The 142,902-nt window shown below is 49.7% G+C and overlaps 3 protein-coding genes across 5 annotated transcripts in view; 2 read left to right on the top strand and 1 right to left on the bottom strand.

The window, feature by feature from the left end:
• The window catches only part of UNC119B (unc-119 lipid binding chaperone B), a 14,864-nt gene extending 10,296 nt beyond the window's left edge, over nucleotides 1-4,568 (top strand). The window contains exon 5 of the mRNA XM_055147195.1: nucleotides 1,373-4,568. Coding sequence (XP_055003170.1) covers nucleotides 1,373-1,485 — 113 coding nt within the window. The 3' untranslated portion in view covers nucleotides 1,486-4,568. The remainder of the gene's footprint in view (nucleotides 1-1,372) is intronic.
• Nucleotides 4,569-8,035: 3,467 nt separating this feature from the next.
• On the top strand, nucleotides 8,036-14,993 carry ACADS (acyl-CoA dehydrogenase short chain). Its single transcript, XM_055147142.1, has 10 exons — nucleotides 8,036-8,190; nucleotides 9,548-9,711; nucleotides 11,982-12,131; nucleotides 12,231-12,342; nucleotides 13,298-13,449; nucleotides 13,608-13,778; nucleotides 13,846-13,983; nucleotides 14,069-14,164; nucleotides 14,270-14,326; nucleotides 14,428-14,993. The coding sequence occupies exons 1-10, from the start codon at nucleotides 8,145-8,147 to the stop codon at nucleotides 14,578-14,580; spliced, it is 1,239 nt and encodes a 412-aa protein (XP_055003117.1). The 5' UTR covers nucleotides 8,036-8,144; the 3' UTR covers nucleotides 14,581-14,993.
• A 6,681-nt stretch (nucleotides 14,994-21,674) lies between these two features.
• Nucleotides 21,675-111,096, bottom strand: SPPL3 (signal peptide peptidase like 3). Of its 3 annotated transcripts, none has more exons than XM_055147173.1 (11): nucleotides 110,812-111,096; nucleotides 44,161-44,238; nucleotides 39,745-39,833; nucleotides 33,464-33,583; nucleotides 31,142-31,220; nucleotides 29,271-29,383; nucleotides 24,773-24,879; nucleotides 24,211-24,374; nucleotides 23,685-23,884; nucleotides 22,955-23,064; nucleotides 21,675-22,553 (listed from the first exon to the last, which is right to left on the bottom strand). In XM_055147173.1, exons 1-11 carry the CDS (start codon nucleotides 110,832-110,834, stop codon nucleotides 22,482-22,484), a joined length of 1,155 nt encoding a protein of 384 aa, XP_055003148.1. In that variant the 5' UTR covers nucleotides 110,835-111,096; the 3' UTR covers nucleotides 21,675-22,481. The 3 variants fall into 3 exon arrangements, with proteins under 3 accessions (XP_055003148.1, XP_055003149.1, XP_055003150.1); XM_055147174.1 differs by having other exon boundaries at nucleotides 110,815-110,849; XM_055147175.1 differs by lacking the exon at nucleotides 110,812-111,096 and adding an exon at nucleotides 109,688-109,710.
• Nucleotides 111,097-142,902: the final 31,806 nt, after the last annotated feature.

The following is a 142,902-nucleotide window of genomic DNA, read 5'->3' on the forward strand; positions in this document are numbered from 1 at the left end:
CCCCTTCCAGTGATCATCCTGAGTACCGGGTATTGTCTCTCGTGGCCGTGCATGCGTGTGGTGAGAGGAGGAGAGCGTCTCTGTGGCGTCTCACTCCGCTCTGCACCCCTGTGCTCAGCCGGGGCTGGAAATGTGATACTGGCAAGAACAGGTTATGTATAACCTGTCAAGGGTTTTTTTTTCCTTTTTGGGTCATACCTCGAGATGCACAGGGGTTCCTCCTGGCTCATGCACTCAGGAATTACTCCTGGCGGTGCTCGGGGGACCATATGGGATGCGGGAATTCCAGGTTGGCCGAGTGCAAGGCAAAACACCTACCCACTGCGCTATCACTCCAGCCCCAACCTGTCAAGTTTTAACCTGCCATTACTTTTCCTTTAACCAAACAAACTGAAAGAGTGTGAGAGTTTGGAGATCAGTATTCTGGCTATCAGGTCGCTACAAGTAATTTTGTCCTACAAGGGTTCAGAGAACTTTAGATAATCAACTTTATCTTCTAAGAACTGTGGTCAGGGGCCAGAGCGATAGCACAGTGGTCATTAGCCTTGTACGCGGCCGACCTGTGTTCGATCCCTGGCATCCCATATGGTCCCCCGAGCACCGCTAGGATTATGTCCTGAGTGCAGAGCCGGGAGTAACCAGTGACCCCTGAGCATCGCCAGGTGTGACCCAAAAAGCGGGGGGGGGGAAAAAAAAAAAGGAACTGCTGAGCAATAGCATTTTTCAGAGCACTTGCTATCGCCTCTAGTCATTAACTCAAAGCTCATCAGATGATAAAACTAACATCGTTATGAATAAAGATAATAACTGTCCTATTGGGTTTCCAGTGTGGTTAGAGGTCTGGGCACTTTCCTGAACACACGAAGGAAGGCCGATCCCTTCATTCGGGATCCCCAGACAAGTGGGCAGACTCCTTTGCAAGTGACCCAGGGCCATCTCTGGAATGGCCACCTGGCCCTGGTGCCCTGTACTTGGGGACACTAAGAGTTCCTTTGGCTTCCAGGGCTCCCAGTCTCCTGAATTAGAATGAAATGCCTAGAGACCAGGACATGCCAGAAATATGGAGCACATGGGTAATTGAGGTCCATGTTGGCCAGGGGGACACACCTGTTCCCAGGTCCCCGAGACACCAGGCTGGGATGAGCACCCGGTGCCTGGCGGCGGGTAGGCAGCGAGGGTGTGAGTCAGGCCCGGTTCTCCCAGCCCCCTGTGTCTGGGCCTCGTCGTTGTGGCAGTGCAGCCTCCCCTTTGCGAAGGGGGTGACTTGGGCGTTGTAGAAGGTTGCAGAGTGTCGTCCTCCCGCCCCCCACCCCCCTCCCCTGAGCCCACGGGCCAGTCTCAGCGCGTGTCTTTTCTTTTCCCTGACTTGCAGTTCGGCTGATGATCGAAAATCCGTATGAAACCCGTTCTGACAGCTTCTACTTTGTGGACAACAAGCTAATAATGCACAACAAGGCTGATTACGCCTATAATGGAGGCCAGTAGTCGCGCGGGAGTGGACCGGGGCAGTGCTCTGCTGGGGCCCGTGGGCCTGGCACACAGAGGTGATTGAGCGGCTGTTGGTCAATACACATGTGGAACCTGGCGCCAGGAAGCCAAGGCTGGGTGGCAGTTTCCTGTGTGCCAAGAGAGGTGCCAAGCCGTGCTGTGTTTTCTTCCCCAGTATTTCTTCCTCCCTCTCCCCCGCCCCCGCCCCTTAGGTTGCAGAGGCACCTGTAGTGCCTGGAGTAAAAGATTAGGATTAGGCATCCTGCAATCCCGATGGAAAAGGAAACTTGACTCTCACGTAGTTCTAGCTGCCTGTCGGCCGCCCTGCCGAGCCTGGCTCTCTCCAGGCGGAGTGGTGCCGCAGCCGTGCAGTGCCTCCGGGTGCCGAGGGTTGCAGCTAGGAAGGCCTCTCCCAGGCACCTCCCGCTCTCACTGCCAGCCTTGCCGCGGGCACGGCCTGCCCTCAGCCTGTGCATCGCCTGAACCACCCGGAAGGGGACTTGACCGGGGCGCGGGGAGGAGCGGAGTGGGCCCGGGAGCTGAGTGCCTGGGGGGCAGGCTGCCAGAAGGAAAGAGGCATTTTAGGGAGAGGCCGGCTGGTCAGTCTGACTTCTGCGACCCTCAGCCAGGCGTGGCTTTGGCCTGGCAGTGCCTTCCTGGTCTCGTCGTGGAGACACACGGGCTGGCTCTGCGGCTCCTGGCTTCGGGACACAGTGTGGGCTCCACCTCCCGCCCGGCCGGAGCCGGCCTGCCGGTGCTGGGCCCTGGAATTCCTCAGGCTGTGTTAAGGGAGGGTCCGTCAGGTGGCAGCGGTGTTCCCAGTGTAATGCGTGGCCAGACTTCCGAGAGTGGTGACGGGCGCCGGGGCTCCCCCGCCTCCCTGGGCCAGGGCGCTGCCGACGCGGGATGGGGTTTCTGTGCCGGGCCGAGACCGGAGCCGAGGCTCTTTGTGGGCGTTTGCCTCTCCGAGTCCTTGTCGATCGGGGAGTGCTCCTGTTTGCTTTCTGGCTGAAGTAGTTCCTGGCTCCATCCCGGCAGGTGGGACCTACGGACTGAAACTCGGTTCCTTCGCATGCTCCCTGTGGGCGGGTGGTTCGCAAAGGGGCGCAGTGGCTGAGGTGCCCTCAGAGCCGTGCTCTCCGGTGGGCTCCCCCACATGCCCTGGGCCATCCTGGGGAGCCCTGGGCGCCTCTGCGGCTGCAGCTCACTCAGGGCGGATGGCCCAAGGCCTCAGCCCCTGGCCCAGGGCTGCTGCAGGTGGCGGCTGTGGCCAGGGTTTGGAATTGCGCGAGAGGATCAGAGGAGCCCCTGGGAGGTGGGCAGTGGTCTCTGGGAGGGTCCGAGTGAAGGAAAGAGCTGCCTGCAGAGGGCCTGAGGAGGGGGGGGAAAGAAGAGTCCCCGCTGCCTTCCCGACCTGTCCGCATCCCTGAGTGCGAGAGCCCGTGAGAGGGGCCAGGCTGGGCCCGGGCTGGGCCCGCACTTAGCCCTGCGTGCTGCCGGGATGGAGATCGGCTCCCCCCACCCTTGGCCCCAGACCCTGCTGCCTTAAGTGTGGCTCTGTCCCTGCCTCCGGGGACAGAAACAGGCAGCACTGCCTCCTCTGCCTGTTTCTCCCGGGGCTGCCCTGACTTCTCTGTGTCGCGTCAGCTGGGCCAGAGTGAGTCTGCTGTTCAGTTCTGTGGTGTGGCCCTGTCGCTGGCCGGAGCTCCGCCCAGCAGTGTGCGGGGTTGTGTGTTGTGGGAGCGGGCACGTCCGTAGCCGGCGGGCCCCTCTGTTTGCAGGGCAGCTGGTGTTCTCTTTCCCCCTGCTCACGGTCTCCGTGGAAACCCGGTCGAGGCCGAGTGCGTGCTTGGTGCCCACAGGACAGAGTTGTCATCTTCTGGGCCCAGAAGCCTGGCGGTCGGTATGTGGGGCTCTGGGTCTCATTTCTAGCAACTCAGGGACTCTTAAGAGGCATTACCACTCTGGGATGCTACCCAGGGGGTCTGAAACTCCCCGGGCTATTGTGCCTGAAGTGGGGAGGGAAGTAGAAGTCAGATTTCCGCCAAAATAGCTGAACCAATTGGAACAGAATGAGGCTGCCTTGGCATTAAGGAAGCAGGACCGTTGAGTGCCTCTCCCCGTGGGACGTGCACGGGAGGGACAGGCTGCCCATGAGGAGCCCGTCCATCTGCCAGAGCCAGCGGCTGTCAGGCAGCAGCTCCTGCACGGAGCCTATTCCGAGAGTGGCAGGCCCGCCTAGTACCCCCGCCCTGCTCCTGCCCCTCTGCCTCGAGCCCGTCGAGAGTGTGCCCCTCTTCCTGTGACGCCTTCGGGCTCCCCTGCTCTCTGCTTTCCCAAAGAAGAGCCAGGCTGACTCCCGGCTGCTCTAGAGAGTAAACAGGATATACCTGACGTCGTTTCTGGTCCAAAGAGGCAGTACTTTCCCGTGTGCCAGCTCACCGGAAGCCGCCCAGGTGTGGGCCCTCTGGTTCCCAAGCCCGGGCAGTGATTAGGGGACCTTGGGGTGACTCATCGCCTAGTAATTCTGGACAGTCTCTCATTCTCCCAGGTCAGCTCATTGCTGGGCTGGGTTGCACGAGCTGTGTCCGGAGTACAATTGGGGGGATTCCTGCCTAGTGTCCCCCAGCTACTGTGTTCTGTGTACAGCCACTTTCTCCTGGTGGCCGTTGTCACCAGGACGCCACTGAGGCTTGGGATTTGGGACAGGCTTGGGAAGAATGACAGCACAGACGCCAGGAAACGTGGATGTGTGCTGCAGGGGTCGGAGCATCATCGTGTGACTCACCGTGTTCCGTGTTCTAGAACATCCAGCCCTGGGAAGGATCTGGTGGAGGGAGTCATCCTTGCCTCACAAAGGATTATGTAAAGTCATTGAACTTGTGAAAGTGTATTTTTCCCCTGTAAATCTATTTTTCACAGAGTATAAAAAAGTCAATGACCTGATCTATCCTTTCTCTCTCCTCTTCACCTGAGATTCTCATTCCAGTTTGTATTGTGTTTATGTCCAAAGTTCATAGGTGACATATTTGTATAAAATGTTATTTTGCCACAAGAGACTAATAAAAATTTTCACAGTATGGATGCCTTCTCTCGTCTCCTGAGTTTACCTCTCGTCTTGCGGGGGCTGCGGGGTGCAGGTACAGGGTGGACATGGCTCTGGATTTGTTTTTCGTTTTCGGTGTTTGGACTACTGCCGGGGTTGTTCTTGGCTCTGTTTAGGAATGACCCTGGCAGTGCTCAGAGAACCATATATAGGGCCAGGGATTAAAATTGGGTCAGCGGGATACAAGTCAGGAGCCTTAACCCTCTCTGTTACCTGTCTCGCACCAACTCGGCTTCTTTACCAGGCCCTTCTGGAAACGGTCTGGTGAGTAGGGCACTAGTTTCTAGGGTAACTGTGGAACAGCATTGAGCTTTAGGTTAAATTCTTTGACTTAAAGAGTTCAGAAAATTATTCCTAGGACTGTGGAGATACCTTCAAGGACTGGGGTGCCTGCTTAGCGTGCGGAAGGCCCAGGTGATCCCTGGCCCTCTGTGGTCTTTCCAAGCACTGCAGGAAGTGACCCCTGAGCACTGCTCTGGGAGTAGCTTTTGTACATCATCAGGTGTGACCCTGAAACCAAGAAGAAAAACTGCATCTAGACTTACGATATGCATATGTGTTACGTATACACCTTTGTCTGTGTATACACTTTATATCTGTATCTAAAACTTCAGTGTGTTGAGGTGTGCTTTATCAGCAGCGACATTTACCTGTGTAAGGGTACAAGTTCAGTGAGTTTTCTCAAATGTACACGAGTCTTACTACTCCAGTCACAGTCATGGCAGTAGGACATTGTCCTGCCCCCAGAAAGTCCCTTGAGTTTCTTGCGTTTGCAGCCAGTTAACTCCCTCTACCCCAGCCCCTTACAACCTCTGATTTCTGTCTGTAGCGGAACTTTTGCATGCCTTTAAAATAAAACATTTGGGGGCTGGAGCGATATCACAGCGGGGAGAGCGTTTGCCTTGCACGCGGCCGACCCGGGTTCAATTCCCAGCATCCCATATGGTCCCTTGAGCACTGCCAGGAGTAATTCCTGAGCACAGAGCCAGGAGTAACCCCTGTGCATCGCCAGGTATGACGGTAAGTACCAGGAGGATTACTCCACAGCTTAGAAGCCGGCCTCAATGCTAGGGGAAAAGGCAGCTCAGATAGAGAAGGGAACACCAAGTAAAGGGTGCTGGGAGGGCCCACTCGGGATGGGAGATGTGGCTGAAAGTAGACTATAGACCAAACATGATGGCCACTTAGTACCTCTACTGGAAACCACAACACCCAAAAGGAGAGAGAGAGCAAAAGGGAATGCCCTGCCGCAGAGGCGGGGTAGGGTGGGAGTGGTTGGAGGGATGTTGGGACCTTTGGTGGTGGAGAATGGGCACTGGTGGAGGGATGGGTACTCAGCCATTTTGTGACTGAGATGCAAGCACAGAAGTTCGTAAGTGTAACTACCTCACGGTGATTCACTAATAAACATTAAAAAATAAAACATTTGTATTTAAGGTTACAATAAAGTTTTCTGGGGGAGGGGGAGGGGTCAAAAATAGTGTTTAGTGTTCAGAGGCCCAGTGCCCCTCTCAAGGATTTTTGGCCAACTAGGCAGGCAGTTCAACCCTAGGGCCTAAGATTGTGCTGCTGCTTGGACCCTGGGGTGCTCCAGGGTCACCAGGGCCATAGTCAAGGGTGCTCACAGGCCTCCAGGGTTGCACCCAGTGATGCTCAGGGGAGGACCAAACCAGGGTCTCCCTCAGGCGCCTTAACCCCTTAACCCTCCACCCCCATCAACAAGTTTTTATTACAAAACGTTTTTCTTTTTTTGGAGGAGGGTTGGTTTGGGGGCCACATCCATCTGTGCTCAGAGCTTACTCCTGGCTCTCTTGCAGGTCACTTTCTGGCAGTGTTTGGGGGCCCTCGTGAGGTTGGGGTCAGCTGTGTGCGAGGCAAGTGCCTAACCCCAGCTGTGTCTCTCAGTTCTGCTGCATTTCTTTGTAAAGCTGACATTTAACTTTGCTGCCTCTTTTTTTGACTGGCCTCTAGGAAGTAGAGCAAGGTCTTGGAAGAAGGAATTGTGAGTATGTGGTCAGTGCAGGGTACAGACGCCTGGTGGTGTTATTGGGGGTGGGGTGGGAAGCCACTGGAAAGGTGAACGGTTTCCCCGAGGTGGAAAGAGATTTGGAGGATGGGAACCTTTGCAGACTGGGAAAATACCCGCACCTGGGGCAGGGTGAAAGCGTTCTGCGTGTCAGAGCCAAGGGCCAAATGCATGGCTTTAGGGACGGACCAATATATCCTCTCCCCGGGGGATAGGGGACTCTGCCCCTCTTGGGAGTGAGACAGATGGGACTATAGTGGAATCAGGGGAGCAGCCGCCACACCCCAACTTCACAACTTCCCCACAACTTCCCAGGGAAAGAAATCTGTCAGGCCAAATAGTTCCTAACTATTGAGGACCAGAATCAGAATCAGACCCTTTGTCTACACTCTGGGATCTCCCAGACTAATGGGGGCACGGGCTAAAGGTGGGATGGGAAGATGGCTAGGGAAGGTTGGACCTGCGGCCAGGGAGAAGATGGGGGAAGCCATGGAAAGCCTTGGGTGTTTATTTTTCTTTTAATTTAAAAATAATTTAATTCTGGGATTGGAGCAATAGTACAGCTGGTAGGGCGTTTACCTTGCACACGGCCGACCCGGGTTCGATTCCCAGCATCCCATAGGGTCCCCTGAGCACTGCCAGGAGTGATTCCTGAGTGCAAAGCCAGGAGTCAGCCCTGAGCATCGTCGGGTGTGACCCAAACCCCCCCCCAAAAAAAAATTTATTCTTTTGGCGGTGGAGAGAGACACAGCTGACTGTTCAGGGCGCACTCCTGGTTCTGAGCTCAAGGATCATTCCTGGTGGTGCCCGGGGGCCCATATGCGATGCTACGGATGGCACACAGGATGGCACATGATGCTAGGGAGTGTGCATTACCCGCTCTCCTCTCTCCAGCGGCTCCCAAGGCCACGGGTTTGACGGGGAGAGCCAGGGCAAGAACGACTAGTGGCAAGAGCGCTTGGAGCGTCCTGGGAGACTTAAACGACTGGCCGTGGGGCGGGAAGAGAGTCCTGTGGGCGGGAGGCGGGGCCGGAGGTGGAGGGGCGGGATTTAGAGGTGGGAGCTGGGCCTGAGGTGACAGTCAGGGGGCGGGGCCTTCGGAAGGCGGGGCTTGTAGGCAGGAGGCGGGGCCGGGGGCAGGAGGCGGGGCCGGGGGCAGGAGGCGGGGCCGGGATCGGAAGCTGAAGGCGGGAGGCGGGGCCAGGGACAGGAGGCGGGGCTGGAGTCGGGAGCTGTAGGCAGAAGGTGGGGCTGGAGTCCCGGGCCTGGAGGCTGGAGGCGGGGCCCGGAGGCGAGACCAGAGGGTGGAGGCGGGGTTTGGGGCGGGCCCGGGGTGGAGGCGGGGCCTGGAGGCAGAGGGCGGGGCCGAGTCTGAGGCGGGTCTTGGGCGGGGCCGGGGGCGGGGAGGGGCGTGGTCAGGGGCGGGAGGCGGGCCCGGAGGAACGTTGACGTCCGGCTCTCGGAGGTCCGGAACCCGCGCCGCTGGCCCGAGGTCGCCGAGGAGAGGCCCTGCAACACCGCCCCATGGCCGTCGCGCTGCTCGCCCGGGCCTGCGGCCCCGTCCGCGGAGGTGAGCGCGCGCCGGGCCGCAGGGCGTGGCCGCGGCCGGCCTCGCGCGCGCCGGTGCCCGCGGCCGGGCCTCCTGCCCCGCGGGCGGTGCCCACTCCCGGGGCGCGCGCGGCCTTTGCCCCAGATCCGCCGCCGCCCGCGCCTGCGCGCCCGCGGCCCTGGGCACCGCCGGGCCCGGCCGCGACCCCCGCCCCCGAGCGCGGCGCCCGCTCCCGCCTGTGCCCCCGGCAACGCCCGCACGCCCCTCGCCCTCCCGGCTGCCCCTCGCCGGGGTCGGGGCACCGCCCCCCTCCGGGGCGGGCCTGGGACCGAACCCGCACAGCCGTGACCTTGGGCGAAGCGCTCGGCCCCCGGCCGCCCCCGCGGTCTCGGTGTGAGGTGGTCGCAGGGGGGAAAGCACGGCACGTGGGCGCTGCCCGGCCCGCACGTGTTTCCCCGCCCCCCCCCCCCCGGCTCTCCAGCGGTGGCCGCTGACCCCTGGCGGGCACAGCTCCCGCCGCGCCGCGGCTCCCGGGAGCTGAGTTCGGTTTTATAGACGTTTTATAGACGCGGCCTCGAAGGCCGCAGGTGCCGTGACCCGGCTTAGGCGTGTGATCCGAGGCCCGGGAGGGCCGTGTGTGGGCAGCGGCCAGTGCACGCAGGAACCCCGCCGTCCGCTAGCGTGGGCTGCTCCGAGGGGTCTGCTGACACCTGGTACCGGCGTCCCTGGTCACCAGCACCCTGCCTTGGAGGCCAGTGTGTCCACTCCGCCCGAGTGGAGTTCTCCCCTGGAGTTGCGAAAACCAAAAACAGCTCCAGATGTTGCCAAAGGGCCCGTGGGGGCTAAAATCCTCCCCGGCGGAGAGGCCCCGGTTAGTGAATCCCTGTTAATATGTTTCCTTTGTGTTACTGGACCATAACCTGGCTCGCCCCTGGCCTCCTGGTGAGGCTCCCGGGACCTAGTGGGATGCCAGGAATTGAACCCAGGTTGGCTGCGCTTAAGGCCAGTGCCCGCCCTTGCTGAACCATCACTCTGGCTTGAGAGTCTCTGTTATTATGAGGAGTACTCAAGACCACCTTTTAAAAATTTAAAAGAAAAAAATTGTTTAAAAATTTAAAAAATGTTGGGGCTGGAGCAATAGCACAGCGGGTAGGGCATTTGCCTTGCACGCAGCTGACCCGGGTTTGACTTTCAGCATCCCATAGGGTTCCCTGAGCATTGTCAGGAGTAATTCCTGAGTGCATGAGCCAGGAGTAACCCCTGTGCATCGCCGGGTGTGACCCAAAAAGAAAAAAAATTTAAAAAATGTAAATGATAACATGTTTCAAGACCACTTTATAGACCCTCTTCTGCTCCCCCCTGCCCCTTACACTGGCAGCCCTGTGTCCCTGCAACTGGCGTCAGTTACACACCATCTACCAGTCCGTGGAACTGCCTGAGACACACCAGATGCTGCGTCAGACGTGCCGGGACTTTGCCGAGAAGGAGCTGATGCCCATCGCGGCCGAGGCAGATAAAGAGCATCGCTTCCCGGCAGCGCAGGTGAGAGGCCCAGCGGGGAGGGCATCTGCATCGCCCACAGCCGACCCGGGTTTGATCCCGGCACCCCCTCTGGCCCCCTGATCACCGCCAGGAGTAATTCCTGAGCGCAGAGCCAGGAGGAACCCCTGAGCGTCAGCAGGTGCCCCGGGTGTCCGGGTGTGGCCCCTCTCCCTCCACACAAAACAAGACGAAACCAAACCGGCCTGAGCGCTGAGCCTAGGAAATGCATCTAGGAGTTTCTGTCACGTGGCACAGGCCACTGCATGGTTCAGCGTCGGGGATTCCAGTGACAGTGACAGTGACAGTGGTGTCTGGTTGGGAGCCCAGAGTCCTTGGGCACAGCTCGTGCCAGGCGCTGTGCTAGTCACAGCAGTGCCTAGAGAATGGGCCCCGGGCTGAGTTGTGATGGGTTTGCGCCTGTTTCCCACCAAAGCCCTTGGAGGGGAAGCAGCTGTTCCTTCACGATTCTTGGTTTTGTTTCTGGGCCACCCCCAGGGGTCCTCAGGGCTTAGGCTGGCTCTGAGCTCAGGGGATGCTACGGGTGCCAGGGGTTGGACTGGGTCCGGTCACCTGAGCGCGGGGCTGTACGGTCTCTCCCCAGCCCCGAGGTACGAGGCAGGGTGATCAAACCTTCCCGTGCAGCTGCTGAAGTATACAGGAATATGTTGACTCTCCTGCTTGTTCTGGTGTTGTGGGGGCTACACCGATGATGCTCAGGGATCACTCCTGGTGGTACTCGGGGGGCTCTGTGGGACTCAGGGATCGAACTAGAGTCGGCTGCATGCAAGGCCAGCACCCTGCCTGCTGTCCTGTCACTCCGGCCCCTACCTGTGATGTGCTTGTTTGTTTTTTCTGGGTCACACCCGGCGATGCACAGGGGTCACTCCTGGCTCTGCACTCAGGAATTACCCCGGCGGTGCTCAGGGGACCCTATGGGATGCTGGGAATCGAACCCGGGTGTGCTGCGTGCAAGCCCCCTCCCCGCTGTCCTGTCGCTCTGGCCCCCCGACAGATTTTAGGCTTTGCTCCCTGGAAACGAATTAAACAGTGTTAAACGGTTTCTTCTCCTTTCCTCAGTGAATGTTTACTGGGTGGCTGGAGCAAACGTGTCGGGTACACAAACCTGCTTTTCCTCCTCTTGCCTTGTCTCCAGTGACCTCTCCTGCAATATAGAAACTTCTAGAATTCAGCCCTGTATCCCCACTCTTTTTTCCCCCTTCATACTAAGGCTTCTTAATTCCACCTGGGAAACGTCTTCTGAACTCCACTGCCGCTTCCTCTCACTTTTGCCCTTTTGTTCGTGGCGACGCTGGGCTTGAAGCTCGGGGTCCCGTATGCAGGAGGCGAGTGCGCCTGTGACACAGCCCACCCGGGCCCCCAAGGCGAGCCCCTAGCAGGCACTCAGTGGTGGCCGCTACTGTTCTCATTCCCCAGAGTGATCGTACCGAGGCCTTGCACGTGGCAGACCAGGGTCCGATCCCCAACATCCCATAGGACCCTCCGAGCACCGCCAGGAGCGATTCCTGAGTGCAGAGCCAGGAGTCACCCCAGAGCACTGCCAGATGTGGCCCCCAAACAGAATCAAACAGAAAATTTCTCATTCCCCACCCAAAAGTTCCCACTGTCGTGTCTGGCCACCCTGGCGCTGGGGATAGACCCCAGGGCTGCTCCCACGACAAGGGACGGAGCCCTCTGTTCCATGCAAGCCAGTGGCAGTTCCTCCGTGGCTCCTCCGTCCCTCCACCTCCACATGGTGAAGGGGTTTGACTCGGAGAGGATGGGGTAGCAGCCCTCGACTGTGAAGCGTGAGCTGAGATCCGAAATGGAATGACGCATTGAGGAAGGGCATTACTGAGCAGCCGTAGTATGTTCAAAGGCCCTGGGGTGGGGGCCAAAGCAACAGCCCAGCGGGGAGGGCACTGGCCTTGCACATGGCCGACCTGTGTTTGATCCCTGGCATCCCATATGAGCCCATCAGGAGTGATCCCTGAGTGCAGAGCCAGGAATAAGCCCTGAGCACCGCCAGGTGTGGGCCCCAAACAAAAACCTAAAGGCCCTGGGTGGAGAGGCGTGGCGTGGGGGCCCCGTGCTGTCCTGTGCCTCATCTCAGGAGCCCCCTGCACCCCAAGGCCTCCTGTGCCTCTGCCCGCTCGCTGGCTGTGGCTGCTGCTGGGTCTCTGTCCCTCCCCCGAGGGTCACGGGCTGCGGGCGGGCCCCGGTGCCCCGAGTTTCCGCAAGTGCTGACCGCTGGTGCCCCTCCCTGGGCCCAGGTGAAGAAGATGGGCGAGCTGGGGCTCCTGGCCATGGACGTGCCCGCGGAGCTGGGTGGGGCGGGCCTGGACTACCTGGCCTACGCCATCGCCATGGAGGAGATCAGCCGCGGCTGCGCGTCCAGCGGCGTCATCATGAGCGTCAACAACGTGAGTGCCCCCCACCCCCGGCCCTCCAGGTGCGCCTCTGCGGACAACGTCCCCGGGGCTCGGAGGTGCCGGGCTCAGGGTCCCTCCTCTGCCCCACAGTCCCTCTACCTGGGGCCCATCATGAAGTTCGGCTCCCAGGAGCAGAAGGCTCAGTGGGTCACGCCCTTCACCAGCGGCGACAAGATTGGCTGCTTCGCCCTCAGCGAACCAGGTACCCGCGGGGGCCCTGGCGCCCCTCAGAGGTAGGGTGGCCCACAGGTCGGAGCTGGTTTTCCCGAGCCTGGGGTTTGCGCTGGGCCAGGGGTCTGCATGGGGCTGGTGCTGAGCTGGGAGGGACTTTTGGCTGGAAGCCTCCCAGCTGCTGGGTCCCCCTCGGCCCCTGTCCCCTTTCTCGGGAACCTGGTTCAGCTTAGGGAGATGGCTGCGCCCGGACCTTCTGTGTGGTGGGGGCTGGGGCGTGAGCTGGGGCTGGGACACTGCAGGGGTGAGGCATGAGAGTGCTGGGGTGCGAGCCGGGGCCAGGACACTGCAGGGGTGAGGTGTGAGAGTGCTGGGGCGTGAGCCAGGGCTGGGAGATTGCAGGGGTGTGCCGTGAGTGCTGGGGTGGGAGCTGGGGCTGGGACACTGCAGGGGTGAGGCGTGAGAGTGCTGGGGCGTGAGCCGGGGCTGGGACACTGCAGGGGTGAGGCGTGAGAGTACTGGGCCGTGAGCCAGGCTGGGACACTGCAGGGGTGGGGTGTGAGAGTGCTGGGGCATGAGCCGGGGCTGGGACACTGCAGGGGTGGGGTGTGAGAGTGCTGGGATGTGAGCTGGGCTGGAACACTGCAGGGGTGGGGTGTGAGAGTGCTGGGGCATGAGCCGGGGCTGGGACACTGCAGGGATGGGGTGTGAGAGTGCTGGGACATGAGCTGGGGCTAGGACATTGCAGAGGTGAGGCGTGAGAGTGCTGGGGTGTGAGCCAGGCTCGGACACTGCAGGGGTGGGATGTGAGAGTGTTGGGGCGTGAGCCGGGGCTAGGACATTGCAGGGGTAAGGCGTGAATGCTGGGGTATGAGCCGGGGCTGGGACACTGCAGGGGTGGGTGCGCCGTGAGGCTGGGGTGCTCCCCTGCCAAAGGCCAGTCTCTCTGCGGAGGTGACGGGATCCTGAATCTGCGTGGGGGACAGGGAACGGCAGTGACGCGGGAGCCGCCAGCACCACTGCCCGGGCAGACGGGGACTCGTGGGTCCTGAACGGCACCAAAGCCTGGATCACCAACTCCTGGGACGCCTCGGCCACCGTGGTCTTCGCCAGCACAGACAGGTCCTTGAAGAACAAGGTGGGGGCCCGAGCGGGTCAGGAGACCGGGGGTCAGCTGGGTTTCTGGATGCCCCCGCGGTGGGGGCCCAGAGCTTCCCCGAGGAGCCGGCAGGGGGGCGTGGTTTGAGGGCTGGGCCGCGGGGTCGCCCCCGAGCCCCCGGGTGTCTGCGCCCTTAGGGCATCAGCGCCTTCCTGGTCCCCATGCCCACACCCGGGCTGACGCTGGGCAAGAAGGAGGACAAGCTGGGCATCCGGGCCTCGTCCACCGCCAACCTCATCTTCGAGGACTGTCGCATCCCCAAGGAGAACCTGCTGGGGGAGCCGGGCATGGGCTTCAAGATCGCCATGGTGAGTGGGCGGGGGCGGGGGGAGGCCGCGCCCCCCGGCCCCAGCCGCTGACCCGGCGTCTCCACAGCAAACCCTGGACATGGGCCGCATCGGCATCGCCTCCCAGGCGCTGGGCATCGGCCAGGCCGCCCTGGACTGTGCCGTGAACTACGCCGAGACACGCATGGCCTTCGGGGCGCCCCTCACCAAGCTGCAGGGCATCCAGGTAGGGGGGCTGGTGCGGGGCCACGGGGGGCGCCACCCTGCCCCCCTCCCCGCCTCCGGCTGACTGTGGGCCGCGCGGGTTGCAGTTCAAGCTGGCGGACATGGCGCTGGCGCTGGAGAGTGCCCGGCTGCTGACCTGGCGTGCTGCCATGCTCAAGGACAACAAGAAGCCGTTCACCAAGGTGCCTCCCGCAAGGGGTCCCGGGAGGAGTCAGGGTGGGGTCACCCCCTGCTCGGGGCCCCCCCACCCCGGCTGAGGGTTCTGACGCCCCCGTGCCCGCCGCTAGGAGGCAGCCATGGCCAAGCTGGCGGCGTCGGAGGCTGCAACGGCCATCAGCCACCAGGTGAGGGTCCCAGCACCCCTCGAGCCCTGCCTGCCCCCTCCCCCACCCCGGCCCCGGGCTGAGGGACCCTCTTCCCCTCCGGCCCCCTGCGCTCCCCCTAGGCCATCCAGATCCTGGGGGGCATGGGCTACGTGACCGAGATGCCAGCCGAGCGCCACTACCGGGATGCGCGGATCACCGAGATCTACGAGGGCACCAGCGAGATCCAGAAGCTGGTCATTGCCGGGCACGTGCTCAAGAGTTACCGGAGCTGAGCACGGGGCCCCGGGGCCACGGACCGAGGGAAGGGGCGCCCGCCACGTGGCCCGCACCTGCCGGCCAGCCAGACTGGGCACCCCGGGCCGCCGCAGGGTGAGACCTGCTGGAAGGGCTCAGCCCGCCCTCCCCAGGCCGGTGCTGGGGGCCCGAACTGTCGGGTGACACCCCTACTCCGCCGGGCGCCTTGGCTGTGCCCCTGCACCTCTGTGCCTTGTCTCTCACAGGCCCTGGCACCAATGGGCCGCTCGGTTCCGGGTGCTGGGCCGTGGGCCCGGCGTCTGGCAGGAGGCGCTGGACGGACCGTTTTGCCCCAGGTCAGGGGCTGGCTGCTCTGTGGCCACCAGCCCCTTTCCCTGCTCCTCTGCGCGCCTGCTGGGGGGCGGGTCCGGAATAAAGCTCGTTCCCCCGCCCCGTGGTCCAGTCTCTGCCCGGCCCTGGGGAGGGGAGCGGGTCCACGCGGTTGCAGGGGTGCAGCGGCTTTGGGGCGCCTGTGGCACGGGGAGGGCGTGGATCCCGCCAGACCCGGGCCGGGCCCGCAGCGCCCCCGCGTGGCCGGTCGGAGGCTCGCAGGGGGCCGCGCCTGGCGGGGCGGGGCGGGGCACGCGGCCGCTGCCGATTGCGCGCACCTGGCGGACCTGCCCAGGCGGGCACGCAGGTGAGGGCCCCGCAGGGCGATCGCGGCCTTCCTCCCGCCCCAGGCAAGCACTCGGGGGTGTCCCGAGGGCCCCCAGCGCGCACCCCTCCGCGAAGTATTGACTCAGAGGGTGAGGACTTCGGTGGGTCATTGCTCCGGGAAGCCCCACCTGAGCCCCTCCCAGGTGAGACGGCAGCAGGTGTGTGGGGAGGGCACGGGCGAGCTCCACTCCAACTCTGGGCCCCTGCCCTGGTGTTTGGCTCCCCCCGCTCCGGGCTGGGGGCACCCCCACGTGCCAGTGCTGGGGGGCTGTGCCGGCCGGGAGCTGCAGGGGAAGGGCCCCGGCGAGTCCACCCACCGTGGGTCCCAGTGCTCCGACGGACGGGTCAGGGCCGGTGGGGCAGAGGCCGCAGCTGCCCCTGGCTTGGAGCGAAGCTGAATTCCTCCCCCCGGCCATTGGCACCTCGAATCTAGCTGGTGGCTGTGGGGAAGTCTGTGCCCCACCCTCAGGGGTTCCGGGGGCGCCCAGGCAGGGCAGCCCCCTCCCCTCGGCCACTGCCTGCGCAGTTGTTCACTTGCTCCAAGTTTCTCAGACTGGATTTGGCTTTTGTGACCTTGGTTATCCTCAGTTTGGGGGACTCCCTCTCCTCCCTCCGCCGCAACCCACCCCGCCCCCAGGTGGTGCTCAGGGATCACTCCTGGCGGGGCTCAGGGATTGAACCTGGGCCTCCTGCATGCAAAGCTGTGCTCCAGCCGGTGAGCCGCTCCCTGGCCTCACTGTTAACCCCCCCCCCTTTTTTTTTAAGGTGGCTAAAGTAGTTTGATCTAAGAGTATAAGCTAAGAGGGGAAACCCGCGGAGTGAGACACACCGGGAGCTCAGGGTGGAAAGGCCCATTAGCCAGTTTATGGGGGTGGGGCAGGGGCGACACCCAGCTGTGCCCAGGGCTTACTCCTGGCGGGGCCCAGGGGAGCAGGTGGGGTGCTGAGGACTGAGCCCTGGCTGGCCCCTGAATCCTTCCGCTCATTTGCGCCGGGGGTTTCCTTCGTGAGATTCGAGCCTTCATCCTGTGCCGGGGGTTTCCTTCGTGAGATTCGAGCCTTCATCCTGTGTCCGTCCTTGCGTCGCTGCTGGGAGCCCCGAGATTAAACACACCCTTGGTTGTGCTGGCGGGGGAGGGGTGGGTGTCACATTCCCCGTGTTGTTGCTCAGATACTTCCTGATGGTCATGCTTGCCCAGAGCTGTGCTCCTGGCCACGGTCGCAAGCACCTCAGGCTGGAGGGGGCACGCTGGGCCCATGGGGGCGGCGCGGGGGTCAAACTGGTGACCTTACACTGTGGGGCAGAGTCTGCCACGGCGTCGTCCCTGAAGCTGTAGCACAGGCTCTGTGGCCTCAGGGAAGGCTTTAACCAAGTCTTCTTTTTTGGGGATGCAACCGTAAGTGGAAATCTTCATTCCTCTCTGCTAGGTTGTGACTTGCAGAGGAACCGTCGGTTTTTGTCTGTTTTTTGTCTCCTACAACTTCACTGGATTTCTAAATGAATTGTTCGGGGTCCAAACGTGGCAGTGTCAGGTGCTGCCGCTGACTCTGTGCTCAGGAGTGACCCCTGGTGGTGCTCAGGAGTCTGGCGTTAAACCTGGGTCCCCTGTATCCAAACGCCTCACTCCCTGTCCTCACTCCCTGGTGGAGCCCCACCCCATTTTTGGGATACTATAGTTTTGTTTTCCTTTAAAGGTCAGTGATGTACTTCACGTGCTAATGGCCCTTTGTATGTGTCTGCTTCGGAGAAAGATCTGTTGAGATCCTCAGCCAGTTTTGTTGTTGAGCTGTAGTTCTTGGTGTATTCCGGATCTTAACCCTTAGCAGGTACACTGCAGAGTTTTCTCATTCAGTAGGTTCCCTTTTCAACGTCTCATAGTATGTTTGCTGTATATTTTCTGTAAGTCAGGGAAGCCCACCATTTTTTTTTTGGGGGGGGATCATACCCACTGATGCTCAGAGCTTACTGCTGGTTCTGCACTCAGGAATTACTCCTGGTGGTTCTGGGGGAACCATATGGGATGCCGGGGATCAAACCCAACTCAGCCGCATGCAAGGCAAACGCCCTATCTGCTGTACTATTGCTCCAGCCCCTGCATTTTATTTTCTTTTTGCTTTTTTGGGTCACAACGGCGATGCATGGGGGTTACTCCTGGTTCATGCACTCAAGAATTACTCCTGGCAGTGCTCGGGGGGACCGTATGGGATGCTGAGACTCAAACCCGAGTCTGCCGCAAGCAAAGCAAATGCCCTACCCGCTGTGCTATCGCTCCAACCCCTGCATTTTATTTACTTATTTTATTTTTTTTTGCTTTTTGGGTCACACCCAGCGATGCTCAGGGGCTACTCCTGGCTTTGCACTCAAGAATTGCTCCTGGAAGTGCTTGGGGGACCATATGGGATGCCGGGGATCGAACCCAGGTCGGCCGCATGCAAGGCAAACGCCCTACCCGCTGTGCTATTGCTCCGGCCCTATTTTTTTTAATTTAATTTTATTTTTTTGCTTTTTTTTGGGGGTCACACCTGGCGATGCACAGGGGTTACTCCTGGCTCTGCACTCAGGAATTACTCCTGGCGGTGCTTGGGGGACCTATGGGATGCTGGGAATCAAACCCGGGTCGGCCGCATGCAAGGCAAATGCCCTACCCGCTGTGCTATCGCTCCAGCCCCTGCATTTTATTTTTTAAAGCGCACAGTTGACAGCTAGAATCTTGGATGGTCCTGTGCGGGCAGCAGCTGGAGCTGCCCTCTGGGATTTGGCTGCCACCCCGTGTCTGAGGAGCCAAGATTTGGGCTCCTACCTGGGCAAGGTAACCCGCTCCTTTCTGGAATTCCTTCTTATGGAAACAGCGGGTCATCTGCGCGGTAAGGCTGGGCGGCCCTGGGTTCCAGCCCCGGCAACAGCAGATGCCGAGTCCACCTAGCACCAGGTTGGTGCCGCACGAAGTGGTCCTGGGGACCTGGAGATGTTGGCAGCACTGCCCGGGGAGGCTCTGGCCATGGCTGGGGCCCAGTCACCACGCTGTCCTGTGGCTTTTCTTCTTGCCACACCTCCCAGGCAGGTCGCCCCCACTGTGTCCTCAGCCACAGGCCAAGGTCAGGGCCGTCCGGCCAAGCGGACAGCATGTCAGCTTGTGCTCGCGGGACGGTCACGAGCAGACAGCGGGCCGGCCTGTGCGTGGGGGACGGGTCACGCAGCCCTTGCTCCTCTCCACCCCCACCTCTCCAGACACTTGTCCTGGCTTTCCTGGTGTCTGTGGGAACCTGCTCTCCCCTCCCGGGCCCGCCTGAACCAGCCCGTGACAGACATAGCAGCTCCTGTTTGTGTGTCCGAGAGCCCGACCCGAGACTTTGGTCCTGGGGTGTTGATGACGGGCATGGAGCCACAGTCAAAGAGGCCCTTTCCCGGACTGCCGCGGTTCTGGTGGGACCCCCGGCCCTAAGCTCCGGGACGCGGGGGCCTCCTTGTGTGCAGACCAGGCAAGTCTTACCTGACCCTCCCCACCGTGGTCAGCTTCATGGGCCTGGGCATCCTCAGACAGGGCCCAAGCCCTATAGGGGCCCTGGCCCGCATCCAGCCACTAACTCCTGTGACCGGAGGCGACGGAGGCCCCCGCATTGACTGGGGAGGTCTGTTCTGGGGTGGCACACCGGGAGGCTGCAGGGGACCCACCTGGCTCTCCCCTTCAGTGTGTGCTCTGGCCGATGGACCTCCTGGCCCTCTGCGGTGGCGGTCGGGCCACCAGGCTCTGACTATCAATGCCTGGGGGCACTTGTCAGGCGGTGCCAGGGACCAGTACTGAGACCTCACACATGCCAGGCCTGAGCTCCAGCCCTCGGGGCCTCTCCCCAGGCCTGGGGTGAGTCTCTGGCCCAGATGTGATCCTCGCTCGCCAACTTCCCAAAGTGCAGGACAGTTCTGGGGCCTCCACAGGCCCAGCCCGCCTGCCCTGGCATGAAGCCAAGGGGCACCCCAGAGTGCAGGGCTGACCCCAGGAGGGATCAGGGTGTCTGGGGTTCCCTAGAGCATCCGGCACTGAGACAGACGGACTCATTGAAGGTCTGGGCACTCTGGGGCTGACTGAAGGGGGCAGGAGTGCTGGCGTTGGCGGGGGGTGGCGGGGGGTGGGCTGGAGTTGGAATTTGGAGTTCATCAGGTTGGCTCTAGTGACCAGCAGGCACCTGCCTTTCCCAGGAACACACATTCCTGAAAGAAACAACCCCCACAGGGGCGTATAGTACGGGGGTACCATGCTCCCGGCCGACCCGGGTCAGCTCCCCACGCCGGGCACCTCAAGGAGCCGTCCCCGAGCAGAGCCACGGTGACCCGAGCGTTGTTGGGTGTAAACCAAGGCCCCCCTCTAGCCTGACTCAGCCCTCCCAGAAGAGGGCACAGGGCGAGTCGTGCCCTGGGATTCGTGGTGGCCCTATCGGGAGCTGCAGCTTTTGAAGCACTTTCACTGTTGCGACTTGCCAGAGAACTGGGAGGGCGTGTGGGGCCCAGCAGGCCTGTCCCAACAGGCTGGGGTGCAGGGTGGCGGCAGCAGGCCCGGGTTCTATGACCTTTTCCTGGCAGGACGGAACGTCATCCACCCTGACGAGAACGTGGCCTTTGTTTTCTCCTTTGGTTTTCGGGTCACACTTGGGGTTCAGGGTAAACCATATGTGATGTCTGCGATGGAGCCAGGGTCGGGCAGCACGTGCAGGACAGGCAGCGTCTGCACCCCTGTGCCCCAGCCCTGGCTGGAGTCTCTATGGGGTGCCGGAGATCAAAATGGGTTGAGCATGTCAGAAGTCCCTTCCTCTGACACTCTTGCTCTGGCCCCTTTCTCTCTGGGGTGTGAGGGGTCACCCTTGCCAGCCAGCCAGCAGCCCTGTCACTCAGACTCAGAGAATGGGCACAGGCAGCGCCTGGGGTAAATGTGGCTGTCCAAGCGTAAGCCCAAATAAGGAAAATGTTCCCCGGCGGGTGAGTTCCTACCTGCAGGCTCCGTGAGGGGAGTTCGGGAGCGCTGAGGGGGGTGTTGGGGCTTCTCCCCTGCAGCCCCGAGATGAGGGAAGGCGAGAAAGGGTCTGTGTGTGGAGCTCGAAAGTGCACCCCTTACCCCGCCTCCCTGCAGAAGCAGGGCTCGCTCTAGCGGCCGTGGCGGAGGGCTCGGAAGAAAGAACACGAGCGTTTCTGCTCAGGCCGGAGGGCTCTGGCTGGCCCTTCGCCTGCGGCTCAGGGGTGGGCGGTTGTGGCTTTCTGGGCCACACGGGGGGATGCTGGGGCAGGGGGGGGGGTCACTTCCAGGGCTCGGCGGAACATCTCATCAAACCCAGGGCCTCACACGTGCAAGTCTTCTACCACTGAGCCACATCCCTGGCCTGTGAAGTTTATTTTTTTTTTTTGGGGGGGGGGCACACCTGGAGGTACTCAGGGTTATTTCTGGCTCTACACTCAGGAATCACTGGGGGGCCCTAAGGGATGCTGGGGATCAAAGTCGGGTGAGGCCACATGCAAGGTGGCTATCTCTCGGCCCTTTGAAATCATTTGTTAAGTGTAAGGTTGGAAGAGTTTAGCCAGGGCTGGGGAGAGTGCAGGAGCGGAGCCTGGTTCCCCATGAGCACCGGGGCCTGGGAATTCCTCGAACCAGGGCTGGTGTGTGCTCCGAGTCTCTCCCCCTCCAAGCAAGGCGGCCTGTGACAGGCAGGTGCACACATGACCTTTACCCTCCACCGGGGCTTTGAGGGGAGGGGCGGGGAACAACACTTGGGTTCCAGGTGGCGTGTGGAGACGGTCGAGTCTTCCCTGGGAAAGAGGCAGGGCGGTGACGGATGGAATTCTGCTGGTGCCCCACGACCAAACGTGAAGATGAGATGACAAAGGCTAGAAAGGGGCGAGACCCTAAATGGGGAAATTCCAGAGCCCTCCCTCAGGAGAGTCCCCACAGCCCAGGAGCACGGCAGGGGGGACATGGGCCCCTTCCATTCTGCCCGGCCAGCGGATGTGACACCCCAGCAGAGACCCAGCCCCAGGGCCGGCAGGAGGATATGCTCACTCCCCCCGCTCCTGTCTTTTTTCTTTTGCTTTTTGGGTCACACCCGGCGATGCTCAGGGGTTACTCCTGGCTCAAGCACTCAGGAATTACTCCTGGCAGTGCTCGGGGGACCATATGGGATGCTGGGATTCGAACCCGGGTCGGCCACGTGCAAGGCAAACGCCCTACCCGCTGTGCTATTGCTCCAGTCCCCATCACTCCCCCATTTCTGAAGTGTGCCCCTCCCCTTCTGGTAAACTGAGGCTTAGAATCACAACACCAAGGACAGGACCGTGTTGCTTTTTTCCTTTTTTTTTTTCTTCTTAAAGGAGTGAGGGCATGGAAAATACAGCACACCAATGAAACAAAATGCCAAAAACCAAAAATACAAAAAAATAGAAAATAGAAAAATGTATTTACAGGGAGTACATCACTATGATCGGAAAGCACGAAGCCAGCTGCCGCTATAATACATGCACTGGTTCAAGAAACGACTAAAACCTCAGCGAGGGAGCGAAGCCGGTGGAAAACGCAAAGGGCCCTGGAGTGTTGGCGGCGCACCCCTCGTCGGCCGCGCGGCCAGACCCAGTGCGCGTCCCTTGGAGTCCGGGCGTCTATCGTACAAATACTATAGTGGCGGGCCCGGGGGACCGCGGAAGCCGCTCTACATGCTACGGCGCAGCGGCCCGCAGGTGACGGCACAGTCGGCCCTGGGCCGCGGCTGACGACGTCCGGGTGGACGCTGGACTCCTGACACGGAGCTCGTATGCGCAGGTGGCAGGAAGTCACTCAGTGTCTGTGGGTTTAAGAAGTCGCTTCACCCCCACAGGAATTATTTAATAAATCCAAAAAAAGGAAAGAAGAATCTAACGACAGAAGAGCTTCTGTCTCAGTCCTGACACGGAGTCCCCCAGAGGAAACTGGTCCCAAAGTTCTCGAGGCTCACGGGAGAAACTGCGGTGTCTGGCGCTGCCCAGCCTTTAGTGTTCACAAGGACCGGGCCGGGCCCGGGGGCGCTGGGCTCCGCTCCTAACAGTCTGGGGCGGGCAGGCGGGCAGGGCTCCCGCGCCTCACTCCTGCAAATGCAAATTCCGCCCCGCGGCAGGTCCCCAAACAGGCCCGTCTCTGCGCACCAGGCCAGCTCGGAAATGAAACCATGTGTCGGCACCAAGGACTCGGCCGGCTGCTCTTGGCTGGGATCCATCATACTTCCAGGAACCGGGAGCTGCTGGACTTGGAGTGGAAGGGCTCGGACCACATCCGCCGGAGGTCACCCTGCGGACGGAAGGGAGACGCTTGTCTGTGCGGGTGGCGCAGACGATGGGGCAAGGGGCGGAGCCCGTGGAGTGACAGAACACGGGCTTCCCTCTACTGGTGAATCCTATCATGTCTGCACTGCTGTGTGCTAGCAGGAGAGGGGCTGGAGCGACGGCACGGTGGGCGGGGCATGTGCCAGGCACACAGCCGACCGGAGTTGACCCCGGCAGCCCATGCGGTCTCCTGAGCACCACCAGGAGTGATCCCAGAGTACAGAGCCGGAGGAAGTGCTGAGTATCGCAGGATGTGGCCCAAAACCGAACCAGAAGAAACCAGATGGCGACAGGGTTTTCCGTTCAGACCAGCAGGGAGTCTGGGGGCTCTGGGGGCTGGCCAGCAATTGGCCACGGGGTGCTCACCTTTAAGTAGGCCATCGTGAGGAGCGGCAACAAGGTGAACGGCACCAGGTAGAGGAGGGCAGGCTGGGCTGCTCGGTGAATGCGAGACGCCACCGTCGCGGTGAGCAGACCTGGGGGCGGTGGCACGGTGAGGGGACGGACGAGCCCCTGGGCCCACTCGAGCGGGACCAAGCCAGGGAGGGGCCCGTGGCCTGCTCTGCATTGACTCCAGGGCTCGGTGACTGCCGGAGCGGGAGGCAGAAGGCGGGGTTCAAGCCCCACGTCTCTTCACTTGCTGTCACCTCGGTCAGGGGCATCGCTGACCACTGACCCACAGGTTCCCAGCAAATGCCTGAAACTGGCCAGTGCTGACCCCACCCCAGACTCACGATCTGGAGGGACAATGGCCTTCACACCCAAGGCTGCTAGGCAGGGCTGCTGTGGGGACTCGCTGTGTTCTTGGGTGCCCTGGGGTCACAGGCGGGGGCGCCTGCAGGACTAGGGTCATGGACCCGGCTACCAGCCTCCGAGGGGCCTGTGCGTGAGCAGAAACAGACGTGACACTCGTCCTGTCCACTCAAGGACGCCACTGAGTACATGAGGTGCCACGATGACGGGGTGGGCGGGCGCGACTCTGGTCTGTCCTGGGCCTAGAATGTTCTTGGATCCCGCTGCTACCCCCCGAGCACCGACCTGTCTGTGCGGGGACCCGTGTCCCAGAGGGCGGCAGTGACCGGTCAAGCCCGCTCACCTACGAAGTATCCGATGAGGGTGCAGTGGAAGTAGGAGACCTTCTGCATGCGGCCCGAGATGTTGGCGGGGCCCGAGGCGCCGCAGGAGTCGCCGCTGGCCTGCTTCTTGTAGTTGTCGTAGCGCAGGACGAAGCACAGCAGGAGGCCGGGCATCACGATGTCCCCGATGCCCAGCATGGAGAAATGGCTGCCGGTGGAGCTGGGCGGGAGGAGCCACCATCAGTGAGGCCGAGGTGGCCTCGGCCCCTGCTGGCAGGTCAGCTGAGCTGTGCGCATTTGCTGGGGGGGGGGCCGGAGGGGGCCCGGCCTGGGTGACTCTGGGTGATTCTGGGTGGCAGGCGGAAGTCCCGCCTCGTGAGTGACAGCTGCTGCTCTCCAGGCCCAGCCGCCTGTCCCATGCTCCCCGGGGACCAAGCAGAGGGCCGAGGTCCACGTGTTGGAGGGAAGAGCCGAGGCCGCAGCACAGGGAGACACGCCCCGCCCTGCCGTGTGCGCAGGCCCGTGAGGGAGAGGGCCCTGGCCTACCTGGGGAAGACCAGCTTTCCGGGCAGCGACAGGCGAGGCACATCACGCCCCACATTGGGCCCCAGGTGGAGCTTCCGGGAGAGGACGTCCAGGGGGTTGTCGGCCGGCTGCGTGGCCACCTTCACCATGACGTTGCTGTTGAAGATGTAGGCGGAGAAGAACACCTGCCAAGGGGACACACAGGGACTTGGGCGCGGGGCCAGCCCCCTCGGTCCTCGCGAGCACAAGCTTACAGCACGGCACCGCCGTTTTTTTTTTTTTTTAAATCATAAATTTTAGGTTTCTGGGGGCACACCTGGCAGTGCTGGGGACAGAAGCTGGGCCGCCCTGTCCCTGCGGAGTCTGTGTCCTCTCCCGGCCCACAGCATGCTCCCGGGCATGCACCCCACGGACCCCCTCCTCTACTCCTCACTCACAAGCTGACAGTCCCGAAGCCCGCCTCGGCCCTGCAAACGCCAACGGCCCCACCCAGGGTGCTCGGGGCCTCCTGCTCATCTCAGGTCAGGAGCAGGGGTGAGCCGGCCCCTTCCCAGCAACCCACAGGGCGTGGCGCGGCGCTTACCCAAAAGACGTCGTAGATGAGAAGCCCTGAGAGGAGCAGACAGGAGACCTTGAGGCTGGGCAGGCGGACGAAGGCGATCATGGCGACACACAGACCCATGGCCAGGGCTGGGGGACAGAGCGGAGTGAGCACGCAGCCCTCGCCAGCCGGAGCTGTCCCGTGCATCTCAACACGGGTGTGACCTTACAGACTCTCCTCCTCAGCCAGAACGGCTCCCTGCGCCCCGGAACCCCACCTGGGCCTGGTAGCCCTCACCGGGACCCCGGCCCCGGGAGGTCGTGGAGCTGCACGACTTTCCCAGGACAGGCCGGGCAGGTCGAGCCTCCCACAAGCAACACGACCGACAAATCCACTTTCCCTCCCGCTCTCTGCTGGGCAGATGGCTCTAAGGGCTGGTGCCGGCTGTGGAGGGCGCAGGGGGCCAACACGGGTCCTATCCCCAGCACCCCCCGCCCCCTAACAGGGGCCAGTGTGTCTGCTTGGCATGCATTGGGCGCGGGGAACCCTGGCCTCCCAGGCTGTGTTGTGCTGGGGACAACCCCTGCGCATGGCTGGGTACAGTGGCCCCAAATCACACCCCCCCAAAAGGAGTCTGGTCACAAAGCTCTCTGAATCACTTTTTCTTTTTTTTCAAATGAGGGGGACACATCCCTGGTGTCTGGGGGTGGGGAGGCTATGTGGGGCTGGGAATTAAACCTGCAGAAGCTCCAGCCCTGAGAGCCCTGTCTCACCCGTCATGGAGTCACTCTGGATTTAACCCAGTGTCTGGCTGTGACGCCACAGAGCTCCGACTGTCACCCCTCGGCTCTGCAGTGGGTGTTTCTAGACCAGAGAAGGCCCCGAGGGCTGGAGGCACGGCGGCGCGTTCTTCCCAGGGCCCCCAGCACCTGGCAGGAGCTACTTAGCAGACTGAGCGTGTGAACAGCCCTATCACATCCAACTCCGATCAGGCTGAGGGAGGGCGGGCAGAACCATCCCCTTTCCACACACATGGCGAAATGGGTCCGTGTCCGTGTGTGTGTGTGTGTGTGTGTGGCGCCTTGGACACAGCTCTCAGAGTCCTACGCAGGCATGGCAGCCAAGGGAGAGGAGAGCCAGAGAGGGCTGGGAAGGCACAGGGGAGGCTCAGCGACTCTCCCGCCCTCGCTCCTTCCATGGTCTCGGAGTTCTGGAGACGGGGCCAAGGCAGAAGCCCGACTCTAGCGATCAGGACCTTGTTTCAACAGGGTCTTGGCAGACCCAAACCAGCTCGTATCATTAGAAATGGACACCAGGGGCTGGAGCGATAGCACAGAGGGTAGGGCGTTTGCCTTGTATGCGGCTGACCCAGGTTCGATTCCCAGCATCCCATATGGTCCCCTGAGCACCGCCAGGGGTAATTCTTGAGTGCAGAGCCAGGTGTGACCCCCCCCAAAAGAAAAAAAGAAATAGACACCAGATGGGCTGGGGTGACAGTACAGTGGATAAGACGCAGGTGTGATCCCCAGCATCTGATATGGTCCCCTGAGCATCACCGGGAATGACTCCTGAGTACAGAGCCAGGAGGAGAAACCCCCGAGCATCACTGGCCCCCAAACAAACCAGGATACAGCCAAAACCGTGGGTCAGTGTGTCCCAGTGACATCAGGGGTCACCAACAGAAAGCATGCACTGCTGTATGGTGTGGCAGAAGCCCAAGGTCTAAGGCAGGACGTGCTAGACTGACAGCCAGGACTGAGCCCCCCTGTGCCCATCTCTCCAAGGGGCCAGGCCATGGGGCTGCACTGGCTTTGTACCTCAGTGGCTCCAAGCAGCGCAGAGCGATGTGCGGCCCTGGACACTGACCACTGCAAGGGCAGGGGAACATGTCCTGGGGAGCGTCTGGCTGGGCGTGGTTAAACAGGCAGGGATGTGGGGCTGGAGCAGAACAACAGTACATGGGGCAGGGCATTTGCCTTGCACGCGGCCGGCCTGGGATCGATCCCCAGCATCCCATATGGTCCCCCGAGCACCGCCAGGAGTAATTCCTGACTGCAGAGCCAGGAGGAACCCCTAGTATCGCCGGGTGTGACCTAAAAAGCCAAAATAAATAAAGAGGCAGAGATGAGCTTGAGGCCTGTAGGTGGACAGTTAAGTGATGCCCAGGTGGGGAGCAGGCCCTGGAGCTCACCTGGGAAGGCATTGGGGCAGGGGTGGGGAAGACACACAGTGCAGCGCAGAGGCTGGAGGGCAGGATGGGCCCAGCTGACTATCTCTGCTCCACTTCCCCTGGCAGTGCCCATCTGAAACTGGCAGGGCCACCATAGGGTCTAAGCGCCCACAGGCTGCCCTCACCCTGCCCTGGGGTGGGACTCACTCCACTGCCCAAGGCCGGGCTGGCGCAGAGGCTGCTGGGACTGGGCGGGCCCCAGCCTCTCCCACTGTTCCGACTTCTCAGTCCACTCCTTCCTTTCTGCCCGCGGTCTGAGCTAACCTCCAGTGTAAAGGGCAGAATGCGTCTCTTCTGACTCAGAGGGTCTTCAGGGGGTGCAGGGGAGACAGAGGGGCTTGGGCCATACCCAGAGGTACACAAGTGGCCCCTGGCTTGGGGGAACAATGTGGTGCCAGGGAAATTAACTTTGTGCTGGGGCCACACCCAGTGGTTCTTGGGGCTGACTCCTGGCTCTGCACTCAGGGATCACTCCTGGTGGGGTTTGGGGGACCATATGGGGTGCTGGAGCCCAGTTGGCCATGGGGAAGACAAATGACCTACCCACTGCTCTAAATAAACACTTGTTAAAAAGAGAGAAGAGAGAAAAAAGAAAAAACAAAAGGAGCCACACAGCTCGGTGGGAGCCCAGAGCCTCTCAGTGCCCTGGGCGAGGGAGACCCGAGAAGTTTCAGTCCCCCCTGGACTCGACGCTGGCCAAGTCGGCTCTGCTCTCCACCGCAGCTCAGCCTGCAGCGGCTGGAGCCTCCACACACCCCACAACCCGCCTGCGCACCTCGGTCCTTCAAGGGTCTCGGAGGGGCAGCGTGAGTCCAGCCCAGGCCCAATTAGCCAATGGGCAACTTTTTTTAAATTTTTGGGCCAGCGATACTCAGGGTTACTTCTGGCTCTGCACTCAGGGGTTACTCCTGGCAGGCACGATCATAAAAGCAGCCGGGACACTGACGTGGGCTGGGCCTCACCGTCTCTGCTCCTACTGTTAATAGGATGAACATGCCTCAGCTCTCCGGAACAGTGTCCGAGAGATCACCCGAAGTAGTGATGTAATGATGCACCATCCTTCTTCAGAAATCAAAGCTAATCTCAGGAGAAGTCAAACCGTATACCTGCCCCTTTATTACTCAATTGCTAGAATCCATAAAATGGGCACTTAATCCTCTGACTTAACACTGACCAAGCAAGGTGTGTGATTTTTGATGTACTTTCCGCCTCACTTATCAGTCTCTAGAAACAATGAAGCACCAAGACTTAGAGCCCAGGAGAGTCTCGGCCCGCACTTGAGAATGCCCCGTGCCGCGGGCACAACAATGCTTGCAGTCGTGTTTCTCGGAGGGCAACAAGAGACCCAGCCTGCGAGAACCAGCGAAGGTCAGTTACTGCACGGACCAGGCGCTGCTGCTTTTGACTCTAACTTCTGGATCATTCACAGCCTGAGTCCTCAGTCCGAGGGGTAATGACCCATTGGCAATCTCAAGGAACTGCCTCTGAGTTCCAGAAAGGGCATGAGTTGGGGGCTGAAGAGCAGGGGAGCAAAGGCACATGCCCGGGTGCTCAGCAGCCCCTGGAGGTGCCACCACACTCGCTGCCCCCTGTGGCTGGACGCCGCCCGAATGCAGTTTCCTTGTCCCGAGTCCTGTGCTTCCTCCCAGTCCCGCTCACTGCCTTAACGCAGCTCATGCATGTCTATTTCCAGCCCGATTTCTTTGCCCTTTTTGTTTTCAAGCCACACCCACCAGTGCTCAGGGGACGATACGAGACGCTGGGAATTGCAAGACAAGCACCCTACCTGCAGTACTATCTTACAATCTATTCCCCTAAATCGGTTGTTTTTTTGAGCCTCCCAACAAGTGCTCAGGCAGCCTGAGGGCACGAGGGCTACACCTGGTGGATCCTTGGGGACCATGTCGTGTGGAACTCTTCCTGCAGGCATGCACTTTTGTCCTTTGAGTCATCCTCCAGAACCCGGAATGAAACATTTTAAATAGGTGAACTGTTAAGTGCATGAACTGTTTCTCAAGGAAATCTTAATGGGATAAAAATAATAAATTCAATGATACGTAACACTCTGAGTTTTTTTGGGGGGGGACAAATCTGTTGGTGCTCAGGGGACCATAAAGAGGATGGGGGAGGGAACGAAGGTTGGCTGCGTTCAAGGCAAGTGCCCTACCCCGTACTATCTCTTGGGCCCCAACGGTACGTAACACTCTCTGGTCATCACAAAGGTAATACATGTATCACTAAAACAGAGAAGAGGAAGGGAGAACAAATTTCCCCGAGACTCTTAAAATCTGAGGCTGGTATTGAACTCACCATCCATGAGAAGCCAGTGGCCAGTAAGAACCCAGATGAGGACAAGCATGACAGACAGAGAAAACGACAGCAACTCAGCAGCAGTGAAACGTCCACAGCAGCCGAAGGAAATCCTGGAAGACACAGTGTTTACTGCGCCAATGGACAAAGCATCATACTCGGTGACCCAACTCTCCTTTGACTCTAAGCAGGGGTGTCATGACGGCCAGATCAGAACAGCGGGTAATAGGTACCTGGAGCCCCAAGTTCCTAAACCTTCTAGGAACAATCTACAGGAAGTTCATGGAAATTAAGACTTCCACACCCTTTAGACAATTTCTTCTCTTCTTTTGTATTTTGGCAACACCTGGCAATGCTCAGGGCACCATATGGGATACTTGGAATTAAACCCGGGTTGGCTGTGTGCAAGGTAAGTGCCCTATCTGCTGTACCATTGCTCCGGCCGCCGTACTTTTATTTATTTTTCCCCTTTAGTGAAAATAATTATAGTTTTTTCTTCAGGAAATATGAGGGGTGGAAGGAAGGGAAGAGACCTAGAAAGTAAAGGAAGAGAAATTACAAACTCTGAGGCTGGGATGTGAGTGGCTCCACATGTACCTGATAATGTTTCTTGAGGTTTGTTTTTTGAGTGACACTCGGCAATGTCTGGGGGATACTACTGCCAGTTCAAGGCTCAGGGGACCATGCAGTGCTGGGGACTGAAGGGGGCCTCCTGCAAACAGAGCATGTCTTCCTCAGATAATGTACTTTATATTTTTTTGGTGGTGTGTGTCGGGGGAGGGGGACGGGGCGGGGGGACAGTCAGACCTGGCAACGCTCAGTGGTTACTCGTGGCTCTGCACTTAGGAATTACTCCTGGCAGTGCTGGGGGGACTATATGGAGTGCTGGGAATCAAACCCACGCCAGGTACGTGCCAGGCAAGTATCCTACCTGCTGTACTATTCACTGCAGCTCCCCAGATAATATACATTTTTGTTTGTTTGGGGACATACTTGGCTGTGCTCAGGGGTCACTCCTAGCAGTCTGGGGAATATATGTAGTCCCAGGTCGGCCTGTGCAAAGCAAGTGCCTTACTCAACTATCTCTCCGTCTCAGATAATGTACTTTCAACTTCAATGACTGACATGGGTACACGTAAGTTTAAAATAACACACCAGGGGCTGGAGAGGTAGCACAGGAGGTAAGTCACTTGCCCTGCAAGCAGTCGACTCCAGTTCAATCCCTGGCACCAGACGGTCCTCCAAGTACTGTTAGGAGTGACCCCTGAGTAGTCGCCAGCAGTAGTCCCTGAGACTGCTAGGTGTGGCCCCCAAACAATGAAATAATAATTTAAAAAAATGAAAAAAGTGACACAGTAATCATAATTCGTTCACTGAATATGGTATTTGCAAGATGCTAACTCTATCTGGTGAGCATTAACTTCGAGAAACCAGCTGCCCGGGACTGGGCTCCTGAGATGTGCAGAGCACTTGTTTCTGAGAGGTAAGGTGTGGACCGAGCGACTGTGCCGATTCTAGGTGCGAAAAGATGAAAGGCAGGATGTGAGCCAGCCAGCCACTGTTCGCAGATTCTCCACTCTCCACAGGGAAGGGACAGAGCTTCAGAGGATCCCTCAACTTCTGCCCGTCACCGCACAAAGGCCAAGCCGGAAGCAGGACACCACAAACGGCTGCCTAGGATTTGTTTCTATTTCCTAGTTTCTATTTCCTCTGCGACGCAAAGGTGCGAAGGAAGCACATCTTCTAAATGTAAAGACCAAGCATCTCACATCTCTGCCTCTGACACCAGACCAGAAACTCAGTCTCCTAGTAAGACTCACAAAGGAAAAAGACACGAAAAGTTAATTTCGAGGAAAATCTCAAGTCCTTACTTGTTCTGAGGAGAACAGGGTCTCGTTAAATACTGGCACATCGGGAGGAGAAGAAAAGCAAAAGCTATTGTTGCAAGAACTGTGGGAAGACAAAAACAACTCATGGTTATTTGGTTTTTTATTTTCTCACCAACTCTTATGAAAAATAGCAAGACTTACGGAAACATTGGCAAGTGGATACAAACAAATTAACTAGTAAAGAAAAAGATCTTCCTTCAGCATTGCACAGGCCACCTCTTATTAAAAAGGAGGGGCACCAGGTCCTGCATGCCCAGCTGACTGACTGTCACACCCACAATTTTCCTCCGGGCTCCATCTTAGCATACTAACAGCCCTGGCTCAGAGACACATCAGTGAGTCCTGGAAGACACCACAGCGCCGGAGATCTCTCCGGGCCCCATACCGGGCCAGTTTCACCGGGGCACCCAGATGGAGCAGGTGCACTCTCCCCGCCTACCCCGGATGGAATCCCGGTGACTAAGAGCTTCCACAAGCAAGGCCCAGTTACGCGGGTTCCAGGACTGAATCTCCAGGCTGCATGGTGGCAGAGGACCTGGGCTAGACCTGGGCTGTCCCTCCCCAGGTCCCCGCCCGCCCAGCAGACTGGCTGTCACACCCACAATGTGCCTCCGGGTGCCATCTTAGTGCACCAACAGCACTGGCCCAGAGACTCCCACTTGAATCCCAAAATGGATTAGTGCCATACAGATATATCTCTGGAACCCAAACATTTACAATCTAGAAATTTACAATTACAATGGTGGCCGTGTGAGCTCTCATGATATTCAAAATGAGCAATGGAAAATAAAATTTGCCCCTGGCAGGTAGACTTGAATGGTGGTGGGAAATTTAGAGCAAAACATAATGCTCAAAATGAGAGAGAGAGTATTGGGGAAATTGTCTGCCATAGAGGCAGGGTGAGGACTGGGACGTGGGTGGTGAAAAATGTGCACTGGTGGAGGGATGGGTGTTCCATCATTGTATGGCTGAATCTCAAACATGAAAACATAAAATTAAAAAAAAAAAAGTAATGTGGAGTTCATGCCCAATTCAATCAGCTTAATCAATGGCTAAACAAATAGCAGTACTCTTACATTATTAAAAAAATAAAAATAGGGACTGGAGCAATAGCACAGCGGCTAGGGCGTTTGCCTTGCACGCGACCAACCCGGGTTCGATCCCCAGCATCCCATATGGTCCCCCGAGCACTGCCAGGAGTAATTCCTGAGTGCATGAGCCAGGAGTAACCCCTGTGCATCGCCAGGTGTGACCCAAAAAGCAAAACAACAAAAAAAGGGGGTGCTGGAGTGATAGCACAGCGGGGAGGGCGTTTGCCTTGCCGACCTGGGTTCAAATCCCAGCATCCCATATGGTCCCCTGAGCACCACCAGAGGTGATTCCTGAGTGCATGAGCCAGAGTGACTCCTGTGCATTGCTGGGTGTGACCCAAAAAGCAAAAAAAAAAAAAAAAAAAAAAAAAAACTGAGTGGAATAGGCACGATCTCCTAGCAAAGCTAACAATTAAAAAATTTTTATTTCAGTCACCATGATCTACAATTTTTCTCTCTGTCTTGGGTCACAGCTGGTGATGCTCAGGGGTTACTCCTGGCTCTGCACTCAGCCAATTATTCCTGGTAGGGGACCATATGGAATGCAGGGGATTGAACCCGGTCGGCTGCATGCCAGGCAAACGCTCTCCCTGCTGTCCTACAGCTCCTGCCCCACGAACTAAAACTGTAACCATGCTGTCAGTGGTGGGTTTTATGTACACAATATTTAGACACCAGACCCTCCACCGTGGTACCCATTTCTCTCACCAGCTCAGGGACCCCCTTCCTGCTCCTAGGGAGCATTTCCTGACGGTGGGGCGGTGCGGGGGCCAGAGCACAGGCCTCATCCATGGGAGGCACCTGCGCTGCCAGTGACTCTGGCCACCCTCTCCTGATGCCTTTTCATCCATTCCCCTCAGTGCTGGGCGGAGCAACGGACCGGAGGCCTGACAGTGGACTGACCCTGGTTATGGCCGCCTGCTCCTCTCTGTAGGAATCACTGAGGGCTGCCACTCGCTGCTCTGCCCAAACGTGCCCTTCTGGGAACCAACCCAAGAAGGAGCCGCAGCCAAAGCAACCAGACGCCAAGTGCCATAGAGCTCGTGGGTTCTCAGCCCCTCGCAGCCGCCCCTTAATTCCCTGTGCTGGCAGTGTCGAGCTGACGATCCATCTCACAAGTGGTTACCCAGGAGGGCGGGAGGAGGAGAGTCAGACTTACGAAGAGACACTTGCATGGGACAGGGTCTATGTGAGAAGAGAGACCCCCATTTACCTGCTGTGCATATTGTAAAAACTACTTGAACTGAGTCGAAGAAGAAGAACATTACTAGGAGAGAGACAGACGCTCCGATGGGAAGGAACAGCGCCTGGGTAGAGTCAATAGTCTGGATACCTGAAAGAGAGAAAGGGGGCATGTCAATACCTTGGCTAACGGGCACAGCGCCCGTGGACTTAAAAAACATAAACACATGAAGGGAGCTGCTTGTGAGACATTCCTGGAGAGTAAAAATTAAAACCAAAACATTATATACGGGCCCAGCCCCAGCTGCAAACCATTATACCGAAAACAAGACCTGCAGCCTGCTGACACCTGGTAAGTGGGCGCCCCCTTCTGGGTACTCGTCACACTGCAGCAGAGACACCCAGAATGCCCACTGGGTTTTTGTTTGTTTGTTTGTTTGCTTTTTGGGTCACACCTGGCGATGCACAGGGGTCACTCCTGGCTCTGCACTCAGGAATTACCCCTGGCGGTGCTTGGGGGACCATATGGGATGCTGGGAATCGAACCCGGGTTGGTCGCGTGCAAGGCAAACGCCCTACCCGCTGTGCTATCGCTCCAGCCCCCCATTGGGTTTTTGAAGAGGGTGGGCAGAGTGACCTCTGTGTAACTGGGCTGTAACCATTCATCAGGTCTTTGGCTGCCGAGGAACAACCCAGTGAAAGTCATGTTGTGGGGAGCCGGCCTAATATGCATCTGAAATGAAGCACTTGGAATGTCAGGAAAATGTGGCCAAAAAAATCCAGTTCTCCCTATGGGCAAGGCCTGTTGATCAGAGCAGCCCTCTTCTACCTCGGTGGCAACTGTCTTCTGAATCTGTACCCTGCACCCTCTGCCCGCAGAGCTCACCATGGGCTCAGACCTCCCACGGAGGACTGGTGCAGGGAGATGAGCACCCACTGGAGTCACCACATGTAGCCCCCAGACCAAAAACTGAAAAAAGATAAACTGAAAGCTGCAGGCTTTAGGAAGAACAAAAAACAAACAAACAAACAAAACAAACAGCTAAAATCATGGGGCTGGGTAGGCCTGGCAAAAAGCTCCTCAAAAAATTTTATCTTTGTATCCAGGGTTGAGAAATGTTAACAGTTACTTGACAGAAAAGGAAAACATGGCAATGCCTGATAGCCACCAAATGAAAAGGAAAAAACGAACTAATTTTGAGTGCTGTGGGCTCCCAAGCTAACCCTGCTGACGTTATACAGACATATGCAGAGAAGAACTAAGGGACTTTCCTGTCACCCACTGTAAAGAAAGAGCAGCAGCCTTTCCAACAGACCATGGCCATCAGCAAATGTTTCGCTGCCAGAGTGATCACAACTGGACAGTCACAACTATCTGCCAACATTTAAGAAGTACCCTTCAAACACTAACCCTTCAATAGTTAACTGATCTATGTATGTCCCAAGAAAGTGAATTAAAAAAAATTTTTTTTTTTTTGCCTTTTGGGTCACACCTGGCGATGCACAGGGGTTACTCCTGGCTCATGCACTCAGGAATTATTCCTGGCGGTGCTCGGGGGACCATATGGGATGCTGGGATTCGAACCCGGGTCGGCCGAGTGCAAGGCAAACACCCTACCTGCTGTGCCATTGCTCCAGCCCCAGAAAGTGAGTTAGAAATTTTTAGAGAACAAAATATTCAGTATTTTTACAAACAAAAATATTTTCTCAGTGGCTACACGAATGAGCCAAACAATTCACTCGGGGACAGAGAAGTTCCATTCAGGAAGAGTCATCAGTATGTCCAGAAATAAAATCCGGGGAAGAGAAAAACACATCTGGAAGCTTTAGAGGCTTGCAACCACCCTCAAGAGGCACTATGGAATCTCTAACTAATTTCACCTAAATCGCTTATTAATTGTCACCTAAATCGCTTATTAATTGGGGTGCTTTATAGTAGTTTCAACTGGGATGGAGATGTGGCTCAGGGGTAGAGAACTTGCCACACACATGTGCGGTCCTTCACACACGCATGCACACAAAAAACATTAAAGCGTGAGCAGAAACTACAGATTCCAGGAGCTTTTCATAGCAGAAAATATATGTTGGAAACTGTCTCAAAGGGCTGGAGTACATGCTCGGCACGCAGGGACGCCGGCTCCCTCCCTGCCACTGTCTGTTCCCAGGCACCACTGAGAGTGATCCTTAAAAAGACATTCCAGAAACTGTTGATTCTCACATAAACGGGTTTTTACATTGTTAAGAATTTTTTTTTTTTTTTTTTTTTTTTGCTTTTTGGGTCACACCCAGCGATGCACAGGGGTTCCTTCTGGTCTGCACTCAGGAATTACTCCTGGCGGTGCTCAGGGGACCATATGAGATGCTGGGAATTGAACCCGGGTCAGCCGCATGCAAGGCAAACGCCCTACCCGCTGTACTATCTCTCCAGGCCCAAGAATTTTTTTTTTAAAATGCATGTCTTAAAACACCATCCCACATTGCCCTCTTCTGAAAAACAAAGCAACTCAGTCTGCAGATTACACTGGACTGAATTATGACCAGAAACATTAAATGATTGGCTAGAACAAAGACCATTTAGTAAGTTGGGTATATGAGAAGTATTTGTAATAAATCTGAATTGCAGAAGTTCAGCTTGCCATTAAAATGCAACACAATACAAAGAACCTTTCTAGGAAGAAAGAACAATTTTTGTTTTGTTTTTTGAAAGTACAGATGCTAAATCACTATTTCTTTTAGTTCTTTCAAAGAATTCCCAAGACTGAACAGTGAAGTCAAAGGACAAGCGAAGCTCCTTCAGGTGCTACACTACTTAAAATAACATACACAACTTCACAGAGGGGAGGGCGTTCGTTGTACTTGCACGCGGCCGACCCAGGTTCTATCCCTGGCATCCCATAGGGTCCCCTGAGCCCCACCAGGAGTAATTCCTGAGTGCAGCCAGGAGTAATCCAATTATTGTCAGTAGCCCAAAACTAAAAAAAATTAAAAGTAACTCCATTAGACTTATTTCCTTGTTCAGTCACTCACTCATTTCATCTCATTCAGTTCTCAACATTCATGCCCACTCTCCTCCATACCCATGTCGCTCACCCAGCAGTCAAACCAGGGCTTCCTGTGTGCGAGGCTGCTCCGGACACAGTCCTAGCCCAAAGATTCCCATTCCATTCCTGTTTCCCGTTCCTTTTACTTTTTGGCTTTTTGGGTGACACCAGCAATGCTCAAGGCTTACTCCTTGGCTCTGCACTCTGGGACCCTGTGATATACTGGGGGTCGAACCTGGGTTGACTGTGTTCAAGGCAAACGCCCTGTGTGCTATCCTATCGCTCTGGGCCCTGTCTCCCTTCTCTTAAACCCTTACTCCCAGGTTCTTCACCACTGTCCACCATTCTGGACTTGAGTGTTCTTATCACCTAAGGCATCTCTCTCTGGCCATTATTTCTCTGATTTCTGATATATGCCTCCTTTGTCTGTGCCATCCCTTCAACCTGGAAGATGTCACGTGCTGTACGAAGAAGTCTTCTCTGCACAATCTGTTTTTCCTAACTGTGTGGAAAGGAATGCATCTACTCCAATCTGGGCCGCTTCCTTCTGGTCTCCACAGCTCACAGCAGGCGCTCAAGAAATCTGTTATTGGGGATAATTTAGCACAACACAGGAGGTAGATTTAAGGAAAGACCGTTTGAACAGTCACCCACTACTCCGGATACTAATGGTGAGAAGTAACTGGTCACCAGGTAACCTCCTTCTGTCAGTATGGTTAATCAATTTATTATATGAGCATACAATTGTAGACACAATCAATCTGTCTTTGGTTTCTGTGATGCAACAACAGAATTATGCTTTAAGTACATAATTTGCCCATTGTGTATATAAAAGATGACAATACTTTTATATAAATTTCAAGAGTACAAGGTGATTCTGACTTAAAGGTTGGCAGAAGGAATAAGCTATATAATAACCTGAAAATCAGATACTGACATGGGTTTTCTTCTTGGTCTCTGCTAACTCAGTGGTATGTGAGGTACTTTACCTCACATCAGGATTTGCGCCATAAATTTGAGACTTTACACAAACAGTTGTTGTTGATTGGTTTGTTTTTCTGGGCCACACCAAGTTGTGCTCAAGAACTACTCTCAGCTCTGTGCCCAGGGGCTGCTCCCAGGAGCAGCTTGGGGGACCATGCAGTCCAATATGGGACTCCGGCATGCAAAGCATGAACTCAGCCCTGTGAGTGACCTCGTAAGCCCTGCCGTATTTTACTCTATGCCCTGCCTTGCATTGCTGGGAACGACACAAATATTTAACTGGGCAAAAACTGGGTGCTGATGAGATATTACAGTTATAAAAGGAACAGAAACAGAAACTTGGAAATTTCTTTCAACTAAACTTTTAAGGGGCTGGAGCAATAACACAGCGGGTAGGGTGTTTGCCTTGCATGCGGCTGACCCAGGTTCGATTCCTCTGTCCCTCTTGGAGAGCCCAGCAAGCTACCGAGAATATCTTGCCCACACGGCAGAGCCTGGCAAGCTACCTGTGGCATATTCAATATGCCAAAAACAGTAACAACAAGTCTCACAATGGAGATGTTACTGGTGCCCGCTTGAGCAAATCGATGAGCAACAAGATGACAGCGATACAGGGATACAGTGAAACTTTTAAGATTCTCCATCAGTATTCTAACTTCCTATCAGATTCCTTTCCTGGCTCTCTACCAGATTTTCTTTAGTGTGTGTGTGGGGATGAGGTGGGGATGAGATTGGTAATGCTTTTATTCCTGGATCTGTGCTCAGGGATCACTCCTGGACAGCTTGACGGGCCATATGGGCTGCTGGGGATCAAACCAAGGTATACCACATGCAAGGCAAACGCCCTACCCACTGTACTATCTCTCTGACCCTAGTTTTTTTTTTTTTTGCTTTTTGGGTCTCACCTGGCGCTGCACAGCGGTTACTCCTGGCTTTGCACTCAGGAATTACTCCTGGCGGTGCTCAAGGGACCATGTGGGATGCTGGGGATAGAACCCGGGTCGGCCGCGTGCAAGGCAAACGCCCTACCTGCTGTGCTATCGCTCCAGCCCCTCTGACCCTAGTTTTAACTTTAGTCACTCATACATGTCATGCTCTCTCCCCTGTACCTGATACCACAGTTGTGTCCCACCTGGAATGCAATTTCACCTGTCCAAGCTCACCATGTCAAGTCAAACAGTAAAGTTTCCTACTAGTGTAACCTCCTCCTGCTTGTCCTGACTGCCTTTCTCTTTACTCTCTTTGGAAGGGCAGAAATACGACTTTCATCTTTTGGTAGTAGATGCCTGTTCAGAAGAACTCAGGCTATTGTAAGGGGATGGGGAGTGGAACTGGCTGCCTTGAGGATCACCAGTATCCTGAAAAATCTCTTGGCCACACTGCCTTGGTGACAGCTTGGATACCAGATATTATGAGTTTACATCTTTCAAAATATCCAACAGAAAGCCAACTGTACACTTGGTACCCCACAATGAATCTCACTGGGCTCTCTTAACCATGTACAGAGGAAGTACAGATGCTGTTTATTAAGTTTCCCCTTCCCCCTTATTAAAAAATCATAAGCAGATTCTAATTGATCGCCCTTATCTTTAAGAAAGCTGCCTCTAGGGGGCTGGAGCGATAGCACAGCGGGGAGGGCGTTTGTCTTGCACGAGGCTGACCCGGGTTCGATTCCCAGCATCCCATATGGTCCCCTGAGCACCCCCAGGGGTAATTCCTGAGTGCAAAGCCAGGTGTGACCCAAAAATCGAAAAAAAAAAAAAAAAAAAAAAAGAAAGCTGCCTCTAGGAACTGGAGAGATACTCTAGTGAGTAAGGCACTTGTCTTGCAGGCTACTGACCACGGTTTTATCACTGGCACCCCTTATTAGTGCCCTCCAAGCCCGCCAGGAGAGATCCCTGAGCTCAGAGTGAGGAGTAAGCCCTGGGCACTGCCAGGTGTGACCCCCCCCCAAATAAGCAATAAACAAAAGAGAAACCGCCTTGAGTCTGGGGGTGAAGCTTAGCGGGTCATGCACTTCCCTTGCCCGTGTGACGTCTTGAGCTGTCCCAGGCCTTGTGCTCACACACACAATAGCGTCTAGGGCAAGATTTTAGCAAGTACGGATTACATTTTATTACTCTACCAAAATAATTGGTAAAAATATTTTACCTAAATAAAAAGAATGTAAAAAATACGTTTATTTTACCAAGTCATTGAATCCAGGAAATTACTGAATGGACAGTCACAGAAAAAAATGAAGTAAGACTACACATACGAGAATTAAAACTGACATGAAATGCCTTACTATTATTGGTGCTGTTGCCATTGAAAGACCCAGAAGAACTGTTATTGTCTTTCTCCTTATCTTGATTTTCAAAGTCCATATTAAGGGACCTGCGGAGGGAAACATTTATATAAGTAAGTTTCAGTTTTATTTGAGAAAGTAGATCAGAAAAATCTGTAACGAGCAGTATTTTTAAATGTTAGGATGTTAGGGAAGAAGGGAACATGCTGTTTGAAGAACTACTGTGCAAAACAGTTGTTCTTGCCACACTGAAAAAAAAAAATCTTTGTCCCTTCCGGCATCAGTTCAACAGTTTTCCTGACTGCAGATAAAAGCATTCCGTCGTGGCTGGATCTTCCAGCCGTATCTATGTAACAGCCTTAATTACTTCCTTATGAAAAACATCTAAAAATGTGGAGTTAAAAAGGGAAAGTGCAATTTCTGAGACATGTTTTGGAGTGGTGTCAGGGATTCAACCTAGGGCTTCACAGTAGTCCAGTGCCGAGTCCTCCCCTCTGCAGCCCATTCTGAAACTCTGACAATCCACACAGCCGCTGACAGGCCTGCACCAAGCCACGGAGAGCATGTGCTTCTCCACGCCATCAGCTTTCACGAGACAACATCGGAGGGGCCAGGTGGCTCAGAGGGCAGCAGTGCGTGCCTGGCTTGTTGGATCCCGGGTTCTACTGCCGGCATTTTGTGGTCCCCTAACTTAGATGAAGCCCCCCTGCCAATAGCATAGCTACGTGTGCCAACAACCCCCACCAAAAAAGAAAAATAATAATAAGTAAAACATGTAAAAAACTAGAACAAGAGTAACCGGGGTTTTGTTCTGAGACTTCTCCTGGTCCTGGAGAAACAAACAGGTTCTCAAGGATTTTACAGCCAAGCGTGGGGAGACTTACAATGCCCAGCAGGAATCAGAGCTGTGGCCTGCCACCGGGAAGAGAGAATGGCAGTAGGGAGTGGAGGGGTGGGGTCGGAAGCGGTAGACACACTGGGCAAGGAAGCCTCGCTGCAGACGCTTTGCAGTGAGGAACTGAGGGACAGCAGCAGGGGAGGCCCACGAGTGCCAGGCCGTGAGTTCAATCCCTGATGCCACCTGCCAGCTCTGCTGTTAGGGACCCCTTGTGAGGAGCGCCTTCCTGGAAATGCTCAGGACAAGGGTGAGGCCATCAGCTTGATCCCCAGGGCCACACAGAGAGGCGGTCCTGACTGTCCCGCAGGCCATCTCTCTCTGGGAGGGATTGTTTGCACACCCTCTGACCAAGAACTTGGATCGGAAATAGTGGGGCCCACTGTTAACCCAAGGCCCAATGCCTATTGAAAACTCCTGCTGGTATGTGAAAAAGGACATCCCTGCTTACCACAGTGGATTTCAACCACTGATCTGCAGGTGCAGAAAGGTCGAAAACCACTGACCCAGAATATTTAAGAGCAGTTATAGGGGCCTTTATAGGAGGGGCAGTACAGTGCGCAGGGCACTTGCTTTGCATGCTGCCAACCCCGGCTCTATCCCTGGCACCCCATACGGTCCCCTGCACCCAGCTAGGAGTGTGAGCATAGAGCCAGGAATAAGCACTGAGCACTTTGTTTTGGTATGGCCCAAAAACACTTGAGAACTTGGTCCAAATCTGATATTTTACCAATGTCTGTCAAGTTACCTCACTTTGTTGAACTTCAATTTTCTCATTTACAAAACAAGAGGGCTGGAGCAATAGCACAGCGGGTAGGGCATTTGCCTTGCACACGGCTGACCCAGGTTTGATTCCTCCATCCCTCTCGGAGCCCAGCAAGTTACTGAAAGTATCCCCCCCACACAGCAGAGCCTGGCAAGCTACCCATGGTATATTTGATATGCCAAAAACAGTAACAACAAGTCTCACAAGGGAGACATTACTGGTGCCCTCTTGAGCAAATTGATGTTCAACGGGAGGACAGTGCTACAGTGCTACAAAGCAAGAAGGTTCATCAGAGAAATCTTTTCCACCTACAGGATAGAATTTCACGTTATGTTTCGTACATAAAATTTTGCTCAAAACTTGCCTAAATCCTAAAATCTTAGTAACTCTTGGAAAACAATATGGTGAGGGCCAGATTATATTCAGAAGTATTTCAACTTTGGAGTATTTATCATTATTTTGTTTCTGTTTTGTTTGGGGACCAACTGGTGGTGCTTGGGAGCTATTCTAGCCCCTGACACCATCAGCCCTGGGATATTTCTTTTAATGACATAATTCGGCCAAAGCAAAAGAAAACACTCAAAGAGGGACAATTTTAACAACCCACAAACTCAGTAAGAATGGACAACCACAGTAACATAAATACCACATCACCAAAAGCTAAAATAAAGACTGTGGAAAAGAAGTAAAAATAGTAAGAACATAAATGATGTGATTATGAAAATGTCTACAGTAACACTTGTCAAAAAAAATGTAACAGTATTCAGGTAGTGGGTAGAAAGAATATTAATCAGTCTTTTGAAATGTTGATACAACATATACCTAGAGAAAAAAATTCAAAAACTTGTCCTAAGGCTAGAGATAAAAAATACCTGTACTCCACTGATAAGGATCTTCATTGTTTTTTTCATTTCAGGGGGCTACACCTGGCAGTGCTCAGGACTTACTCCGGCTCTGTGCTCAGGCCACCTGGGGGGTAGGGGTGGGGTGAAGACGCCATACGGAGTCACAGGGATTGAACCTGAGTTGGCTGCATATGAGGCAAGCGCCCTACCCGCTGTACTGTCGCTCTGGTCCAGGATCTTCACTGTTTGTGCCTGTTTAATGCTTCTTAATAGCAGTTATAAACTTAGGGGTCTCAACCAAAGTTTCAATGATTAAAACTTAACAGTTGAGACTGGAAGCACCGATAACATTTTACATGGTTTTCTGTTGTTGCTTTTCTGAACCACACCCAGCAATGCTCAGGGCTTACTCTTGGCTCTGAGCTCAGGATTCACTGCTGGGATGTGCAGGTCAAGTGGCCCACCTCCTGTACTATCACTACGGCCCTATTTTACTTGTTACACTAAGTGTTGGACTGGAGTGATAGCACAGCGGTAGGGCATTTGCCTTGCATGCAGCTGACCTGGGTTTTGATTCCTCCGCCCCTCTCGGAGGGCCCAGCACGTTACCTAGAGTATCGCCCCTGCACGGCAGAACCTGGCAAGCTACCTGTGGCGTATTCGATATGCCAAAAACAGTAACAATAGGGGCTGGAGCGATAGCACAGCAGGTAGGGCGTTTACCTTGCACATGGCCGACCCGAGTTTGATTCCCAGCATCCTATATAGTCACCTGAGCACTGCCAGAAGTAATTCCTGAGCACAGAGCCAGGAGTAACCCCTGTGCATTGGTGGGTGTGACCCAAAAAGAAAAAAAAACAAAAACAGTAACAAGTCTCACAATGGAGACGTTACTGGTGCCTGCTCGAGCAAAATCAATGAAGAACGGGATGATAGTGCAAAGGTGTTACAGTGCTAGATACTGTGTTATGGTAAAGTCTTGCAATCTGTGATTTTATCAAATACTCATAAATATCCAGATAGAAAACTGGATAGTTAAAAAAAAATAAAAATAAAAAATCACTGCCTATTTTGTAATCCCCACTCCCTTCAAAATCCTCAATCTGAAATTTCTCTGGCAGTTTTCCTCTCATTAAGTATGTCAGTCACGAAACTACTCTGAACTACACAACCAAGTACATCGCCAGGAAGGGCAGTAAAAAGGACAGGGGATCTCACCCTCGGCTAACTTCCTCTTCCTCTTCCCACTGCCTATGGCTGACGCCAGGAGAGGAGTTTCTTTTCTTTTTTCTTTTTTTTGCTTTTTGGGTCACACCTGGCACTGCACAGGGGTTACTCTTGGCTTTGCACTCAGGAATTACTCCTGGCGGTGCTCAGGGGACCCTATGGGATGCTGGGAATTGAACCCGGGTCAGCTGCGTGAAAGACAAATGCCCTACCCACTGTGCTATTGCTCCAGCCCCCGGAGAGGAGTTTCAAGAGGATGAGGACTTGGCATTCATTCCTAAGACCAGCACAGAACACCTGTGCACAAGTCTAATAGTATGTGAACCACATAAAGTTAGTCAGGTAGCAAAAAATTGACTATTGGCAACTGCAATGGCTTATATTAAGAAAAAGTTTTTATTTTTTTGCATCTAGAATCATGCAAGGATTCTCGCCTGACCCTTCCCTTCAGTAATATTCTTTACAGTCAGAATTCTAAAGCAGCAGCTTTTGCATGTTTGCACTGAAATTCCCCTAGTAATAAGCAAGAAGTGTTCCAAAAGCAGCCAATTTAGAGGTCATTGGAATGATGCTATTCCTGAGAAAGTTGTGCTTCTTTTACAGCTGTCAGTCTGGGGCCATCACTGTCAGAGCAAAGCTTTTTCTAGTTCCTACTGAAATCAATGCCACTGAGAGCTCCTTACCTGAAACTACCGTAGACTATGAGCAGAATGGAAATCAGAAATGTAGACACTTGACTGGAATCCACCAAGGAATAGGCCCTAGAGAAACAATGGGAAAAAAGTTTAAATCATAAGGGAGCAAGACATCATGGAGTTTATAGTTTACTTGAGTTCCAGTTTTGCCTTTAAGGAGAAAGATGGGTATAAATTAGTTATTACCAAAAAGGCAAGATTTGCAAGTGATTCAGAGTGAGCTTAATGTGTAATAAACAGAAATTCATATTAATTGTTAATCAACATTTCCAGGATGTTAAATGACAGTAATGTCAAAATCCCCTCTCCGGAGCCGGAGAGTGATAGGGGCTAAGGCACTTGCCTTGCATGTGGTCAATCCTGGTTCAATCCCAGGCCCCACATGCTCCCCTCCCCCACAGCATAGCTGGGAGTGAACCCAAGCAGAATCAGAAGCAGATCCCAGGAAGCACCAGGTATGGCCCCAAACTGCTCACACAAATCCCACTTATATGCTTAGAAAACTCTCCCAATTTTAGTATCAAAATCACTACTAACTCTGTATCAATGATTACAAAGTCTCAGCATTAGGGGACTGGGGATGTGGCCCCATGGTAAAGTGCATGGCTTGCTCAAGGAAGGTCCTGAGTTTGACCCTTGGCACTGCCTCATACTGGTAAACATGATCCCCAGGACCATGACAAGTGTGCACCACTTCCAGCCACCCCCACCGCAGTGATGTCACCATCATCAATAGCAAAGTCTGATTTTCAACAGTTTACACTGAATTATGAATAGCATTTTACTGGCTTTATTCAGGAATGAGGTAAAGCCTCTATCTCCTAAGTTCCATTTCCATATTTATAACTGCCCACTGGTTGTTCCACCTGGGTGAAGAACAAGGTTCTTCAGTGTCAACAGGTCCAGACTAAGCCCACTGCTCTATTCATACCCCATCTCCACAGGAAGCAGCTCAGTGATTCCGTCAGCTGCCAAAGCTGGAGGTGGGCTCTCTCCTGAAATCCCCCTACCCCATACACACATTCGCTCTGCTCCCACACCCCCAAGCCTCCTCCCAATTCCTCAGCACCTCCTGGGGCCTGACCATCACACATCTTGCTTGCATGGCTGTCTCAATGTGCTCACTGTCCACACACTCATTCCTTTTATAGATTTTCTGAAAACATACTTCCCATTACATTTTTTCATTCAGAAAAAAAGTTAATGATGCCTCTAGGTCAAGCACTCTGCTAAAGACAGGATGTAATACCAACCAAGGCAGTCTTGGTCCAATCTGGAATATCTTTTCTAAAGAAATAAAGAATCAAATTTTGTCCCAATGCAACAAAAACAGAAAGTTAACATAAGCAGACAAATATGATCACCCGCACAAGAAATACTCTCTCCTGATTAAGTCACCAAAGGCAGCAGACAGCCATGGCTGGGCCTTTGAGGAGAGACCTAGAATCAGAGATGCTGAGTTCAAACAGAGCACAAGGAGAGGGAACATCAAAGGACTAAATCTGGCAAAGCTCAGGGGACCATATGGGATGCCAGGGATTGAACCTGGGTCAGCTGCAAGCAAGGCAAGCATCCTATCCACTGTGCTCTCTTAGGACCGCATAAAGAACTTTTGTATCCAGGCTGTTCCCCACCCCCCAACGCCATGACTCTGAGGACCCTCTCCCCCACACACATTTGGATAGACTTCCTCTCCCCCCACCCCAAGATCCTGAAAAATAAAGCAGGTAATGTGCTTGCTTTGTACAAAGCACGTGAAGCACTGATCCTTGAGCACCTCCAGCCACAATCTCTCCTACTGGAAAAGCAAGAATAAATGAGGGGGGGTTGGAGGGGTGGGAGAAGAAAACGAATTGGAAGAAAATTCCTCAAATATCAGTAATAATGATATGGAAATGAGATGCCCGACAATTTATTATGAATAAATCCCATGAGACACAACACATGTATATCAAGAGAACAAAACACCAATTACATAGGAGGAAATGCAGGCACAGAAGGAATTCTTCAACAAAGAGACTGAAGCTATAAAAAAGAATTTCAAACAGATGCTGGATAAAGAAAAAAAAAATGAAGGAAACAACAACAACAAAAACTTTCATAGAAAGCACCATAAATAGGCAAAAACAAGTGAAAATGGAGATAAAATTCTAATAAGGATGCAAATGGAACAGGTGAGAGAAATAAGACTGGAAAAAAAAAAAAACGAAGATATCCCCCTCCCCACATGCCCTGCCCAAGAACTCTCAGAGCTGACTGGAAGAGAAGCAGGAGGAGAATGGGTATACCAAGAGGAGATGGAGAAGCTCACAAGGGAGCCCATTTAAGGAACCTGCAGCCGAGATCTTCCAAATCTAAGGAACTTCCAGTCGCGAAGAATACCGGGGAGCCAACAATAGCTACATTTCTAAATGCATGATGCCCCACGCCCAGAAATATCACTGTTACACTACCAAAAGTTAACGATAAGGAAAAAACCAGAGGCTGCTGGAAAAAAGTATGTGCAGTAGAAGGCAATTCCCTGATTAGGTCATCACTGTGTTTCTTGGAGAAGGCACATAAACTAGGAGAGCAGAGTGACAGCCCAGTGGCAAAAGCAGCATCTGCCACCAGTGAGAGATAGCAAGCTGGATCACACACACTGGCCCACATGCACCGAGTGTGGCCCGTTCCTTGAGATCCTGGGTGGTAGACCCAGAGTGTGGGACACCCAGTGAGTACCACAACCAAGGGTGTGTGTGACTGTAACCATCAGAGCAGCAGGGAGGGGAAGGGAACAGAAACCAAAAAAACTCCCAACCAAGAATGCTCTGTGCCGCAAAATGATTATTCAGCGGGATGGTGAGATAAAGGGTTTCCCAGATAACACAAGTCAATGACATTTACTTTTTCTCAAAATACAGTAGGATTTCTTAGAAAACAAGTCATATACTCATATGGTACAAAATAAAAACTATGTGTGTAAAATATATTTTCATTAACTTATATACACACTGAATCCACTCCAATCTAGATAAATTCTCACCAGATCACCTATAGAAAGCGACATGGGAAATCAGTTAAAGGGGTTTTCTTAGAAATCTGTAATATATTGGGGCTGGAGTGATAGTACAGCGGGTAGGGCGTTTGCCTTGCACGTGGCCGACCCGGGTTCAAATCCCAGCATCCCATATGGTCCCCTGAGCACCGCCAGGAGTAATTCCTGAGTGCAGAGCCAGGAGTAACCCCTGTGCATCGCCAGGTGTGATCCAAAAAAAACAAAAACAAAAACAAAAACAAAAAAAAAGAAATCTGTAATATAAACACATGTAAGCACTGTTTCTCACCATTTCTAATACAACAGGTAATCTATTAAAAATGCTGCTGGCTCGGGGGCTGGAGCGATAGCACTGCGGGTAGGGCATTTGCCTTGCACGAGGCTGACCTGGGTTCGATTCCCGGCATCCCATATGGTCCCCCAGCACTGCCAGGAGTAATTCCTGAGTGCAGAGCCAGGAGTAACCCCTGTGCACTGCTGGGTGTGACCCAAAAAGAAAAAAAAAAAAAAAGCTGCTGGCTCAACTGTTTCCACCCTCTAAATAACTGCAACAAGAAATTTTCCTATATAAATAGCAGAGAACTTCCCCTCTGTGTTTTCAGGGCCCTAAACACTACAGCTGCTCTTTGCTTCTCCTTGTTTGGTTTTGGAGCCACACCCAGTGGTGCTCAGGGGCAACGCCCAACTCTGGGCTCTGGGGTTGCTCCCCGAGTTAAAAAAAAAAAAAAAACAACCAATTTATTTCCCCTATCCTTTGCTTCCCTTTATTCCTTTATTGTTGCAATGTGTGTATGTGTGTATGTGTAAGTGACATCAAAGTGCCAGGGGTCACACATATTGAGGTGATGACCTCACAGGCAGTGCAGCACATCCTCTCGGCCTAAGAATTTCCTTATGACCCTCAGAGATACATCACCTGCTAGTGGCTGGGTACGTAGGTCAGTGGTTGAGCGTTTGTGGTTGGGCGTTTGTCACCCATGGTGAAGGCCTGGGTTTCATCCTTGGCACCAAAACAAAGACTTCTAGAAATCTGGGGTGAATTTTTTAAAGCTGGCATGGCCTCCTCCATATATTTCCTGTGCTGTGTTCTCATTCAGTGGTTTTCAACTTTCTTAAACCTGTAGACCTCTGCACACAGAGAAACAAAGTTTGCAGGCACAGGCCCATGCGTGCCCCACCGGGGTGTCACAGTGCTGCTCTGATCCACTGCAGGGTCCGGGCACAGCCAGGAAGTGTGAAGCAGCAACACTTCCCCACAAACTGGGAGGAAATTCCTGCAGCCCAGCAGAGGGCACGGACCAGTGGTTGAGAAGCAGTGCCGATGTGGCTGACCACTTCGCAGCCCTGACTTTCTGCACCGCTGGTTTGGAAGAGTCAGTTGAGGGCCACCAGTTCTTATCTCCATGTCCTGGAAATAAGCAGACTACTCACTGCATAATTTAATGCCTGGCTTCAGGAAAAATGTTCTGGTGCTTAATTGTTTCCTCTAGATAGGTAATTTTCAAATACATCTACACTTGAGTTAGTTAAAGCTGACTCCTCAAGGTATTTTTCCCCCTCAAGGTATTTTATAATATTAAATAAACTTTAATGAAGTCATAACACTGCATTTTGTACCAATTACAGCCTAGGTGGAACTCAGGCTCTCATTATAGAAATTTTAAATTTTACTGATATTCTTAAAAAAAAAACAGTAAAAACTTATTATAGGTTTCTTTTGATAGCTCAAGATAGAGTTCAAGAGTTCATATTTGGTATGATCTGATTAGCAGTCAAATCATTTTTGTGGTACAACTGGTTAGGGGTTTACTCCTGGCTCTGAGCTCCGGAATCACTCTTGGTGGGACTTGGAAACCACACGTGGTTCTGGGGGTTGAACCCAGGTTAGAAGCATGCAGTTCAAGCACCCTACCTGCTGTACTATTTCTCTGGCCATGTTTTTTTCTTTCAATGTTTTATGTTGTTGTTTATAAAATTCTGGGAATTCTCAAACATTTTTCTTTCATGCAAACAAGTGGTGTTTCCCAGATCCAAAAAATGACCTACCAGATCATACTAAATAGAAACATTCTATATTATATTATTTATTTTAATTTTAAAAGAAATATTCTAGTTTATATACAAAGAAAAAAAGGGCATAAAATTGGCTTCCTCCACCCTTGGAGAAGCCCGCGTTCTCTCTTGAGCGCGTTACTCCTACTGGTTTTTCTTTTCCACTTATCCCTTCCTCCTTCTCTTAGAAATCTCTGAATAAAATCTTTTACTTCACTGAAAAAAAAAAAAAAAAGGGCATAAAATTTAGAATGTAAATTAGATTCTTTCACCAACTGGCATTTTAAAACGATTTGTTTCTTAAAATGAGAATGCACATTTATCGTAAAAACTCAAACAAACTAATAATAAGCACATCAAGTGTCTTCCTCCCCTCTGAAATTTCATTCCCTACAAGTAGACAATTGTTTTTTACAATTGTTGTTTCCTTCCATACAAATTGTAAGCAGAATGCTTATATACTAAAAATGGAAACATCCCAGTTCTCTAACTTGCTCTTTTATAAAACTGCAAAGTGTATCTGGAAACTAATCTTATAGCATTGTTGGCCTTTGCTTATGAAATTAAGACATGAAAAACATGACAATACACGTTTCTTTCCAGCTTACTGGTTCACATTTATTTAAGTGAGGCAAAGAGTTTCAGTCATGAACTACGAGAGAGCCATAAAGCGAAGGCGAAGAAGCAATGCCCCCTGGCTGGAAGGCACCACATTTTCTTGTATCCAATCCACATGGGTTGGATTCAGTGAAAACAAGTTTTACAGCCTGTTAAGCATGGCTGAAAGACACTTGCTCTTGGGTTAGCAGAAGCAGTTGCTCCAGGGATCCACAATGGTTCTGCATCAGTTCCCTTTCTCAGGAAGAGGGAGGATGAGTGGGTCTGACCACACTAGAAGCAGGCAGGGACCTGGGCCTGATCTCTCCCTTCTCAGTCAGGACTCAGTGAAGAGGGGACCAGTTCTACTGTCCCGATGTTAAAGACCTCCCATGAGAGCCCACAGATCAACACAGCAGTCACCTCGGGTCGCCAAAGACCCAAATCTTCTATGAAAACAACATCACAAAGAACCGAGGAGGGGCTGGAGAGATAGTACAGTGGGGAGGGCACTTGCCTTGGCATATACAACCAAACAGGGTTCGATCCCTGGCATCCCATATGGTCCCCTGAGCCCTACTGGCACAAGGTGACCTGTACCTGAAGAGACACACTGAGACTCTCATCTGGCATAGAAGAATTATAAAGAGAGAGACATGGAAAAGAGAGTGTTTGACATTTAAATGTTTATAGAAACTGCTTTTCGAAAGTAACATTTACCAATGCCAATATGTTAAAAGTACATTTTTGACATAAACACTGAACCTGGAAGCTATTCTGTGAGCCAAAAGGACTAGAACGATTTTTTTTTCTTTTTCAGTTTTTTGGCCACACTTGATGGTGCTCAGGTGGTACTCCTGGTCCGGGGCTTAGGGGATGCTCATAGTCCAGTCAGGGAACCCTGTGGTGCCAGGGATCAAACCCAGGCCTCTAGCATGCAAAATCATGCATTTCTCCAACCCTCAGAGATACTGCCTCAGCTTCTAAAGTTTTTCTGTTTCAGGAAACACTGCCACTTAAATCTCTTAAGTTTAGGAAGTTCCTGGCATGAGTGCACTTTACAAATCACTTTTTTTTTTTTATAGGTTGCCTCTGTCAAGCTCAAGTAGAAATATATGTATTATGCTTTACTAATGGGAAACAACAGAAGCTATTAGTTAATGATAAGGCTAGGATATAGTCAGAGGCTAAATTCTCCCTCTTACACAAGCTACTTCAGCTTAAAAAAAAAAAAAAAAAAAAACCAAAACTCTGCTGAGCCATGCTATAGCTCAAGCAAGAGAGAGAATGCAAAACACACATAAGTAAAATCTGAATGGAACATAAATTCAGATTATAGAGCATATAGAGCAGCACTGTCCACTATGGCAGTTACTAGCCACACATGCATACTTTAAATAAGAAAAAAAAATTCCGTTTCTGTGCCAGTAAGATAGTACAAGGGTTAAAATGCTTGCTTTGTATGTGGTGGACTCTAGTTTGATCCACAGCACTGAACACTGCTTGGAGCAGCAACCAGTCATGGCAAAAAAAAAAAAAAAAAAAAAACCCATGTGAAAGCATACACAAACAAATTCAGTTCCTTAGCAGCAGTAGTTGCTTTTTTTTTTTTTTTTTTTTTTTTGCTTTTTGGGTCACACCCAGCGATGCTCAGGGGTTACTCCTGGCTTTGCACTCAGGAATTACTCCTGGCGGTGCTTAGGGGACCATATGGGATGCCGAGGATTGAACCCGGGTTGGTCGCGTGCAAGGCAAACGCCCTACCCGCTGTGCTATTGCTCCGGCCCCAGTAGTTGCTATTTTTTTTTTTTTTTTGGAGTTTGGGCCACACTCAGCAGTGCTTAGGGGATCAGATGAAGTGCTGAAGATTAAACCTGGTCTACTGCATGCAAGGCAAATTACCTCACCCACTGTACTATCTCCCCCGGCACTACTTGAATTTCAATTGCTCAAGACCTGGATAAAGATCATTACCATCATTGTAGAAAGTTCTAGTAAATGCTCAGATCACACCTACAGAAAAAGAGCCATGCTATACCCAACTGGGGACTGGGGGAATTGGTTATTAACAGCAACATCTAACATTTCAGTCTTTCATTCTCTCAACCATTCTGTAAGTCCTGCATGTCCACAAACTTCTCAAAATGGGGCTATGGTGCTGCCAACAGGTCAACCTATACCCGTGGGGTGAGTGCATCAGCAGCCTGATGACTGATGCCTTCAGGCTTCCTGACACCCCAAAATTGCTGCTGTGCCTTTGGCCAGACCCCAACAACTTGGGACCAAGTTTACTAAGAAATTAAATGGCCAAAAGTTACGTATGTAGAGCCACGGCCATAAACCACCTCCAGTTCAGCTATACAAGCTGGGCCTTATTTCAGAGACATATAGATAAATCTCGAAGGAGATCAAAAGGCACAGTTAATCTGGTACCCATGCATAGCTGAACAGACTGGGGTAAATGGGGGGTGGCACGGGGGGGGGGGAGGTGTGGGGGGGCCTGTGCCTATCCAAGCAGAGATCCCAACAGCCACTTGCTTCAACAATCCAAAATTGCAACCATACACCCAGCCTGACTCCACCATCTCAGGATGGACCTTACAAAGATATAATCTACTAAAAATTCTGGTATACGGGTTTTGTGACTGAAATCTCCAGACTTTCTCGGAGTTGGGATGAGCTACTTCCCCCGACTTTCCAATACTCATGGAAGCACTGGTAGTCACCCCTGCGAATCAACTCCAGCACCACCCTGTAAGTTCTACTATCAGCCTTGCTTCGGAGACCCATAAATCTCGAAAGAAATCAAAAGCCACAGTAAAACTTGGACCTGCACATGGCTGAACAGACCAGGGTAAATTGGAGGGGGGTGGGTTGGCCTGTGCCCGCCCAACCAGAGCCCCTGGCAGCCACTGGCTTCCACAATTCAAAACTGCCACCGTACCCCCGGCCTGATTCCACCATCTAAGGATGGATCTCACCAAGATATAATCTGTTGAAAATTCTGGTATACGGGTTTTGTGACTGAAATCTCCAGGCTTTCTTGGGGGTCGGGATGGGCTACCTCCCCCCACTCTGGAAGCCTTGATGGTCATATCTATATCCCAAGCTTCCACCCAACTGAAAAGCTACTCCAGCTTCACTGTCTTGATAAAAATACCGAATGCCCTGAAAAAACACCATGACCTCTTAGCACCTGTATTGCAAACCATAATGCACAAAAGGAAAAGGAGAGAGAGAGAGCAAGAAGGAAAGTGCCTCCCATAGAGGCTGGGGGTAGGGGGATGGTGGTGGGGAAATGGGGGACATTGGTGGTGGAAAATATACACTGGTGGAGGGATGGGTGCTGGATCATACCCAATTATGAACAGCACTGTAATGGTCTATCTCATGGATATCCAATTAAAAAAACAGTAATGTGGAGTTCATGCCCAATTCAATCAGCTTAATCAATGGCTGAATAGCAGTACTCCTATATTAAAAAAAAAAAAAAACAAACCTCAAGACACTCGAGAATAGGTATTTCAGAATTTAGATTTTTTTCTTAATTTCTGAAGAAAAACACCCCTATTAGGGTCTGAAAGTTGTGTACCAAGATCAAATCAGTTATTCTGTAGTAAAACAAATGAACAGTCACAATATAGAATAGAGAGTATAAGGGTTTCTGCCAGGGTTTACTTTGAAGTGAATCAGAGAACACTGCTGGGGTCAGGGGCAACGAGAACCAGTGAGATGGGGAGCCAGTGGTTGCCAGCCTGATTTCATCGTCTGCCCCACACGGAACGGCAGACTAGGAGCACGGTCTGCCTTTAACAAACAGTAAGTAGCTAACTCAGCTTCCCTGGGCAAGCCTCTTAGAGCCTTGATGCACTTGAAGGCATGACTTTAACTCCGTTTCAAGATTCTATGTTCAACAGGGATATTTTTCCTTCAAAAAATTAGAAACATTATCAGAAAATACTCGCTTGGCTAATCACAGACAGCATCACTACCATATTCCATGATTATTTTACTACCTTGATACCATGCAGTACTTATCGAGTGGAAGCAGCCTGCGGGAGCCCTGTATTAACCAACAGAGACAGATGAAGGCACATCACTGTAGGGCAGAAGTCTCTGGGTTAATCAATCCTGGGGAAACACTCAGGTTACTGTTTGGGGGTTGTACCCCGGATGCACAGGGGCTTCGTGATTGGCCCCTCCTGGGCTACTTTATTATCACCATTATTATTATTATTTGGTTTTGGGGCCACACAACTGTGCTCAGGGATTCCCTCCCCCACCCCCCGTGAGGCTCAAGGGACCATATGGAATGCTAGGTTGTCCACACCTTGCAAGGCAAGCACCTTACCTGCTATATTGTTACTCAGCCTCTCTTGGGTTACTTTAAAATAAAAGTAATTTTTTTGGGGGGATGGGGTCTAGGGCTGGAAATGGAACAGTGGTACAGCACACATCATCTGTATGAGACCATGGGTTTGATCCATGACACAGAAGAACAAAAAAAATTTTAAAAATTGGGCCAGAAATTTTTTTTCTTTTTCTTTTTTTTTTTTGCTTTTTGGGTCACACCTGGCGATGCACAGGAGTTACTCCTGACTCTGCACTCAGGAATCACCCCTGGCAGTGCTCAGGGGACTATATGGGATGCTGGGAATCGAACCCGGGTCGGCCGCGTGCAAGGCAAATGCCCTACCCGCTGTGCTATCGCTCAGCCCCTTGGCCAGTCCTAGATTCTAACCCATAAGTTCTACCATTTTTCTTGGCCAAATGAATTGCTTTGTCCAATATTTGTATATATGCCCTTGGTCTCTGAAATGGATGGCCTTTTTTTTGTCTTTTCTAGAAGCCCAGAGAAAGATGTACAGATGTCAAAGTTTTCCTATGGGAACTGGAGTCTGGGCTCTGGCAGTAAGACTGAAATGAGGGGCTGGAGTGACAGCTGAACCAAGTTTGATCTTCTGCATCCCCATATGGTCCTGAGCCCTACCAGAAGTGATCCCTGAGCGAAGGGCCATGAGTCGGCCCTGAGAACCTCCAGCTGTGCACCACATCCTACTCCCACCCAACCACCTGCAAGAGACTGGAGTAAAATGTATTCTTAGGAAAAATGGGTGAATGGGTTGGTCAATTCTAGGAAACCAAAGCCCAACAATCTTACTGCACATTTCGTCCTATACTTTAGATTCCACTTAACCAAAGTATCATTAGACACTCAGGCCCTCCTACTGAAGGCAGCTGTTTCCAGAGGTTCTGCCATCCACATTAAAGGCAGATTATGAAAGCTACTCTACAGTCTGAAATGAAGACATTCTTACCAAACTACAAAGAAATGAAGCCCATGGGTGAGACATGCTGAAACCTGCTGAGCCAAAGTACCAAAAATGACAATCATATGATCCAAATCATGTTTTTAGTATACGTCAGTTGTTGAACTGAAACACCTCAGATGATCATTATGAAAACCACTCTTCTTTACCTACATTCTCCCAGGTATCCAAATCTTGAAGGGGGGGGGGGGGAGAGAGAGAGAGAGAGAGAGAGAGAGAGAGAGAGAGAGAGAGAGAGAGAGAGAGAGAGAGAGAGAGAGAGAGTGTCACAGAAAGTTTTCTTAGATGATTCTAGTCTACATCCCCAAAATTTTAGAACCATGCTGAATTTTCCAAACATCTATTCCTAATTGCTTTACTAGCAAGTACTTTTAACACACATCCTGTGAAAATCATGCCAAACTGAGACACAGAGAGTACTGTTCTATACTGTGTGCTACGTGTCAGTCTTTGAGCTATACAATGAACACATTCTTGTCTTAACACAAACCAAGCACCTACTATTCCAACCCTGAACCAATACTGCCAAAGACTAGCACTTCACACTTTCTCATCTTGAGACCATTTACCTTTTTTTGGGAGGGGAAAGGGGATGGGGGGAGGGATAAATCCAGCAGTGCTCATGGCTTACTCCTGGCTATGTGCTCAGGGATCACTTCTGGCAGACTCGGGAGGCCATACGGGGTGCCAGGGATCAGCTGTGTGCCAGGCAAGTGTCGTACTTGCTGCACTGTCCTCCTGCTCCAAGAGACTATTTACTCTTAAATTCAAGACCCCATAAGAGTTTTTGTTCCTCCTGGACCATATGAGAAATTATTAACTTATCACATAGAAATTGAAACTGAGAAAGGTTTATTTACTAATTTATTTAAATGTACAAAAACCAGGCTGGAGACAGATGAACAGGCTAAGTGCATGCAGGAGGCCCCTCTTTTCTACCTCTGAGCACTGACAAGAGCAACCCCAGAGTAAAGAGCTGTGAGCAGCATCGTGCACCTCTGGGTGTGACTCAAAACCAAAAATAAACAACAACAAAAAGAAACCCAAAGGTATACGAATGTAGCTTAGTATTCATGGTGGTACTGGTAATTGATTTTTACTTTTGTTTCTGGGCTACACCACTGGTACTCAAGGATCAGTCCCAGGAAGACAGGGGGGACTATATACGGTGCCAGGTTGAACCCGGGTTGACCCATGCAAGGCAAGCACCTTAACCTCCTGTACTATATCTCTGGCCCAGTGCTGGGAACTGAACCCAGGGCCTCACACACGCAAAGCAAGGGCTCCACCTCAGACCCATAACATTTTAAAGGGGAAGATAGTGACTCTCCAAAACAAAAACAGAATTGAAGAAATGAGGGGCATTTTTTCCCCACATTTTGCAAACCTCTTTATTTATTTATTGGCATTTTGGGTCACACCCAGTGATGCTCAGGGGTTACTCCTGGCTCTGCACTCAGAAATTACCCCTGACGGTGCTTAGGACATCATACAGGATACCTGGGATCAAACCTAAGTTGGCTACGTACAAGGCAAATGCCATACCCACTGAACTGTCACTCAAGCCCCTTGCAAAACCTCTTTAATATCTGATTTAAGTAGCATACAGATCCTAATTTTTGCTTCTGCTTTCCATCCATGGCCACTGTCAGGATGATCGATAGCCAAAGGCTGGGGCACATGCCTGGGGATCAGCTTAGTGCTGTGAATGACTCTTGTTTGTCCACTAAAAATGGTCCTTCAAAATAAAAGGTGGTGTTCAAACTAGCATCTCAATGGCAAAAGTCCTTTTTTCCTCAAGGGAAAAAAAAAGTATATACTTCAGTAAAGAGCAGACACAGTGAGAACTCTCCATTTTATCATACAAAATGGAAAGTTGATCTTTAATAGAAGTCATTTTCCCTGAACTGTCCTAGGTGAAATTGCCTTTGAAAAAACAAAAGCTGGGGAAATAGCCCAAAGGACTGGCATGTGTGCCTGGCATGCAGGAGGAACCAAGTTTGATGCCCAGCAATCCATGCTGTGTGCTCTTCATGACCTCAGCATTGCTAAGGTGGCTATGGTAGTCCTGAGCACCTCAGGGGCTAGACAATTATTGGGCTGAGGCTTGGAGGGAGTGGACCACATACACGCTACGAAGGCCCAAAGCACAAGTCTAGCCCAGTCCAAACCCACAGCAGTTGGAGCCACTGCCTTGATTCAGTTACAGCCTAACTGTGGCTTTACCCACCAGCACCTTTTACCTCAGGCAGGGGAAGGTCATTAGCGAATAGTAGTATAACAGTCTGAACACAGCCTCTGAAAAGGTCACAGGAACACTCGGGACTCCAGGCCCAGCCCTTGGCTCATCCCAACACCACTTCTCACATGCGATTCTAACACATCCCTAAACACCAAGGGGCATGGGGTTTTGTTGATAAAATGACCATTTCCAGTACATCGACCAAGAACACTCACGTTCCAGGCAGGCCCCCAAATGCTGGCTTCACTTTACAGTGGAATATGCTAAAACAGTGCTTCTTAAAAAAAAAAAAACAACCAAACAAACAAACAAAAAAACAACTAAGGTGTTTGTCCCAAATTATAATCTTTCTCTTGCCCACTTTCCCACAGATTAAGGGGGAAAGCTGCAGCCACGTCTTCTAAGCTTAACAATAAAGATAGGCATCTACTGAAAATTCGACCATGGAGTCCGGACTCCTGTGCCCGACACCATTCCACTAACCACAGCGCGATCCAGCTTTACTGACAGACAGACACTGCAGGGATCACAAAGTCCCAAACATTTACTATCTGGCACTTGACAGGAAAGAGCTGCCAAGCCTAGTGTCTAGTGCTGTCGCTGCACAAGGGCACCTGGCCAAGAGGTCTAGTGAGTGTTCAACCCAGCCCCTTTCCTGCAGCAGGGGGCCCCCTCCGCTCTGGGCACCTAGCACGGGGAGCACAGCACTGCCTTCTATGGAGAACCTGCTGGTGCCCAGTGGCAGGGCGGCATCTACTTTCACAAAGGGCATGTTTCTGTACTGTTCGCCACAGGGAACACAGGCCTGGCACGTATGTGCAGACATACCATGTTAATATTTTATGTTTCACTGTCACTGATACAAAATCTGATGACTGAGTAGATGCCTATGAAGTAAAGATTAATCTTTCCCGAGGAAGATGGTTCACTTGGAGACATTGTATTTCACATATATCTGACTGGCTAGGACAGGGAAGAATTTATGATTTCAAATAAAAAAGGACAGATATGGACATTATATAATGATCACTGGATTTATACATCAAGAAAACAATGCTCACTAACAGACATACACCAAATAAAGATCATCTCCAATTAAAAGGGAAGTCTGCAAGACAAACCACTTGCTAGACACAAAAACATCTCCATAAAGTCAACAGAATAAAAATCTTATCAAATATCTTCTCAGATTGCAAGGGAAACCACACACACGCACACACACACACACACACACACGGTTGGGGGAGGGGGGCCGAGAGGGGAGGGGGGCGGCCGAGGGAGGGGAGTATCCCAATACAAATACTTGGAAACTAAACAACTTTTTACTGAATAACCACTGGGTCAAAGAGGAAACTTAAAAAGAAACAAAAGATCCTGGAAACAAATTAAAATAAAAATATGAATTCCCAGATTATATGCAACACGGCAAAAGCTGTTCTTAGAGGCAAGTTCATTGCACTGAAAGCATTCACCAGGAAATAAGAAGTTCCAGGCCAGAGTGATATAACAGTACATAAGGCATTTGCCTTGCACACAACAGGCTTGGGTTCAATCTCTGGTAACCCACAGAGTCCCCCAAGCTCGCTCCACCAGAAGTGATTAATAAGAACAGAGGCAGAAGTAAGCCTAGAGCACCACGAGGTGTGGCCCCAAAACACATGCATGGGGCTGGAGAGATAGTACAGTGGGTAGGGCTCTTGCCTTACAGACAGCTGACCTGGGTTCAATACTTGGCACTGCTAGGAGTAATTCCTGAGTGCAGAACCAGGAGTAAGTCTTGAGAACTGCCAGATGTCCCCTTACCAGAAAAAAAAAAAAAGTACTCTACCACTGAGTCACAGGCCTAGATTATTTTTGTCATTTAATGTGGATACCAGCTTATAAATGATTCCAGGAAGTTTTAAAATCATTCAAATGACCCTCAAATCTGGACTTTAAAAAGAAATTTTCAATGAATGCTTCAAGTTGACATTTAGTCATTTCCCAGTAGCTAAACTCCCCTAGTGAGCAATCCATTTCTATGGACAAGTGAAAAAAGGAGCTTAATGAAATAAGTCACAGCACTTTTTCCATTGCCTCTATCAAAGCTAAACCAGAGAAGGTCAAAAGAAACATCTCCTGAGTTCCCACAGGGGAATTTCTGAGGCATACTGAATTTCAGTAGCAAATCTCAAATGCCTGTGAGGTACTCCCACCTGCAAATACTCTGATCACCTCAAATTCAACACATCTAAAACGAAACCGACTGCCTCAGCATCTTGCAGACTCAAATGTCAGTTACAAGTTCCACTGAGGGCCTTAGACTGCTTCTGGTCACTGCCCCACCCTAGCTTACGCACTCTCTATGGGGCAGGGGTGAGGTGGTATTGAAATTAGTACTACGAGAGGTGCGAGCACTCCAGGGCACCCACCAAAACATGTCTAAAGAGAGAAAGAGAAGTAAACTTAAACTAAGCCACAACACGGACAAGCATAGCTCTGCTTGGAGGACTTACCATGAGAGTTTGCCCGATTGGGTGACTATGAAAGCCGAGTAGCTCAGCTGAGATAAAAAGAGCAGAGCCAAGTATGCCTGAGTGATAGCACAGTGGGAAGGGCACTTTGACTTGCACAGAGTCAATCTGGGTTGGATCCCTGGCGTCCCATATGGTCCCCCTGAACCTCACCAGGTACTGCTCGATCTATGTAGAGCAAAAACAAAAACAAAAAAAAGAAGAGAGGGTGCACACATGGAAGGAGAGACAGTGAATAAGCGCATGAGCGAGAGGAAGGCACTCCCACAGGAGAGCCTGTGGGGTGGAAGGAGGTGGATGGAGACACTGGGGTTGGGTGGTGTTGGGGAACAGTGGAAAGAAGAAATGTCCCCAAAGTTAAGGCCTTGTACTACAGAGCTTTGCTGTTCCGCTCTTCCCGCTGTCATTTTATCTATGGGACTGGTTCCCAGTGCAACCTGTAACATTCATGTTGCTTTATCCAATAAACACTTCCATATTGTTATGCCCCACCTGGCCCCTGGGGATCTGATAATGAACACTTGTTTTTCTTAAAAGTTTTATCCCCCCCCAATAACCATCTTTTATCGAGCAGTGCATCAAGTGCTGCTTTAAGGGCTTCAACATTATTCCTTTTACAGATGAAGAAACTGAAACAGTGAACTGAATCAACCTGTCTTTTCCTTTTCACTGTAATTGCTATGTTTTGTATAACTTACTTTAGTATAAAGAAATTTTAAAGAACATAAAAAAACTTGCAAGAAAATGAAGACTAGAGAGCTTCATAACCTCCCATAAACCCACTTTCATTAAATACTCAACTTGATTTGAGGGGGGAGGGGCTGGGCCACGATCAATGGTGCCCAGAGGATGGTATGCAGTGCTGGGGATGGAGCAAGAGTTGGTGCATGATGAGACGCCACAGGTCCCCAGAGCAACACCAGGGTCTGAGCAGCCCATTCCTGGACCTCACCCCTGGGGTGCTCACCAATCTGCTAAGAACTGCTGGGAGGGACCCTGGGTCTCCTGAGCATCATTTGGAAGACACCTACCTCAACCTCTCAATCACCCTCAAAAGTCCTGTTGCTGTTCTCCTGATAATTAGTTTTTATTTCATTTATTTTGAGGCTGTGGGACTAAGTGAAGGAGGCACTGGGACCATTCTCCGTGATACCCAGTTCAGCAATGCAGTGCTGGTCGGGCCCAGAGGTGCTAGGGTGACCAGTGCCACATCCAAAAAAGCTGAGGTGACCCTGCAGGGGCACACTCCAGCCCTGAGCTGGTTCTGACATCACAGAGAAACATGTTCTCTACTCTTAGGTCGTGACTGAGTTCACCCCACTCCAGCCTCTGCTCACTGGACAGCCCAGCCCTCTGGAGAGAGAAATACAGCACATTTCCACAAGTGTGGAGAGAGAGTGGCCTTGAGCATGGCTGTTGCTGGCTTCCGGAGGTCTTCAGCTGCCAGGGCTCTGCTCACGGCGGGGAGGGAAATTCAACCCGTCCCTCTCTCCCCCAGGGGCCCCAGTGAAGACTGCCTGGCTTGCAGGCAGGAGTTTTCCTCCCCGCCCCAAGCACAGCCCCAGCAGCCGAGACCCCCCCCCCCCCCCCCCAGAACCCAGCAACAGCCATGCTCAGGTCACTCTCTACATACTCGGACAAGCCTCACGCATGAAGAAACCGAGAGAGGAACCCAGGTGTGTGGGACCTGGGGCTGAGATCTCCAAGCCTGTTTGGATAGGGACTGGGCCTCCTCCACCCAGACCTCCCATTATCCAGTAGCTTGGCAGTCACACCCACAAACTGTCCCCGGTGCCAAGTAATCCCATCAATGGCCAAGATCCAGAGACTATAAAACAAAGCTCCCAGAAGCGTACCTCTTATAGTATAGATCTCCCTCTTGGAGAACCCAGCAAGCTACCGAGAGTATCCTGCCTGCACAACAGAACCTGGCAAGCCCCCCATAGTATATTCAATATGCCAAAAACGGTAACAATGATGGGTCTCATTCCCCTGACCCTGAAAGAGCCCCCAACGCAGCACCGTTGGGAAGGATGTGTAAGGAGAGACTGCTAAAATCTCAGGGCTAGGATGAATGGAGACGTTACTGGCACCCGCTCAAGCAAATCGATGAACAACGGGATGACAGTGATACAGTGATCCACAAGTGCTTTGATTACACACGGATTCAGTGATCCAGAGGGAACAGAAATGGTTAAGACAAAAGTTTAATCACACTGGTCATACCCTGGCTACTTGTCAGTACAAAAATTAGGGTGATGGGGGCTGGAGTGATAGCACAGCGGGTAGAGCATTTGCCTTGCACGCAGCCAACCCGGGTTTGAATCCCAGCGCCCCATATGGTCCCCTGAGCACTGCCAGAGGAGGTTCCTGAGTGCAGAGTCAGGAGTAACTCCTGTGCATCGCCAGGTGCGACCCAAAAAGCAAAAAAAAAAAAAAAAAAAAAAAAGGTGATGTTTTAAATCAGAAAACCCAGCCTTCTCTCTCCCCGCCCCCCCACTGCTGCCTTTTGTGTGTGCATGTAGGGGTGGGGGTGTGCTGGTAATTGAACCCATGCAAAGTACATACATACTCTAATCACTGAACTACTCCCTTCTGGGCCGCCACCCCTCCCCAACCCCCCAAGCCCTTTTCCTTAGAGCTCCTAATAATTTTTATGTTCCACATTATATACCCTTCGGAGAGCTCTGTTCTAAAAAGAATCCTTTCCCCCCAAAGCCAGGAAAAACCTGGTCACCAATTTCATAGTCAGAAACTAAATGTAAGTAATAACCACAAAAATAACAGCAAAGAATGTTTGTTAAGCATCTTCTTTCCCGTGTGTGTGTGTGTGTGTGTGTGTGTGTGTGTGTGTGCGTGCAACCAGAAACAATTCAACAATCCATCAACCAGTGAACAGAAAAAACAAATAGTGGTAGCTTTACACAATTTTTAGAAATGACAGCTGGGGGGGGGGGTCTGTACTGAGAGACAGTACAGTGGATAAGGCTTGCATCGTGCATGCTGTTGACCAGGTTCACTTCCTAGCATCCCGAGTGAAACCTAAGCACCTTCAGGAGCAATTCCTGAGTGCAAAGCCGGGAGTAACCCCTTAGCATACCCCCCAAAATGGGAGGGGAAAGGCCAGCAAAATAGTACAGTGGGTAGGTGTTTGCCTTGTGTAAAAAATATACGTGAGTGCAGAAGGGTGATGTGTGTGTTCATGGGCTCTCGGGGCGGCTCTCTCTCTCTCTCTCTCTCTCTCTCTCTCTCTCTCTCTCTCTCTCTCTCTCTCTCCCCCTCTCCCTCTCTCTCTCTCTCTCTCCCCCTCCCTCCCTGACTCCCTCTCTCTCTCCCTCCTTCTCTCCCTTCCTCCCTCTCTCTCTGCTCATGTTCGATGCTCTCAAGCCGCTGTGTATGAACCAGATCGGGATGGCTCCTCCTTTGCGCTCCGCTTCTGTGTGTGCCACTGTGCTCTCTTCTGTCTCTCTATCTCTGACTCTGTCTCTGTAGTCTCTCCTATGGCGTCTTCTGATCTCTCTCTCTCTGTCGACTCTTCCTCTGGTCTCTTCCAATCTCTCTACTGATCTCTTCTGCTTCTCTCTCTGGAGCCCATCTCGCTCTCACTTCTGACTCTGACCCCCTGTGCTCTTACAGTCTTAGTTTATATAGCAACCACATAGGGTGGTGACACAAAGGCGGGCTGAACATTAACAAATCAACAAAGAGGGGTAAGACCACTCCTCCAGGAAATTAACTCAAGGACAAAATCTCATTTAAGGAGATTACTCCAGAGTACTAGGAGATCTGCTTAAGGGCGGGATCCCATCCAGGGTGTGTCATTTTCTTCTTTCCTCAGCCAGTAATCCACTTAAATAGTTATAGTAAATTTACTTCTAATATTTCTAGCAATGTCATTCTGTATGAGCACAGTAAGAGATATAGAGATTTAACACACTTAAAGTCTGGTTTTTCCTGAGGACATCTCACTATGTATTCTAGACCACAGTCCTCAGGTCAGGTTAGTCTTTCTAACCCCAGCAGGGTCCTAGTCTCATCGTTACTTTTGGATCATAATAGCATTTGTCTATGACCATGCTCTCAACTTATACTTGAGTAGTGTGACGCTTTGGCCTGGCCCATTTCGATGCCAGGGTACCTCACAGCTTGTCCTGGGTCCATTTAGTCCCTCACTGGGACCCTGCTTTTGGGGTGCTAGGAACTAAGGGCAACTGAGTCGAGAAAGCAGATGTCCAGGACTAAATATTATTAGAGTTGATCAACTCCCAAGTTACAAAGCATAATATTAACTGTCTTCCTGTGTCCATACAGAAAGGACACTGCTTTTTTTTTTTCTTTTTGGGTGACAGCCAGCGATGCTCAGGGGGTTACTCCTGGCTTTGCACTCAGGAATTACTCCTGGCAGTGCTTGGGGGACCATATGGGATGCCGGGGATCGAACCTGGGTCGGCCGCATGCAAGGCAAACGCCCTACCCGCTGTGCCCCCAGAAAGGACATTGCTTTAAGGTAAACTAAGTTCCCCGTGGCAAGGCTGAAAGGACAAACCCAATGTTATCCTACAGCCTTGCACTAGCCAACCTGGATTCCATTCGTTTCACATATGGTCCCCTGAGCACTGCCAGGAGTAATTCCTGAGCAAAGAGCCAAGAGTAACCCGAGTATCACTGGGTGTAGCCCCAAAACAACAAAAAGACATGCCTGATCGGAGAGATAAGTACATGGATTTAGGCATTTCCTTTAACATGGACAACTCAGGTTTGATCCCTGGCACAACATACAGTTCCCCAATCACTGCCAAGAGTGAGCCCTGAGTGCAGAGCCAGGAGTAAGCCCTGAGCACAGTTGAGTGTGTGACATCCTCTCATCCCCAACCCCCAAGAAAGACAAGCTACTGATGCAAAGAATGTTCTGAATCTCAAACACGTGCCAACTGAAAGAAGTCAAAAGCAAAAGACTACAAGCATGATTTTATCCATGTGACAATTTAGGAAAGATGAGAAGAACAGAAATGAATGCCAGGAGCTGGGGATGGGGCAGGGAACCAAAGAGAAAGCCTAGGAGGGAATTTTTGAGGGAAGGGAAATGTTTGATTTCTTTCTTTTCTTTCTGGGAGGGTTCTGGGGAGGGTTCCAAAGGCCTGAGCAAGCAGAGCAGGTGCTCTACCAGGGAGCCACAACCCTGGCCTGAGAATGTTGTATTTCTTATAAGGGTAATTTAGAGCAAAACTGTGTTGTAAACACAGAACTCTCAATCTAAGAAGGAATGATATTTACTGTAAAGTCACTTGAAGAAAACCAACTTCAAAAACAAAACAAGGAAAAAAGATGACTGGTGGACGGACTGAGAACACATCAGAGTGTGTGAAGGCAGACGGGGAGGAAATAACTGGGACAGCAATCAGAGAAAGGGTGAGGGATGGTGGCAGAGGCTGGGGCAAAACCACGGTAGTGGGGAAGAGTGATCCGACTCTAGCTATAGTTTGCAGATGAAGTCAGCAGGATCTCCAGACAGACTGAATAAGGAGCTTGAGCCTGAGTGCGAGAGGGTCTGGGGACATGGAGCCCGCATGGGGGAGGAAAGAGGGGCTGAGCGCAGAACAAGTGGGAGGAGAGGGAGGAGGCAGGAGGTGAGGTATGTGATGCCGAATTCATTGCCAAGCTCCAGCCTGCAATCCTATGGAGAGCATGTCACAATTTTTAAAAATTTTATTTTTGTTTTTAAATAACAGTTTGTTTCTGGGCCACATCTGGCAGTGCTCAGGGTTTACTCCTGGCTCTGCACTCCGGGATTACTACTGTAGGGCTTAGGGGATCAAATGGGGTGCGGGGGATCAAACCTGGGGCAGCTGCACACAAAGCAAGCGTCTTAATCCCTATACTATCTCTCTGGCCCAGGGTCACACAGGATTCATTCCAGCTCTGTAAGGCAAGGTTGGCTGTGACCCTGCAGCCCAGTCAGCAGCATTCTGTCCGCTGTAGCTCAGTGGGTCCACTTGCTCTCGCCCAAGTAATACGTGATTATTTTTGTTTTGAGGGCCACGCCCAGTGATACTCAGGGGTTGCTACTGGCTCTACTCTCAGGAATTACTCCTGGTGGTGCTCGGGGGACCATATGGGATGCCGCAGATCAAACGCAGGTTGGCCACGTGCAAGGCAAACACCCTCCCCACTGTACTATCGCTTTGACCCACAATTCTTTTTCAAAAGGGGAAACTGTGTCTCCTCCCTGTCCATGGGCCTATTAATCAGCCCAATTACAGGTCCCCCAGAAGACAGTTCTCCCCGTTTCTCTGTCCGCGCTTCAGCCTCTCATCCACTGCCTCACCCAGTGACTCCAGCAGGAGAGGTCGGAGGCTCTGGGGAGCCCCTTCTCAGGCACCTCCATCTCTGACACGGCCTTCTCCCCTCCTTACCGTGCATTTGTCATTTCCATGAACACAGGTGCTTCACACACAAGGAGAAAACAATAGCCGATTCTCCTTTCTCCCAGTGTTTCAAGCCATCAGTTCCTCTCGAGTTCTGCCGTACTGACACTCTACTGGGGCCTTCTGGTTTCTCTTTCATATTGACTATTACAACCTGAAGCAGCCAAAAATAAACAGACTCTGGATTCCCACTGAAAGCTTTCTTCTCTGAAGGGAGAGCCACCCCGTTTCCCATTGCAGTTCTGTCACCTAGAAACCAAAATTCTCAGCTGACATGACATTTCAGGAGTAAGACAATTTGTAGAAACTGCTCACCAGAGTTCAAAAAACACCAAGCCAGTCACAGCACTTGCTTTACTACCAACCACAATTCCAAGTCTCAATTTTTACATCTCTGATAGAAATCAGAGCTGCTGGTTTTACTGTCTACTTAATGTGATGTGCAGTAAGTGCTTAAAATAAAGTAGCCCATTTAACACTCAAAATAAAACTGACAAGGTTATTACTATCTTCTACACGTAATGTTAACAATGAACACTCATAAAAAAACAGAAGATTGTATGCTAACACTGAGTCAACTAAAATTTGATTTGAAGGACAAATATTGAGGCAGTGTACTAAAAAGGTATGGTACTTAATTAATCCCCAAAGGATTATGAGACTGGTTTGTCTTATACTATTGTTTTCTGATTATAAATTTGTTTTTCAACCACACCCAACAATGTTCAAGGGTTACTCCTGGTGATACCTGGGGGAATGAGAAGCCATAGATAAAACCTAGTTTGATCAGGTAAAAGGAAAACAATTTCTCCAGCCCCCAAACCACCTCCCTTTTTTCTTTTTTCTTTTGTCACACCCAGCGATGCACAGGAGTTACTCCTGGCTCTGCACTCAGGAATTACCCTTGGCGGTGCTCAGGGGACCACATGGGATGCTGGGATTTGAACCCGGGTTGGCCGTGTGCAAGGTAAACGCCCTACCCGCTGTGCTATCGCTCTGGCCCCCACCCCTCTTTTTAAAGGAAAAAAATAGGTGTCCTTTCCTAAAGAAAACAGGTTACGTGGAAATGTCAAATTGATGGAAATTAAAGAGAATTCTATGACTTGGAAATCCTCGCCAAGGGAGAACTCAAGGTTGTCTTATAGCAGTTCAAGGCTCAATGTTCTAAACAGATTATTTCCAGACTGCAGTTTAGTATGAGATGGGACCTGTACAGAAAAACTCTAGAAACAGAGTATTTGATGTTTTACTGAACCCTTCAGAAACATAAAAGGCACTAATTTCAGGCACTACATCAGTGCTCGGGGAATGTGGTGGTAACTCAGTGCTCCTGACCAAGAGTACCATATCTCAGTGAGAGATAAAACTCACATAATACATTTCAATAAACTAGAAAAAGCTGCAAATTCCAATAAAAGTAGGAAAGAATGAAGAGGCTAGTTCCACTGGCAGAAGTCAAACCAGGCTTTTCTACAGAGGAAGTTATTTGTGTGGAATCTGCAAGGAGAACGTTCAGAAGCAAAGAGCAGAAAAGAAGTACTGGCGTTAGGACAAAGAAGTGTAGTTTTGTTAAATACCTGGAACTTTCTTGGTCTATGGGGACCACAAAGGAAACAGAGGAAAATAAGACTGGTTAGAGGTTAAGCTGGGCCATGTCAGGCCTTACCAGGAAGGAAGGAAGGAAGGAAGGAAGGAAGGAAGGAAGGAAGGAAGGAAGGAAGGAAGGAAGGAAGGAAGGAAGGAAGGAAGGAAGGAAGGAAGGAAGGAAGGGAGGGAGGGAGGGAGGGAGGGAGGGAGGGAGAGAGGGAGGGAGGGAGGGAGGGAGGGATTCAGAGACAGACCAGGAAACAACTGAGATGGAAAGTGATTAGAATAACTCAGGAAGAATACCTGAGTCAAGGCTGAATCCAGAAACATTTTTATGAGGGCAGTCTCTGATCACTGACTTGGTAAGAAAATGTTTGTAATAGAGAAGTGGGAATAAAGCTGGGTAAGCCTGGTAAGCTACCGAGAGTATCTCACCCACACGGCAGAGCCTGGCAAGCTACCTGTGCTGTATTCAATATGCCAAAAACAGTAACAAGTCTCACAATGGAGACGTTACTGGTGCCCGCTCGAGCAAATCAACGAGCAATGGGATGACAGTGATACAGTGAAGAGGATGGCATCACCAAAAATATACATATAAAACAGGGCCAGAGAGATAACATCTGGGTTAAGGGGCTTGCCTTACATGTGGGCTCCAATCCTCCAGCACCAAATATGGTACTGAGGATCACCCTTGAGCCCAAGTTCCTCCCTCGCCTAGAAAAGAGAAATAAAACAGAGAAACAGATGCATAGTGGAAACAGGGGAGGAGGGCTGATTTCTGTGTACTGAGTGAGCTGTAAGTGACAAATATTTAAGTGATGAGATCGGCTTTTAATGTAACAAAAGCTGGCTGCAAATGTGGGGTTAGAGTTGGAAGAGACAGGATTTTAACATACACATGGAAACCCTTACATAAGTAAATCTGCACAGCACAGAACTTTGAATACTCAGGATAAACATGTGCCATTGATTAGAAACTTCGTACACATTTTCATTTAGTCCTAATGAGATAAATAAGCATTTATCTACAAGATTATTTATCCCCACTTCCTGAAATCATAGTTAGTCTTTAAGTTCTTCCGAGCTACCAAGTTCACAGAACTAGCTTAAATCACAACTGGTAATACAGAAACAAATGAAATCTCACCAGAGATAGTTTTGTAAAGTTTTCACTTCATAAAAAGCAACCAAACTATTAAGAAAGTATTACAGTTCGTTTTTATTATTTGCAGCTCCCTTATCTCTTGAGCACAATAACACAGTTCAAATCAACAGTACCATGGCTAAGGAGAGGACAATGAGCGCTGAGTGGTCCCTGGAGTCAGTTGTGGGGGCTGGGGGGGGGCAGCGTAAGTGACAGCCCACAGGAGTCTCGCTCTCTGCAGTACCCTTTGAGAGAATGGGAGTTGTGAATAGCTTCCACGTGAATATCCAGCAGGTATGAGGTGAGAAGCAAAACAGAATCACAGAGATTGGTGAAGGAGAAGTTAGAAATGTCTCCTAAAACAATGGAGGCATTTCCTCCATCCACACTGTCAGGGCATAGTTCCTTCCACCAGCTTAAATTCATTCTCCTTTCCTATCGGTGAATAAGGACCAGCAGTGCTACTCTCACCACTAGTGTGAACAGAAATAGTCAAATCTTATGTTGTTTGTTTTTGTGGGGTGGAGACAGTTTGGACTGTCTGTTGGAGACAGGCAGGCAGTACTAAGGCTTATTCCTGGATCTATGTTCAGGAATCACTCCTGGCAGTGTTCATGGGTGATGCTTCAGATTGAACCAAGATACAGCGCATGCAAGGGAAGTGCCTTAACCCTTGTTTTATCTCCAACCCTTTGAAATACGGTTTAATCATACATAAAGATGCTTATTTTTTTGTTTGTTTTGTTCTGTTTTGGAGCCACACCTAGTAGTACTCCGGGGACTGTTGTTAGGGTTCGGTGTTCTTAATTTCCCCCTCTCCAAACCTGCACAAAGAGTTTGGCCAGTAATGTAATACACAAGCGGAGTTTATTAAACCAGCTAGCTAGGGTCAAGCTTCTAGGCATGCAGGCCCAACCAAGATCCCGAACAAGGGAAAAGCGCAAATTTTATATATAGTCAATGCTTACATCATAGCCTGCACTAATGAATTTTAACAAAACATAAAAGAAAATGCAAGTTTTATAATTCAAAAGAAAACATACTCAAATAGTACGAGCAAGCAGTTACAGATAGGTGATCTAGACATGTTTTCAGAACATCCTGGCAGCCACCCACCCTGCTTGTGTCTGGGTGGCTTCTATAGACAGTGAATAGCAATTATGAAGCTATTTGCCAAAGCCAAGTTTTCAGCCCAGTTGTCCTTCCCTTGCAGATGGCCAGGGCCAGAGGAAAGCGGGGTTTTAAGAAAATTAAAAAGATTTAAGTAAAACAAAACGTGAAGCAGGAACCAGGCATGATGGAGTTGCTCCTGCCCCGCTCCGTGTCCAACAGGACCACATGAGGTACTGGGCATCATACTTGGGTCAGCCATTGTACAAGGCAACTGCCTACCCAATTTACAAATGGTCTGGCCCCAATAAAGACGATCTTAAAAAACAGAACAACAACAAAAAAACCCTACCTCCATTCTTTGGACTAGAGAGACAGTACAGGGGCTAGGGCACTTGCCTTGCACATGGCCGGCCTGGGTCAACACCCAGAACCCCTTATAATCTCACAAGCACTGCACTGCACCCCCAGCATCCTTATGGTCTCACAAGCACTCAGAAGTAAGAGCGCAGAGCCAGAAGTAACCCCTGAACACTGCCAGGTGTGGTCCCAAATCAAAACAAAAAACTCCATTCTGTTGTTTCATTGATGATTAATAAAACAAGTGTTGTTTAACCCTAACTTCCTAACTTCCCGGTGACAGGTAAATGATCACCAGGTTCTATATGGGAGGTGGGGTGGGCTGGGGTGCATAAAGCCACTGGACTGTGGACCGAGGTTTATGTATAGAAGTTTCCCCACCCCAGGCAACTCTGACCTACAGCTCAATGTTCCAAGCTGTAGTCCTAAAGAGAGTATCTTCTTCAGCTGTAAAAACAAACCAAACTAACAAAACCCATTCAGCGTCTGTATACTTGTGTATATAGCGGATTAGATGTGGCCCAAACATGTAGAAACAAATCATTTAGATCATTATACGGAATCTGATACATCTTTTGAAAAAGTACAAGCCTCAAACAAGTCACTGACATAAATACACACCAGAAATCACAGAATCACAGTCATTTGGAGACTGACAGGAACCAATGTTACTTTCCAGGGCTGGGTGCCACTGCCTGATCTGTTGTAACATTTCTCCTTATTTTCAATTTCTTTGTGTACATTTTATTTGTTACAGTCTCCTGGAAAACAGGAACCCCATTCCAGGTTTTTATTTATTTATTTATTTATTTATTTCAGTTTTTTTTTTTTTTTAATCTGTCTGCCATGCCAAGCAGTGTTCAGGGGCAAAGCTCAGAAATGGTTCCGGCTGTGCTTGAGACTGGATAGGGCTGGGCATGTGGGAGCTACTGGGCCTCTAATTTTCTTTCACTGAACTCTCAACTCAGAGTCCTCCTCAGAGTAAGTGTCTGTGGAATCAGTTAGCACTCAGAAAGGAAGTCAGGAAGGAAACTTGCAGCCAAAGAACTTGTTGTCCTAAAAACCTTCACTCTGTACTCAAAACCACAACCCAGCTTCATGCTCCTCCTGACTTCCCAGAGGCTCTGCATGCTGCCCCGGGGGCTAGGTATTCCGGACACGTCCCTTTCCCTTCACTGCTGTCCCTGTGATGACAGTGGTCACTCACATTTGGCTGCCGTGTGCCTGAAATTGCTGCTGTGGGTTTGGCACCGGAATCCCAGAGGGCAGTGCCACTGGGGCTGTACTCATGGCCTCATGCCTCCAAGGTGGACACCAGCACTGAGCTATCCCCAAGCCCTCATTCAAGAAATATTACAAAGCCTAATAATTCCTTGCAATAAAACATAAAAGATACAATTTTTTTTTCCTACTTTTAAAATTTTTGTTTGTTTGGGGGCACACTCACAGTGTTCAGAGCTTACTCTAGACTCCGCTCAGGGTCCACTCAGTCCTGGTAGTAGTTGAGGGACCATGGGTGATGTTGGGGACTGAACTGAGGTCAGTGTACAAATCAAGTACCTCATCTCCTGTACCTTCTTTCTGGGCTTGGAAAAAACTCTTTAAAAACAAAACGAGGGGCTGGAGCGATAGCACAGCGGGTAGGGTGTTTGCCTTGCACGCAGCCAACCCGGGTTCAACTTCCAGCATCCCATATGGTCCCCCAAGCACCGCCAGGAGTAATTCCTGAGTGCATGAGCCAGGAGTAACCCCTGTGCATAAGGAAACTAAACAATTCCTTCCAACAAAGTTGCAGACCAAACCTTTGACCTACTTTGCCATTCACAACAAAACAAAGATATAAAAAGGAAGGGGAAAAAAAGTAAGGGACCAGAGAGAGTTCTAAGAGCTGAATCTTGGGTTTGGTTCCTGGCACCACACAGTTCCCTGAACAGAGCCAGGTGCAGCCACAAACACAGAACTGGAGTGGCCCAAACCTTCACCCTCTCCACTGGGGGGGGGGGGGGAAATCTTGAGAGGGGTCCATAGAGATACAATACAGGCTATTTCTTCTTTTTTTTTTTCCTTTTTGGGTCACACCTGGTGATGCTCAGGGGTTACTCCTGGCTCTGCACTCAGGAATTACTCCTGGCGGTGCTCAGGGGACCATATGGGATTCTGAGAATCGAACCTGGGTTGGCCGTGTGCAAGGCAAACACCCTCCCCGCTGTGCTATCACTCCAGGCCCCCACAGTACAGGCTATTTCTAAGGTGTCTGCCTTGCATACAGCCGACTATGGTTTGTTCGCAGCCTCACACCGTCCCCCCAGCACAGAGCTGATGGGTGTCACCTCTCCAGCACAGATGGTGTGCTTCCCTGTCCCAAAATCTTTAGAAAATGCTCTCTTGCTTTCAAATGCTTAGCCAAAAAGTTTCATTTTCTTCTGCAACCTGATTTCCTTTGCAGAGCGTTTTCCAGGTGGAAGAGACGGCTCAAAGGGCTAGAGTACATATAGGATGAATCCTGAGATTTGAGTCCCAGCTGAACCCAGGTAGGTTGCATACAAGGCAGCCAGCTGTTACTAATTTTCTGCCCTGAAACTAAGTATATTGAAGAACAATATCCTTATGACCTAGCTAAAAGTTTATTAAAGGAGGAAACTCTGTGTGGTTGCTCATAGTTTTATGAACACCTGAACTATGTATATTACTTTTCTTTTTTTTTTTTTTTTTGCAGTGCCAGGGATTGAACCCAGGGCCTCCCACATATAAAGCTTGAGTTCATTACTGAATCCGCTGGTCCCACCCCAGCTATTTTAGGATCATAAGAAAACAACTAGCCTAGGAAATAAAAGAGATGAGTCATTCCTAACATTCTCACAGCCACTTCAAGCGACCACTTGTTCTGCAAATACCAAAAGTTCTCAGGAATCCTTAGATTTGGTCAATAACTTGAATTCTGGCAACTTGCTTTGCAAAGGAACTACTGTACTTCAAACAGGCATTAATAACAGAAAACTATGTAAGCACATCTATTCTCTGTGCCCCCCCCTCACAACCCTTTGCTGCTATGGCAGTACTTGCACTTTTGGTTGTGGTGTGCTAGGGACTGCGTCGGGAATGCTGGGGTTCAAACTCAGGGCCCCACGAAAGCAAAGCAGTTGCTCTACCACAGAGCGACATCCCTGGGCCCTGCATTAGTTTTTCAAGATAACCTGTTCTCTAGGAAAAGAGTTTCACAGTTACTTTAAACTATGTTTAAATAAAAATTAGCTAGCAGGATAAACACCATACTATTATTATTTTTTTATTTTTTGCTTTTTGGGTCACACCCAGCAACGCTCAGGGGTTACTCCTGGCTTTCACTCAGAAATTACTCCTGGCAGTGCTTGGGGGACCATATGGGATGCCGGGGATCAAACCTGGGTCGCCCGCTTGCAAGGCAAATGCCCTACCCGCTGTGCTATCGCTCCGGCCCCACACCATCCTATTATAAGCAAGATTCCTTGAAATCTATAAAATCAGTTCCTTTACCACCACTGGAAAACTCTCAAAAATTATTTGCAATGCTTTATTATTTTTCTCCTTTTTTATTGAGGTACCATGAGAGATAATGCTGTTAAAGAAAGTGTCATGTAGAGCTCCAATACCAACCCACCAACAGAGTATCCTTATAATACTTTTTAAGGATACTTCTTAGATGGCCCTAATGTTTCTACAGATAATTTGGAAGGCTTCACCTTTGCACTAATTCTACATTTTAGCTGCTATGAAATCCTTGTAATGGTAGGTATGTAAGTCATCTAGCAGTGTAAGTTTTAGACTTATACAAACAAGTGTGTATAAGCACCACAGGTAAAATGTGTGACCGCCAATAAGCACCCCTCAGTGTGAGAAACACTGAGTTATCACAGAAACAACGTGGACAAGAAAAAAAGATTTTAAAGTATTAACAAAATACAAAGCCATCATTCCAAGAGTGAGCAGACTAAAACAAAACCAATAATAATTTTTCCTCATCTTATATAGAAAATTCTTTTTCTTTAAATTACCAATGGCAGGAAAAGGGTAAGATCCCTACTAAGACTCATAACTAGTTCAGTGAATAGAACTGTTTTATTAAAACAACAGTAAGAGAAACTGTAAAAGGAAGCAACTCTACGCCTAGGCAGACACTCAAGAGAACAAAAAAACATGTTCACACACAGAGAAGACACAAACATGCACACGATGTTCACAACAGCATTCATTATTCATAGTAAGTAAAATGTGAAAACAATTCAATGTCCATCATTGAGTAATGGATAAAGTGTGGTATATTCACATAATGGTCTATTGAGAGCTATGAAAAAGAAGTACTGACAGGTGCTACACTGTGATAAACCTTAGTTTTTTCAAACTGAGTAAAAGAAGTCAAATACTTTAGACCACATATTGTATGATTCCATGAACATGAAAATGTCAGAAAAGACTGCATATCAAGTAAGTAGTTCAGCGGTTGTTCTGGGCTGGGGAATGGAGAGAGGAGAGGCAAGGAACTTGGTATGTACAGGGCACAGGGTGTGAGTGTATATGTGTGTAATTAGGTAGTGGTGGTGGGGCACAACTAAATACCATGGAATCATACTCTATGAAAGAACAGATTTTGTGGTAGGGAAGTCGTAGCTCCAGAAAGTTGTAATGTAAAGCAGCCAAATCTTTCTTCAAAAAGGAAACAAAAGCTCTGAACTGTGCACATTTTTAGTCATCCACCGTTTTTCTGTGATATTATGCACTTAAGTAAAAAGAACACGTTACTTAAAAGGCAAAACATCTGAATTATCTCATCTCCTTCTACTTTTTTCTTGTTCCTTTCCCTGGCCAGGAGCTAAGGGTGGGAAATGTCATACCTGGTGGTGCTCAGGGGATTCATTCTCTCAGCATCCGGCTCAGTGCTTGAGGCTGGTTCCCAGTAGTACTCAGGGGCCCAGGCAGAACCAGGGTAACTGGCCTCCTTCATGCAAAGCATGCATTCCAGCCCATTAAGCATCCTGGCCCCCATTTTACATTATTACAGATTCCTGTAACCTTCATGTTATAGGCAGATGAGAAATAAAAGGCCAAGTCACATATTTTCCTTAAAGACTGAAAAGAGAAACTGGCTCAATTTGTTCATTTACATGAGTTAGTTTAAATTCCTTGACTGTAAAAATCAGAAGTTCTGGAATATGAAACAAAATGTGTTAATTAGGCAAGTCCCAGTCTATGCTTTATACAATTAGCCCAATGTTACAGAAACAAGTATCCCTTGTTGTCCCAATCTACTCTGTTTCTGAGTTTGAAAAGTTAAAGGTCAGAAGACAATTTTCTTTTGGTTAACATTTCAGTTTCTGACTACTGGCAATTACAACTACTTTCTTCAAAATAACATAAGGGTAAACCGAATATTGCTTTCAGCTTTACTACTAGTCAACAGCCACAATCACAGAGCTATTTGCTGGTACATTTAAATTAGTATAATTACCATTCCAATTTAAAACAAAATTTGATAATAATTTTTATGACCTATGCTGCATATGTGCTCAGGACCAACTCATTATTGGAATGCTAAGTTGAAAGGATGCACAGGGTGCATTAATTTTATTTTCAGGGTGAATTAATTTAATCACAACATAGACTGCACCTCTTCTGCAGAACTATCACAGTCCAAACAGAAAATAAAGTGCAGCTACAAACTATAAAGAGAGTAGGTAGGGTTCAACTTTTGAAATGAAGGGTCAGAGGCACACACAGAAAGTTGATTATTTTTAGGTAGAGAAAGAAAAGAGAAAAGTCATAAAGTCCCTCTCTGATGGGTCAGCTTGATAAAAATATGCCAACAGGCAACAGCAAGTTACAGACATCTACAAATATCAGAAACTCTTGTTCCTCAACTTGAAATAGTGGCAAAACAGTATGTCACATGATAATCATGATAACAAGCTACAGAGAGAGAGAAAAAAAACCTTTTTTTTTTACAAAAAATAACTTACAAAATGATCTTGCAAAAATGTTTCTGGGAAAATTATTTTCCCAAAACCATGGAATGGAAATGTTATTAGAGTTTTAACATTCAGTTAATGGAAAAATCATCACGAAGGCACTATTATGTGCATAAATAACAGCCCTGCTGTTCAGTTATTTTGGAGGTGTTGGAGGAAGTAAGCATACATACACGTGTGTGCGCATACGCATACACAGTCAGCTATAACTTTTGTATTATTTGTAGCATAAAATATATTAAATTATAGCAAACTAATAGAGCTAGTTGTTAAATACATCTAATGGGCATGCAGCTGTTCAGTGCAAAAGTGATAAGAGTATAGTTCTAAAACTGTGTGTGTGTGTGTGTGTGTGTGTGTGTGTGTGTGTGTGTGTGTGTGTGTGTGTGTGTGTGTGTGTAGCAGGTTGTCACCAGGTGGGAGGGCTGCTACATAACTGAGAGAATCAAGTTTCTGCAGACTCATCACAAAGTACATTTATGTTTGCTACCTCCACCAAACCTCAGAGAATCTCTACTATACCTTTTCTTGAAATATATCCATACATGGGCTGGAGTGACAGCGCAGCAGATAGGGCGTTCGCCTTGCACTCGACTGACCTGGGTTCTGTTCCTTCGCCCCTCTCAGAGAACACAGCAAGCTACCGAGAGTATCTTGCCTGCACGGCAGAGCCTGGCAAGCTACCTGTGGCGTATTCGATATGCCAAAAACAGTAACAACAAGCTCACAATGGAGACGTTATTGGTGCCCGCTTGAGCAAATCGATGAGCAATGGGATGACAGTAATACAGTGATAGCCATACATGTATAGTATTAATATATGTGTAAAATATACATATACATTATTAATATATGAAATACTTTGTGATTGAAGAGTTGTCTAATATCAGTGTTTTCTCACTTCCAGTGTGAAAAAAAAAATACCCTCTACCTATCTGTTCCACTGAGAACACTCTTGTCAGTTCATGCATAAGTCCCAAAGCCAAAGTCGCTAATGTTTTCATTAACCTCTTGAGTATTTGCCAGTTTCTTACCTCCAACCCCCTTAAAACCTTCAACTTTTGGATCTTCCCATGCCCCATCAAAAATGATCCCTGATCTAAGAGCCAGGAGTAAGTCCTGAGTTCTGCCAGGTGTGGCCAAACCAAGCCAAACAAAACAGGCAAAACCCAATTTTCACCCTGTAGTAGATTCTCTGATGCCACAATTCCCCCCATTTCTGATTTCCTTTCCCCTACTTTGCAGGTTATTACTCCTGAGTTACCTTTGCTGCGTTTCTCCTGATGTCCCCAGGGTATTAGAACACATATCTGTTCAATAATCTATACCAGTGGCTTTTACCCTTCTGAATCTTTAGAAAGCGACTGTCGAACTATACAATTTCCCTCATGATCTCATCAAGTTTAAGTTTTAAATACCTACCCTCTGCCACTTAAACCTAAACCTACACCTCTAGGCCTACCCTCTCTTAGGTATTCCAAAGCCCAGATTTTGTTGTAAATTTAAGAATTCCAACATTATCTAATAAGGATCCTGAGCAGATAAAACAGAAATTGCATGTTTCTCAGAAAGCTGCTCTCTCCCAGTTTTACTATTATCTGTAAAGTCACCAGCTATCCTGGTTACTTGAATCAAAATCACAATACAAGTACATCAGCCATACCTGCAGAGCACAGCATTACTCCTCCACTTCTATTTCCAATAGGAGGATCCGGGTTCAAGTAACCACCACCTCCATCCTAGTGTCCCATACTGCTTTCTCCAATACACACACAACCAGTTCTTTACACCAGAATAACATTATTATGCCTCTAAAACTCTCCAAGGGCCTCCCCCAGATAAAACTTGTCTACTTATCTGACCTCAATCTCGCCTTTAACCTCTGAATACCCCCAAGAACCCCAAGACAACCATTCTAGCACAAGTGGTATGATTTCACCTCCCCTCTGTTTTTGAAACAGTCACTCTTCTGAAAACCACTCACTTCCCCTTTTGACTGTTCCTTTTTTTTTTTTTTTTTTTTTTTTTCTTTTTGGGTCACACCTGGTGATGCACAGGGGTTACTCCTGGCTCTGCATTCAGGAATTACTCCTGGCGGTGCTCAGGGGACCATATGGGATGCTGGGAATTGAACCCGGGTCGGCCGCGTGCAAGGCAAACGCCCTACCCGCTGTGCTATCAATCCAGCCCCTTGACTGTTCCTTCTTAAGACTACGCATCCCCCAGTCTCTGTGAGGCCGGGAAGCCACCTCACCCAGACAGGCTTGTTGTCCCACCCAATAGCTATTCTCCCGAAGATGATACATACTTCAGGAAGTCCCTGCTTAGAATTCATTACTGTTTTCTCTATTTATTGCTTCTCACTACTAGTAATCCCTAAAAGCAGAGTCTTGGTGTCCTGTTCACAGCTGATCCCATATAAACCAGTGCCTGGCACATACCTGGTGCTCAGCAAATGTTTTATTTTCTGGTTTTCTGGCCATACCTGGCAGTGCTCAAGGCTTACTCCTGACAAGGGATCTGGGGACAGTATCGGGTGCTGAGGATCAAACCCAGGTCAGTCACGTCCAAGTCAAGTTCTTACCCGCTATACTCTTTCTCCAACTCTTCAGCAAATGTGTGAAATCACTGCATAATTTTGAAAAGCAGAGAAATTCCAAGAGGATCAATAAAAAATAAGTTTCAGGTTTCATAAATTTCTGGGGCCAGAGGATAGTACAGAGGGTAGAGTGTTTTTGCCTTGCATGTGGCTGACCTGGGTTTGATCCCAGATCCAATATGGTTCCCCAAGCATCGTCCAGTGTGTCCTAAAAACAAATCCAAACCAAACCAAAACAAAAATTCATAAATTTCAAACTCACAGCACTTATTTAACACTGAGCACTACTGGGTGTGGCCCAAAAACAATAAACAAAAACAGAAGATTTATGTTGAGTGCTTCAAACAGATTTTAATAAACACAATGAGACATTACTGTTTACAATGATGACATGCAGTCTTTGGTTTATTACACAACTGTTATTTCAATTTAAAACAGTGGTCTCAGAATTCTAAAGCAGACTGTTTTCATCCTATGAAAGCTTTGGAAAGTATAACAGTGAACCAGGGGTGTCTAGGTTATTTTAGTGTCTGGCATTGAAGATTAGACAGAGAAACAAACTTTGATTTGAAGTTTTAAAAACAGGGAAATTAAGAAAAACTTAAAAAAAAATTCTCAACAAAAATAGCCATTAGGGGGCAGGAGCCATAGCACAGCGGGTAGGGCTTCTGCCTTGCACGTGGCCAACCCGGGTTCGATTCCCAGCATCCCATATACTCCCAAGCACTACCAGAAGTAATTCCGGAGTGCAGAACCAGGAGTAACCCCTGTGCATTGCCAAGTGTTACCCAAAAAAGAAAAAAAAATTGCCTTAAAAAAAACCCAAAACTGTTTTGTTATAAAAAAAAAAATAAGGCTGGGAAAAACTGGCAGAACCGAATGGAAATAGTAGCGCTCTAAGCATTTCCCTGAGCTGTTTATAAAGCTCCCAAACCCCTTTCACAGCAGCTCCTGGAGCTAGCTGCAGGTTTTTGTTTGCAGACCAGGGCAGGAACAGCAGGCCCAGGAGAGCCGGGGCTGGAAGGGAGGCAGTGTCTTTCAGGTTCTCATCTGGGCATTTCTATTGTGGCAGCAGACTCTGTGGTTAGGCTTGTGCCATAATTAAGTACTGTGTTTATAACTGAAATCTCAATGGATTTTCCTAAGATTTCCCCTCAGGCTCAGGATAGAAGAGAAATGGGATTCTGACTGATAAACACAAATAAACGGGCGTTTTTCTGTTACTGAATACCTGCCTCAAGCTTTACTATCTAAGCACAGACCCAAAAGTAAGAGAAAAGGAGTCTCAGACAGAAAATAAAAGGAAAAGATGGAATACAGATTTCAAGTTCAACTGGTGAGAAAAAGAAAGAAGGAAAAAAACTAATTTAGGCAGGCTCTCTGGGGAGGCAGGAAATACGGATTAGGTTTATTTGTTTTTGAATTAGGTTTATTTTTTAAGATAGCCCATTTGAAATGGCTATTAGTCTAAAAAAAAACCTGTCAATATTCATGATTTCTATTCATTTCCTAGAGGAGAACTGATCTTTCTGTTCTCCTGTGCCTCCATATCATCATCAGTGTGAGTGAATATCACGCTTTCAAAATGTCAGGGTGTTGGGACCGGAGTGATGGTACAGCGGGTAGGGCGTTCGCCTTGCATGCGGCCAACCCAGGTTTAATCCCCAGCATCCCATATGGTCCCCAGAGCACCACCAGGAGTAATTCCTGAGTGTAGAGCCAGGAGTAAACCCTGAGCATTGCCAGGTGTGACCCAAAAGGCCAAAAATAATAATAATAAAAAAAATTTTAAATGTCAGGGTGAACAAGAGCTGTATTTTAACTGCTGAGATGGGCCAATCTGATTTGAGGACAGGTTTTATTGGCAGGCAAAAGTTTGAAGATAGCAAAAAAAATGAGACTTTATATAAAAAAATAACCCCAAACCTGGTCATTGTTTTTTGAGGTGAGGATTCCAAGGGGTGTTCAGGGAGACATGTGGTACTGAGGAGCAAACACAGGGTTCCTACAAACACAGGATCATGAGTTCCTTTAAGCCATCACCCTGGCCCCCACACTTAAGTCTATTCAATACTGGAGTGGGCGGGAGGAATGTGGTTCACCTGTACAAGAATATATTCTGGGGGGGGAAGGGCCACTCTTGGCAGCACTCTTGAGAATCATGAGTGCTGGGGGTCAAACTAAGGCTCATACATGTGCCAGCCTAAGGGGGCCCACGGGTGATTCTGAGCAAAACCAGTGCCTACCCCTGGGGATGTTACTGCAGTAGGGGTCACACTCCTACACGTTTCCCGCTGTGGAGGCTCACACACTTTCAGCAGACATGCCTGCATGCATGGTGCCAAAGACAGCACTTCCTGGACATGACACCTCTTTCAAGCATGGTGCTCACCAGACTTCACACCTTTCTATAGTGTTTACACACATGCATGGCTGTGGGCCACCCAAATTGCTTGTGATACTGGGGATTGCAAACAGAAGAGGTATCAGGCTCCAAGAACTGAGCTGCTAGAAAGGCCCTCAGAGCATGTGGACTGCCAGGGAGTTGAACCCAGGACCATACACTTGCAAGGCAGGCACTCTAAGCCCCTGCGGCATTCCCCCAAGTGTAGGCATTCCCCCAAGTGTAGGCATTCCCCCAAGTGTAATATATACCAGTGTTGGAGAAACGGTTTTAAAGTGACTTGCCGGCTGAGCTAAGCTCAGGAACAGGGGAGGACGATCAGTAAAGATCATAACTAAGAGCTGTGGGAGTTTAAAAAACTGGAAGCTTTTTAAACAGAGCCTTCTGAGTCTTCTTCACTGTCCCTTGCAAATCTCATCATGAATTCAACATACTCAATAGATATCTGAGTGTGAAGGCCAAAGGAAATTGTTTTCCCCCCCCCCTGAAGGGGGCTAGTGTGGAGCTGGGATGGAGGTTGTACTGTGGCTAGACTCCAGGCCTCACACATGCAAGGCAAGTTCCCACCCACTGAGCTACACCCTTGGCTCACTCTAGGGAATTCGAGAAGGCCAACTGCTGGGCAGGAAGCTGGCTCAGTGGCTAGAAGTGCTTGCCTGGCTTATATATGGTGAAGAGTTCAAACCATGGTGTTCCCACTTGTGTTGAGGAGATACTGACAGTCCCACTATTGGGGTACTGGGGGATCCTGGGTGAGGAAGAATAGGTGACAGCAAAATGCTATGTCAGTCTTCACACTACAAAAAAATCAATCTTGACAGTGGAACAAATGATTTCCCACAGAAAGCCCCTTTTCTACCTAAGTAGCTTCCTATATCTTATTGATATTCAAATAAATCACCACAAATTTAGTGACTTCACAGAAATTTACTCTGTTTGGGTGTGTATGTATGTATGTGTAAGTATCAAGGGGAGAATCTGTGTCCTTGCCTTTGTCAGCTTCTCGAGGCCCACCTATATTTAGACTCATGTCACTTTAATTTCTTGTGCAGCTTGTCAAATCTCCAACTATTCACTCAGACCTCCTGCATCCCTCCTCTAAGGATATCAGGGTCACCCAAGTAATTTACCCATCTCAAGAACCTCAATTTAATCACACCTACAAACTCTCTTTTACGATAGGTACATGGTAACAGGAACTAGGGTATGGACATCTTTGAGGGGCCATTATCCATTATTCAATCTACCACACATCTGTAGAGTTTAAAAACTCTACACAGTCATTTACCTAGGCACCTCATGAGGTGCTATCAATCTATGTGGTGTTATCATCCCTACCTTATAAAGGATAAAACAGGTCCTGGGCTGGAGCAATAACACAGCAGGTAGGGCGTTTGCCTTGCATGCAGCCAATCTGGGTTCAATACCTCGGCCCCTTACAGAGAGCCCGGCAAGCTACTGAGACTACTTCGCCCGTGGCATATTCGATATGCCAAAAACAGTAACAATAAGTCTCAAAATGAAGATGTTACTGGTGCCCGCTTGAGCAAATCGATGAGCAATGGGATGACAGTGATACAGTGAAAATAGGTCTAAATCTGGGTCAAGGTCATACAACTTCTGGACCCCACTCAAACCAGAGGGCTCAGTCCTTGGGCCCACATACTGCCCCCTCCCTGCCTGTGCTCTCTGCAATTCCTTGGCTCATCTCTCATTTTATAGTACATCTCTTATCATACCTAAAGTTCAAACTGCAACTCACTGTAGTGGAAAGGCTTCTACACTTTTTCAGGTTGTGGCTCCATTAAAATCTCAATTTTTTTCCTTGGCATGACCTCGGGCTTAGACCTGCTCTATTAGTTCCAGACTAAGTGTGTCCTAACAATCTAATTTCTGAGTCTTAAAATCAGACTAAACAATACCATTCTAATTTATTGTTTTCCACTTACCTTTATATAGTACTTGTTTTATTCTCAACAATGACCCAAATCCCTGCTTTGTAAAAATGTGACATTTCAAAAGGAATGAGCGATTCCACAATGAACTGCACACACATTAACAGTTTGTATTTTGTCTGTCTTCTAATAGATGTCACTGTGTCTCCCTGAAAAATTAATAAAATCTTATGGCATTTTCATGGGAATGTCGTACCTGGGCAAAATGTCTGGACCTATGGATCTCTGCTCCCTTCCTTATGGTTGGTACAAACAACGACTACAGTGAAAGTTTTGCTATGCAAAATGTAGACGCATATCTCCTGGTAATGGATTAAGGCAAGCAAGGGAACTCCCAGTTCGTTATCCTACAATGCACGCCAACTTAACCGTCTAGTAAGATATGTTCTTAGTCTAACCGTATCTGCTCATTCAGTTTTTTCCTGAGAGGCAAGTAAATGTAGGAAATTTCTGACTATTAATGGTAAAAGTAAAGATACCTGTCATTAGAAAAATAAAATACACTGAAATTTTTATTTTCCCAAAGTAACTGATTGTATTTACTCATTCAAATGTGACAAGATGGACTGGTGAGATAGTACAGAGGTTAGGAGTGCATGCCATTCACATGGCTGAACAGGATTTGATCTCTGGAGATACCCTGGCACTGCCAGAACAGCTTTGAGGATTCCCAGCACCCAAACGCCCAGGCATTCAAACTGCTGGCCAGACTGAACAAGAATCAACAGGCATGGCCCCGGATCTCCTGAACATCACATGGGAGACACCCTTTTCCCTCAAATAACATTTCACAAGAAATCTGATATTAAACATCAATATATCTTTAAAAATGGATACAATAGGGCCAGGGAGATAGCTCAAGTGCTAAGAGCAGAGGCCTACCCTGTGTGAGGCTTGTGTTTAAGTTCCTGGCACTTCTGAGTCCGCCAAGCACTGAACTGCTAGGCCTGCACAAGAAGTAATCCCTATAGTTAAAAAAATAGTAGCAAAGTGAAAACAATGCAAAACACAGTGTCACATTTCCTGATCTGCAGTGGGTGGGTGGGGTGTCAAAATTTTGACTGTTAGGAAGGAAGCTGTCACACACTTCAGATCATCTACATCATTGATTCTCAGATGAGATCAGAATCACCTGGAGAATTTGCTAAAACACAGTGCTGGGCCTCCTTCAGTTTCTAGTTCAAGAGTTCTGGGGCTGAACCAAGAATCCAGATTACTTTTAAAAGTTCTCAGATTAGGGGAGTGGGGGGGAGGTTTACTGTGGTTCTTGGTGGTGGAATATGTGCACTGGTAAAGGGATGGTTGTTTGAGCATTGTGTAACTGAGGCATAAACCTAAAAGCTTTGTAACTTTCCACACGGTAATTCAATTAAAAAAAAAAAGTTCTCAGATGCTGCATTGGAGTGACTGATAGCACAGCGGGCAGGGCATCTGCCTTGCACGTGGACAACCTGGGTTCGATCCCCAGCATCCCATATGGTTCCCAGAGCACCGCCAGGAGTAATTTCTGAGTGCATGAGTCAGGAGTAACCCCTGTGCATCGCCGGGTGTGACCCAAAAAAAGAAAAAGAAGTTTCAGATAAAATTTGTATTTCCATGGCAATTCAGAAAAGCTACAGAATGCATTATGAAAGTTGAGGGATAATGTATTTATACTTAAAACAGCAGCAACAAAACTATTCACACTACAACAATAAATATTCAGAATAAATAAATCATGACAGTTCTTCCTTAAACAGAAGAACACTAGGCTCCTCAAATTGAGTTCCTTGCAGTTTATGCCAAGTAGTCACTTTACCCTTCCCTAACAGCTTGGAGGATCACACATGAACACAGGTTACCACTCTGCACTATAGGCAGGAGAAACTAAAGCTCAGAAAAATCAACAGTTAACCATCGAGTGCCAGAATAATTCTCAGCCTTCAGTGGGAGGGTATTAAATTTGTAAACAGGGTTTATTTACCCAACACTGCTTTAGAAATGAACAAGCTTTGGTGGTGTTTGCCAAATTAGTCAAGTTACAGTTAAACCAACTCAAGTAGTGCTACCATAGAGAATGCAAGCAGACAGCAACAGGTTTTCAAAGCAGGAGTGATGGACCATGCTTTCTCTTAGAGCATCTACACCGGCAGATCAGTAAAAACAATCACCAACGGGCAAAAGTGAAACATTGTCAGTCTTTACAGTCAAATGTTCGACTGTATTCCATCTGTTTTTACTAAGGCAAGAAAGCTTTCTAATGACAACAATTACATTTTCTGAAAGACTGACAGAAAAATGGTTGTCAATTATAACTAAAATTCAGTAAGGCTGGGCCAGGGATATGGTCCAAACCAGTGACAACTGGGCATAGAGTTAAGTATTTTCATCACTCATTATATGCAGATTAAACTGCCTGAGTTAGAAAGGAGGTGGGTTTTTTTAATTTTTTTTTTGTTTTGGAATTAGTGGAAGAGGAAAGGGTGTAATTTTTTCCCATATGTAAGGACTGGAGTGATAGCACAGAGTAGGGTATTATTTGCCTTGCACACGGCTGACCCGGGTTCAATTCCTCCATCCCTGTAGGAGAGCCCAGCAAGCTACCGAGAATATCCCGCCTGCACGGCAGAGCCTGGCAAGCTCCCCATGGTGTATTCGATATGCCAAAAACAGTAACAGCAAGTCTCACAACAGAGACGTTATTGGTTGCCCACTCGAGCAAATCGATGAACAATGGGACAACAGTGCTAACAGTGCAAATGTAAGGGCTTCAGAGAGCTTTTGGAAAGGGCACAGGAAAAAAAAAACAAAGCAGTGAGTGAGCCCCAAATCTGATGCCCAACAATGCATGGTCCCTTGAGTACTACTGGGTATAGCCATGGTAATCTTCAGCACTTGCCAAGCCCTGAGTACTGCCAGAGGTTGCACCACGTTCCCCCAAACTACACTGCTAGTGTGGTCCCTATATTATAAATTTCAGTCATTCTGAACGCCCCAAAGTTTAAGCATTATTGGAGAGCTTTGCAAGGTTATCAGCAACAAAAAATTAAACTTCCTGTTATTCCAATCCTTTCAAATAACAGCCATTGTCGCGTGTTTCCAAAGCAGACCACTTTGTTTTTGGTACAATCAAACCAGCCCAATAGAGAGGAAGTGCAATAATAAGAAAGTTCTTTTATTTCTGATGTGTGGACTGTGTATCTGCATCTAATAGCAAGTCCAGGTTTTCACAACCTGAATGTAACTGTTATTGGCCTGGCTGCTGCAAGAGGAGGGGGAAGAGAGACTAGAGCATGCAGGGCTTGCCTGACCCACCTCCAGGGTGAAGCAACAAGCGGGAGAAAAAATGCAGTGAGCGATCATAAAACTGAAAATGCAAGATTAAGTATATAAGTGAGATTATCAATGATTATATCCTTTTTATGCCACCATGATGAGCAACAGCAGAATTAAAAAGAAATGATTTTTAGGCAATGGAAGGCACGAGAACCCATGTTCACACTCATAGACCCAATAAATTATGAAGTTTCTAGACAGCAGAATAAATGAACAAATAATCACTAATTTACCAGTATCTTTCAACTACCTAATCAGAAATTGACCAAGGCATATAAACCAATTCTTTTGGTCAAAGAGATAGTACAGCAGGTAGGGCGCTTGCTTTGCATGTAGCAGATCCCAGTTCAATCTCCAGCACCCACACATATGGTTCCCTAAACTCCGCCAGAAGTGATCCCTAAGCGCAGAGCCAAGAGCAGTCCTAAGTACTGCTGACTGTTGCTGGCTATTGGTATTCCCCAATACCACACAAAATCTAGATTTTTTAAAATTAATAAACCACCTTCACCAAGTAAACCATAGGTTACATGTCAATATTACAATTATAAATTGATTTCAAATAAAATAATTTTGTCTCCAGTAAAACGAGACTTGCTTCAGATATGTGTTTTATCTTCAGGCATAAAACCACCACACTGGTTCACACAGGCAGGAAACATGTCACACATGCAAACGCTGATGGTGTAGCTACAGCCCAGGAGCCACACCAGGGTCAGGTTCCCAGAAGGAGGCCAAGAAAGAAGTTCAGTCTGAAGACTAAGCGGAAGGATGATATAAGAACAGGTAATGGCTGGGGCCAGAGCTGACCTGGGTTCAATCTTCGGCGTCCCATATAGTCCTGAACCTGCCAGAACTGATCCCTGAATGTAGTCAGAGGTAAGCCCTGAGCACCACTGGTGTGTGGCCCAAAAACCAGAACAGAAAAAGAGATTTTTGCAAACACAGAAAGCAAATCACGATGAATATAAGTTGACGCTGTCTAACACACTTATACTTTATTGTCCAGTAGGGTAGCACTGAAAGCGTGAATGAGGAATGAACTTGTAATTTTATTAAATTTTACAAAATTTAAATATAAATCGCCACATGTAGTCAGTAGCTGCCTTTCTGGACTAGCACAGATGAAAGTAAATACTGCAGACTCTACCTACCCCCTTGATAGTAATCTGGTATAAACATATGGAGTGTTATGGCCAATAAAACAAGAAGGCCAGAGAATAGTACAGGGATTAAGGAGCCAAACGCAGCTGGCATTCCAGCACCACATAATAGTCCACTCTAAGCGCCTCCAGGAGTCCCTCTTGAGCACAGAGCCAGGAATAGCCCTCAAGCACCTCTGAGTACAGCCAATTCACACTATCCTCCCAAATAAAACCAAGAAAGAAAAAAATAGTAAGGGCACACCAGAGAGACTTGGGGTGAGTGTATTTAGATGTGGTTCTGAGAATGTGGTATCTAAACAGGGTGTGGTCACCTGCAAAGACAGTGGGACAGTAAGCCCACGGAAGAGGCTGAGAGCAAGTCCACTGCCAGAGAGCAGAGCAGACAAATGGAAAGAACATGGGCCTTGGTTACTATTAGGGTGTCACCTGACCGCTGCTATGGAGATAACACTTTCATGTATGTATTTATTCAGATATTTTCATTTATTCAGCTATCTCCTAAGTACTTCCTAACACAGTAATGATCACAGTAGATAAAAATCCCTGTCCATATGAATTAAACATGCTCACAAGAAAAACAAAGTAATGGCTTAAATAACTGCTTTCCTTGGAAAAGTGAAATAAGCCATGATGTTTAAAGATGAAATATTCATGCCTGTTTCAAAGGACAGAGTTGACTCTTGAACAGCAAGGGGGAGAGAGCAGTTGAGAGTGGGGGCTGGGGGCATGAAGTCTACGTAGTAAAAAATTAATGTAACTTCTGGCTGGGCCTCAGCATCTTTGGGTTTCAACATTAGCTGAATCAGTGAATGTGGATACGAGATGAAAAAAAAAAAAAAGACCTGTCTTTAAGTGAATCATTCAGTTCAAACCTGCAAGGCTCACGGGTCAACTTTTGGAATTTAACCTAAATTATGGGGCATAAATATTTAGCTAAAAACAAATTTGTTGGCATATATTAAGGCCAGACTGCTAAAACACATAAGTATCATTAATAATAAACTAATCACTGTACACTACCATCCAAGAACTCATTTAAAGTTATTATCAAGGTACAAGCGTAAGAATTTTTAACAATTCTTGCCCATTTGAGCACAGAGCCCGGAATAGCCCCCAAGCACCTCTGAGGACAGCCAATTCACACTATCCTCCCAAATAAAACGAAGAAAGAAAAAAAATAATAGTAAGGGCACACAAGAAAGAGAGACTTGGAGGTGGGTGCCTCTCTGACATTTAAAATTTCTGTATCACTATATCACCATCATCCCGTTGCTCATCGATTTGCTCTAGTGGGCACCAGTAATGTCTCCATTGTGAGACTTGTTACTGTCTTTGGCATATCGAATACTCTATGGGTAGCTTGCCAGGCTCTGCCATGCGGGTGAGATACTCTCGGTAGCTTGCCGGGCTCTCTGAGAGGGGTGGAGGAATAGAACTCGGGTCGGCTGCATGCAAGGCAAACGCCCTACCGCCCTACCACTGTGCTATCACTCCAGCCCAAAAAACACCTTGTTTAAATAATTGCTCTAAAAAAATAATAAGTAGTCCAATAACATAGGCTAATTCACATTTCCAAAGTGGAATATTTCAAACCTGTTTGGTATTTTTAAAGGATCAAGATACTGTATCAAATCAGAACTTGACTTTCCCACCACCATAAAAATCAAACCAAACCAAAACATGGTCGAGTATATAATAGGTACACTCAGCTACTGGAGTATGTGGACCCACTGTCTTACTTTATGGTTAGGCATAAATAAACACTGTATCCACTATGTATTTGTACTAGCAGTGCAAATGTTAACACACAGAAAAAGGCAAAAGCTCTCAACAATGCTATGCAAATAATTTGACCTTAAGAATTCTCCTACTGAAGGGTTCTGAATTTTCCAGTAGAGTTAGGGGCCACAATTTGAGAACCACTTATCTAGGGTTCAGGCAGTTATCAAACAGAGCTGTGTGGTTCTTCTTCAGGACTGGTTATTGTCTAAACAGAATTGCTCTCTGCTCTCACTAAAATACTTATAAGGCAACACTTCAGATCTCAGGTATTCAACCTTTATTGTGGCTTTCATGTTTCCCCACATTTCTTCTGATTCACATAGTGAACTACATACTACTTGACAATTTAATGCACAACCGGCTTATCTTCAGCATTTGATCAGCAACAGCAGCAGCACTAGCTCTGAATCAGCTTAAGTTTCAACGCTGTGTGCGCACTTACTTGCTTGTACAAATTGTTCTCACTCTCAATATGTCACCAATAGCGACACCTCTAAGATCTGTGAGGTTTCAACTCACTGGGTGTTTGGGTATGGGTACCGTGATACATAGCCTGGATGACTGAGGAAGCTTCCAAATCTTGAATCTACTACTTAGTAGAAAAAACTTAAGGATCCCTTGTAAAAACACATTAAGGAATTCTTACCCGGCAAAGGTATAAACATAGCTCTAGAGGGAACACTTAAGGAATTTAGATCTGCAATCATCACCTTTTATTCTATAAATAGTGTGAAGTTCATTATAAATATAATTCCTAAAAAGTTAATAGTCCTCTTCTCCACGGGTCCAATAAAATTATACTTTCAGAAATTCCTATTTGCAGATTCTCAGCTGAATATCTGAAATCACCACATAAGAAAACACTGTGATTCCATTTATGAGGTACTTCATGTCATCAAATTCAGAGACAGAAAGTAGGATGGTGGGTGCCATGGCAGGTGGAGCAGTGGAATAGGGGTGTAGTTTAGACTAGGTTAGGAGCTTCAGTTTGAGAGGATTAAAAAAAAAAAATCTGGAAGAGATGTTTAAAAGTAGTTAAAGGCAGTACCTTTCTAATCCACAACATTAAAAAATAGGGGAAAACAAAGACAATGGAAACAAAGAAATGAGAACTGGTCTTCAGTAGGAAACATGCCCCTTGGGGGGGTGACTAGGGGATAGGAGAGGACGGTGCCCCCCCCAACTATGGTGGAGGGAGTGCTCAAGGGGAAGGAGGTGGTACTGAAAGGTGGCAGTGTTATGGATGAAACCCTATCAGCAACAGTATAGTAAACCACAGGCTTTTTGAAAAGTGCTTCTTGTACAGGCAAACTAGTGAGTTGGGGGTTGGGGAGAGAGTGTGGGGGCTAAGGGCAGTTGGTGGAGGGACACTGACACCAGTGAAAGGACTTAATGTTGACACACTGTGACCCTGAAACCCAATGAAAAATAACTTTGCAATTTCATGGTGTCTGAGTAAAAAAACAAAAATAAGCTAGAGAATTAGAAAACAGAACAATCTGTTGACAAATGAAACTGACAAATGGTTGAAAGTGAAATGTAAACAGACTTCCAACTCTGAACATTGAAACTATAAAGTCCCAGGACTTGATCCCCGTCATAAACAACTAGAAAAAATCAGAACACAGATATGAAAAAAATCATTTTTTGACAGGGTAAAAAGGCATTACAATTTAGATCCTCGGGAGAAAGTAAACTAAAAAGGCAAATTTCAAGGTTAGCCAAGTTAGCAGACTGAAGCCTAAAAAGGGCTTCACTGCTAGACATAAAGCATGGGGGTGAATGCACCAAGGAAACATCAGAGTGAAAAACTGAAACAACTGTAATTCACCAAGAACAGTACAGAGAGCAGATGCGCAACATGCATAGGACACTCTGGAGACCTGGATTCCATGAATCTCTACTTGCAAGTGAAACCTTCACAGAGGCCAGGGTACAATTATCAGAAAGGCACACAATTCCCAGAACTCTCTCAGGACTGGGCAAAAAGCACGATCCTCTATTGAGTGGAGATTCACTGTCACTGTCATCCCGTTGCTCATCGATTTGTTTGAGCCGGCACCAGTAACGTCTCTCATTGAGAGACTTATTGTTACTGTTTTTTGGCATATCCAATATGCACGGGTAGCTTGCAAGGCTCTCTCTTGCCAGGCGGAGGAATCGAACTCGGGTCGACTGCGTGAAAGGCAAACGCCCAACCGCTGTGCTATGGCTCCAGCCCATTGAGTGGAGATACTGCATCAAAAGAACCATATCCTAGTGGGGCTGTTAGTTCAAGGATGAAGACTATTATAACCAGTCATAAAACTTCACAAGGATCAACTGACCAAAGTGTGACAACTGAGTTTAATTAACATCCTATGTTAAAGTTTACAATGAATGTCTAAACATACAAAGAAGCAGAATAAATGACCCATCTACAGAAGAACAGTTCACTGAAACATACTCATACTGTTAAAGGTTAAAACAGATATCATAGGGGCTAAGCAATAGCACAGTGGGTAGGGCGTTTGCCTTGCATGCAGCCAACCCGGGTTCAATTCCCAGCATCCCATATGGTCCCCTGAGCACTGCCAGGGGTAATTCCTGAGTGCAGAGCCAGGAATAACCCCTGTGCATCACCGGGTGTGACCCAAAAAGCAAAAAAATAAAAATAAAAATAAAACAGATATCATAAATATAGTTTACATGAATGTGGTATGGAAAAAGAAAAAATTTCCTAGAGATCCAATGAAATCTGTACAGATTTTAATGGTACAGCAAATTAAATGAAAAATATAGTAAGTTGGAAAAACAAATGAGACACCAGAAGAAATATTATTTCACCTTGAAGGAAGAAGAGATGCAAGAAGATAGGGAGAGAGGAAGGAAACTGACCAAAAAACAGGCAGCAGATTTCAATATGCATTAACAAAGATATACTAATGGTATAATTGTAACTAAGTATGTGTAAAGATGCTTATAATCATCAACTACCATGGAAATGCAAGTTAAAATCAACGAAATACTATTACAAACATTAAGATGGCCAAAATTATAAAGACTGATAACATCTATCACTAAGATAGTCACAGATCACTATAGCAAAATGCTATGGTGTTTGGAAAATTAGTTTAAAGAGTTTTCTTAGAAATTGAGACATGCTTACAAAATGACCCAGCAATCCCACTTGTAGGTATCTATGCATTCACAAAGACTTGTACTTGAATAACTTTGCAGGTTCCCTTATAGTCCCAAACAAAAAAAATTTTACATCAGTAAATGATAAACAAATTATGCTATAGATACACAAAGGACTTCTAGCCAACAGTAGAAAGAACTTTAATATTCATAGGAATTAAGATGGACTGGAGCGATAGCATAGCGGGTAGGACGTTTGCCTTGCATGTGGCCAACCTAAGTTCGATTCCTCCATCCCTCTGAGAGCCCGGCAAGCTACTGGTGGCGTATTCGATATGCCAAAAACAGTTAACAACAAGTTTCACAATGGAGATGTTCCTGGTGCCCACTCGAGCAAATCGATGAACAATAACAATAGGAGAAAAGTGCAGAAACTGCAGGTGAATTAAAATATAAATTCAGTGAAAGTGACCAAAATGAAAGACTACATGTTTTATGACCGCAGTCATGTAAGAATGCCATAAAAAGCAAAATTATAGTGACAAAAAACAAGCACTTTGCTAAGTGCCTAGGAATGAGACAAAGTTAATTACTGTAGTTTACTGGCAAAGAGTATCAAGAAAATTACTTGGAATGATAGATATATTCTGTATCTTATCTAGCAATATTTTACAGTTGTATGTACTTATCCAAAACATTGAATTTTCCACCTAAAAAGAGCGTATTTTTCTGTAAGCAATTATACTTCAGAAAGGCGATTAAAATTTTAAAAATTAAATGGAACATAAAAAAAAATCTCAAAGCTAAAACTGAAAAATTATGAAGGCCCAAACCAAAGAGAATAAAGTTGAAGAATACCATGCGTATCTACACGCTACTTTAGAAAATTACCTTCAGTAGCTGAAGCAATAGTACAGCAGGTAGGATATACTTGCCTTGCATGTAGCTGCCCCAGGTTCCATCCCCAGCATCTGATACAGTCCCCCAAGACTGCCAGGAGTAAACCCTGATCACAGCCAGGTGTAGCCCAAAAACCAAACCAAACCAAAACAAACCTTTAATTTCAACAATATACCATTAAAATATTAAACACAAATACTGAAGCAAAAAAAGATAAATAAATTTTGAAGACACTAATCAAGATACAAAAATTTACTCAACCATGTCCCTTCTCTACTCCAAGAGCACTAAAACCAGTTTTACAGAGGAATATAGATTGAAAAAAAAAAAAAAAAAAAAAGAAAAAGTGGCATACTGACCTCAAAATGGGTAAAGAAAACATACAGGTCTCAAAAGTGATATATTTTTGTGCCTGAGCCATAGTCCAGTGGGGAGGGTGTTTGCCTTGCATGCGGCCGACCCGGGTTCAATCCCCAGCATCCCATATGGTCCCCCGAGCACTGCCAGGAGTTAAGTCCCAAGTGCAGAGCCAGGAGTAACCCCTGTGCATCGCTGGGTGTGACCAAAAAAAAAACAAAAACAAAAACAAAAATCTTTTTTTAAAAAGTGACACATTTTTTAAAAAGAATAATCTTTGTAATTGAGCAATCTTATTTATGAATAATGAAGTGGGAATCTTCAAGTAATAGCCATTAAAGCAATGAAAGAGATCAAAACCATTAAATAGGTTTTATTCCAAGAACACAGTTTTCTTTTTTTAGTTTGCTTAAAGAAGTTTGAGGGGGAAAAAAATGAAAATTTAACCTAAAAATACTTATATGCACGAGCTTAGGATTTTCTCTTGGTTGTGAATCATTTTCACTTTATCATAATCATAATTAGGAAATGAAAGATTAGCTGCACTATGAGTGTACCATTTAAACACTGAACCCAGTGTCAGAGATTTGATATTTAATATCCTAAATTCTTCTACTGGTATAATTTTTATCATCATATCACGCTAGAGTTTAGTACTTGTTATGTATTCACACAAACGTGTAGCTGCACACAATTCCCTCTGGAAAAGCACCTGGCTTTTTTAGTTATCTCACTGTAAACTCCAAAATATAAGCTGACGCTTATTTACCAAAGTCCCACTTCATTTGTGTTAGAGAATTGAATCCCCAGCCTATAGGGCTGCTGCTTTTCTTCACAAACTTGGAATTCAATTTCCTATCCTTAGCTCTTCTCCAGACTTGAAACCAAAAAATGAACCCAACTGTGAGTGGCACATCCTAAAATAGTTCTAGTGGAAAACTGTTCCCAGTATTGTTGAAGATGCCAAGCAAATTCTTCCCTGAGCAAGTGAGTACCTTTTCACACTGAAAACAAAACAAAACGGGTTTCTTTTTCATTGCGCGACTTTTCGGAGTTCTTAACATACTCATTCAACTTATGAATTTCCAAGAGAGAAATTTAAAATACAACTCTTCTCAAACTTACATGATTAAAGGTTCCTTTATTCTCAGAGAAACATTAATGGCAACAAGCCCTGGACTTGGAGCCAAAAATACTTTGTTCAAATTTTAACTCTGCCACTCACTAACTATATAATCTTGGGTGAGTAGTAAGTTTTTTAATTGTAAAATGGGAGAAATAATACCAACTCCTCAAGGGCTGATATAAGGATAAATTATATATAGATAGCCTGATAAGCTTTCTACAAAACAGCAATTTGTCTTCCTGAGACCAGAAGGTGATTATTATTCCCATGTTTCCTTTCTCCTTGAATTTTGATTCCTGAATTTGACATTCCTATTTATTTTTAATTTGTCTGGGAAGGTGGCCATACCCCAAAACTCCTGCAGACTGACTCAAATCTCAATGGAATTACAAGAGGACAAAACAAAAAGAAATTAATGGGGGCTGAGATATACTGAGTAAAAAAAACAAGATCTGGCATCTCATGTGAGTATAATATGCTATCTTTCTAAATATGACTGTTCCTCAAAAACTGGAACTACCATATGACCTAGCAATGCATGTACTCAGTCACGTGAGTCCCATGGCCTCAGCACTGTGCTAAATCCAATCAGAACAGCATCATGGGCTGGTCATCCCAACCCCCACACTCCCAGCATCACTAGGTGTAGTCCCTACTGGGGGGTGGGGGGTGGGGGCAGGGAGATATACAGATTTATGACAGCCAAGTGGGAAAAGGAACACAAAAGTGTAAGTAAGAGTGACCAAGGAGTTTCATAGACAATGGTAATCCCGATGTTCTTCAGTTGGTTTCTGAGTGTTTATTATGAGGCTCACAAGTGTTTGCTTCCTAACCTACATTACACAAAACATATAACCTTCTATAGATGTATAGAATAAAAATAAAATTATAGCATGAGGAGGGGCTGGAACGATGGTACATCGGGAAGGGCGTTTGCCTTGCATGCGGCCAACCAGGGTTTAATCCCCGGCATCCCATAGGGTCCCCTGAGCACCACCAGGAGTGATGCCTGAGTGCAGAGCCAGGAGTAACCCCTGAGCATCACCAGGTGTGACCCAAAAAAGCAAAAAAATAAATAAATAAATATATATATATATATTTCCCAAATAGGTAATAAGAAATGTTAACATTAATTTTTTCAGTAACTTTTAGGTATTTGTAACAATAATTCTTTATTACGCAGGATTTCCCGTTTCAGCAATAAACTTGCTTTTTATAATTAAAAATAAAACAAAAGCAACTATCCCAAGCATATTTTTAAAGGCCTTCAAGATGTAATAAACTTAATGGTAGATTTTGTGGACAGGATTATGGTTTGTTTTCTTTTTGTGTTTATCTGAATATCTCAAAGCTGCACCAATTAAACACCTACAAACTTTCACAATCCTTTATCCAATACTCTTAGAACCATGGTATGACCTTTTTTATTTTTTTTTGGTTAAGCAACAAGGCATATATAATTAGGATTATCTATAATTTCCACCAGAATCTCAAACAATACCCAATAATCAGACATATATATTTCTGAAATAAAGGGACACAAAATAGGATAAACAAGTATTATAACTGACTTCACATCACTTAAATACCGTTTTTTGATATTAGAACAGGCCTAAATTGTGTTTTACCAAAAATGAGTGGAATTATTTAGCCACAGGACAAGGGATAAGATTTCCATTCAGCCCCTACTGGACCAACTACAGTTACTACATATTGTGCACTCAGCTGTGAAAGGTGAGACCTTATATATTAATGTTTTATTGTACTTCAAAGCATTTCAAACTCACAGCTAAAAGACAGCATTTGTCAGGCCAAAGAGAGTTTAGGGACCACGGAGCTGGATACCTTGTATGCACAAGAACGCAAGTTTAGTTCTTGGCACCCCATGACCCTGGAACAACTCCCAAGATGCCCTAGAGGACCCACGCCTTTTGGGTCACAGCACTGAAATGTCTGGCCAAGCTGAGTATCTCTGGACTGGCCCTAGGGAACCCTGAGAATTGCCTGGAAGATTTCCACCCTACTACACCTCTCCCCATAAAAAGACAATAAAGTCTTTAAGCATATTTCAACAATTAAGATGCTGGGATTAGAGAGATAGGACCGGGGTTAAGGCCTTGCATACAGTCGATGCCACTTCAATGCCTGGCACTGAATATGGGCCCCCAAGCACCACGAGGAGTAACTGCTGAGCACACAGTCAGGAGTAAGTTCAGAGCACAACACAAAATGACCTCAAAAACAAGACAAAAACCAAAAAGAACATGCTAATGAAAAAACATCAAAAGAATTAGAAATCTTCAAAGTCATAAAGTAATCAAAACCCCAACACAGGCCAATTAGAAAATGTAAGCTACGAGTAAAGCATTATAGCCAAATTTACTTCTCCAGTTATCAAAGAACTGACTGAGACGTCTACAAAATTCAATAATCAAAGACAAGGGCTACTCTGAAATGTCCTTTCTCAAATAGCCTTAATTACAGTTGCTGGCATCTGCCCCAGTCTCTAACAATACCTTAAGTTCCTAGAAGAGAATCCTGTTTATTATTATGCTTTAATTACTATACTGCCACTCTGACAGACATAAAGTCACTTATAAATCACAGAAATCAAATCTACAACTAGATTCTAATCAAGTGAGCTACATGGTCAAATAGCACAAGGAACACCTAAAGATACAGACCAGACTGAGTATGCCCTGACTGTCTACAGCAGCCCTCTTCAACTGCTGGTCAGTTGAAAACCACTGCTCTAGTGCCTTGGTTAGAACTGCCAGTCCGTGGACTGGCATGCGGGACATGGGTCAGTCTGAGTAGGAAAAAAGATAGAAGAATGCTCATCTTAAACAATTACAAAAAGCTGTATACACTGGGGCTGGAGTGATAGTACAGCGGGTAGTTCTTTTGCCTTGCACACGGCTGACCCGGGTTTGATCCCAGCATCCCATATGGTCCCCCCAGCACCACCAGGAGTAATTCCTGAGTGCAGAGCCAGGAGTAACCCCTAAACACTGCTGGGTGTGACCCAAAAAGAAAAGAAAAAAAAAAGCTGTATACGATATCAGTTCCAACAGATTTCATCTGTTGAGAACTAGAGAATCTAGTACATCGTTAAGTGAAGAGAGAATTCTTATTTCCTTCCGCTAATCTCTCTTTACAATAAAGAAAAACCACCTGAGGAGCAGATGGTACAAGGGTTAAAGCCTCATATGCAGATGACCCTGGTTAAACCCCACAGGCACTCCCAAGGATCCCTGAGTGAGGTGGGGAGCCATAACCAAAACAAAACCCCCAAGTTTTGGGATGGCCTTAATAAAAAGGATATGAAAAAATAAAATAAGATGAGCAATGATAAATGTTGATGAGGACATGGAGAAATTCTAAGTCTCAAAATGAAACAGCCATTTGAGAAACAGCTTGGCAGTTCCTCAAAATGTTAAGGATTAAAGAAACCTTATGACCCAGCAGTTCCACTCCCAAGTATTTACCCAAGGAAATGAAACCCTATATTTCCACAAAACTTTGTGGGGTTTTTTTTTGTTTGTTTTTGTTTTTTGCCTTTTGGCTCTCACCCAGCGATGTTCAAAGGTTACTCCTAGTTCTGTACACAGGAATTTCCTGGAGGTGCTCGAGGGACATAAGGGATGCCGGGAATCGAAGCCAGATCAGCCGCATGCAAGGCAAAAACACCTACCTCCTGTACTATTGCTCCTGTCCCTACACAAATATGTTCATAGCAGAATTATTTGTAGTAGCCCAAAAGTAGAATTAACTAAAGTTGGATAAGTAAAATTATATAGTATGCACGTATAATAGAATATTAACAAAAGAAAAGGAGTGTAGCACTAATACATGCAACCACGGAATAAACCTTCAAGAGCCTGTGCTAAATGAACGTAGTAAAACACACAATTATTCCACTGATAATAAACTGGCAAATGCATAGAAATTAAAAGTATACTAGCGGCTGTCAGGGGCTGAGAAGGGAGTAACAACAAATGGGTAGCTTCTTTGGGGATAAATTTTTTTTCTCAAGTTGTGGTTAACAATTCCACAAGTCCAGAGATACCTGCCTTGCATGACAAACCCAAGTTCAACCTCTCATACCACATATGGTCTCCCAAGCACCCTAAGCACGGGGCCAGGACCAAGTCTCAAGCTGCCAGATCTGGTCCCAAATGAAACAAGCCCCACCTACGCACACACAGGAGTGAACATTTTTGTTTGTTCTGATTTTAGGCCACACCCAGCTATGCTCAAGGCTTACTCCTTGTAGGACAATATGGGATGCTTGGGATTAAAACCAAGTTGGCTACATGCAAGGCAAACAAGCTCCCCGCTGTACTCTCTTTTCAACCCCAGGACTGTAAACTTTAAATGAATGAATATAGGCCATGTGAATTGTATCTCAAAAGAGATGTTTTAAAAAACAAGAAATATGGGTAGGATACGTGTAGCTCAGTTACAAGGCAATATGCCTTGTACATATGAGACATGGGTTTGATCCCAGTATGGCATGAAAACCAGAGCTACAGAAAGGGTCCTTGATGAAATCTGACTATATGACATTCTTTGTTTTCATTCTGTTTTATGACATCCTAAATGTGGTAACTGGCCATAAGACAACGTGTCAGAAACTTCAACTGCGGCTGATTACATTCCTGACCCAGTTCCTCCCATTTCTCCAATCTACTTATCAGCTACATGATTTTGCAGCTCCTCCTACTAAAGGGGGCAAGGTTTGTTCTGTAGCTCCAAAAGATCTGCACTGGTGTAAAGATAAAACAGAAGTGGCAGTATATTGGTTCTGACCTTGAACCTCAACTTGTCTGGTAGATTTCTTCTTCCTTCTTGGGCCCTGCTGAGAATTACACCCCTTCAACTCCTCTCCTCTCCAATCCATCTTACAGCCCACACAAGCTCAAGCCAAAACTAACATACATGAAGAGCCACCCAGCTGACTTACAAATAGATGTGAAGAAGCAAAGTCATTGTAGCTGACCTACAGAGCCTGAGATATTTAACTGCAATTTTTTGGATAATTTACTGTTCAGTTTATTTTAACTACCATAGCAACAGCTATCCTGTAACCAATTTTCTTATATAAGAAGAAGCAAAAATTAAATTGGGGGGGGGGCGGGAGAAACAGTACAGGGGTTAAGGTGTTTGCCTTGCATATAGTTGATACTGGTTTGATCCTCTGCACCATAATGGTGCCCCAAGCACTGCCAGGAGTTGTCCTAAGTGCCAGTGGGTGTGGACCCCAAACAAAAATGAAATGATGACCCAGGGAGGTCCAGTCTGACGCTTTGAATAATAGTTTCATTTACTCAGCATTAAATCACCTATGTATCTCAAATGGTATTTGATGCTTGTCCCTTAAAGTTTAAACTGAAGGCTCATAGCAATTTAAGATACTATGCATATTCATGCAAAACTTAAGTCAATTTCACTTTTAAATTTTTGACTAATTTAATTTTTAAATTAATTCAAGTGACCCTCATTTTAATGCCAACCTACTAAGGATAAAGATACGAAAACACATAACACACTTGCTCAAAATTTCATAAGGAAATGAACAAGTGAGCAAGTGCAGTGTAATCAAAGAAACACAAAGAAGGGCTATTTAGGAACAAAAATGGCAATGAATAGGTGGTGAATGTCTATTTAATATGTCTATTTAAAGTCAACTTTAAGCACTCAGGGCTCGCTCTTCAAGCCTGTGCTCTCCCCTGACACACGTTTAAGAGAGATACTTGTCTCTATCACTCTCAGCAAGCTTCTTTCCACACCAGAGAAACCTGTGTTCTCCCTCAAGCATGACACTTCTCCCTTTCTCCTCTCTCACATTTTTCTGAATAAGTTTCCATTCAAACTTCCATGCTTCACCAAAAAAATGTACATATATATATGTTTTATGCACACACACAAACACACACACATGCGCACACACAAAGCCAAAATCACTTTGGGTCAGGGATGCCGTTCAGTGGCAGAGCACTTGCTTTGCATGCATGAGGCTCTAGGTTTGCTCCCTAGCACCACAAAACCACAAAGAATTATACAGCTCAGAGGGCTTACTGACTTTTGGGTGAGATTCAATGTTACTAAGGGGCTAGAGAGAGAGCACAGTGACAAAGGTGTTTGTGTGCCTTGCATGGGACATACACAGGTTCAATCCCTGGCATCCCATAGGGACCCCTGAGCTCACCAAGAGTTAATTATCCCTGAGCAAAGAGTCAGAAGTAAGACCTGAGCATGCCATGTGTGGGGTCCCCAAATCCCCCCCCCAAAAAAAGTTACCAAGATTCCAGCTGTGACTCCCAAAAAGAGTAAGCTGAGAAGCCCAACATTTGCCCTATCACCAAACGTTGAGTCATTATCTTCCTGTTATCCTCTAAACTGAAGCACAGAGCTGGATTTCCAGAGTTGGGGGTTATTTGCACCTTTGCTACCTAATGATTCTGGTTTGGTTCATTTATTCCGTCCTGTCTGACTCTCTTTTCCATTTGGCCTCCTTACTGAGGCTTACAGATGTTCGCAGGCATTGCAAATCTTCACCTTTGCTACTACTGTCCAATCAGATCACTTCACACATCTCCAGTGCTTCTACACTATGTTAGCCACCCTTTTCTAAGTTGGTTGATAACCTCTAGTCACGGCTTTCAGAGCATCACTACCTGAGCACATCATTCTCATACATCACGTTTAGGTCCGTTGGTCTCTTTCACCGCTGTACAGCATGCATAAAGTTCTAATCCCCCCAACTTCTACCCCTATTCCAAATAACAGAGCTATTTAATTGAGCCAAGACAGAGGAATTGAACTAAAATATTAAATATGCACACACACGACCAAGAGTGTTTTCCTTCCTTCCTTCCTTCCTTCCTTCCTTCCTTCCTTCCTTCCTTCCTTCCTTCCTTCCTTCCTTCCTTCCTTCCTTCCTTCCTTCCTTCCTTCCTTCCTTCCTTCCTTCCTTCCTTCCTTCCTTCCTTCCTTCCTTCCTTCCTTCCTTCCTTCCTTCCTTCCTTCCTGTTTATTTTGGGTCTCATCCAGCAATGCATAGGGTTACTCCTGGCTCTGCACTCAGGAATTACTCCTGGCGGTGCTCAGGGGACCATGTGAGATACTGGGAATCAAACCCAGGTTGGCTGCTTGCAAGGCAAATGCCCTACCTTCTGTGCTATCACTCCAGATAGTGTTTTTTAAATTGCCCTTTTTGAATGGACTGGAGCGATAGCATGGCGGGTAGGAGGTGTTTGCCTTGCACACGGCCAACCCAGGTTCGATTCCTGTCTCTGTTGGAGAGCCTGGCAAGCTACCAGAGTATCCCGCCCACACGGCAGAGCCTGGCAAGTTCCCCATGGTGTATACTACATGCAAAAAACAGTAACAAGTCTCACAATGGAGACATTACTAGTGCCCTCTCAAGCGATTCAATGCACAACGGGGATGACAGTTCTACAGTGCTTTTTGAATAATTATTAAACAAGAAATGAGTTAAAAGGGAAAAGTCTTTAAAAACAAACCAAAGGAAATATGACCGCAAAACAAGTGTCTCTATTTTTAAAAATTAGCCTTTCAAACAAAAGCTTAAATACAAAGAACAAGAATTTCTGAAATAGTAGAGCAAAAGAGAAAGAAAATGTTGGAGTGATTAAAAAGTCAGTTTCCACGAAGATTTGAGATACACAAGATACACAGAAAGATGATCCAAGGACTGGTGGTCCTTTGAAAATGTTTCCCTTCAATGTTCAGTGCCTGGTCTGAGCCACTTTCTCTAGGTGCAGTACAGATATTATTAGGACATCAAACTAATCTGGTCCCAACACTTGACCCAATGTTAACAGTAACACTTTTACTGTTTTATACTCCTCAAAAGACAGTGAGATGAGGGTCATCATCTCAGACAGTAGGGCGCTTGGCTTTGCCATGTAGGCAAATCAGGGTTCAATCATCAGCATCATGTATGATCCCTGAACACCGCCAGGAGTGATCACTGAGTGCAGAGCTAGGAGTGCACACTGCCAGGTGTGTCCCCCAAATCAAATACTTTTTTTTTTTTTTTTGCTTTTTGGGTCACACCCAGCGATGCTCAGGGGTTACTCCTGGCTTTGCACTCAGGAATTACTCCTGGCGGTGCTTGGCGGACCATATGGGATGCCGGGGATTGAACCCGGGTCGGCCCCGTGCAAGGCAAACGCCCTACCCGCTGTGCTATCGCTCCGGCCCCCAATCAAATACTTTTTTAAAAAAGAATAGTGAGGGGCTGGAGCGATAGCACAGCGGGTAGGGCGTTTGCCTTGCACGAGGCCGACCCGGGTTCTAATCCCAGCATCCCATATGGTCCCCTGAGCACCGCCAGGGGTAATTCCTGAGTGAAGAGCCAGGAGTAACCCCTGTGCATCGCCGGGTGTGACCCAAAAACAAAAACAAAAAAAATAGTGAGATGCTGTGATCTAAAGTAGTCTCTCCTTTCTTCTGTGTCCTATCATTGTGTATGACAACATCCTAGTCTAAAATAGAGAAATGAGTATATTTTGCCTCTAAAATACTCCAAAAAAACATATATATGGGAAGAGGGATCGCAGCAGGCTGAGCACACTTGCATGCTGGAGGCCTGGGTTCTCTGCCCCCGCCATGCCCTCTACAGTGTGTGGTCCCCAAGCATCACCAGGAGTGATTTCCCACCCCCATCAGCACAAAGCTAGGAGTAGCCTTCAGCACTGCCAGGTAGGACCCCAACTAAACAAAAAATAAATAAGTAAAAATATGATAAAAATTGGAGCACCTACTACATGTAGGTCCTTGTTCTATGAAGTGAATGAATGACTTTGATCGCTTGTCTATGAGCGATCTCATAGACAAGGTAAGAAGATAGTCACATAAATACATTCAGTAAGCACTGCCATGTGACAGGGTCAGATGAATCAGAAGACAATTTCTTCTGGGCTAACACAGAAGGCCTGCAAGGAGGGGAGGACACTTCCACTGGCCTCGAAAGACTTACATATTCAAAGATCTGGAAGAAAGACTGACCAGGTATACAAGCCAACTAAATAAAAAGGGAAACTGAATAACCCAAATTGGTTTACATATTTTTTAAAAAGTAGAAGCATAACTTCTGAAAGCCAGACAAAGTTGGACCTTATTCTATAGACAATTAAATAAAAACACTAGAACATACAATCTGAACAATGTAAAATGACACACCCCCCCCCAGGACTAACTATACAAATACCAAGCATTCATCTTCTATTCAGTTCTCCCAACTCCTACCTGAAATCAATGATTAAAAAAAAACAAAAACAAAACAAAAAAAAACTCTTCTAAAATTCTACAGTGAAAAAACCTTTCCAAGATCAATTTCTCCTCCGTGCCTTTGAATACAATTATCTCCCTTATTGAAAAGCAAAGACAAAAAACAAAAGACCCCTATGAGTGCCATGCCATCAGCCATCCTCTTTCACATCTCCTCCCTCAAACAAATGGCCAGTACCCAAAAGAGTTTTATATCTTCATTACCCATCCCTAATTTGGCTTTCATCCTCACTACTCTGATCTTTATTAGTGTCCTTTCAATAGTGACTTCCTTTGCAAATTCAATAGTCTGGGTTTTTTCATTCTCTTTGAACCCTTGGAGTTTCTCACACTCCTGCCCCTCAAATTCCTCTGTGCCTTTTCTTTCACCAACACTGCACTTAACTAATTGTCCTACCTCTGATGGAGCTTCTTTGACTCCTCTTCCCCCCTTAACTGCAGGTTTCCCAAGGCTCAACTTCTGCGCTGCCATTCTTTCATCTCTACTGCACTCTCCCTCATGGTTGGCTGATCTCAACTCAAGCTAGCCCAACTGGGTGGAGGCCCCTGAGCACGCCTGAATGAGCAAATGCTAGACACATTTTCAGTGAGTTTCTCTTTAAAAAAAGAAAATTGAAAACAATATATAATCAGATGTGAGCATAGTGAACACAATGGCACACAACAGAAATTGCAAAGCAGAAGTGACTTGTATTTGAGTTGGAGATCTGCTTTATTTTTCGTTCTCATTTCAGCCCTACAGATGCAAAGACCAGATAAAGTAATGTCCACTATCAGGGCAGTTTATCACCTCAATCTAATGCAATCCTTTAATTTTAAGGTAGGGACCCAGGAGAAACACCTTCATTCATTTTTCATTTGTTCTGGAAATATCTTCCAACCACCTACTCTATCCCAGGCACTGACTGGACAAAGTGCACAAATAAGAATTTTCCCTTGTGTAACTCTCTAGGTTTGTTAACTGTCTATACCTCAGAAAGACACACATGACCAGACTATGAAGAACTGATCTCACGGGGTGGAGTAATAGTACAGCGGGCTGACCCATGTTCGTCCCTGGTATCCCGAGCACCGCCAGGGGATTCCTCAGTGCAGAGGCAGCAATAACCCCTGAGCATTGCCAAGTGGGGCCCAAAACCCCAAAACAAAACAAAAACAGAACTGACCTATGGTATTTAGATTCGACTCTGAGGCCACAAACATCTCTGAGAAATCTAAAGCAGAGAACTGACATGTTATGACTTGGTATGTTAAAAGGTCATTTAGAAGAACAGCTCATGGTTCATGAAGAACGGAGGGAACCCAGGACAAAGGCTAATAGGGAACTCAAGGAAAGAAGGTACGGCTTGGGCTGAGAGAGAGTGTAGCAGGTAAGGCACTTGTCTGGCACACAGCTGACCAGGAATCAATCCCTGGCACCGCATATGATCCCAGGTGTGGCTCACACCCTCATACCTTCTATATCCTCTAAAAAGACTTGGCTATTAAGAGCAGTAACTCTGGAGACGGAGTGATAGTACAGCGGGGAGGGCCATTTGCCTTGCACGTGGCCAACAGTTTGATCCCCAACATCCAATATGGTCCCCTGAGCACTGCCAGGAGTAATTCCTGAGTGCAGAGCCAGGAATAATCCCTGAGCACCGCCATTTAAGACCCAAAAAGCAAAAACAAAACAGAAAAAGGAGTAACTCTGAAAATAAAAATAGTTTTGATGTCAAGAGTTTTGTCAAAACAAAAAGACCGAGACTAGGAGAAAATGATGGCATGACTCCCAGAGGGAAGGGTGTGTGCGTGGAAGGAAAGGCCAAAAAGGTCTTTTTGGTAATGGGGTGGTACTAAATATGGTGACGGGTCAGTGAATACCATATACATTGGGATTCACTGACCCACAGGTTGTTAAGCTATACCCTTGAATTCTATAATGTAAGCCAGTAATAAATCAACAAAAAGGACAAAAACCTAAAACTTCAAATGTATTTAAAAGCACTTTTGATGGGCCGCAGTGATAGTACAGTGGGTTCAGCACTTGTTTTGCACAAGGTTGGCCCAGGTCCGATCCCCAGCAAGCCATATATATGGTCTCCCAAGCACCATCAGAAGTGATCCCTGAGTGTACATCCAGGAGTTACCTCTGAGCATTGCTGGCTATGGCCAAAAATAGAAAAAGTAAAAGTATTCTGAGCCATGGTATTATCTTTTCATTATGCATGTCATTAATCAGTGAATAATATAGATTTGTGGAACCAAACACTTTTTTGCCAAAAAAAAAATGCATGATTAAAATATGCAAAAATGTAGGAAATGCTGTACTTTATTCCACCTTTTAAAAAATATTCATTTTTAAGATACATTAAAAATTAAGACTATCAAGAATCCGTCAATTATGAACCTTTTTACCATAAACCTTAAGCAAGTTCATTCTTTGAGGCTGTTTCCTTACTTAGCTTTATAATGCTGCAAGCATGTAGAAAATACAATTAATGATATGGTGAATTCATCCTAAAGAAATTCACACGAGACTAACTTCCTTTACCCCAACATTAACCCTAATATAAATTTTATAAAGGTGTGAGTGAAAGTATATCTACTACTTCACTAACTCCTATCAAAAACAAGTATGCTTGATGGCCCTGAGTTCAATTCCAGGCACCTCATGGCTCCCTGTGCTGAACAGTGTGCCAGGCCCAAGACTGTACTGCAGAGCTGAGCACGGTCAGGAGGGCTCCTATCCAGTCCCTACCCCAGCTCAGCAGGGTGACCTCTCTTTAAAAAACAAAAAATGAAGGGGTTGGGAAGCTGAAAGATAGGACAGTGGGCAAAGCGGCTGCCTTGCACGCAGCCAACTGAGGTTCAATCCCTGGGTTCCCACATGGTGCCCTGATCACCGCCAGGAGTGATTCCTGAGTACAGAGCCAGACTCAGGAGTAAACCCCTGAGTATCACCAGGTGTGGCCCAAAGACAAAACAAAACAAACAAATTTGTTTCTTATAGATGCCACAGTGAAACTACTGCTCATAAATATACATTAAGCAAGGTGTTTTTCTCAAGTTAATAAAAGCCTAGTTTGCATCTTCAATTTGTTTTCACATGCATTCTTTTACTTTCTTAGCGTTTGTAAGTAAAAAAATTATATAGACAGAATCTCGTGGTTAAAACATTATAAGGACTGTGGTGTTACTACCTGTTGTTTTAATTTCTTTGTCAAGAGCTTTACTTAAACTTTATTAAAAAGACAGCATTTCTCATTTTTAACAACACTGGTTCACCTGGGAATAAGTTTATAAGTGTACATATACAAACCTCATTCACACATACACAAATTATAAACATTCCTATCTGAAGCTTCTCCTTACAGCTGATGTCCTTTCAACAAATAATCCACCCTGCAAATCCACACAAGATACAATTATTCAATATTTACTAAGCAGAATTATGGGCAAGACAACTTGCAAGGCAGCATGGGAAGACAAAGGTTAATGAACTAGTGTTCAAATTAGTTTACAATCTAGTGGAGACTTGGTATTCGCACGGGAAGGAGTGATGCAGACAGACCTGTTAGTATAAACATAAAGGGCATAGTTTTTTACTTGGAAGGCAGAGATGTGTGTATGTGAGAAAATACCTCACAGGTAGAAATTGATCTGAACCCCAGCAGGGGTGGGGGGTGGGGAGGGGTGGTACTGACAAAAATTTCTGGTAAGTAAACTAGTACAAGAAACGAAAGAAACAACAAAAATGTATGTGTAAGTTTTGTTGGGGTTTTGTTTCAGTGTTTATTATGAAAAAGTTTAAACACAAGAAAATACAGAATACTGAGCCTCTACGTACACATCACTAAGCTTCAACAATGACCAACTCATGTCCAATACTTAATAAAGTTCTTGTTTTAGAATTTACATGTCTTCCCCTCACAATGGTAGGAAATGTACAGTAGGGAAGGGACAGGTGTTGGAACATTATATGACTGAGACCCAATCATGAACAACTCTGTAACTGTGTATCTGTTATTCAAAATAAATAAAAAAGAAACCATTCATGCAAAAAAAAAAATTTACATCTTACATGAAAATTCTAAAATTAGCCTTTTTTATATGCTTCTATGTTTTTTACTAACTTCATCCTCAGACAAAACTATACTGCCACATTAATCTCCATAAAATTTATTTCCCTAAAGGCCACATACAAATAAACTGCAGATCTCTTTTTGAAATGATTTAACTCTGAAGGAACAGGGACACATATTAAAAATTACAGATAACACAAAATTTAATTTACATATACTTATAGACTATCTTTTTTTTCACATTTGCATTTCACTGGAAACAATGAGAACTCATGTCAAAGAAAATAAAACATCACAAGTAAACTATCTTATAGAACATTATCACTTGGTCTCCTAAGCTAGTATCCTCCTCCTATCAAAGACCACCTAACTCAGGGATGTGACAACTGAGTGTAAATTAAAGGCTCCACAGATAGTTCTCATCTTATACCAGTGCTCAGCGGGCTCAGGAAGAGCTAGGAAGCCATCAGTTTCCCAACCCTCTCAAGACCGTAGAAAGCACTTTCTCCATCTCAAAACAGGATCAAGGCAAGGGGCCTTAAGCATCCCGATTTCAAAGAGCTTCCCTGCCTGTAAAGCAATTAGAGGAAGCCTGAGACTGAAGGGAATAATTTTGCAGAATGAATCTTGTAAAGCGTAAAACTTCAGACGACGAGTCTCCTCCCCCGTAACTGCGGAGGCATTCAACAGCACAAAGAGGTGGCGCATGGTCAAGCCCGTCATTCCTGGGCCACTGTCAAATCTTTCCACCACCCAGGTCCCCAGGAATGGAGTGAAAACAGCAAGACTGCCACAAACTCTCGACGGGCCACGGGGTAAGCGCAAGTGGGTGTTTCCCACAACGCACCCGGGGGCACCTGCACTTTCCACTCCTCGCTGTCCAGAACCACCGGTTTCTAGCTCGTGTTCCACGGCACCTGGTCCTAAGGGCTCCGCCCTGTCAAACTACACGTCTTTAAAAAGCAACAACAGCAACAACAACAACAACAACAACAACAACACCATACGCAGCCATAACTGGTCCACCAAGACTTTAATTCTTCTTTTAGCGCGACTCTCTTTCACTCTCTGTTATCTTCTTCTGGCACAGAACACACACCACCGAAGGTCCCTTCTGAATTCTCTTCCATCACCAATCCTCTTTGCCCTACGTGAAGACACAACGCGTTACAAAGCCTCCGCGCCACAAGATCACCCCCCACCCCCGGCGACACCGCCTACCTAGAACCACTCTGCACCCAAGTTCCACGCGCTCCCCCGTGACTTCGGGGCGGCTTCCCCGGAGCAACCTAGCCGCTGTGCCCCTCAAGAGTTCTGCAAGTCGGTCCCGAGCGCCGCCGGCGACGCGGTGGGTGGGAGACAGGACGGGAAGCCCGGGGGTGACACCTGGTGCAGCCGCCAACGCCAACGCCGCCGGGGGGCCGAGGGGCGCGGGGCGGGGGGGGGCCGGCCCGCCTCGCCAGGCCCCCCGGGTCCGTCGCACCCAACTCTCTGCACGCACGCTTCTCGGGCTCGGGTCCAGGAAGGGAAGGGCAAGGCGGCCCCAGCCCACCTCGCCCCGGCGGCGCAGCGCCCCCACTGCAGCGCTCTCTCCCCTCCCCGGCCCGGCCCGGCCCGGCCCGGCCCCCGCGCCCGCCCCGCGCCCGGTCCACTCCGCCTGCCGAGGATCCCCCGTGCAGCCCGGCCCGCCCGCACACACGCACGGGGGCGAGGCCTCCACACACACGCACGCACGCGCGTGCACACACACACACACACACACGCGCAGACGCACGCACGCACACACCCCTCGGCCCCAAGCCCCCGGTCCCCGCTCCAGCGGCGGCGCCGGAGTTCGCGCCCCCTCCTCACGGACACGCTCCTCGGGAACTTGAAGCGGCGCCTCCCCGCGACGCGTCGGGTCGGGCCCGCCCCGGTCCGACGGCCCCGCGCCCCCCGGCCCCGCGCCCCGCGGCCACAAAGCGGCTGCCGCGGCCCCGGGCTCCCCGACGACGTCCCTTCCGGAAGGCGGCGGGCCCGGCCCTCGCGGCTCCCGGCGCGCGCCCCCGCCCGCCCGCCCGCCCGGCCCCCGCCCCGGCCCCGGCCCCCGCCCCGGCCCCCGGCCCCGGCCCCGGCCCCCGGCCCGACTCACCACGAGTAGGTCTGCTCCGCCATGGCGCTGGCTGACGCGCGGCGGCCGCCTCAGGCGCCGGCGGCTCGGCTCGGCGCGGCGGGGCCCGGCGCTCGCTCGCTCGCTCGCTCGCGGGGCCGGCCGGGAAGGCGGCGGCGGCGGCCCCGGGCGCCCGGCGCGGCGCGGCGCGGGCTCCGCTCTCGGCCTCCCTCAGCCGCGGCGGCGGCGGCGGCTCCGCTGCGGCTCGAAACCCAACATGGCGGCGGCGGCGCGGACGGGAGAACAAGGGGGCCCCGGGGCGGGCGGGCGGCGGGCGGCGCGCGGCGACGGGCCCCGCGCTCAGGGCGCGCTGGGCCGCGGGAGCGCCGCGCTCGGGCGGCGGCGGCGGCGGCCGAGGGACATGGCCGGCGGCGGCAGCGGCGGCGGCGGCGGCTGAGGGGGGCGCTCGGCGCGGAAGCGAGGCCGCTCGGCTCCCAGGCGCCCGCGGGAGGCCACAGGGAGGCGGGGCCCCGCGCCGTCACGTGCCCAAAACACGCTCACGTGACGCGCGCGCCCCGCCCCCCGCGCCGGGCCCGGCCGCCGAGGCGTCGGGGCGACGGTTCGAGGCGTTGCCGCCTGGCTCGCGACGCTGCTCCGGAGGGGGGGGGCCCTCGCCGAGCCCCGGGCGCCGCCCGTTGGCCGTCATTCACCTGTCCAGGGTCTGTCAACAGCCAGGCTGCCCGTCAGCCTGTCAGCCGGCTGTTCCCCGCGGCCGGCCTTCCCTGCGTCGGCGCTCAGTGTCAGGCCCCCGCCCCCCGCCCGGAGCCACGTTGAGGACCCCCGTCCTTGGCTTCACTTAAGCAATCAACAGATTGCTGGGTGCTCGCTGGGGATCAGTTCATTCAGCTGGGTCTCTGCCGCCTCCAAGTTCTAGAGGGAAAAGACAGACCATGCAAAAGAAGGAATTAAACGCTGTTTTGTGTTTGGATTTTTTTTTTTTTTTTTTTAGATAGCACAAGGTAATGGGTTGACGTATAGCGGCAAAGGGGGCCTTGCTGGGCTAACACAGGAGCTGGCACCGGAAAAGTGAGAAAGAGCTGGGTATGCAAGAGCACAGAGACCTGAGCCCCTGGGTCACTGGTCGACCCCCCCGCCAACCCCCCAGTAAGGGACAGCGATGGACCAAAACACGACAGTGAACCTGGAGATGGAAAGGGACGTGCTGAGCCCTAAGACACTGGGGGAGCGGGTCCAGCTCTCCAACAGAGGTTTACCGAGAGAAAAGGTGTTCTAGGAAGAGAGAATGGCAGGAGGAGAGAATCCAACGATGTGGGTTTATAGTTAGACCAGTGCGTGGGATGATGTGTGTATGTGTGCTCGCCTGCGCCGTGCATACCCGCTCGCGCTCACTGGGGGCTGTTGTAAAAGAAACTCAAAAGAAGCGGAGAGGCCAGACTTTGAGGGGCCTAACTCATCCTCGGGGTGCATATGCATTGGTGAATGGGTGGCTGGATAGCATGACTCCAGCAAGTTGGTCTGGGTAATAGCCCAGCCCTCCCCCTCCCCGTCCCCACCCTGAGACTCCAGGGGGTACAGAGCCTTCCCGGGCCCGCCCTGAAACCAGTGCATCCCTGCTCCCTGCAGCGTGCCCAACGCCAGGCCAGGATCTAGTCCTGCTGCTGTTTCCCAGGACCTTCCCTGGCTTAGGGGCAACACCACACCCCACTCTATCTCCAAATGGATCAGTTGGCCAGGGCCCATATATCTGCTGCCTGCCAGCTCCCTAGGGGGCAGCCTGCCATGAGAAAGCCAGGCACACCTTTCCTTCAGAGGCAAGCGCCCCTCCATCCCCCTCCCCTTGCTGCCAGGTGCCAGGCTCGGACGTGCTTCCAAAGTTGCCCCTGAGAACCTTGGGGGAGGAATCAGCAGGTAAGATCAAGGGTCTGACAATGGGTTGAGCAGGACCCCAAGAAAAGCACTAAATCCGGGACCCCTCCTCTGACCGCTCCCAGAAAGATTCCAAACTGCCAACGGCTGCCCGGTCATAAATGGTACTACCAGATGGCGTGCGTTCATGGGGAGAGGGGAAACCAGCCGGCTTACATTCTTGCCATTCATTTAGTTACTGGAGCAGCGTCAGGCAGCTTTTACAGAAGGCCAGTAGCACCCTTGAGCATTCTGAGTCTCTAGGAAACCATGGGAGGCTTTGGTTCCCCCCACCCCCCAGTCCCCCAGGAAAGATCAGAAGCCCTTGGCACAAAGTGGCTTTGGGAGGTGCAGAAGCGCCTTCTCTGGAGGGCTGAGAACAAAGCAGTGTGTGCATCACGGATGAAGCCCAAGCGCCAAACCTGAGCCCCTGGGCAACGCTGGGGTTGGGGCGGTGGTTCCCAGTGAGTCAGGGAAGGCAAAGCCAGCGAAGTTTCTCGTGGATAGCTGCAGTAGGAGGAGAGGCTAAAAACAAAAGTCTAGACCCTTCCTGAAGCGAAGGGGACATTCATTTGCAGGGGTGGGGAGGGAAGGCTTGGGCCTCACCCTATGGTGTTCAGGGTCGACTCCTGGCCTTGTGCTCAGGGTTCACTCCTGGCAGTGTTCAGGATCAAGCAGAGGAGACAAACTCCTTAACCCCTGTCCTATCTTCCCAACCCTAAAGGGCTCATTCTTTGCAGGAGAAAAATTTGGTAGAGGAAACAAAAAAAAAAAAAGGCAGAAGGAAAGTGTTGACGTGTGGGATCAGAAGTGAGCAGAAAACATTCTGTCAGAGCCAGAGAGGCTCCAAGTGTCTCTTGCTTCTGTGGTTTCAGCCACTGAAGACGCCAAAGAGCACTGGGCAGGGAGCAGGCCTGGGCGCTCAGAGGGTGGAGGCCCCTCGGGTCCTGCCAAGGCTTGGGAGGGATTGCACCTGAGTCTGCAGCAGGCCGGAGGCTGCCCAGCCTGGGACACTCGGGAAAAGGCTTTCCGTCACTCTGCCCCCGGCTGGCGCTGCCCAGCGTGTCTCTGGCACCTCTGGGCCTCAGCAGGGACGTCAGGTGTGCTTGGCAGCCACCGGCTCCCGCAGGTGAGAGGCCGCAGCTTGTGCAATGTTTATTGAAAGAGGCGAGGGAAGTTCCTCTAATTACTGCCACAGTAATTATAGGCTCGCTCCTTCCACCAAAAGGAGTGTTCAAAAGAGACTCTCTCGGTGAGTCTGCCCCCGGGATGCGTCACCCGCCCTGGGCACAGTCTCCAGGGAACAGGCACGGCCAGATCTGGCTGGTGTGCGGAGGCCCCTGCTGCCGGGAGGAGGGTCAAGGGCTCAGGTGCGACACATCCCACCTGTCCTGCCAACCCACACCCAGCACACAGACCCACGCGATTTCCATTCCACAGGCGACTGCCCGTGTCTGCCCCAATAGGGGAGTTGCTTTCCGGGCTTTGAACAAACCTGGGAGGTTCCCCCCATCACCTGATGCCCGTTACTCATCCTGCTGAGGCTGGATTTGCATGCCTCCTCCTCCAGGCAGTCTTACCTGATCAAACCTAGCCTGGGTTAGTTCTTCCTTCCCCGTGCTCCAGAGCCCCCTGAATCACCCCATGTGCTAACACAGCCTAGGAATTGCCGAGACCCATTTCCTGCCCTTTCTCTTCCTCCGACTGTAACTTGTGGCCAGTGACACCTTCAGCGACCAACAGTGAAATTAGCTCAGAGCGGACCCGGCTCCAGGCTTATGGAATGATTGCAAGAGTGGGTGGAGGGGGGACCGGGCTTCAGGACGTTTAGCTTGGCCAGCAGTTCCCACGATCTCACATTCCACATCCACTCCTAAGCCTGCCCGCGCCACCTCCACTGAGAAGGAGAATCCGCAGGGCAGAGAAATCTGTGGGGTATAGACAACTTAGAACTCAGGTCACTTTATCTTCTTTTTTCTTTTTTTGGGTCACACCTGGCAATGCACAGAGGTTACTCCTGGCTCTGCACTCAGGAATCACCCCTGGCGGTGCTCAGGGGACCATATGGGATGCTGGGAATCGAACCCGGATAAGCCGCATGCAAGGCAAACGCCCTCCCCGCTGTGCTATCTCTCCAGCCCGAGCTCAGGTCACTTTAGTTCTTGGATGGTGGGTTTTGTTTCTTTGTTGTGGGGGGGTAGGGAGACCCCTGGTGTTGTGTCCAGGAGATCCTGGGTCCTCACCTACAACTCTTTTTTTTTCTTTTTAAACAATGTAGGAGTACTGCTATTTGTTTTGTTTTGTTTTGTTGCTTTTTGGGTCAGACCCAGCGATGCTCAGGTGTTACTCCTGGCTTTGCACTCAGGAATTACTTCTGGTAGTGCTCGGGGGACTATATGGGATGCTGGGAATTGAACCCGGCAAGGCAAACGCCCTACCCGCTGTGCTATTGCTCCAACCCCGGAATACTGCTATTTATTCGGTCTTTGATGAAGCTGATTGAATTGGGCATGAACTCCACATTACTCTTTTAAAAATTCTATTCTGAATGTTTATTTCATTATTATTTCCCCCTTTTCTTTTGATTCACTGTGAGATACAGTTACAAAGCTTTCCTGTTTGAGCTTCATGCCATCACCGAACACCCCTCCCCTCACCAGTGCACATTTTCCACCACCCAAATCCCCAGTATTCCCCACCCCACCCCAATTCCAGCCCTTCCCCTGTCTGTGCAGCAGACAATTTCCTACAATTCCCAGCCAGCCCAGCCACTGGGGTCGATGTGAAGGCCTGAGGTGACTGGAGCCGTCTAGGGCTGTACCCGGTGATTCAGGAGTTGAATCTGAGTAAGGCACATGCCTAGTTTGCGCCTTAACCTCTGTGTATTTCCTTACCCCAGTCACGGAGTTTTATTTATTTATTTATAGGTCCCCGCCGTGCATCATGGAGGGCCCACGCTGCTGGTGTTTCAATCTGGTCTGCACCCCAGGCTCCCTGCAGCCTCTCAGCATCTGGGACAGGGATGCCAGGCTCACACCTTCTCTGGGAAGCCCTCTGAGCTGCACCCTGCTCCTTCCTTCCTTCTTCCTGGCCTGTCCCTCTGTCTCTTAGGCAGCCTCTCACTGGGAAGCCGGGGCCTCTCTCCCCAAGGTGCCCAGGTGCCCTCTGCTCCCTGCAGGCACCCCAAAGGCCTCCTCCACCCCCTCCCCTGAGCTCCAGCAGCCATTTGGGCCACCAGCTTGTTGGGACCCAGGAGCCTGGGCTTCAACTCCTTCCTCGGGCGTGGGGGCTGCAGTTCTCTCTGGGGTTCTCCTGGCCTGACAGGTGCCCAAGTGGGGTTTCTGTGGGTCTGTCAGACTGGGCTTCGCTTGCATTTTAGAACAAACTGAGGGATGGCACCTGGGCTTCCTCCAGCATCCCTGTACTGCTCGTGCCTGACCTGGGGAGGAAGCACCTTGGGACCCTTGGAGTGACCTCTGTTGTGACCTTCCCTCTCTTCTTCAGGGCTCTCCCAGAATAAGGCCCTACCGCCAGCTCCTCCCCCCTCTATCCCCCCTACTCATTATTCTGAGGTCCCTTCAGCCAGGGCTGTCCACAGATGAAGTACCTGCATGCCCCCCTCCTTCCCCGATCCTGGCGCACATTCTGTCCAGCGGAACCATCCGGATGTTCCCGGGCCCTGGCTCCCTTCAGTGGACCAGCCACTCGGGACCCCAGGACAGTACTTCCTGTTTGAGAACAAGGAAGCAAAAGGGTCACCTTCTCCAGCCCTCTCTTTCCCTGCGTGTCTTCCCTCTCCCTCCCAATAAAAACGGAAAACACTAGAAAAAAAAATAAACACCCAAAAAGCAATGCTCAGGATTTACTGATGCTCAGGGGTTCTTCCTGGCTCTGCACTCAGAACTCACTTCTGGCAGTGCTCAGGGGACCCTATGGGATGCCGGGATCGAACCCAGGTTGGCTGTCTGCAAGGCAAACGCCCTACCTGCTGTGCCACCACTCGGGCCCCATATCAAGGGGCTTTTAAAAGTTGTTTTTCTAGGAAACTTGAAGGTTCACAGGAAAATAAATGGGAAAGTACAGGGAGTTCCCACGGGCTCCTTGTTTCCCCTATTAACCTCTTTTGTTTTGTTTTGGGGCCACACCTGGTGATGCTCAGGGGTTCCTCCCTGGCTCTGCACTCAGGAATCATTCCTGGTTGTGCTCAGGCAACCATATGGGATGCCGGGAATCAAACCTGGGTTGGCTGCCAGCAAGGCAAATACCTCACCCGCTGTTCTTCACCTCACACAGCAAGATGCATTTGTTACAGCACATTATCTAGTACCAAAGTCCAGAGCCCATGTAAGTTTCACTCTTGTATTAGCTGTCCTATGGTCTGTGACAGATGTGTAAGGACATTGCTCCACTTGAAAGTGCCACCCAGGAGCCGAAGCCATAGGACAGCGGGGAGGGCCTTTGCCTTGCATGTGGCCAACACAGGTTCGATCCCTGGCATCCCATAGGGTCCCCCAAGCACTGCCAGGAGTAATTCCTGAGTGCAGAGCCAAGAGTTACCCCTGCGCATCATGGAGTGTGACCCCTGAAAAAGGCAAAAAAAAAAAATAGGGGCTGAAGCAATAGCACATGGGTAGGGCATTTCCTTTGCATGCAGCCGACCCAGGTTCGATTCCCAGAATCCCATATGGTCCCCTGAGCACCACCGGGAGTAACTCCTGAGTGTAGAGCCAGGAGGAGTAACCCCTGTATATCACCAGGTGTGACCCACCCCCCCAAAAAAATAATAAATTTCACTGCCCTCAGGGGCCCCTGTGAGCCTCTTCCTCCCTCCCTCCTCCTAACCACTGTAACTACCAGGTGTTTGTTTGTTTATTTGCTTTTAACTGTCTCCATGGGTTTGGAATAGGACCATGGATTTTTCCAGATGACCTTTTCCCCCTCAGCAATATGATTCTAAGGTTCCTCCTCCATATCTTTTGCCACTGACTCCTTTCTTCTTATCACTAAATGACTTCCCACTGTAGGCAGGGACTGGAGTTTTTATCTGTGTATCTGTTGAACAGTATCTTGGATGGTTCCCCATTTGGGTGTAAATTCCAACTAAAGCTTAAGAATAAAGAACCTGGAAAATTCAAGGGTAGGTATTTATGAGAACATGTTTTCTTTTGATTGGCAGGCCAGGAGGCTTCCTAGGTGACCCTCAGGGGACCCTGGGGACCACCAGGCTGGCAGTTCAGCACTGTTGTCTGCAGATCTGGTGCAGCTCAGACCCTGTGGTGCTGGGGACTGCCAGGTCACCCCAGCAGTGCTTGGAAGGAGAGATGTGGCACCAGGAATCCAACCCGGGGCCTGTCATCTCCCAGGACTGGACAGAAGGGTTTAACTTCTTCACCACAGGTTTTTATTATTTATTTATTTTAAATTTTTGGTCAGACCTTGTATTTTTATTTTTATTTATTTATTTTGGTTTTTGGGTCACACCTGGCGATACACAGGGGTTACTCCTGGCTCTGCACTCAGGAATTACCCCTGGCGGTGCTCAGGGGACCATATGGGACGCTGGGATTAGAACCCGGGTCGGCCGCGTGCAAGGCAAATGCCCTACCCGCTGTGCTATCGCTCCAGCCCCCAGACCTTGTATTTTTAAAAAATTTTTTATTAGTGAAACACCATGAGGTACAGTTGTAGACTTACAAACTTTTGTGCCTGCGTTTCAGTTGTACAATGATCGAGTACCCATCCCTCCACCAGTGCCCAGTCTCCACCATCAATGATTCCAGTATCCCTCCCACCACCCCCACCCCATCCACCCCCCCACCCCACCTCTGTGGCAGGGCATTCCCTTTTGCTCTCTCTCTCCTCTTGGGTGTTGTGTTTTGTAATAGAGGTATTGAGTGGCCATCGTGTTTGGTCAATAGTCTGCTTTCAGCCCGCATCTCCCATCCCGAGTGGATCCTCCAGACCCCCTTTACTTGCTGTTTTCTTCTCTATCTGAGCGGCCTTTTCCCCCAGCATGTGCAGCCGGCTTCCCAGCCAAGGAAAAAACCTCCTGGTACTTACCTCAACTATTCTTGGGTGTTAGTCTCCCATCCTGTTGCTTTATATTCCACAGTTGAGTGCAATCTTTTTATGTCTGTCCCTCTCTTTCTGACTCATTTCACTTAGCATGATACTTTCCATGTTGATCCACTTGTATGTAAATTTCATGACTTCATCTTTTCTAACTGCTGCATAGTATTCTATTGTGTAGATGTACCAAAGGTTTTTTAACCAGTCATCTGTTCTCGGGCACTCGGGTTTTTTCCAGATTCTGGCTATTGTAAACAGTGCTGTGATGAACATGTAAGTGCAGATGTCATTTCGATTATACTTTTTGCCTCTCTGGGACATATTACCAGAAGTGATATTGCTGGGTCAAATGGGAGCTCAATTTCTAATTTTTTGAGAAACGTCCATACTATTTTCCAAAAGGGCTTAGCCAGTTGGCATTCCCACCAGCAATGAAGGAGGGTCCCTTTCTCCCCAAATTCATGCCAACACTGATTGCTTTTGTTCTTTTGGATGTGTGCCAGTCTCTGTGGTGTAAGGTGGTATCTCATAGCTGTTTTGATCTGCATACCTCTGATGATTAGTGATAAAGAGCATTTTTTCATGTGCCTTTTTTGGCCATTCATATTTCTTCCTTGAGAAAGTTTCTGTTTATTTCATCGCCCCATTTTTTTTGTTTTTTTGGGTCACACCCAGAGATGCACAGGGGTTACTCCTGGCTCATGCACTCAGGAATTACTCCTGGCAGTGCTCAGGGGACCATATGGGATGATTGGAATTGAACCCGGGTCTGCCGAGTGCAAGGCAAATGCCCTACCCACTGTGCTATCGCTCCAGCCCCCATTGCCCCATTTTCTGATGGGGTTAGATGTTTTCTTCTTTTTTATTTATTTATTTATTTTTTTTGCTTTTTGGGTCACACCCGGCGATGCACAGGGGTTACTCCTGGCTCATGCACTCAGGAATTACTCCTGGCAGTGCTCAGGGGACCATATGGGATGCTGGGAATCAAACCTGGGTCGGCCACGTGCAAGGCAAACGCCCTACCCACTGTGCTATTGCTCCAGCCCCGGATGTTTTCTTCTTGTAGAGTTTAACCAGTGCCTTATATATCCTTGATATCAACCCCTTATCAAATGGGTATTGGGTGAATATCCTTTCCCATTCTGTAGACTGTCTTTGTACTTTGGTCACTGTATCTTTTACCACAGGTTTTTAGATGTGTGTCATTTAATCCGCATCTTTGCAACGTTCCAATAGCTAATTCTGACCGCTTTCTAATGTAACTCTGTTGTGGTCAGAACACAATCTTCTGAAACTGGTTCAGACTTGTTTATGGTCCTCCATCCGGCTGATTTGGGTGACTATTCCCAGTGCGTTTGAAATCCTCTGTCATTATTGTGGGCGGTAATGTTGTATAAATGTTAACTAAGCAAAGTAGTTAATGATATGGGCCAGTTCTGCTCTGTCCTTAACAAATTTTATTTTTGTCTCAAATAGTACCAATGATTGAAAAACAGGCATTAAATTCTTTATGATCGCAATGTGGTCTAGTGCTTTTAATTCTACCCACTTTTGCTCTGTGTACTCACAGCGCTATGATTAAGTTGATGTATAGTTGAAATGTACATCTATTAAGTTGATGTACAGTCATTGTTGACAACATCGACGAGGAATACAATCGACTGGTTCAGGACCTCCATGATTGTGTGAGGAATGCAGAGAGAGAAAGCCACAAGAAGTCGCCTGTCTTTGGAAACGCTCGAGTTCAATCGCCATTGTGGTCTGGCGAGAGCCTCAGGCAATCACAAACTAATATCCGAGTTTGCAAAGCTGTCCAGAGAAGCGATAAAGGAAGACCTCAAAGAGAGAAGAGCAGCAGTGTTGGCTGATGCGGCTGAAGCCGGGAAAAGTATTCACAACACCTGCATGTCCTTCGCCAACTACAAGACCAAGATGACTGCCCTTCGACGTCCTGGTGGATCTATAACATCTTCCAGAAGGGCAATGGAAAAGTTATCCAGGACTTCTACTCGGATTTCTTTGATAGCCATGTCCACCTGTCCACATACCAAATTCCGCAGGATGGATATGTCGTTCCCAGCATTCTCCCTTCTGAAATCCGACATGCCACTTCATCAGTAAAGAAGGGTACAGCACCCAGTCCAGACAAGGTCAGACCCGAACACCTGAGAATCTGTCGCCAGTACTCGTCAATACACTGGCTCAGCTCTTCTTCACACACTACCTGTCCGTATGCAAGGTTCTGTCCCAATGGAAAACCAGCAGGACCATTCTGATGTACAAGAAGGGAGACATCCACGACATTGGCAACTATCGTCCAATCTGCCTGTTGCCCATTGTCTACAAATTGTTCACTCGAGTCATCCTGAATAGGATTGGTGGAACACTAGACAAAGGACAACCATGCAAGCAAGCCGGGTTCTAAAAAGGATTCAGCGCGATCAGCCATATCCACACAGTGACCAAGCGCATTGAGGTTTTGCAAGAGTTCTAGATGCTGCTCTGTCTAACATTCATTGATTTAAAGAAGGCCTTTGATTCTGCTGAGACTGAAGTAGTCATCGAAGCCCTAGCCAAACAGAGTGTTCAAACTCAATACATCAGGATCCTCCATGAGCTGTATTACGAATTCACCACCAGGATCTCACCATTCTACAAAGAAGTGATCATTGAAAAGATCGAAAAGAGAGAGTTTCGGCAGGGCGACACCATTTCACCAAAACTCTTCAGTGCCACCCTTGAGAACATCATGCGACGACTGGATTGGGAAGGAATGGGAGTGAAGATAGACAGTCAGTAACTACTGTTGGGTAAGTACTGTCGCTTCGCTGATGACATCGTTCTCATAACATCAAATATCAGTCAAGTGGCATGAATGCTGGCCAACTTCGACCATGAGTGTGGAAAGGTCAGACTGCAGTTGAGTCTCACAAAGACAATGTTCATGAGAAATGGACTAGTTCCTGATGTTTCATTCAACGGAATGAACATCTTCGAATGCGGCAGCTATGTGTACCTGGGTCAAGAACTCTACATGACAAAAGACCTGGCACCTGAACTGCACAGGAGGAAGAGAACAGCATGGACACCTTCAAGAGCGTTGAAGAAGTGGTTAAGAGGACGAAGAACCTCCGGCAACTCCATTGTTCTTCCTGCACTAACATACACCTCAGAGACCTGGGCCCTACGTAAACAGGATGAGAACTCTATTAGGGTATCCCAAAGAGGAATTGAAAGAGCTATGCTAGGAGTATCACATTTCACTCAAGTAAGAAGGAATCCAGAGTTCCGACCTCTGTCGACGATCAAGAATCAGGGATGCTGTCTCGTTTGCCAAGGCATCGAAAATCAGATGGGCTGGACACGTAATGCGATTTAGAGACAACCGCTGGACTAGAGCTGTTACCGACTGGCTTCCATGGGACGTCAAAAGACTGCATGGCCACCCACCTACGAGATGGTCAGACTTCTTCGTCAAGACCCTGAATGAACAGTTTGAGGCTCTTCGTATTCCTGGAGCGAGCAGATGCCATTAGGCTACACTAGCACGCGACAGGGATGAATGGAGATGTTACTGGCGCCTGCTCGAACAAATCGACAGGTGATACAAGAATACAGTTTAAATGCTTTATGTTTGGGAAAGGTGTTGGACTACACCCTGCAGTGCTCAGAGGTGTTGCTCCTGGCAGTGCTCAAGAGGACCGTGTGGTGCCAGGGATCAAGCTGGGGCTTCCTGGATGCACAGGGCGTGTGCTGTAGCCCACTGAATTATCTCTCCGGTCCTAAACAGGTTATCTTTTTTTTTTTGGGTGGGGTTCATACCCACCAGTGCTTGGGAACTTGGTGCTAGGACCCGCTCCCGGTGGTGATGAGGGGACTGAACCCAGGGCTCCTGCCTGCAAAACCTGCTTCTCTCTGGTGTCATCTGAAAAAGCCCACAACAGGGTAGTGGAGAGGGGCTTTATTTGTATGAAAAACAGTTGGGCAGGATGTCTACAACCAGGGAGGAGAACAGCTTCCAGGAGAGGGGGTGGAGTCTGGGTTCAAGCCCAGCAGACCTAGGGAGACATAGCATCTTATTCAGATTCTTGCCTTCCCCCGCGCCCCAGGAAACTATACATATTCATGAAGGAGAACCGCGAGCACGCACCATTGAGGACGCAAGCACGCACCGTTGAGGAACATACAACACATGCACAGAAAATGCATGTACAGAACATGACACCAGTCATATATGCAGAAATTAGCAAATGTGCCAGGTGTATTTCTCAGGCTGGTGCTGAATAGGTGATAAGGATGGAGAAAGGGCCTACTGCCCAGGCGCCCCTGGCTGGTTTGTCTGTCCACGCTCTGGGTCTTATCTGAGCACAGTTGTTCCTGAGGTTCCATCTGGGCCCAATCAGAACCAAGAGAATGTCATGAGTGAGCGACAGTACAGCAGGGAGAGCATGTCTTGCGTGTGGCTGACCTGGGCTCGATCCCCAGCGTCCCATATGGTCCCCCAAGCACTTCTAGGAGTGATCCCTGAGTGCATGACCAGGAGTAGTAACCCTTTGGCATCTCTGGGTTGGACCCAAAACCAAGACCCAGTGCCCCCCACTTCCGAAAAAAAAGCACAAAGTCTATGTGGTTGAAGTGATAGTACAGCAGGTAGGGGTTTGCCTTGCATGTGGCCAGCCCGGGTTTGATCCCTGACATCCTGTATGAACGAACCCCCAAGCACTGTCACTAAGAATTCCTGAGTGCAGAGCCAGGAGTATCATCGGGTGTGATCCCAAACCATGAAACAAACAAAAAGTAATGTCACAAAAAAATAAAATAAATCTCCTGTTGCTGCTGCTGCTTCTTAATTAATTAATTATTTTTTAAAAAACATTTTTGATTTTCAGGTCACACCTGGCAATGCACAGGGGTTACTCCTGGCTCTGCACTCAGGAATAACCCCTGGCGGTGCTCAGGGGACCATATGGGATGCTGGGAATCGAACCCAGGTCGGCTGCATGCAAGGCAAACGCCCTACCCGCTGTGCTATCACTCCAGCCCCCCCTTAATTTATTTTTTAACCAGCATTGTTTTCAGGGAGAGAAGTTACAAAATGTGATCAGCAAAGTTACAAAAAGATACCCGTTATCTTTGTGTTTTGGGGGCCGGAGCGATAATACAGCAGGTAGGGCATTTGCCTTGCATTTGGCTAGCCTGGATTCGAGCTTCAGCATCCTATTGGGTCTCCCGAGCACCACCAGGAGTAATTCTTGAGTGCAGAGCCAGGACTTAATCCCTGAGCATCACCGTGTGTGACCCAAAAAGAAAAAAAAAAGGAATAATTTTTGTGTGTATTCAGAGTTTTCCTTAAATTTTTCTTAGTTCTCACCTCACTCTTACTAGATTGTTCATTTCTAGGATTCATCTATTTCATACTCGTTTAAAAATATACTAGCATAGACTTAGTCACGCTTATTTTTAAAAAAATTTATACTGACAAAAAGATAAAGATACAGATCTGAAAAAACTTTCCCCCCCACCTCTCATTGGTTTGCTTTTTTGTGAAATTGCAGGAGTCTAGATTTAATCATGTATATGCCTGCAGGTGTTACCACCCCCGCAGCTGCACTGCACTGCATGTTGTCCCGTTGTTCATCGATTTGCTTGAGCGGTCACCAGTAATGTCTCCATTGTGAGACTTCTTGTTCCTGTTTCTGGCATATCGAATATGCCACGGGTAGCTTGCCAGGCTCTGCCGGGCAGGTGGGATACTATAGGTAGCTTGCCGGGCTCTCCAAGAGGGATGAAAGAATCGAACGCAGGTCGGCCGCGTGCAAGACCCCCACAGTAAATTAAAAAAATATATATATATATATATATATATCTTCCATATGTGGGATATAAAGGAAAACAGTAAGGGAACAAATGGCCAAAGTAATGGGCCGGGGGGCTGGAGCGATAGCACAGCGAGTAGGGCGTTTGCCTTGCATGTGGCCGACCCAGGTTCAATTCCCAGCATCCCATAGGGTCCCCTGAGCACCGCCAGTAGAAATTCCTGAGTGCAGAGTCAAGAGTAACCCCTAAGCATTGCCAAGTGTGATCCAGAAAGCCAAAAAAAAAAAAAAGTAATGGGCTGGAGCAATAATAGTACAGTGGTTAAGGTGTTTTCCTTGCACGTGGTTGACCTGGGTTCGATCCCTGGCACCACATATGATCCCCCAAGCTCTCCAGGATCACATTAGGCCTGTGTGATCCCAGGAGTAAAGTCCTGAGAACAGCCAGGGGTGGCCTCCAAACCCAAACCCAAAATCATCCCAACTGAAGATCCTGTCTGTCGTCCTGAGCTGACACACGGGAGGGGCAGGTTGGCTGGGAAGGCCCTTGCCACAGGGGCGGCAGGAAGCAGGCTCTCTGGTGATGGGTGGGGTGTTGGCATGATAATCCATGATGATTGACATTATTGTAAATCCTGGTACTCAATTAAAATGGTGAAAAGAAGAAAAACAGAGGTGTGTGTGTCTGTGTGTGTGTGTGTCTGTGTGTGTGTCTGTGTGTGTGTTGGTGCTGGGGGTTGAACCCAGGGCCTCACACATGCAGAGCGAGCACTCTCTAGGAGCTACATCCTCAGCCCCTTAGCTTCTGAGTGGACACAAAAAACCTGGGGAGCAGGAGAAGCACCCCCTTTACTGACAGCTCCCCGGGTGCCCGCCATCTTCCCGCTTGCACCACATTCACCCGGAACACTCCAGAGCAAGCCCAGGGGGGGCAATTCTTGCTCCCTGTTTCATAGAAGGAAGGGGAGACCCAGGGCTGGCGCGATAGTACAGATAGTACAGCGGGGAGGGCGTTGCCTTACGCTCGGGCGGCCGGGTTCGATCCTCAGCATCCCTGAGCACCACCAGGAGTGCAACGCCAGGAGAAGCCCCTGAGCATCGCTAGGTGTGACCCCAAACAAAAACAAACAAACGCAAAACGAAGGAGAGGGGAGGCAGGGAAGGGAAAGAGGTGGAAAGGCGGAGACAGGAACAAGAGTGGAGCCTGTAGTCAGTCCTCGGGCGTGTGGGGTGCCTGGGAAGAGGAAGGGGGCTCTGGAGGGATGGTGGGGTTCAGCGGGAGGACCCCCGGGTCTGGAAGGGAGAAGACCTGGGGAAGAAGGAGCAAAGGCTGGTGGTTATTTGCAGGGGTGGGTGTTGGGTGGGGGTGGGGCAGGGGGAAATGGGATAAACCTTCCAGGACGGGAAGAGGAGATGTTTCTGGGGTCTGGGGCCGCTCCACTAAAATGCCACATGCGGGCCGCAGGGCCCTGACCCCTCCCCCGGGAAGAGGCTGGAGGAACCCCCACTTCACCCCTGAGTGGTGAGGGGCAGGGGGGGGGGGGAGAGGAGAGGCCGCGCCCCAAGTGCAGCAACTTTCTGGTCTCATCTCCTCCCCGTGAGTGACCTGGAGTCAGGCCAGCCCCCCAACACCCCAGCCCCGCCCCCTGAGCCACGGGGGACCCCGCCCCGCTCTGGAGCCCGAGGCCTCTGGGCAGGTAGAAGCTAGTCCCCGTCCCCCACCCCTTCTTCTGAGGCCAAAACGCCAGGGGTGGACCTGACTTAAGGGGGGGCGGCACCCCCGAAAGGCCTGGCGAGGCCCCAGAAGAAGAGGAAAGAGCTGGAACGGTGACCCCAGCCTGAGCTCACCCCAGGGACGCCCCAGCCCTCCCCTAGCTCCACCCCCCGCCCCCCCCCACCCCCCGCCGCACAGGCGTGTTTTCTGCCTGGTGTGGTCACTTGCAAGTGGTGCTCCCCGAGCTGCTTCATCCTCTGGCTGGTGCTCCCCAGGCGGGGTGGGGTGGGAGGTGGGGGTGGTAACTTACAGGGTCCCAGCTAGTCCGGAAGTCCTTGCAAGGGGGCCCCCTTCCAGCTCCTTAGCCCTGCTGGGGAAGGCTTCTCCAGGGTCCGGTAGGAAGCAGACACCTCTGCCCAGTGTCTGGGTGCTGCCCACTCCCCTCCCTGCACCGCCCACTGCCCCCTCTGTCGGCCCAGACCCCCTTCTTATTTCCTGTGTGTCCCCTGACACGCCCCAGCTTCCGCCCCCAAGCAGATGGGGACTATGTGGGCGTGGGGAAAGGTGCCCCCCAGGCCGGCCGGTGGGGGAGTGCGTGGGAGGGGGTGCACTGCCTGCTGCCATCCTGCCTCTGCCAGGCCAGTCAGACTGGTTAGAACCTGCAGATGCCAGTTTCACTCGGGACGCGGTGCCCAGGCTTTCCTCAGAAGCTCACGGGCGCCCCACAAATGTGGGGAGTGTGGGCCCGTATCCTCTGAAATGTCATGTCCTCCCCCTCCCCATAGCCTTACATTCCAGGGGGCATTGGGAGCCTGTACAGCCCACAGGGTGGGTCCCTCTGGGGGGGGGGCTGCAGGCCCTGGAGATGCCAGCTTGGGTTATAATGGAACCCCCAGACTCTGCCCACAACGGAGAAGCAGCAGCTGAACGCCCACATTTCTGCCCTCGGGGTCTGGGGATCAGTATATTTTTTTTTTTTTTGCTTTTTGGGTCACACCCAGCGATGCACAGGGGTTACTCCTGGCTCTGCACTCAGGAATCACCCCTGGCAGTGCTCAGGAAACTATATGGGATGCTGGGATTCGAACCCAGGTCGCTCGCGTGCAAGGCAAACGCCCTACCCACTGTGCTATCACTCCAGCCCCATCTGGGGATCAGTATTGGATCCACAGGGGAAATTCTGCCTTGGAACCCACGGACAGACAGACAGACAGACAGACACACACACACACACACACACACACACACACACACACACACCGGTAAGAGTCTTCTTTGCAGAGATGCTTCCAAGCAGTGCCTGATTGTTCAGTGTTGAGGCCCAGCAGTGCTGGGGTCCCCCAGAGTCACCCCGGGGCAAGTACCCCAGCGCCCCCCCAGACCATGTCTCCACCCAGGACAGAGTGTTTGGGGTCTTTTCGTTTGTTCTTTGTTGTTTTGGTTTGGCTTCCCAGTGCTCAGGGCTAACTCCTGGCTCTCCTGACAGGGGACCACAAGTGTCAGGGATTGATCCTGGGTGGGCTACAGGCAAGTCAAATGCCCTCCCTGCTGCGCCATCTCTCTGGCCCCTGGCAAGAGTCTTGAAGAGGGCCGGAGTGATAGCACAGCGGGTAGGGCATTGGCCTTGCACGTGGCTGACCCGGGCTCAATCCCCTGCATCCCAGAGGGTCCCCTGAGCACACCAGGAGTAATTCCTGAGTGCAGAGCCAGGAGTAACCCCTGAGCATCGCTGGGTGTGACCCAAAAAGCAAAAAAAAAAAAAAAAAGTTGAAGAGTCTTTGAGAGTCACGAAGCAAGCCAAGCTTGCGGTGGCTGCACTGAACCTTGGCCTCCCTCTCAGCTTTCTAACTAGGTTGGGGCTTTTGTTGTTGTTCTTGCTCTTGTTTTGGTTTGGGGGCCACACCCAGAGGTGCTCAGCACTTACTCCTGCCTCTGAGCTCAGGGATCACTTCTGGTGGGACTCTGTGGGGTGCTGTGGATCAAACCTGGGTCAGCCACGACGTACAAGGCAAATGCTCTCCCCACTGTATAATTGCTCTAGTTCATTCTAAGGGTGGTAAAGTGCTCGAGAACAGCCTAGAAGAGGGAGACATACAAGAAGGTGGCGGGGCAGGCTTTCCTCGGCGCGGGCGGACGGGGAAATAACATGAGGACCGTGGTCCCCGTGCCTGTGATCAGACTGTCGGGCCTGGCTTGCACTTGAAACAGTGCTCCCCAGAGAGGCAGGGACACACAGAAGTTTTAGAGACAGTGCTCCATCTCTGAGAGCAAAGCGATGCAAAACAAAAAAGCAGTTCGCAGCTTCCCGGGGGGCCCTCTGAGGGGGGCTTAGCAGTAAGATGTGAGACAGTGAGTTCCATCCCTCTCCCAGTGCACACTCAGTGTGCAAATGTACCACCAGCAAGGGTGCCGGCTGCCCAGCTGGTGTGCCATCCCCGGCCAGCACTGCCGGCATAGGAGAACCCTGGTCACGGCCACAATGGCAGAGGGAAGGATGGCGGGGGGAGGGGGAGTGGGGGTGGGAAACAATTTAAAAAAAAAATCACAGCTCCAGGAGTGAAAATGTTCAGGCTCGTCCAAGGGGAGGGAGGCTGGCGGGTGATGTTTATGTTGTGATTCAGCTTTATAACTTAGATTGCAGGGCTTAGTTCAAATGTTCCCTCCTCTGCAAAGCTTTTTATGGTCAGACTATTTTGAGTCAGCTCCAAGGCTCTGCCCCCTGACCTCTTTGCTTTCTTCTGTTCTTCTGGAATCTGACCATCTCGGAGAGGAGAAATGTCCGCTGTGATGTGTGGTCCTGGACCCAACCACCCCCTCCCCAAGGGGGCTTGCCCTGGCCCTCTCCCCCACCCCACTCCCTGTCTTTATATTTTCTCTTTCTCCCCACAAGGAAGGCTCTGGAAAGCAGTAGTTAGGGGAGCTTCGGTCCCAGTTGGGGCCCCCAGACCTCAGTGGGGTCTGGCCCCTGGTACGTCTCTCGGTGAGTGCTTTGGAAATGAATCTCTATGTATTAACTAGGACACAATCAAATGGTTTTGTAAATTAAAAATCCCAGGGCTGGAGTGATAGTACAATGGGTAGGACGTTTGCCTTGCACACGGCCGACCCGGGTTCGATTCCCAGCATCCCATATGGTCCTCTGAGCACTGCCAGGGGTAATTCCTGAGTGCAGAGCCAGGAGTAACCCCTGTGCATCGCTGGGTGTGACCCAAAAAAAAACAAACAAAAAAAATCCTAACACTCAGTGAGGGACGCTTCATGCAAGGACCAGTAAATGCACCATAAGCTGAAAGGGCCCCCGGCCAGGTCTCACACATCCTCAGTCTACAGGTGGGGAAACTGAGGCTCAGAGAGCACACGTGCCCAAGCTTACAGCCAGGATGGGCCAAAGGCAGGACTGGAATTTAGCTGGTGGTCAAGAGGGGAGCGCGGCGCCGGGGTGAGCTCAGGAAGTGGCGGGACCGAGTTATTTCCGTTCTTTTCATTTCTTCCTCTTGAAAACATTTCCCCCTAGTTTTAAACCCTAATTGTTATTGACTCAAAGGTTACCATGTGAATGTTTGATCCCTGGAATTTGTTGACTCGGTGAAGCAGACATCAAACCCAAAGATAATAAATTCTGTTGTTTTTTTTTTCTCTTTGGGTCACACACAGGGGTTACTCCTGGTTCTGCACTCAGGAATCACTCTTGGCAGTGCTCAGGAGACCACATGGGATGCTGGGATTCGAACCCGGGCCGGCTGCGTACAAGACAAACGCCTTACCCACTGTGCTATCGCTCCGGCCCCAAGGGTAAAGACGGTTTTAAGAATTTATTATCGGGGCTGGAGATAGCACAGCGGGGAGGGCGTTTGCCTTGCACGAGGCCGACCCAGGTTCGATTCCCAGCATCCTATATGGTCCCCTGAGCATATAGGGGTAGTTTCTGAGTGCAGAGCTGGGAAGAGCCAGGTGTGACCCAAAAAGGAAAAAAAAAAGAGTCTTTCCCCACGCTCCTTGCCTGGGTCTTGATTCCCGGGGGGAGCCGCTGCTCCCCCTCGGCAGAGCCACAGGCAAGAATTCAAGAGTGGGACCCAGAGCGGTAACACAGCAGAGCGGGTGTTTACCTGACACATGGCTGTCCTGGGCTCAACCCCCTGCATTGTCATCCCCCGAGACCACCCGGAACTACCCCTGCGTGCAGAGCCCGGAGTTAGCCCTGAGCAGCACCAGGTGTGGCCCCCAAACCACAAAAACAAATAAACAAAAGAATTGAAGAGTTGGGGTCGGTCAGGCAGGTTGTTTTGGGGCGGGGTGGGGAGCTTGGGCCACACCTGGCTGTGCTCCTGGGGGTTACTCCTGACTTTGTGCTCAGGGATCACTCCTCCCGGTGCTCAGGGGAACCACATGTAATGCTGGGGTAGAGTCTGGGCCGTGCATAGCAGGGCCCCAGCCCCTGTGCTAGCTCTGCTGTCTCAGACACAGCCGGGCTTCTCCTTGTAGCCGCTGAAGCCACACGGAGGCAGTAGAGAGCTGGGGGGGGGGTCGGGGGAGGCTCCCACAGATGTCATGTCAGCACGGAGTCCAGCCACACATACTCGGATCTCAGCCGTGTCTGGGCGCCTCGTAGACTCCCTTCCCTCCAGAGGCCCAGAGAGGGCAAGCTACCTGCAGGACAACACACAGAGTGGACGTTCAAAATCCAGGTCTCTGAATCCCAGCACCATGGTCTCTCCATCCTCTGCGAGCGGGGGCCAGGAGCCCTCTCCGCAGCCCTCCCTCCCTGCATGGTCGCCGCTACTCCTGGAACACCGTCAGGGGCATTCCCTGGCCCCCACCGCTTGACCCATCATCAAGACAGATCCCCAGGTCAGCCATTTGCTGACTGGGTACACGCCACCCTTTTCTTTTTTCTCTCGCCTGTATGTACCCCATCTCTCCTCCTTTTTCCTCCCACCCTGCTTCGTTTGATCAAGGGATAACTAATACATGTCTTGGTGAGGGTTCTCTAGAGAAATAGCACTTGATTAAACTAGGTGATCTGTCATCCTGTTGCTCATCGATTTGCTGGGCACCAGTAACGTCTCTCATTGAGAGACTTATTGTTACTGTTTTTGGCATATCCAATACACACGGGTAGCTTGCCAGGCTCTGCCGCGCGGGCGCGATTCTCTCAGTAGCTTGCCGGGCTCTCCGAGAGGGACGGAGGAATCGAACATGGGTCGACCGCATGAAAGGCGAATGCCCAACCGCTGTGCTATGGCTCCAGCCAAACTAGGTGATAGAGAAGAGAAAGACAGAGACGGGTAGAGATAGGTAAATGATAGTGGTGGATGGTGAATGGTGAGATGGTGTGTGGACTCGTCTGCCGGTGGACTGGAGTTCTCCCAGGGCCCTGAACGCCGATCCCTTTCTCAGCCTCCTTCCTCCCTGTCGCCCAGCGCCTTGGGGGACGTGGAATAAATCTCTGGTGAAGGGCGTTCCTCAGCACCCAGCTTCCACGGCTGAGGAACTGGAAGCAAACTGCCTTGAGGCCCACCTACTCTTACTCAGTTGAATGATGATGAAAGGCCCCTTGGGGCCAGGGTGATAGCACAGCGGGGAGGGTGTTTGCCTTGCACGTGGCCAACCCGGGTTTCAATCCCCGGCATCCCATAGGGTCCCCCCCCAGCACCGTCAGGAGTGACTCCTGAGTGCAGAGCCAGGAGTAGCCCCTGAGCATCGCTGGGTGTAACCCCCCCCTCAAAAAAAAAGGCCACTTAATGTGTTATTAACTAAAGCAGGGGTGGCGGTGTGAAGGAGTGCCACGCACTCACGTCAAAGGAACTGCGGTGATTCCGATGTCTCTGTTTCTAGAACGTGCCTGGCCCCCGGCAGCCTCTGGGCCTGAGGCCCGGACTTGCCCCTTGGCTCACCCAGCGCTTTCTCAGGAAAGTCCCTCTGGCCCCTCCCACCTGCCTTCCGCCCCCGTGCCCCTGCCCCACTGGGCAGCAAGGTTTTCCGGGGGATGGTTTTGGGAGCAGAGGTCAGGGGAGCACTGGGCTGCGCAGGCTGGGGGAGGGGGCAGCGTGCCGCCTGGGGCCTCCAGCCCAGCCCGGGGAACAGGAGGCTTGCCCCCCTCTCCCCTGTCCTCGGAAAGGACCTTCCTGTTTGCTCCCCCCACACCCCCTGCGGTGACTCCCAGGCTAGACTGGAGATAGTATTTTGTGGTCAATATGGTGCTACCCCAGTGAAGACCTCGGTATCACTGTAGCACTGTAGCACTGTCATCCCATTGCTCATCAATTTGCTCAAGCGGGCACCAGTAATGTCTCCACTGTGAGACTTGTTGTTACTGTTTTGGGCATATCAAATGCACAACGGGTAGCTTGCCAGGCTCTGCCGTGCGGGCGGGATACTCTCGGTAGCTTGCCGGGCTCTCCGAGAGGGGCAGAGGAATCGAACCGGGGTCGGTCGCATGCAAGGCAAACGCCCTACCCGCAGTGCTATCGCTCCTGCCCTAAGACCTCGATAGAAACTATTTATTGGGCCAGGGAGTGAGGTCACACCCAGCGTGCTCGGGGGGCCGTAGACTGTGTCAGCATCAGACCCAGGACAGCTACACCAAGGGGACCACTTGAACCCCTGTTCGATCTCTCTGGCCCGAGACCTCTACATACGTTTTTTTTTTTTCTTTTTGGGTCACACCCAGCGATGCTCAGGGGTTACTCCTGGCTCTGCACTCAGGAATGACTCCTGGCAGTGCTTGGGGGGCCATATGGGATGCCGGGGATCGAACCCGGGTCGGCCGCGTGCAAGGCGAACACCCTACCTGCTGTGCTATCGCTCCGGCCCCTCTACATACGTTTTAAAGACACAGTAAAATGTGGGGCTGGGACAATAATACAACAGGGAAGGTGCTGGCCTTGCTTTCGGCTCACCTGGGTTCATTCCCCAGCATCCCATATGGTCCCTCAGTCCCGCCAGGAGCCGTCCTTGAGCACACAGCCAGGAGTAAGCCCTGAGCACTGCCAAGTGCAGTCCCCAAACAAAACAAAAGACCCCACATTTCAATTCAGTTAATTACTAATTAACTCAGGGGGCCCAGGGACCACTCAGGGTCCAGCAATACGGGACCACCCAGGCCAGACGGTTCAGTGTGAAGCCCTGAGCAGCCCCCCTTTTCGGCCTCTGCAGTGTCAGAGGTTCCCCAGGGCCACACGTGCAGTGCTCGGGGAGGTCACTGCAGTGCTGGGATCCTGCACAGGCCAGGCACGAGCCCCTGAGCCCCGTGCTCACCGCCCAGGTGAGGGAGTGCACGGGGAGGGGGGGACAGAGACCCCAGGATGGAGTCGCCTCAGTGCTGCCTCTGAAGTAGAGGAAAGGGTGTTCTGTGTGTAAGCCCCTCACCCCTTGCCTTGGGGACAGCACCAGGGCAGCGGGGGGGAGGGGGGTGGACTGGACACAACAGAGCCCACCCGAGGCCCGGCTGCTACTCCCGTAGAGACCCTGAAGCCCCCTGGCCTGTCATTTGTCTGTCTGCAGGGTCGCTGTTAAGGATTGGTGGAATGGATAAATCTCTCTCGTGCTTACACAATGTTTATTTATTTATTTATTTATTTATTTGCTTTTTGGGTCACACCCGGTGATGCACAGGGGTTACTCCTGGCTCATGCACTCAGGAATTACCCTTGGCAGTGCTCAGGGGGGACCATATGGGATGCTGGGATTTGAACCCGGGTTGGCCGCGTGCAAGGCAAACGTCCTCCCCGCTGTGCTATTGCTCCAGCCCCCCACAATGTTTATCTTAAAGTGAATTTACCTGAAATTTTCTTTTTCTTTTTTTTTTTTTTGGCTTTTTTGGGTCATACCCAGCGATGCTCAGGGGTTACTCCTGTCTCTGCACTCGGAAATTACTCCTGGTGGTTCTCAGGGGTCAGGGGACCCTATGGGATGCAGAGGATCGAACCCGGGTTGGCCGCGTGCAAGGCAAACGCCCTCCCCACTATGCTATCGCTCCGGTCCCCTGAAATTTTCTTTTTTAATCTCAAGCTATTCCAAGATGCAGACACGTCTGAAAAAGAAAATTTATAAGAACAGAAAAATAAGAACCTGGGGCTGGAGTGAGCATAGCAGGGAGGGCGTTTGCCTTGCACACGGCCGACCCCGGTTCCATCCCCAGTACCCCCAGCACCGCCAGGACTTACTCCTGAGTGCAGAGCCAGGAGTAACCCCTGAGCATCGCCGGCTGTGACACAAAAAGTGCTCCCCACCCCACCCACCAAAAAAAGAAAGAGAGAAAGAAAGAAAGAAAGAAAGAAAGAAAGAAAGAAAGAAAGAAAGAAAGGAAGGAAGGAAGGAAGGAAGGAAGGAAGGAAGAAAGAAAGAAAGAAAGAAAGAAAGAAAGAAAGAAAGAAAGAAAGAAAGAAAGAAAGAAAGAAAGAAAGAAAGAAAGAAAAGAAAGAGAGAAAAAGAAAAAGAACTGGTCCCAGGAGTGTTGGAACGCCGGCCTCGCCCCAGTTGTCCACCAGAGGGCTCTGTGAGCGCGTCCGCCTTCCTGAGCAAAGGAAGGGCAGGAAGGGAAAGTGGGGTTTTCTCCCAGGCTCTACTTGGCCCCGGGAGTTGGGTGGGGGAGAAGCAGGTCTGACCGGAGACTTTGGGGTATCCCAGTTTTCCCCTAGAAAGAGGGGAGCATTGGTCTGGCGCATGGGAGCACTAGTGAAAGGCTTCTGTGCGGGGCTGGCTGGTTCTGGGGCACCCCTCTACTGCACAGACCTGGTGGGCAGGGAGCCGCTGGCCCTAGGGACCCCCACGCCTGTTGGCCCTGGCTCTGGGCTCAGCAGTGACCCCTGGTGGTGCTCCAGGGACCACACATGGTGTCCGGGATTGAACTGGGTGGGCCCCGCACCAGGCCAGAGCCTTAGCCCTCGCACCGTCTCTTCCTGCTGGACTGTGAGTTCCGGGTGCCTGACTGGTGGCCGCCAACCGACGGGGACTGTCTCACCTGCCGGTCCCTCCCAGCCCCTGCGTTTGCAGCTCCTCCTCCTCTCTGTGCAGCCCGCTGGGCCAGTGAGAGGATTTTCTGGAGGGCTGATTAATCATTCCAGTCACCGCTTTCTCGCCTTGGAGCGGGGCCCTGAGCTGCGGGAATAACGTACACGAGACTCTCTAACCAAGAGTTCTGGCTGCCTCGTTTCTGCATGGCCACTGCCTTGGCAGAAGAAACTGTAATTGGAAATAATTACAATCTTCTCTTAATTTCTCGAAATAAATGCCAAGGAACAAATACATTTTTCCTTTTTCTTTTCTCTCTGTTTTTTTTTTTTTCGGGGGGGGGGGGTGTTGAGATGGAAATCAAGCCAGGGATCGAACCCAGGACCTCGACATGCAAAGTATGTACACCGCTACTTGAGTCACATTCCCTGTCCAAATTATCTTTAAAATCTATTTTTTGTTTTGTTTTGGTTTTGGTTTTGAGCCACACCTGGCAATGCTCAGGGGTTACTCCTGGTTCTGCACTCAGGAATCACTCCTGGCAGTACTTGGGGGACCAACGGAGATGGCAGGGATCAAACCCCAGTCAAACGTGCAGGGCAAATGCCTTAGCCGCTGTGCTATCATCACTCTGGGTCCTCTCTTCCTCCTCTTCCCTTGGTTGCTGCAATGCCCAGAAGATGTCCACGTGCAGGGATTATGTAGCAGTGCCAGGCTCTTGGGCAGGAGCAATGGCACAGCGGGTAGGGCATTTGCCTTGCATGCAGCCGACCCCGGTTCGATTCCTCCGTCCCTCTCGGAGAGCCCGGCAAGCTACCTGAGAGTATCCCACCCGCCTGGCAGAGCCTGGCAAGCTCCCCGTGGCGTATTCGATATGCCAAAAACAGGAACAACAAGTCTCACAATGGAGACGTTACTGGTGCCCGCTCGAGCAAATTGATGAACAACAGGGTGACAGTGATACGACAGTGCTACAGTGCCAGGCACTCAGACCTGTGGAGGGGCACGGGGATCAAACTCTCAGCCTCACGCGTGTAAGTCAGATGTTCTACCATGGAGCCACTGCCCCGTAACCCGGACATACTTAAAGTGCCTGCGAGGTAAGTTTTGATGTAAGTATACACCTGGGAAACCGTCGCCACAATCACCCCAATGAGCGTGCCCACAGCTCCTAAAAGCTCCCTCCTGCACTTGGCAATTCCTGCCTTTTGCCCCCTGCCCGTTCCCAGGTGACGACACGTCTACGCCTCTGCTTTTGACCACTGCTGATTACTCGGCATTTTCTAGAATTATATCCACGTGACATCACCCCTCATGGCTTCCTTCGCTCAGCAGAATCACTTTGGGACCCAGCTCCGTGGTCGTCCATGGGCGTGACTCATCCCTTCTCGCTGCTGAGTTTGGCTGTGTCAATTGCGCAGACAGATCACATCTGTCGCTTACTCCGCTCCCTGGGTGAAGGTCACTTGGGGCCTCTTTCGTTCTGAGCTATTAGAAAGAAACGCTGCTTTCTGCATCTGCCTATATCCGGTCCAGCAGTGGACGGGGGAGATCTGGACACGTTCAAGACCCTGCCTGCTTTCCAAAGCGCCATGTCCATTTGTTTTGTTCTGTGTCCACACCCAGTGCTGCTCTGTGCTCAGGGGCTGTTCCTGGAAACCAGGCGATGATGCAGGGGGTGGCAGGGGATTAAACTGGAGCCTCTAGCCTGCAAAGCCCGCACTCAGTCCCTCGTGCCCCCTCCCCAGCTCCGTGATACTTCTCACCGAGTGCCCGAGCGTTCGGCTGCTCCAGTCCTCCCCGGCCCGTCAAGGTCCATCTTTTTCACTTCGGTCCTCTGGGAGACATGGCTCCGGATGTCGCCCAGTGGTTTGGAGTGTTGAGACCAAATCAGTGACCCCCAGAGTGCAGAGTCCCGGAGGAGTCATAGCTGGAGGCTCTCAGGGGTGGCAGTAGCATTGAACGCAATTGGGGGTGCTTTTTTTTTTTTTTTGCTTTTTGGGTCACACCTGGCGATGCACAGGGGTTACTCCTGGCTCTGCACTCAGGAATTACTCCTGGTGGTTCTCCAGGGACCACATGGGATGCTGGGAATTGAACCCGGGTCAGCCGTGTGCAAGGCAAACGCCCTCCCCGCTGTGCTATCACTCTAGTCCCTAGGGTTGCTTTCCTTTGCTTAAAAAGAGGATCAATTGAGGCCAGAACGATAGCACAGCAGGGAGGGTGTTTGCCTTGCACAAGGCCAACCTGGGTTCAATCCCCAGTATCCCATATGGTCTCCAAAGAACCGCCAGGAGTAATTTCTGAGTCAGAGCCAGGAGTAGCCCCTGAGCATCACTGGGTGTGACCCAAAAAGCAGAAAGAAAAAGAAAGGATCAATTTCCTGGTGGCCCATGGGGTGGGACACTGTGTGTGTGTGTGTGTGTGTGTGTGTGTGTGTGTGTGTGTGTGTGTGTGTGTTAAAGTTTGGAACTCCTAGACGAGACGTTCAGTCTAGACCAATATCCGGGTCTCATACATTCCTCCCAAGCTGTAACCCGTGGCTGGTATCCTGCGTAACAGAAAGCCAGGAGCTGTGCTGAATCTCTGGAGAGTGAATACTCTCTATCAGAATAAATGAGTTCCAGGGCTGGAGTGATAGCACAGCAGGGAGGGCGTTTGTCTTGCATGTGGCCGACCCAGATTCAATCCCCGGCATCCCATACGGTCCCCCAAGCACCGCTAGGAGTAATTCCTGAGTGCAGAGCCAGGAGTAACCCCTGAGCATCGCCGGGTGTGACCCAAAAAGCAATTAATTAATTAGTTAACTAATTAACTAATTAATTAATAAAATAATAAATGAGTTCATCTAACCTTCATACCAACCGAAGCAATGAGAACAAGCCTTAAGCAAGTTGTATCTGGATGAACCTGGCTCAGAGAGATGATGACTAGTCCGAGATCGCACAATCAGACTCAGGAGTTTTTTATTTTTTTTTTATTTTATTTTTTATTTTTTTAATTTTTTTTTTAGATTTTTATTTTTTTTTTTTAAAAATTTTATTATATCACCATGTGGAAAGTTACAAAGTTTTCAGGATTATGTCTCAGTTATACAATATTCAAACACCATCCCTTCACCAGTGCCCATATTCCACCACCAAAATCCCCAGTATACCCCCCGCCACAGCCCCCCCAAACTGTATAACTGATGAATTTCACTTCATTTTCTCTCTACCTTGATTACATTCCATATTGCAAAACAATACTCACTATTGTTGTTGGAGTTTCCCCCCAAGGAAGACAGCCCTACTAAGGAAGCATTTGATAATTGGTTTGTCATTAAAAGATTGTATGTTTTCAGTTTTTAGAAAAGGCCGCGCGGCTCGGATGTGTTCCAGTCCCGCAACCCGGAGCCGTGTTAGTTGTTTCTCAGTGTCGCCAGGGCTCCATCCGGAGAAGGTGTGCCAGCTGTACCTCCTCCGTCTGGATCCCTGGTGTTGTTGGCCTGGATTCGGGTCCGGAGCATTTCTCCGGCCGCGTTGCTCACCAGACTGCCTGGCCTCTTCTCTGTTGAAGGTGGGAAGATGGCGACGAGGGTGGCTCAGGAGTTTTTTAAATTTCCTCCTTCTGGCCAGGCATCAAACTCAGTTCTTACGCCTGCAAGACAGTGCTTGGCCACAGAGCCTCAGCCCTGACACCCCCACCCCCCACCAGGATTCAAACTCAGGCTTTTCTGGTTCCAAGACCTGTAGTTGACCTGCTTTCTCGCAGATTCCCCCGTTTCTGGGTGTCCCCATCATAGAAAATGCCCACCATGACCTAGAGGTCACAGAGGTGGGCAAAAGGACGGCCTGAAACATGTCCACTTTGAGGCAGGGATGAAGGGATTGGGGCCACTTAGCCAGGAGGAGAGAGGCCACAGCAGTGGGGTGGGAAGAGCCCCCAGACCAGAAAGGACCGACTGCATTTGACCCGGAACCTTTCCCTTCTGAGATTTGCCTTCAGAAACAGTCTCCGGATTACTCATGCAATAATTGATGCACAGATCAGCATTTCCTTGATTCATTCTTTCATTTAAAAACAATGAATAATTAGGAAGTAGGCATTTCGGCTTTAGGGACAGCACAGTTCAGTGAAAGGGCTCACGTGGGAACTGAAATTAGCCAAGCAAATTCGACCTCACCCTGTTCCGCTCCTTTAAATCTTCAGCACGAAACCTTCAGGGAGTCACAGGAAGTGACAAATGAAGTGGGTCAGACTCTGTTGCTTCATCTTTATGAGCCCCAGCCTATGCTTTTGTTTATTTGGGGGCGCTCAGGGGTGACATCCGGCTCTGTGCTCTCAGGGGGGCCTTACAGGAGGTGCTTGGGGACCACGTGTGTGGGGTTGAAAGAGTTTCTCCTGCGTGTGCCCTGCCCACTTTGGGATCTGGGAATTCTCCAAATTCACTTCTTCCATGTAGCCTACCATAAGTGTTTAAAAAAAAAGTGAGTTATTGGAGCGGGGGAGAGGGCTGGAAGGGCTGGAGCACGTGCTTTCTATGTAGGGGACCCAGATCCAATTCCCAGCTTATTTGGGTTTTTTTTTCCTTTTGGGGTCACACCCGGTGATGCACAGGTGTTACTCCTGGCTCATGCACTCAGGAATTACCCCTGGTGGTGCTCGGGGGACCATATGGGATGCTGGGAATAGAACCCGGCTCGGCCGTGTGCTAGGCAAACACCCTACCCGTTGTGCTATCGCTCCAGCCCTCCCGGCATCTTTGGGAGAGACCCCTGAGCACCAAGCCAGAAGTAGCCCCGGCGAACCACTGGATAGAGCCTCCCCTATCCAGCCTCAATAACCCAAACCAGATAGCAGTAAGTTTGAAGGGCTACACCGGGCAGGGCCCGGGGCCGTTTCTGGCAGTTCCTTCGGAGACACTCTGGTGGTGTTCTGGGAACCACACCCTTCAGAGGATGGAACCCCAGGCTCATACCTGCAAGGCCTTTGAACTGTCTCCCCAGCCCCAAAGGAAATTATCAAGAAATACTTGATTTTATTTTATCTTGGTTTTGGGGCCACACCCAACGATGCTCAGGAGTTACTCCTTGCTCTGTTCTCAGGAATGACTCCTGGCAGTGCTTGGGGGATGCTGTAGGTATGCTGGGGATTGAGCCCATGTTATCCGTGTGCCAGGCAAACGCCCTACCCGCTGCATTATCACTGTGGCCCCAAGAAGTACTAATTTAGGACCCCTGGGATTGCTCAGTGGTGCAGCACCGGCCCTGCAGGCAATATGTCAAGAGTTTGGTCCCCAAAACTGCCCCCGAACGCTGAGGGTGATGTCACAGAACCGCCATTTGGGATCCCTGGCACCACCAAAGAGAGCCACCCCCAGCAGTGAAACGACTAACAGGGAAGGGATACTTTTTAAAAAGCATTAATTTAATTTTTAAATTAATTGGAGGCCGGAGTGATAGTACAGAGGGGAGGGCATTTGCCTTGCCCGGCCAACTCGGATTCAATCCCTGGAATCCCATAGGGTCCCCCAAGCACCACCAGGAGTCATTCCTGAGCGCAGAGCCAGGAGTAACCCCTGAGCATCACTGGGTGTGACCCAAAAGCAAAAAAAAAAGTAATTTTTTTTTTGAGCCCCGCTGAGCTTGGTGGTGGTGGGGTGTGTGTGTGTGGGGGGGGGGCACCTGTTTCCACCCCTGTGCTTGGGGATCATTCACAGGGCGCTTTGGGGATTGTCTGTGCTGCTGGGGCTTGAACCAGGGTCAGCCACGAGCAAAGCAAACGCCTTCACGCCTGTCCTACCCCTCTGGCCTGGAGTGTTGAGTCAGGCAGAAGGTGAGTCACGAGGCAGACAGCAGCGCCTGCGGAGTTGGCCCTGTGGGTGGGAGGGGGACGTCCCAGCTGACAGACTCCTGCGTGGACCGTGACCTGCACCCCCGTGGGGAGCAGGTGCTTTGTCCTCTGCACACCTAGGCGGGGTAGGGGGCGCCCCGCACAGATCTGAGAGGTGGGGGAGGCTGCGGGAGTATGGGTGTCGGCTTGGTTTAGAGACAATCGCCGAGGCGTTTGCTCAAAGGAGACATTCGCTGTCATTTCTACGGGACGCTCGGAGGCAGGAACAACGGGGTAGGACCTCGGACTTGGACGTTTTTTACCCCAAGAAGGGAAAGGATTAGGCTCAGGCAAGCTGGAACCCGTTGCTGCGTGGAGCTCGCGCGCCCTCTGCTGACGGCAGGGAGGATGACAGCGACGCCGATGGGCGAGTCTGTGGCGGGTCGCTTTGGACAGGTGCTTACCTGGCCCAGGTCTTTGCGGTCCCCGGGGCGTCCCTGTGGGTGGCCCCGGATCGAGGCAGGCAGGTGTAAAGCCCTATCACGAACGTACTGTGAACCGCGGTGTTTCAGATTTAAAAAAAAACAAAAAAGAACTTTCCGGTGTCAGAAGTGTGTTGCAGCTGTGTGTTGAAATCCCAACTTGCAACGTGATGGCCTGGGAGAGTGCCCAGGTCTCAGTGGGGCTTCAGGGTCCGTATGACAGAGCGCTCGGACAGCTCCCCACCATGTGAGGGTCTGTGGCAGCGCCGTAGGGGGCCACCCAGCCACGGCACTCTCCAGGACCCAGCCCTGCGGACAGCCAGCTCTCATTGCTCCCACGGTGCTGCTCTGCGGCATTTTGGGATGACAGTTGAACGGACTCAAAACACTTCCCCATCAGGGGCCGGAGCGATAGCACAGCGGGTAGGGCGTTGCACGCGGCCGACCCGGGTTCGATCCCCGGCATCCCATATGGTCCCCCAAGCACTGCCAGGAGTAATTCCTGAGTGCAAAGCCAGGAGTAACCCCTGAGCATCGCTGGGTGTGACCCCCCCCCAAAAAAAAAACACTTCCCCATCACCTCCCGCTAGGAGAGGACCATTCTCGGCCTCCCGGGAAGCTGGAGCTGGAAGCCGGCACCAGAAGGGGGCTGGGAGGATGCGTCTGGGCAGCCTGGAGCTGTGTGCTATTCAGTGTCAGCAAGCAGATCTCTGAACACAACCCCCAAGTCCTGAGGCTGAAGTGCAGCAATTTCTCATTTCCATGGTGCGGACCTTCCCCGGGTGTCTGACTTCCGGTCTCTCAGCCAGGAGGGGGCAAGCCAACCTTTTATTTTACTTTTTTTTTTTTTTTTGGTTTTTGGGTCACACCTGGCAATGCACAGGGGTTACTCCTGGCTCTGCACTCAGGAATTACTCCTGGTGGTGCTCAGGGGACCCTATGGGATGCTGGGAATCGAACCCGGGTCGGCCGCGTGCAAGGCAAACGCCCTACCTGCTATGCTATCGCTCCAGCCCTATTTTATTTTACTTTTAACTGAACCACCATGAGATACAGTTACAGAGAAGTTCATGATTGGGTTTTGCCCACACCTGTGCCTCCACCACATTTCCTGCCACCAATGTCCCCAGCTTCCCTCCCACTGCTCCCAGTTTGCCGCTATGGCAGACACTTTCCCTCTCTCTCTCTCTCTCTCTCTCTCTCTCTCCCTCCCTCCCTCCCTCCATCTCTCTCTCCCTCTCTCTCTCTCCCTCCCTCCCTCTCCCTCCCTCTCTCTCTCCCTCCCTCTCTCTCTCCCTCCCTCCGTCTCCCTCTCTCTCCCTCTCTCTCTCCCTCTCTCTCTCTCTCCCTCCCTCCC

The sequence above is a fragment of the Sorex araneus genome, chromosome 9 (genome assembly GCF_027595985.1).
Source record: "Sorex araneus isolate mSorAra2 chromosome 9, mSorAra2.pri, whole genome shotgun sequence".
Classification (NCBI taxonomy): domain Eukaryota; kingdom Metazoa; phylum Chordata; class Mammalia; order Eulipotyphla; family Soricidae; genus Sorex; species Sorex araneus.

Coding starts and splice junctions, on each gene's coding strand:
- ACADS (XM_055147142.1), top strand. CDS start 8,145: ATGGCCGTCGCGCTGCTCGCCCGGGCCTGCGGCCCCGTCCGCGGAG. Junction 12,132..12,230: donor TCATCATGAGCGTCAACAAC/GTGAGTGCCCCC, acceptor TCTGCCCCACAG/TCCCTCTACCTGGGGCCCAT. Junction 12,343..13,297: donor CTTCGCCCTCAGCGAACCAG/GTACCCGCGGGG, acceptor CGTGGGGGACAG/GGAACGGCAGTGACGCGGGA.
- SPPL3 (XM_055147173.1), bottom strand. CDS start 110,834: ATGGCGGAGCAGACCTACTCGTG. Junction 33,584..39,744: donor TGGCAACAGCACCAATAATA/GTAAGGCATTTC, acceptor TCTCTCTTTCAG/GTATCCAGACTATTGACTCT. Junction 29,384..31,141: donor CCCTGTTCTCCTCAGAACAA/GTAAGGACTTGA, acceptor TGTGTCTTCCAG/GATTTCCTTCGGCTGCTGTG.